Source organism: Pelmatolapia mariae, linkage group LG10_11 (assembly GCF_036321145.2).
Source record: "Pelmatolapia mariae isolate MD_Pm_ZW linkage group LG10_11, Pm_UMD_F_2, whole genome shotgun sequence".
In the NCBI taxonomy this organism is placed as follows: domain Eukaryota; kingdom Metazoa; phylum Chordata; class Actinopteri; order Cichliformes; family Cichlidae; genus Pelmatolapia; species Pelmatolapia mariae.
In genome coordinates, this window is record NC_086236.1 from 68,539,234 (window position 1) to 68,647,793 (window position 108,560).

General features: G+C 39.7%; 2 protein-coding genes across 2 annotated transcripts; both read left to right on the forward strand.

Moving 5' to 3' along the window:
• Nucleotides 1-38,717: 38,717 nt before the first annotated feature.
• meox2a (mesenchyme homeobox 2a) lies at nt 38,718-50,707 on the forward strand. The gene is made up of 3 exons (XM_063487250.1): nt 38,718-39,611; nt 43,721-43,893; nt 49,801-50,707. Exons 1-3 carry the CDS (start codon nt 39,059-39,061, stop codon nt 50,017-50,019), a joined length of 945 nt encoding a protein of 314 aa, XP_063343320.1. The 5' UTR covers nt 38,718-39,058; the 3' UTR covers nt 50,020-50,707.
• A 3,252-nt stretch (nt 50,708-53,959) lies between these two features.
• On the forward strand, nt 53,960-105,046 carry agmo (alkylglycerol monooxygenase). The gene is made up of 13 exons (XM_063487470.1): nt 53,960-54,369; nt 58,385-58,515; nt 59,227-59,378; nt 74,252-74,355; nt 75,659-75,754; nt 78,712-78,778; nt 78,983-79,048; nt 82,458-82,537; nt 82,938-83,072; nt 85,178-85,294; nt 88,652-88,734; nt 89,586-89,691; nt 104,506-105,046. Exons 1-13 carry the CDS (start codon nt 54,262-54,264, stop codon nt 104,587-104,589), a joined length of 1,329 nt encoding a protein of 442 aa, XP_063343540.1. The 5' UTR covers nt 53,960-54,261; the 3' UTR covers nt 104,590-105,046.
• Nucleotides 105,047-108,560: the final 3,514 nt, after the last annotated feature.

Below are 108,560 nucleotides of genomic sequence, written 5' to 3' on the forward strand. Positions count from 1 at the left end.
AAAAATTCCCAGCAGGATGTCTTCTATAGTGCATCCTACTGCCTTTCCTTCCCACAGATAAACAAGAGAAAGAAAGAAAAATGCCAGGCTACTTACTTCACCTTTTCACAGTCCAGTTTTAACATTTGTACATCTAATATAGTCACTGTCTATAATACAGTCCCGAACAAACGTTTAAGACCACTTGAAAAATGGCGAAAAATCATATTTTGTATGGTTGGATCTTAAAAAGGTTTGAAGTACAGCTTCAACATGCAACAAGAAGAAATTGGAATGAGACAAAAAAAAATTTGAGCATGCAATTTATTGAAAACAACACTTAAACTGAAACAGGCTGTTTTACAGCTGATCGAAAGTTAAGACCACATGTCTTTAAAAGGCCAAATCTGTGCAAAAATGTGGATTCATTGTCACTTTCTGCCAGGTAGTCACACTGTCATGACGTTCTGATAGTAAAGGCAAATAATCTTTCCCTTTTTGAACACGGTTGGGTTGTTGAACTGCATAAGCAGGGTCTCTCGCAGCACACCATCGCTGCTGAGGTGGGATGCAGTAAGACAGTCATTTGGAATTTCTTAAATGATCCTGAGGGTTACGGAACTAAAAAGTCAAGCAGAAGACCCAAAAAATTTCACCAGCAGTGAGCCGGAGGATCCAATTAGCTGTCTGTCAAGACACTGGACGATCCTTGACCCAAATTAAGGCCGTTACTGGTGCCGACTGCAGCCCCATACCCATCAGACGACATCTGAGACTGAAGGGCTTCAAAAACAAAAAATGTCTTCAAAGGCCTCGCCTCCTTGAACGCCACAGAACTGACTGTTTGGACTTTGCAAGAGAGCAGCAAACATGGGACATTGAAAGGTGGAAGAAAGTTTTATTCTCTGATGAGAAAAAAATTTACCTTGATGGTCCTGATGCTTTCCACCATTACTGGCATGACAAGCAGATCCCACCTGAGATGTGCCACAGTGGAGGGGGCGCTATGATTGTCTGGGGTGCTTTTTCCTTCCGTGGAACAATGGAGCAGATGCGTCAAACAACCACTGGCTATGTCCAGATGTTGCAGAGAGCATCCCTCATGACTGAGAGCCATCACCTGTGTGGTATTGACTGGGTTTTTCAGCAAGACAACGCTACAGTACACACTGCCCGCAGGACAAGGGACTTCTTCCAGGAGAATAACATCACACTTTTGGACCATCCTGCATGTTCCCCTGATCTAAATCCAACTGAGAACCTTTGGGGCTGGATGGCAAGGGAAGTTTAGGAAAACAGACAACAGCTCCAGACAGTAGAAGCCCTTCGTGTGGCCGTCTTCATCACTTGGAGAAATGTTCCCAGTCACCTCATAGAAACGCTCGCATCAAGCATGCTGCAGCAAATTTTTGAAGTGATCAACAATAATGGTGGAGTTACTGAGTTCATGTTTGGAACTTTGGTTTCTGTTTTGGGGGGTTTATGGGTTTTTTTGGAGGTGTGGCCCTAAACTTTTGATCAGCTGTATAACACCCTGTTTCAGTTTAAGGTTTGTTTTCAATAAATTGCATGCTCAAAAAAATGTTTTTCTCACTCCCATTTGTTCTTGTAGCATGTTGAAGCTCTTCTTGGAACCGTGTTAAGATCCAACCATGCAAAATCTGATCTTGTGCTTCTTTAATATCTGCATTTAGTTTAACCATCCTGAATTAACTAATTTTTCCATGTGCATGGACTTTTCTCTAAATCAGACACAAAACAGGTGCTGCATCATCTCGGATTGTGGTTATTGGTGCAAACTCCTTATTGGACAGCTTTAAACCCACCTCCACTTAAGACTAGTTGGTTTGGAAGGGCACCTAATGCGGTGGACCCCAAGCGACAGCACAAAAACATTACTAATGAATGTTAAATGGAAAATATTAAACACAGTAACCACAGTTTATGCTATTTAATAGATTATTTAACAAATGAGTCATTAAAGTTTTCATGTGCATGTGCTAAAGCACAGAGGATGTTCATGTATATATAAAATGTGAGTCATTCTCAGGCTCATTCTCTATCACCAGAGTGGTGAGAAGGAAAAACAACCTTGGACATCAAAGAGCCTTTAAAGACTGTCGAAGCCGGAACATTCCTAAGGTCGTCACAAAGGCCTGGCCGTTTTGCATACACTTCTCACACTTCCAGGGCATCTCCAGTTTCCTGCACTTCTCCTTCCTCTACAGCTCGCTGGAATTCCAGCTGTTGATAGAGAGTCGCCTGAGGCGAGAGAAGCACCGTCTTCGCGTTCAGATCCCTGTAATGAACTCCTCAAAACATATACTTATATTTCAGTTCAGTGGCAACCGTAACCCGCAGTGACATGTGATGAGAGCTGTAAGCTACAATATGTAAAGTGCAAAAAGTACGAAAACCCAGACTCGTCTCTGGAGCTCATATTATGGGATGAACACAAATCTTCTGGCAGATACTCACTTTTTGGTGTTTTGGTGGAGGAGAATGTTTTTAAACATGCAGAGAGATCATACATTATTAATGTGTTGAGATCTGGGCCTGATTAGCATTATTTTATGTATGAACAGAAAGAACCCATTCACAGAGTTTCTCTCCTTATGTCAATTAAAGATTGTTAAAGTGTTGTATGGCTGTACTAACTTGTTTAAACCTTTGTCTAAAGATGTATAATACATGTAAACTGAGGTACCAACCTCTCTTTTTTCTTAAATGTTAATCCTCAAAGAATTTTTACCTTTTTTCCTTTTTTTCTCTTTTTTCTTTTGGACTGTTAAGCCCCTTGGAGATTTTTTACTTTTTTAATGGCTCATTGTTCTAGTTTTAAATCTCTTAACTCTACTCTGTTGGATCACTCCAGCTTGCACTTATCAATCAACTTAATATCCACCAGCAGGAGAAGGCAGCCTTTTTCACTGAAAAGCTGAAACCATCAAACTCCATGCAGACAAAATCTGCATCCAGAGAAGCGGCAGAAGCAGAATTGAAATCCCTCTAAGTGCTGAATGAGTAGAGTAATGGTGCACTCCTGAGCATTCAAGAACTCTCTGTCTTCACTTATCTTAGCGTTTCAGACCTGGCAGGTTATCTGCCGGGGGCCTGGATAGGTGCAGCTTTGACTTTGTTGTCATTTTGAATGAGCAATTTTCAAATTTTGACTAAAGGTTCTTCACCCATGCGTTGCTGCTGTGTGCCAGACAAACAAAAAGTATTGCCAGGCTTTTTACCCCAAAGTTTACCATCACAGCCAAATGCCACTTTCTTACAATAATCTGAACCTAGTTCTAATTTAAACTAATTTAAAAAACGTGGTTAGAACATATGGTTTCCTGTGATGAATGATCACTCACTTGTGTTGTTTGGATGAGTATTTTTTGTTGTCTTGTTTGTTGGTGAAATCTGCAGCCCACAATCTTCATGTTTTTAACAGACATAACCACACACACACACACACACACACACACACACACACACACACACACACACACACACACACACACACACACACACACACACACACACACACACTGTGCGAGTGTTCTTAAAGCTGTCTTGTTTTCAAAACTGTAGTTTTTTAATTGCTTGCATCTGATGTGTTCATGGGAACGTATATAGCAGTTGTAACAAATAACCTGGGCTACACTTCCTCATAAAAGGCTGTGCATACTATAAATAGTATTTTATTTATAGTTTTTTTAAAATACTTTATTACATGATTATTACCATGTTAGTCTCTCCCTAGTTGTAAAAATCAGTTATCTTTGATCAAGTTCTTCAGTTTTTGTTACAGAAAATGTAAAACATGCATTTTCTGTAATGATGCTTTGATGTGAAGCTGGTGAAATATTTACATCAACTTCAACAACTGACAGCTCTGGCTCCTCCTAATACAGCCACCACTTCCCACCTTCACAGGAGACATGTTGTCCTAATTTCAGTTCAGTCCCTAAACAAAAAGGATACTTTCTTTGTTCTTTTGAAACAGAGACACACAATAGGATGAAACTATTGAGAAAGGCCAGATGATTCAGCTGCGGTGAAACATGTGGAAAAAAAAGGGGGTCTGATCTTACAGTGGGAGGAAGGTGGGTGAGGCCGAGTGTGAAAAGTCAGTCTGAATGACTGAAACTGCAGGAGAGAGAAAGCCAAGCTGGATGGGATGACAGAATAACTAATGTGTGAATACTGAATTTGTTTGAGTATACTGACACCTGGTGGACAGAGCGATTAAACTTGAAGACCAGTTCAGTCTGGGTGTTTAGACATACTTCCATCACTAGAGGGAGACATTGGATTTACTTTTCTGTCTGCAGAAAGGCAGATTGTACCTCCTTCACTGGGAAATGCTGGATTTTTTGGTCAGGCTTGTTACAAACCTGTACTTTTGTGATACTGAAAGAGGATTTTCTAGTTATTTAAACTTGCAACTGAACACTTTTGTGGCATTTCTGTACTGTACTTTGGTCATTTATCAGATAAAATCTATTATGGTGTTGGAGAGCTGTTGCATATTCTTTGAAACCATTTACTTGGTGAATCTGTCCTGTGGAAATACTTGAATAAATGCCCTTTAAGTGTGTCTTTTTACAATAGTAGTTAAAAACCCTGCAGGCTAATTCAGGGTGTTATTTGATGACCACTGTCCCTTTTAATTAAATGGACTATATAAAACATAACGGCCCATTAAAAAACTCTGCAAAGAAGGACTAAGAACAGGCCAATGAAAAATATGTTTCACTACAGTCAAACACAATTACATAAAGATGAATTATTACTAGCAAAACAAGATGCAGACAAGGGATAAGGCAGAAAAACAGAAGAAGTTAACAACATCAGCAGCAATTTAGCATTTAGTATATGACCTAAGTCCCAGTTGTGTTAAGTCTCTCTGACTGGTTTATATTCAATATTTTAATGATGATATTTGAACTGAAACTTATAAAGATGTTTTACTAAGTGGATAGAAAAGCTATCCTCATTAGCTCTCACCTCTCTACTTTCAAATCTTTACTGAAAGGCTAAAAACACTTCTTTGAATCGAGATTGTAATAGTTTGATCCATTTAACATTTCCTTTGCATCTTATTTTTAAAATGAGAAGAAAACATATCCAGTTCTTTAATTTCTTCAGCCTGTGACTAACCTACAGTGTTACGGTTGTAGGTGCTGCCAGACTGGATGAGTTCTGGTTGTTTTAGCTGCTGTAATGTGCTCTGTCTGTGTCCAGTTAACTTAATGCTAACCAGAGACACAAACCTTGGCTGGAGCTGTTTAGATAGCGCCACTGCTGGTGCTGCAGAGAGGAAGACCAAATCCAGATCCCACAGTTTGGCTGTCTGTAGGTCAGCCAGCTGAGCCAACCACAGCTCTGATTATTGCCTTGTACTCGTCGGAACAACCAGATTTTTTTTCCCCTAACGCCTGTACAGTGTGTGACAGCAAATAGGACGTCTGTAAATTTAGGTTCCAGGTGTCTCAGTTCATCCCAGTTAAAGGATTCCCAAATCTGGATCAGAGTAAAAGTGACAATTGTATTTCTGCAAATCCAAGCACAGGCCACGGAGACAGAGAGAAAAAGTACAAAAAAAGCTCTCCTTCCTGGATACTCGAAAACAAACAGAGCGAGGAGGTCAAAAGAGCAGACCGAGAATATGAGGGGTTTGGACAGGTCAGGAAGCTCCGTGAGATGAGATGCCAAGTAAAATAATGCAGGCATGAAGGTGTTCAAGAACTGGACCTTGTTAAGTCACTGCAAACCCACAATGTCTGGCATCCTGGACTGTAAAGCAAACTCTGATTTGTTGGATTCAACATGTGTTTGTTTTTGCTGTAGTAAAACCCCCAAAGCAGCAGCTGCAGCACTTTGATTTCTTCCCATTAGTTCATGCAACACTAACGTTAGAGGCACATGAAGTCACTTCGCATTAGAGCACCTGAACCCTAAGAGGAACATCTGTGGACAATAGTGCCATCTGCTGGAGATTACGTTTCAATTTCATGGTGGATTTAAAACAAATGCTCCCTGCTCAAACCGCCAAATGCAAACAACTGCATGCAAGTTTGTTGTGTCACATTCAAGCTGCAATAAAAGGTGCTATAATACTCAGATTATGCTTCCCTTAAAGAGTCATCAGACTACGGTAACAGACGGATGTTGAAACAATCCACTCCTGAGACACTGCAGCGTAAACATTATGGAGAGAGTTTATAAAGAAACTGGGAAGCTAAGCTGTGATTTTGGTACTCTGAGGGGAGGCTTACAGACATCAAAGAGTCATCTTGGGAAATTCCAGAACGGGGGAATTCAGTGACACTATTGCTATGCATTTATGTTGCATTAAGGTTGCACTTTCAAAGCTGTTTTCAAGTCTTTTGGACATCCTGGTTTAAGTTTTTCCTTCTTTTTTTAAAGCACAAGATGCAAATTCAGCTTTCAGTTAGGGTGTTGTGCAAATTGCCTATATCTGTGCACCCAATGTCTCATATAACAGAAAAATCTGTATTTCATTTGTTAAAATTCACTCTGAAAATGTTTAATGAATGCTGTCTTGTGTTTAACATACGTGTGATTCAGCTGATATCATAATTAAGCATATTACTGTTAAAAAAAATGTTGGTTAGGCAATTTTGTTTCATTGTATTTTTCTCCTCTGTATGATGAAATCACCTTTCTGAGTTTATTTTTGCTTTCTTTCAGTGCCACAGTTTCACTTCAAGACATATTTTGATCTCTGTTGAGTCCCTAATTGTAAAAATTGCACATACGTTGTTTTCTTGAGGCCAAGAAATCCTTTTAAAAACATGGATGTAGCAATAAAAAAACAAACCCTTAAATATGAGTGAAGAGTAGACGTTTACAGGATAATCAAAACCTTTAATAGAAAAGATAATACTAATTTATTTAGTCTGAGTTTAGTCTAAGTTAATTTTTTTTTTTTTTTGGTAATTTAGTTTAAAGACTTCAGTAAGTAGAACAGAGGGGAATCTTTGGATCTGTTGGTCACTATAAAAAATCGAGTTAAATCTTTTAATGTTTTCTAATCTTCTTCAGCACTTTCACAGGAAATTTATTATCTTTATCTTAATCCTCTTTGTCCTGGAATGCAAACAAGCAAATGCTGCAGCATTAAAAAGTGGTGACAGCGATCAGCACTGCGGGGGAATAACTTCCACTCAGTCTTGCGTCTTTAGTTACTGTACAACAGTAGAATTTGGCAGGTTTCGCTCTATTGTATTTCTTTTATTGTGCTGTCTTCTCCAGCCCCCGTACCCACTCCTACATATTTTCTCCATCCCTCCAAGATGACTGTTCCTGAGGGCTAGATGAATTCCACATTTCTCCCCCTCCGAGCTGTCACTGCTCCACACACAGCTGAGGCTCGCCTTAAAAATGAGACTCAGCAGGACGTGGGATCTCGCTGACAGCTACGTCTGAAACAACCTGGTTGAAATGGAGATTCAGTCAGTCACTGTGAGGCTTCATCTGATGCTCTGCTTGATGCAGCCTCGAGTAGTTACCCAGGGTGCGCGAATGTGGACAGGTCTGGGGGTGCATGGCGGTGCTGTGGTGAACCACTGCACCTGGTGCTGAGTGGCAATATTGAGAAGATCTGCCACAGCTCGCTGCAGATGAAGGGAGGGTTTTACTTAGTATGCTCAAATTAAGGTTTTTTTCTTAGCCAGGAGGTAATGCAGCAGAATCCAATGCTGAGAAAGAAAGAAAGAGCCAAAGTCAAAATTGGATTCACAAGTAGTTCTGAGTCATGTCCTACAGTATTATTACTGGAGCATTCACTCAAAGCCTGCAGTTTAATGTGTGTGATGGCAGAGTGGAAAAAACACTTCTTGTAAAATACTAGGAATAAAATGTACTTGAAAGTTCTTTGTAAATTGACTTTCTTTCTATTTCTTTCTTTGACATTAGGTGAAGAATGGAAAGAAAGATGATATTAGCCTTTTTTGGTGTGTTTTAAATGTGAAATCCTAAACTCCAACGCAAGCAACTTGACTATGATTATTTTGTGCTAAATTAAAAACAATTTTTTGAACCATGTTTTACAGGAAAAGTCTTTCAAAAAGGAAATACTAAACTTTATTTCCAGTCTGTACTTAAAGCTGTTTTAAAGGGATTTTTGACTACTAGAGGGCAGAAATATGTCTTAGTCACAAAACCATATTTACTAGCATAAACTAGGCGTTGGTGTAAAAAAAAAGAAGTCTTATCTGTTTTAACAAAAAAAGCACATTGCCAAGATTGTGTGTGAGAGGTAGCAACTCTGAAACTTTTGTAACTGACCCTGTTGCATATGTATTTTATAGGAGTTCCTTCTCAAGGCTCAGATGGGGAGGAGAATATTTAAATCAAGCGCACAAACTGATTTGCTAATGTTTGTGACACATCATGTACCACTAATTTCAACTATTTGAAGCTGAAAAAAAGCAGATCTTGACATTGAGATGAACTGACTCCACCTGTGTTTCTAAAGCAGCATAATGTTTGTAAAGCACCCATAAAACCAACCACAACTATGAACAAAATTCACCTGGTTCACCTGTTTGTGTGGGGTTTTTTTTATGTCCAGTGGATGAAATTCAGTATTTACTTTCTTTTTGGCTTCAGTTTTGGCCTCAACCAACTCCTGGAGGGAATATCTGGCTATTTAGCTCGAAGCTGTTGTCAAACACACATGTATCTACAAGCTGAGAATGTGCCGTATTTGATGACCTGGAAACCAAATTTACAGAAGGACCTGCAGCTAACTTTAGCATATCACCAACATATAAGAAATTGAACCCAAGGATGATGATGAAACTTTTAATGAGACATCAACAGCTTCATTGATATGTTCTTTTGATCATTAATTAGGTAGTGGGAGAACTTGTCAGAGAAATGAGGCTTTCTCACTGTGTTGTTTGACATTTTAATGTAACATTTTTAGCTGACTGCACTGACATTTCTAGTCAGCACGCCACTTCAGCAAACAAACATTTTCTATCCAAAACCTTAGTAAATAACCATAAAAATTAATCATTTAACATTCCTATTTTATATTGTGTATATTGAAACACGGTGACAGTGACCTCACAGATGTGAGAGAAAAATTACAGGTTTTTATTTGAAAAAAAGAACAAATACTAAATTCCATGAACCGATACTGGTATTGGTTCAAACATCAAGGGCAAAGACGAGTGCCTTTTGCTTTTGTGCAACATTCTGACATAAGTGCACTAGCACATCAGAGCAAAAGAAACATCCATATCAACCACACTTTGTTTTCCTTTTCATTTACAGCTAGAAAGTGTGTGTAGACCTGTGCCAGTATGCTTAAAATCCATCCCCAACCATTAGTCCACACCAGCACAGATCAGTACCTTCAAAGGCTGTGATTTGTTACAAATCACAAACCTTCGGTGTCCGCATGGCTGACAGACCAAATAATATTTGTTGTGAAGCTCATATTTCATGTATAGTAATGTAATCCCATCATCTTCACGTTATCTGAATCTCCTCTGCTCATCACATACCACGGCCATACAAAAACAAAGCAGCAGACACTCAGAAAGAGAAATGGTGCACATGCATTGACTGATTTATTTATTTGACCCAGTAGACAGTTGCTCTTCAGTCTCTTAATAAACATGGCGAGGGTTATTTGCATGCATGGGCAGCCAGACCAGCTACCAAAACATAGAGAGGCTCAGATTACGGCACAAACGAAGGGAGTGCAACTTCATTTGCTTCTTAGGATGCCATTTCTCCATTTTATATTTGCATATACTCGTGAATAGATTATACTAATCTTCACAATCTTTAGATCCTGTCATTTCTAACTAAGCTAAGCAAAAAAACTGGCCTTATCCAGTGTTTACTTGTACTCTTTGCAGGCTCTATCAGTCAGTAGGTCTGACATCCAAACATTGTGTATATTACAAGTGCCAGAAAGAGGGATTAGATGTAAGAAAGAGTTTAGCAATAGGGTGAATTGGTCCAAATTAGGTCCAACAATTATCTTCAATTATGGCAGTGGGAGGACGCAATCGCACATCAGCACTGATTATTTGTGTTTGGAGGTGGAGGGTGCTGTGGGTTAATGGGTGCTCCATCAGAGGAGGGAATGACTCATTTTCTGTGTACGTCTCTGTAGGGTTTCTTCTGGGTCTGATGTTATAAACAAGGATGTCCAGAATGGTGAGCAGGTGAAAAGTGACAGCTGAAAGAATGTGAAAACTATTTATTTAGAAGAGAGATGGGAGGATTAGGGATTAAAATGAGTGAAGTGAGCAATTGAAGGGTGGAAAAGGAAATAGCGATCGGACAGAAAAGGCTTGGGTAGTGAAAATAATAATAAGCAAGCAGAGTAAACAGAAAGAAACTATAGGTAGAGGAAGAAAGGTTTAATGAACCATAAAAAGACAGAGAGAAGGAAGAAATAACAAGGAAAGGATGGAAGGAAATGAATCAAAAACAAGATTTTGGCAGAAAAGAAAGCAGGGGTGTGGTGTCAAATCCAAGGAGCAAAAAATAAATAAAAGAAAAATGAAAAAAGAGATTTCTGAAAAACTAAAAAGAAGGAAATAAATGTAAAACAAAGAACAAAGGAAAGGAAACAATGATCTAAAGAAACAAGCCAGGGCAGAACAATAAAGCCTAAACATTTATTGAACAAAAAAACGCTTGATGGGAAGAAAAAAGAGACACAAAAGAGAGAAACAAAAGAAAGATGATTAAAAATGCGAGGAAAGTGGGAACAGAGAAAGAAAAAAACGAAATACTAATAGTTTGGTGGAGCAGGCAAGAAAGAAAAGCAATAACATTTGGAAGTGAAGACAAAATTTAAAAAAATAAAGGAAAAAAAACATATGAGGGTGGCCGCTAAGAGCAACAGTGAAAAAAACAACAAAGGAAAGTAACAAAGTATGATGGATAGGAAAGAATGAAGGAAAGAGGGGAAGAAAGAAAGAAGGAAGAAAAAAGTAACTGGAAAGAAGGGACAGATAAAAGCAATGAAGGAAAGAAGAAAAGACAAAGAAAGAACAAAAGAATAAAGGGAAGGAAATAATGATGGGAAGAAAGAAGAGGAAACAAGGAAAAAGGGGGAAAGACAGTAAGGACAGAAAGAAAGAATGAAGGAAGAAACTGATCGTTTATGTTTCAGCTACTGGAACACTTGCTGATACAAGCTCATATTAGAGCAGAATTAGAGTTAGCACAAAAAGATGCTTTATCTGGAGTTACGTGATTTCTTTTTACTTTCGATGCCAGTAAAGTTCAGTGAATGGATCTGAAGCTGAAGCAGAGCCGAGCTAGTTGGAAGCAGCTGTGGATTTGGCTTTTGTGATGCGAGCTCAGCCCCCCCACCCTTCGATAGGATCTCCATCATGCTGACAGCCATGTTGCAGCTCTGTTCATGATTCAGATGATGAAATATCAGCAGGGCTCGGTGGCTCCTCTGTGCATTCATCTCCTGGGTTGTTTTCTTTGCTCCTCAACTCCTCCAACGGTGTTCAATCAAGCCCACCTTCAGTGGGCGAGACAGGACGTCTATCCATTACAGCTCTCTCACACACACACACATGTGAACACACACTGTAATAATCCACATGGCCATATTAACAAATGTTGGATTGCCTGTTTGATTAGCAGTGGGTAATTTGAATCCAACAAGCACAACTATTAACCTTTTAAAAATTCAGCCTTAAGAGGGACTAAAAAAGGTGAACCCATTCGTCTTTTAGCAAGTAACTAATTATGACAGGCAGCAAATGTGCAAAAATCCTTTACCATCACAATATTTTTATAATTAGGAACATCCTGGAGCAGAGTTATGTTGATTAACTAATCCATGTGGTTATATAACAATAATTCTTTTTAAATCAACATATCCTAATGTCTCTGAAACAGCTCAACTTTTTGAAAATGCTATAGTAAGAAAACTAACAGGAACTAGAAAAAGAAACCATATTAGCTTCACTTTGTTGTCTTTAGAATCCTCACAATCACTCAACTGCTAAATTGAGAGGCCCCATCGAATTTTAAATAGCTCAAAGTACCATGTTATTCCAAAAAGAGCACTTTGTTCTTACAGTGTGTTCAGACCAGACACAATTCAATCCAATTCAATGTTGTTTATTACAATAGTTGCCTTGGGGGACTTTGTAAAGACACAACAATAACAATCACGCAACCTCCTGAGAGCAAGCTCTAGGTGAGCGTGAGAAGATAAAACTCCCTATTAAGAGGAAGAAACCTCCAGCAGAACTATGTTCTGATTGGCGACAGAGGGCATAGTGTTTGCTTTGTGTTATTCATGCAAAACAGAGTCACTGAATTTTTTTGTACCATTTTGGAACCAAATGTTCAGCCCTAACAGCTAAAGGTGACCTACTTCTTTCCAAAGTCCAGTGACGGAAAGAATTAAGTAACTGGACTTAAGTAACAATAGCAAACTTTCGGAGTGTCCTACGATTTTGCTCTCTTTTATTCAAATTCTCCTTTTTTTCTCTTATAACAAAGCAAAACTGAATCCACCAGATCCAGCTGCCGGCAACTGGCAGCAGTTATATAGTCCTCAATTTCTTATTATCAGTAGCATCATAAAAACCCCATAGTCTATGAGAAAATCTCATAGCATCAAGCTATTGTTTCACAATAGTTTTGAAATAAATTAGATTACATTTTATTTATGACCTTGGGCATAACTTCTAGGTGTAGCCTGTGGGTGGAGGGTATTGGGTTTGGTGGGTTCGAGAGATCATTTCTCCTTTTTTGCGGATGAATATGGTTCTGTTAACTTTATTGAGCCATGACCTCCAGCTTGCGCTGGAGTGGTTTGCAGCGGAGTGTGAAACAGATGGGAACAAAACCACCTCCGAGTCCGAGGTCACAGTTCTCACTTGGATAAGGCCAGAGTGCCCACCTGGTGGACGAGTTTGTTATCTTGGAGTTTTGTTCATGAGTGAGGGGAGAGTGGAGCGAGAGACTGACACATGGATTAATGTAGAGTCAGCAGTGATACAGATGGCGTACCGGTCTGTTGTGGTGAACAGAGAGCTGAGCATGAAAGCGAAGCTGTTGATTTACTGGTTGATCTACGTTCCAACTTTCACCTTTGGTCATGCACTCTGGGAGTGATGGAAAGAATGAAATCGCTGATACAAGCAGGCAAAATTAGTTTTCTCCATAGGGTGTGAGGCGCTCAGTCATTTGGGAAGGATTCAGAGTAGAACCTGCTACTCCTCCACGTCAAAAGAAGCTACTTGAGGTGGTTCGGGTATCTGATTTGGCTGCCTCTTGTGCTCCTCCTAGGTCAGGTGTTTCAGGGATATCCTAGCGAGATGAGGCCCCATGTTTGGCTCAGGACACGCTGGTGAGATTACACCTCTCGGCTGTCTTGGGAAACCCTTGGTTTCCACCAAGAGAGCTGAAGGACGTGGCAAGAGAGAGGGAGGTCTGAGAGAACTCAAGATCTCTATTCACTTCTGCCGTTGTCACCCAGAGCAACGAAAATACAGCCATATTTGTGTCATCACTGCGCCTTTGCGTGGAATTTGTACCAAAGGAAAACTTCACTTCATGCTTGATCTGAAACAAACCATGAGATTGCAGGCCTGCTTGTTTCCTGTTGAATCAGCTCTTTTGGTGTGTTTACTTTTAAGACTAGGATTAAATCTTTCTTTCCTAACCTCAGTTTCCAGGGGACCTCCAATGATGCACACTACCGTATCATTAACTTTGTGTCTTCTCTCTGTTCTGTTGTTTGTGTTTTTTTTTTTCTTGGTTCTTGCTTTCCGTAGCTCTCCACGTCAGAAACGGCATGTTTCTGATCTGTGGTTGGCCTAATCAGTGTGCCCAGTGTTTGTTTATTGTGCCTCAGTGCTTCTCTCTCCATTCTCCCCTCACCCAGACCGGATGAAGCAGACACCCGCTATCCCTAAGCCTTGCTCTATCAGGAATAAAGAGTTTTCCAAACCTACTTTTGACAAGAACTGCTAATTTTTGTAAGGCCTTCCAATTTAAATTGCCCCAAGATAGCAGTTTTCAAGATTTGGTCCTACAGGAAAGCCTGAATGACATGCAGTGGCTGCAGTAATAACATCTGGAAGAAAAGGAAGTCAGATGACACAATGTGACATAGTCATAGTGTTAAAAACTCCATGAAAGGAGGAGATGGGTTTTATTTTTCTCTTTCAGACCATCAGGTGCTTATTTTTGTAACCCCGATAAAAGGCGTAAAGACACCTATACTGATTTCTTTTTCTTCAAAACCTATCCAAATGAAATTAGATTGGTAAAGGTGCAGTGTCGTTTTGGTAACTTCACACTAAAAGCATTCAGACTTCTGCCTTTCCAGTGTTCATAATGTTATCCACCATAAAGAGCAGTATATTTCCATTCATCATCCTATCTGGATGCATCCTATCTACTCTGAGCTGTACGGCAATCTCTTTTTGAATTGTCCTGATTAACATTTGCCTGTAAAACTGGCTCTTTCTTTTCCTTGTAATCTGTGCTACCTGGCAAACGACAAGCTTTTACCCGTCCGTCTCAGGGTTGTACATTTGTGTCTAAATACAGGTTTTTTTTCTGCGCTTAAAACAAAACAAAAACCACCACAATATGAAACTTTTATAGAGAGAGAATTTTTTAAAAAGGAGCTAAAACAGAAGCTTGTTGTGAATGGCTGTCCCAAACAAAGAACAAATGATTTGTTTTCAAATTTATCTGAATTACTGCGGCCATAATTTCAAACTCAGCTGCACTCCCACACACATACACACACACATGCATTCACAGACTAAGTACACCGTAGAGACAAATTCCCCCTTGATCTTTCCCATGAACATGTCTCTCCGACTCAGGACTCCCTCAGTTCCCTCCGGGCCACGGTGAATGACTCTAACTATTTTCTCCACAACGAAAACCTCAAACACAACAACAGCAAGTTAGTCATCGCGACCTGCCATAACATCTTGATTTGTGTTATAGCGTGGGAGCTGCGATGCGCACACACAACACCGTTCTGCGCAGCACCCTTTGAGGGATCAACTAATCAGTTGTGCATGAAAAAGACTCCCGGTTTTGGAAGCTCCCTGCATCTCTCCCCAAAAAATGATTTATGAGGCCAAATCATTCACAGCACTCACTTCCTGTCAGTGAAATCTCCAGACGTTCTCTTCTGTTTTATACTGTCACGTCCCATCTAGATGGCTGCCTGTGGAATTTAGTGCACTGCTGGATTAGTCTTGTCCGCACATGTGTTTCGCTGCGGGAAGCTCTGTGCTGTTTGACTGTCCTCGTTCGCTTTTAACAGTTTTTCCCCCCTTTTTTATGCACAGACTCACTTCGTGTTTTCTTTACATTTCTTAATCATCTCCTTTGGCAGTGAGTTAAGCATTTGTACTGACAGAAATACAGTGTCCTGCAAGACTTTCAGGCTCCTAAATTGTTCATACCCTTGGCTTTAACTTTGGCTTCATCAGTTGGCTTGACGACTTCCTTTCCGATGCTGCTGTGATATTTTATGGCCTTCTGGTCAGGCACTTGAAGATGCTGAAGCACTTGCGCAAGAGCAGACAGAAAAGACAGACAGAAAGGTAATATTTCAGTGACTTCAGTATTCGTCCTGTCTAAAAGATCCACTTTTGCTTTTCACATGCGAATTAACTGTTCACCTCCAAGTAGCGACATGCTCTGGTGGTATTTATTGATATGCAACAGCTTCTAAGCACCTAATTGGCTATTTTGGAACTCACCCGACCTGTGATGGCTCCCTTAGCTGCCAGCTCTCCTCCCAAAATGGCTGTCCCAACCACAAGCCTTTGGTTGGCCCAGCACTTTTCATAGAGCTCGGCTGTAAATCCTTTTTCTTTTCCCTTCTCTCTCCCTTGCCCTCTAACGTCTTCATTACCCAAGTTGTTTTGTCAGCACACCATTGGGTGTAACAGAATACCATACTGACCAACATTTAGGTCATTTCCTCCTCTTAAGAGCAGATATTGCTCCGCCGCAAAGGTAGCCGGATTGCCAGATTGGAGCCCTGGGTTGCCAGATTGGGGACCCGGCTAATCTAATTAGAGAGTGAGGGAAAGAGGCCCATGGGGCCCGCAGGACTGGGACTGTGGTGGAGCCAAGACTGGTTCCCCCTTTTGAAAAACTATGCACTGCAAAATACAATGTGGTAATGTCTGCGGGCCTAATTCTTCCGGAGGGGAGAGAGCCGGACTCTGTGCTGCAGACAGCCACATCCCTCGCTTCAGAGAGAAAGAAGGGGGGCAAAAAAGAAAGAGGGAGCAGAAGAAAGAGAGTCCGAGGATGATTTATGTCCTTCTCTACAGACGCAGAAATAAATCCAGGGACCTAGTGCAGGGGGGGGGGGGAGCAGGCCGTAAAGCACGAGATCAATTCAGAGCTGGTTCCCTTTTCTGAAAAACCCCAAATGAGCTAAAATCTCCTCCCACGTCAAAGTCAATCGCTTTGTTTTATGTCATCAAGGCCTTTTATGATAGTGTTCCCATTCTTAAGGGTGGGGGCGTGGTTGCCTGTCTGTTGACATATGAGGTTCAGTCTCTGGAGTGAACTCAGGGCTCACGAAGCTGATAATTAGGGTCTTCAGTAGTGAACGTGGTGATAGCTGCGTGGGAGGCCCCTTTAAAAGTGCACCTCTAATTTGAGCCGTAGAAGTTATTGGGGTTATTGCTCCTCGCTTCACCTCCAGCTCTCAGTGGTGTGTGTGTAGCCTGCAAGGTGTCCTAGATGTCACTCACGTTTTTATGCATGCGCACGCACACACTCACATGTGTGTGCACCTCCAGGTGGCTGAGCGCTGTGCATATATTTCACACCCACTCTTCTACGATCAATTTCACCTCCTTGCATGCGTCCAGTTAAGTGTGCAACTTTTACAAGTGGGAGAGGGATCAGTTTTCAACTCCCCCAGAAATCCCAGCTTCTTTCCATCTCTATTAAATGGACCTGATGTTGACCAGTAAAATGATCGCTATGCTTATATGTGACCCCTTGAATCTGTCTACAGCACAGAGGCAAAACGCAGCCAGAACATTTCCAAAAGGCAGAATTAAACAAGTGTATAAATACACAAATTAAGTCAAGATTTTCTTATTTTGCTAAACAGCTATGTCTCACTCACAGTTACAAAGAAATGTCATAAAATAAAATGTACTCAGTGGTACAAATATGCTTTGGTACAAGTGAATAAAAAAAAGAAATACAACAAAAGTTAAATGGTATGATATTGTTTAAAATATTAAAAGCAGCAAGACTGTACTACAATTTTAAGGACAACAATGAACTGTGGATTTGTGGGTTTCTTTTAACATCACTTGTTTAATCAGCAAAACTGAATTTTGAGGAGACTTTAAAGAATAAAAATCAGAAATGAATAATAACAGCGGACCCGTAACAGAATAACAGAAACATTTTTATAGTCAGCTGAGTTTTTTTTTATCTTTCCTTGCAAAGGCTGCATGATTCAAAAATAAACAAACAAACTACAGACAAAAAAATAATATACAGTAAATAATATTATGAATAAAGGCTTTACACTTTTCTTTTACCTCAATCATTTATTATTATTTATCTCTTTAGATTTTACATTTTTTGCTTTACTTTGGACTTGTGTCCTGTATTTGATCAAACTTTATATAATACGTAGGTTAATAGCCTAATATTATGAGCTCATTTTCTTTTTTTACTTCATTTTTTTTAAACCTTTCTATCTATATTTCTTTTTAATCACTTCTTAAATGAATCAATCATTTTCACTTCAATCTACATGTAAAGTTCTTGATTGAATGAGCTTTTTAATCTTTGTCTCCACGGCCTGGCTGTACAGAATGATATATTTCTGTTTCCACTTTCAGAAATGTGCGATCAAACTCACACAAGGTGCCTCCAAAACCTACCAATCCTTATGATTATTGATGCACATTGGCCACTTCAAGCCTTAAACCAGAAAAAACAAAGGACAAAAGAATGTACAAAACCACTTTTGAGATTTTGCAGTCATGTGACCTTAAACTTGTATGTCATTTTTAGACGAAGGACAACATAAGGTCAGCTTAGGACTAGTAAGGCCACAGCTACGCAGGCCTAGAGACTGGTCATTGACACCGGTCATTATGGAAATTTGTATTCCCAAACCAGTTGGTAAAAACCTCCTTGGGACAGCTTTGGTCGCTAGCAGCCACTGCTACACAAACCAGAAACACAGACTTTTATTTCAAAGTACAAGCTGCAACTTTTGAAAACTGTTGACATCAATGCTTAGACACAACTTTTATTTTGAAGACATGAACATTATCCGTCATTGATGAGAGTTTGCAGAAAAATCAGTATTTTCCATGCAAACTGCAGGTGACTATGGCAACCTGCCAGCGACCGAAACAATCGTAAGGAGGTTTTTGGTGCAGCAGTCAGATTTACAGGAACCACTTGCTAACCAGCTGGGAAATACATCCTCGTAATGGCGAACAGCTCTCAGATATGCGACTTAGCTCTAGAGCTGGCTATTCCTGACAAGTTGATAGGCTATCAGATCCAGTATAAATGATGAATAATTAACTGAATACATTTAGTTCATTGGTTAAAGCTTCAACCTTGCTCATGTTCTGGGGATTTTCATGACTAAGATGGTTAACGTGTGATTTAGGGTTTAAATAAATAGCAAATGTTTTGCATAACATTTTCATACGACGTTGATCACAGTCAAATGAGCTGATATCCATCATGCCACACAGCAGACTAAATAATTTGGCACTAGCTGTCATATGACACAACTAAAGAGTCAGAAGTCTTTCTCAAGAGTTGATAGAGACCAAAAGACGGTCACAAGAAAACTGAATAATTGACTTGGATTCATCAAGTGGCTCCAAACTAAGGCTAATTGTGCCTTTTGTCTGGTGGTTATGTTAAAAGGCGACCATTCACTAATGTGACAGAAGCGGCAAACACTAATAGTGCTGTTTCAATAGAATATGTTTAATTCAGCTGAATTATCAGTGGTTTTCATTTTTAAACAGGAAAAATCATTGTGCAAAATTTTGTTTACCCCTTACGTTTCCCCAGAGCTTTGATTTTGTCACCATGGAAAAAAACGAAGAAAAAAACAGAACACGCCCCTTTTCAAACAGTAAAAAATATTTTGAGTACATTTCACAAACTGTGATTAAAATGATGAATCGATTCCTCAGAACAAATCGCAAACATGCTCCTTTCTGATATTATTATAAACCACACATATCCATTGGTTATGTGTGGAAGCTTTCAGTTTACAGTGGGCTGAACATTAATTTCCCTCATTATAATATAATCGCAGGGATCCCAGGGGAAAACATTTTTTGGTGCAACACAATTTCTGGCACAACAGCCCGTCTTCCTCTCTCCTTCTTTCTCACACGTTGTAAGTCCCGGACCAAACCCCCTCATCACTCCTCCTCTCAATCTCTCTGACGTTGACTGATTGTGCTTTGTTGTGATTAAAGCAGCCAGATGCTCTGGAGAAACTGGCCAAAACCCCCGTAAACTCACAGCTCTTTTTCTATGCCTGCTCTTTCTTGTGGAGAGCAGCAGGAATGTCGGCCATCTTCCCATCAGCACGGGATGCCACAACATGCTCGCTTTTAAGAGCGTGTTTACAGTGAAACGTTCCGCTGATGTGGGATAGATTTATTACTTATTTACTCTCTGGCTTGGCCCGGCTTTTTGTTGGTCCCACTTCTGATCACTTTCGATGCCTCACGCCAGACCACGAAGTGATGGTGGCATGTAAACACATCCCAGGAGAACTAGAATCAAGGAATGTGTATGTTAGTGTTTGTGTGGGTGTGAGATTGAGGCAGGGAATCAGTGCAAATATATCCATGCAGCGTGTGAGTGAGCGCTTGTGCACTTTTCATTATTTGTTAATTCATAAATCTGCGCGCCGGTGTGCGTTTGCACATGCACTTGTGCTTTTGTGTCTTTAAACTTTGTGTGTGTTCCTGCAAGTTTGAGTGTGAATGTGTGCGATCTGCCTCCCACTCAGCGTTCCCTAATTAGTCGGATGTAATCAGCGCTTTATAAAGGATCAATCAGGTGGAAGATAAACATGGCTTGGTTGTGTAACACACTTCATTAGGAGAGAAAATGGAGCCTGTGATCACACAAACAGCTGCACTTTTTGATATTTCTAATGTTCATTTAACTTTCACACTCTGGTTCAGGGGTGCAAATTTTAGCAATTTTCCTAATAGACTGTCTATAATAATAGTTTTGGTTCATTATAAACTGGGTCTATGTTGTGTTTTTCATAGTTTTGGAAACATGGTTTAGCAGGAAAAGAAACACAAACAGACAATCAGGTATGTTGTAATGAATCCAAGTTTAGCCAGAATATCTAAACCACATTTTAACCACATTTGGAGACAGAACAAAAGCAACTGCACTTGTCAGTACGGTCATTCCTTATTATAATACATGATCGTGAAGCAGGAAGTTGGTCTGTAAACTAGGATGGATGTTTACATTGGATAGTTTGGGTAATAATTTAACTGTCCGCCTTTGTTTTTTGCTTTCAGATATGTTTGGTTAACTTTGACGTTTGTCTAACTATCTGACTTTTTGTGTTTCTTTGTTGTTGTTGTATTGTTGGACTTCTTTTTGGCCATGTTCCACGATAACATATATCTGTAACTGACAGGGTAAGTAATCAGTAGGAATGGAGACATAAACTAGAAAATTTATAGTGATTTTGTTGCTTGAATCTAACCACACAAGTGAGGCGAACCTAGCTCTCGGGTGTTGGAGTTGTGCGTTTTGTATGCCAGCCGTCCGCGCCAACCAAGCCCTTTAAGTTTGATACAACATTTAAATATAGAGCTTTGTTTGTCAACTCAAAAAAAGTTTTTACGACTCACCAAAAGGAATTATATTGGTATTTTATTTGTAGCTACACTGTTTGTGTTAGTAATCTGTAATGTTTTTTATATTAACATTGTCAGTGTTGTGCAGATTAAATGATGAAAAATCAAATTGCAAAAACCGACATGTGGGACATAACAAACAAAAATCACATTTAATTTTGGATCATTATAGTCAAAAGAAGATTGTTTCAATCTACGGCAACATAGCGGGCCTCGGTGACGACAGGTATGACATCTGTTAAGTTGGGCACAGCATAAACATGAGGAGCTGGGGTAGTGGTGCAAAGCGGCCTGCAAATGAGCAGAAACGGCTGGTAGGTGCCTTAAATAGTTTCCATTAACTGGATGCAGATCATTTGAACCATCAGCTGATGTAGAGTGCCCATTTTTTGTGGGGTAGGTAACCTGTCTCTGTATTGCCCACACTCAAGATTGGATAGCAAACCGATTATGATATTATGTTTTTAGTAAAGGGTTGTAGTTCCCCATCCATCCATTTCAAGGCAAAATATCTGTGATAAATAAGTTGAGTCAGAGCAACATTTGAAAAAAAGGGATGGGAGGACTAACTTCAAGTATGGTTTTCTGCATGACTTTATCAGTCTCTTTCTTTACTGAGTTTTGCAGGCATTCACACAACGGTCGAGTCAAACTGCACTGACTTGATTCTTTTCTTTTTCAGCTGTTCTGTTTGCTGCTGTACTAATGCTCATTATTCACTTATAAATCTTTAGCTGTCAAACATATGATCTCAGATTAGACTCTAGAATACTTTGATATACTGAGTAGTTCATAATTGACTCAGTGACTGCAATGTGCCCCAGTCGTCATCATCATCATATGAGGTGTTTGTGCTGATAGGCAGCCTATCAGCTGATATACTGATAGCTGTTTTTCACCAGATGTGACGCTGTGCTTTATGGCCAGATATCTCCAGTTTGGTCTGGTGTGCCCAAAGGACATTGTTCCAGAAGTCTTTTGGTTTGTTCAGATGTCACTTTGCAAATCTAAGATGTACTGCTATATTCTTCTTAGAGAGAAAAGGGCTTTATGTCATGAACTTTAACATTTAGCATGCCAAGTGAGGCCTGTAGAATCTGAGCTGTAGCTCTTGGGTTTTTGCAGTTTCTCTGAGGATTGCACAGTCTGACCTTGGGGTGAAGTTGCAGGGACATCCACTCTTGGGAAGACTGGCAACTGTCTTGAATGTTTTCCACTCGTGAATAATCTTTTTTCCCCTCTAGACTTCAAATTCTTGGAAATTTAAACCTTTCCCAGATTGACGAGAAGCAACAAGCCACACACCTGAATGCTCCAGACCAGCAAAATGCCAAACCTTCTGCTTTTATAGAGCCGGTCACACACATGCTCATGATCAATTAATGAAGTGCATCTGATTACCAGCAACCAGTTGTTATGTCTCCTCTTAATTTCCATGGAAACAGTGAGAGCGTACTTAGTTTTTCACATGCAAAGTCAGGTGAACATTTGTTTTCACATTGCATTTAGCACGCTTTTTCATCCTTATGGTGTATTAGCACATTATCCTCACAGTATTAGTCAAGTCTATCTTGCATGTGTCATGTACACCAACATGTAATCTGTACCTCCTCTCTGTGTTTGCACTGTAATAATTTGGTCTTTGTAGAATGCAGCGGAATTTTGGACAAATTGCTGAGAAAGTTATCTGGTGATGGACAAGTGAAAATAAACAGTTACCTCAAAGGGAATTCATTGTATGCAGCTGTTTGTATACTTGGCAAATAGCTGTGAAGCATGCGGCAAACACACATAATGAATTTTAAACTAAAGAGTTTATTTATTCAGAGTTTATTTATTCATTTCACAGAACATCCAAAATTACAGTAACAGTGAGTTTTTGTTCAAGACCAGTCTTTATCCAAAGGTCCAATTCTGTCACAGTGACGTGATTTTTTTTTTTTTTTTTTTAGGCCTTGATGGTTTTGCAGTGGTTCGCAGGAACATTGTCAGGTCACGGTGGCCGGGACATTTTACACCCACTGCTTTTAATTTCAGTGTGACTTGTGAACCGTTTTATTTTTCTTGTTACACTTTCTCGACATTGCAGCTTTAAAAATAGAGACGTAAATCAATTTTATGGAAAAGTATCTGGGATCCAAAGTGGCAGGCTTCCCACTCTGGTTCCTGAGTGAGTCTGTTGCTTCAGACCGACAACATCCCCATTGTTTCCTGCCGGATGATGAACTGCAGTAACGCAACTGTCAAACCCCAGGTGTTGTTCTCTTCTTCTCTCCCTTTCTGTCTCTCCTCTCCTTTTCACCATTTTCTATCTTAGTATGGAGTCATTTTAAGCTTTGTGTAATCACATTTTGCACAAGCACGCAACATTTTCTGTCTCAAATGTCCTGCAAAATATCTGCAGGGAGTATATGTAGTTATCATCACCAGTGAATCATGAAATAATGTTCTGTATTTATGTTTCTGCCTCTCACTTTCTGGCTCATTTTGTTTTGGAAAAAAGCAATATAAAATCCCTTTTTGTCCCCCTCAAGCTACTCATCAAGCTATCAAGCTGCCATGGTCAATACTGCAGGACAACAAAGCATGAACACCCTCGGAATGCATGTAAAGTGTTTAACGGGTAATTATGGTTGGTGAATGCTTGCAGCTAGCTACAGGCCGTTGCACCTGTCTAAGTTGAACCAGCTCACAGTGGAAGGTGGAGAAAAAGCAGAAAGAGAAACTGTTAAAATGTGTGTGTTCACCTCTGTGCAGCCCTATGTTGTGATACCAAATGCACTGGAACATAAGTTATAGGAAATTGCTGGAACAAGGTGACCGCACCCTGCCTGTTCTCATTCATTCTCACACTGTAGTGAGCAAAAAGCGAGCTGTAGTGAGGTAGGTAACTCACTCTCTGCTTGTCACATATGGACACTTGTACTTTAAAGGATCCCTAGGCATCCCATTTAAATTTGATGGGTACTGATTATTTTTCATCCTGTAGGTTTAATGTTGTGAAGGGCCACACTTTAACTCAACTAATCAAACTAACCAAGTATTTTGTGATACCTAAACATAAACTGCAAGTGATGACAAAAGCAAAAAGCAGTGAAATGAAGTGCAAAACACAAATCATGGTCGCTTAACTCACCAACATTTAACTTAGCCCACATCCACCCCTCTAACAACTGTGCAGGCTGCACCAGACAATGGACTTCAAAGAAGTATAACAGGAATCACTACTCAGCCATCCAGCTGTCTGTGTCCAAGTCCACAACAGAGTAAAATCAAGGCTTAATGTAAATAGACCCAGTATCTTTTAGTGTCTACATTTGGCAGAGCACTAATTAACATCTTGTAAGTGTCCCTACAACACCAGGAGCATCTAACAGGATGGCAGAATTTGATGCCCCAGGATTAGAAAGTGTTGCCAAGGGCTTAGTGGAAAAGTTAGTGTACTGTCACATTTCACTTGAATTCTGCAAAACTCTTTCCAAGACTTGGGCCCAAACAAGATTGCGTTCCAATGGCTGGTTTCATTTTTGGACCTGGCTCCCTGTCTGCAAAATACCAGAATTTATTAGGCTCAGATGCCACTGAGGCAGACTTTTTATCTCTCAAGCAAACAAAGTGTAAACAAAGGCCATGCAATGTTAACAGCATTTCATTAGACAAACGATGACTCTTGTTTTTAAAATGACAAACGTTATAGAGGGTAGTTAGTATCATGTTACTGCTATAACAACTAAACTGAAATAAATATTTGCTGTTCAGTGTACTATCTTCAAGCCGATGACTGAATTCTTCCAAAGACTCACAGAGATTGTAAAGAAATGATTAGCTGATTGTGGTTTGTGACACAACAAATAAAGAATGGCCCTTTTTAAGTTTTAAGAGCGGCTATGATGTAGCAGCTTTAAATCAACAAAAAAGCGTGTGAACAGTGTGTGAGCATGCAATACAATAACTGCTAAATAATTTGCAAATATTGTACGACAAAAAGTTTATTAATCAGCCATGCCTTCAAAGGTGAAAAAAGGTGACATATGAGTCTGCATGAGGTGCCAGGAGATTACTTTAAAAGGAGAAAGACAGGTTATTATGAGCCAACATATATTTGCAACACAGCATTTAGTTTATGTATGACTTTAAATTTAGATGAAATAGGTGTAACTGATAATTATGTAATCCTTACTATTCATCACTAGAGGTCAAAGTTGTTATACTTCTGTATTACAGCAAGTTTGTGCTCAGAATAGATATTATTATCTTTAGAGATATATACTGTATTACTGTTGAGTGTAGTCTTTCAGTGCACATTAAACATTGCAGTTCCTATGCGGTCATGGTTGGTCTCTTGCATTCCAACAGGAAGTCCCTCCTCCTCCTCCGCCTCCTCCTTTTGTTTTAATGAAGCCCCTGGGAGGTTCTGGAAAGCCCTGGAACTGAATGCAGTCCATCCCGTCCAAACCGCCGCCTCCTCTTCAGTCCCAGTGAGCTTGGACCAAACCCTGCACTACCTCCTGCACACTACCCTGTTTCCACAGCAACTGCAAACAGGACGAGGACAGGGTCCTGTTGAATACAGGGCTATGATTTCAACAGATGTCACGACACGCAGGCAACAGAAAGGCTCGGCTCTGGTCAGTTTATAGCGTGACTCCCCATGGAAACGATCCACGGGCAACACATTTTATATATTATCAGGGTTTCTTTTATGGGTCATCATTTTTAATAGGGCAAAACATGAAGAGGACCTCAGCTGGCTTAAAGTGTCACCACATAAAATTCAGGAAATCGATGCTACACTGTATGACAACCTATTTAACCCTGCTGGTATTTGCACCCTTACAGCATGCCTCTGTATCCTCCTATTGTCCTGGCCATGCGTCATGTCCACAAAGCTAAAAGGCTGTTTCTCCAGTCTCTTGATTGGGCGACGACTTGGGATTGTTCTGGACCACAGTCAGGGGAAATGCTTGGGAACTCCACTTCCCAGCGTGAGAGGAGACTGAGAGCAGAACGGCTCCCGGGAGGCTCAGCCAGTGACCCCTCTGAGTGCAAAATATGCAGAGGTCACGGGGTTTCTATTGGGCAAGAGTTAAATCAGACTGACACCGAGCAGCAATAACCCTTGACTCAAGAGCTGCTGGGGAGACACGCTATTTATTTGCAGGCAGATAAATGTCAAGCAAACAGTGTTGAATTTTTAAACATGCCTTCAGCAGAAAACAATCTGTGATGTAAACTGAGCAGAGTGAGGAATTTCAGCTCAGTCAGAACACGGAGATGAGATGCCAGAGGAGGAACATTTTGTATCTCTTCACAATCATCTAACAATTTGCACTTTTAGTGATTGGCAACCTTCACATAAATATTGTATTATAAAAGATCTAATCCAATAGATCAAATATATAGTGGGATAAGCCAATGTTTACTTTTAAAATATGGGCTTAAGATTAGGTTTATGATCACATTTTAATTTCACTGATATTATTGTGACAGAGACGACAAGCTCTCACATGCTGAAATATGTAGTTAATTATAATGTTTCAGTCTATCTAAACTTCAGTGTCTTCAACAGACACTGGACATGTTGCCTACAGTGGCAGGTATCTATATAAATAATGAACGTAGGATACAGACTAGAATATTTCAACAGTTCCATTCAGAATCACAACTGAAGAAGCTTCCCGGATGAGAGGTGAAACGCCTTCAAGCAACTTAAAGAAGTCCAGACGCTTTTCTTTCTAAGCTCCTTAGACTTCCATTCAGAATCTTTAATGATTGTTATGCCCAAAATACAATGCAATTATGTGCTGGGCCATTCAGTGTAAAGAAAAACAAGGAAAGCAATTCAAAAAATTGAAAACATAAAAGAAAGATTGCTAATAAATAAATAAATACAGATTAAGCAGTTTAAAAATATAAATAAATTAATATGTGCATATATGTCTGTGCTTGACTCTTTATTGATTACACAGTTGGACATTGCACAATTTGCAATAAGTATGTTTAGAAATGATCACTTATATTGAATCAGTCACAAAAATTACTGCCACATAAAAAAAAACATAAGCATAAGAAGCTGTCGTAAAGAATTCACACCACCTAACTATTGTACACTTTGTCACAACACCAGGAATGCTTAACTTATTCTAGCACTATAATAGCAAGCTATTATTGCTAGCTTTAACAGTTCTATTATTGCATAACGTCAGCCAGCTTAGTCATTTTCATGGATAATTGCACATTTCAGTTGTAGTTTATAATACGGTCCATGACTAATATATTAAAATATATTTACATACAAATACCTATACTTAATACTGGTAGATATACTCAAATAAGGTGGTAACAATTCAGACTTTGCAAACACAAATGAGACTGTCAATAACTTTATGGCATGAGAAATGTCAGATGTTTTACAGGAAAGAAAAAAAAATGTAATGTAAGTAACTTAAGTCATAACTTCCATGTGTTTCAGTGTAAAAATCGACAATATTTCCCCTTCACATTGTAGATAAGGTAGTTTTTGTATTATGGATCGATTTAACTTCCTACTCTTTCTCTGTAATTATGCATTATTTTGGAATGCATGATTTTTGACTATCCGATTGCACTCTGATAATAACTTTGGGGTAATGTGTTTCTTCTTTCCTGTAAAACACCTGGTTAATGACTTCTTAAAATGAAATGCAGTACAATTATTTATTCTTTCCTGTAAAAATGTGAATTGTTACCCCGTTATTTTAGTGTAGCTACTGATAACTATCTGTAGGTAAATATAATTATATCATAATTTGATAAAAGTAATAAAATTCCATTTAATTCTAGGGGAATAAGAATCTCAATTGTGGGTCATATATTGTTGTGTTATTGTGTTGAGATATCTTATTCAGTTAACTGTACATTAAAAATAACAGTCTAAATGATAAAATAATGAACTGTAATACTAACAGTGCCTGTAGGAACTTTGATTTTGTTGCTATCAAGGTTGAATCTGAGATGAGTGGTGGTGTGTTTTTACTTAAGTAAATGATCTGAATATTTTCCACCACTCCTCAGGGCCAGAAATTGAAATATTGTGCACTCTGCATGCTTCTCTAGAGAGAACAACAAAAAATACCAGAGCTCACTAGCCGATGCCGCGTTTTCTGTCTATTAATTTGGATTAGAAATGAGTTAAGTGTAAATATCTAGACCTAGCTTAAAATTAGAGCCCCTTCCTATATAAACATAAAAGAGTGGTCCAAGTTGATATTCTGTAATGTCTATTTGGATCCATGTGTGTCACAACCAATACAGGTAACTTTTGCAAAGGACTCTGAAGCACGAGCCAGACCACAGGCTTTCAAAAAGGTTTATTTTATTGTAATTCAGATCAGGGGGAGGGGGAATCTCAGGTGAGCCTCTTTTAACAGAACAGAAATGGTCTTCTTCCAGACAGCAGAGATGAGAAATGGATTAATTATGGCCAGAGTAGTACTGAGGGTTTTTTTTTTAGCAGCGATTTTGATTTGAGTACTTGAACTTTTTTCTTTCTTTCTTTTTTCCCCAGAACAGGCAGAATAGGGAGTTTTTTCAGGAAATACAGGAAGCAGTGGAGGGTGTGGAGGCTGTTGAGATTCAGGTAAGTGAAAACATAACATGCCAGCTCAGGATTGCAGGTGAGTATTTTCCAGTAGCCCAGGGAGGTCTCAAAGGGTCTGGTGGCAAAGGAGGTCATAGTATTTTTGGCGTACTTGATCCAGGGTAACTGTGAACTCCAAACAGAAGGATTTAAGAAAACAACACATTGTAAAGCAGCGTCCAGGTCCTAGCCATTATTTGTAGGATGAAACCCAGAGGTCAAACTCAGAATAGCTCTTAAGGCTAAAGGAAAGACTCTCCACACCTAAGAAATTAACTGAAGTCCTCTAATGCCTATGTAACTGGTAAACATGTTGAACTAAGAAGCTGCTCGTTTTAGTGGAGGTTGAAAGTTTATTTAGAACAAAAGATGAGCCGACTTAGAAGATTTGTTCAAGTTTATTTTTATAAGACCAAATCACAAACAGCAGTTGCCTCAAGGCATTTTATATTTTAAGGTAAAAACACTAAATTAACACAGAGAAAACAGAAGACCCCAACAATCAGATGACCCCCTCAGAGCAAGCAACTGGCGACAGTGGGAAGGAAAAACTCCCTTTTAACAGTAAGAAACCTCTGGCAGACCCAGGCATAGGGAGGGATGGCCACGGTCATGTTCATAACCAGGTCATTTTAGAGTGCTTCACGGATAATTTCCCATGGCAGACTGCTAATAGCACACAAAGGTGGTAGGATTGCTTTAGGTTCCAAAAGTTTAACCTCTGGACAAAACTTTCATAAGAGGGCATCAGGCCTAATGCTGCAAGAACCAGGGGAGTAGGTAAGGTTAAACCTGAACTGACCAAAAAACGGAGACCACCTTGCCTGTCTGGAGTTTAGTTGTTGTTGCAGATAGGAATGATTTCAACATTCAACCAATGCCTCCGCTCCACAGCTGACAGCTTGCAGGTCCCAATATTTTTGCTTTGCTCAGCAGAAGTCCGATGTTGTGAAAGGAAAGTGCAGGAATGTAACTTACCGTGTGGGCCTAACCACACCAGAGTCAGAGGCATCCACCTCCACAATGAACTGTTAAATTAAGCCAGTGGTTCCCAAAGTGGGGGGCTGGGCTGGGCTGTCCAAATCACGGACAAACAGTATCCCACAGTTGTTTATGTTTTTAAACCTATTTCGCACAGAGAGGCAGTTTTTGAAAAAATGTATTGATAGCAATGTTGAATAGAAGAAAAAAAAATACTACACGTAAAAGAATTACATCATAACAATGTTTTTTTTCCTGTTATTTAAAAGAGGTAGCAGTTTATTTTATTGCAACCTGTAAATTATTGCAGTTTACTTTTATTTGTTTAATTGTTTACAGAAGGTTTGAGGTGTGAAATATACTGCAATGGAGTTTGAAAACAAAATATGAGGCGATCATGTTCTTTAATTCCAGGAAGGCTGCATCTGCTTCAGTGGAAAAAAAAAAAAAACGTTTTTGAGGTGATGTGAGTTTTGTGAGGGGAGCAGCAACCTTACTGTAGTTCTTGATGAATCATTGGCAGAAATGAAATTCTTAGGAATCAGTGCGAGTGCGATTACTGCGTACAAATCTGCACAAATGAACCAGAGTTCGATTTAAATGGACTAAACATAGTAGGTTCAGGAGTGACACCCACCATGTAAGATATTTTAGTCTGTCATCAGGAAAAGAACAGAGAGACAGACTTAAACTAGGAAATAAAAAAATCTCACCAGTTGCCCAAGTCTCTGGAGTCTCTGGACTTGATCAGAGTGATGCAGTTGGTTCTGTTATGGGAGCCTGAGGTAAGTTTGTGTGAACTGACTGAACCATGCTACACAACTAACCAAGGCGTTCATGGGTAACTTGGTGCTACCAAAAAGGGCTTGATCATATTGGCCAAGCAACATGCATTGATTAGATAATGTCACATGTGTGGCTGCAGAGTCCGTTTGGCTAGATTGTTCTGTCAAAATCAAACAAGTGAGTTTTTCAAAGGACTCTGAAGCAGGGCTTAGATCACAGTGCTCAGTTTTAAAGGGTTTATTTTACTGAATTCAAATCAACTGAAGGAGACTCTGGAGTTGGAAAAATCTCAGGTGACTGTTCACTTCACTGGAACGTTCTTCTCCCAAAGAGGAAAAATAGATTAGTTTTGGCCAGAGTTGCACCAAATAATATTTTCTGCCCTCAGTTAGACCACAAGGTAGAACCAGCCCAAACTCCACCTGAAAGTGCAGAAAAGGGGAAAGGCTACAGAGAGAGAAAAAGGGAGAAAAAAAGCCAGCCACCCATGGAGTGTGAGTGCTTACTGCTACTGGGTTCACATTGAAAAGCTCAGTATAATCAACACATGTTTACACAAACACAGGAAACTAAGACAGTGCTGGTTGTCTTGTTGTTGAAAAAACACATTCATTTATCTTTCTATTCCCATGTTTCAACATGAAAATCACACTCATATGTATGCAATCACAGATCACTTTCATAACCCACCAGTGGAGGTCACTGTTCTCCTGCTGCACTTCCTGTGACCTTATGGACAGGAAGGCTGCAGGACCTATAGGTCCTCAGGTCACAGTGTGGAGAGATTTGGTAGTAAGGATGGATCAGTGTGGCAACTGAAAACAGTCTCTGTAAAACACCACAAACACAGTGTGGTCTACACACTGGATATAAAGTCAAACACACCGATAATACAACTACAAGACACATACGTGTAAGTGAATATAGTACGGCTGATAATCACAGCACAAGAAATGACTGAACTATGTTAGCAACGTATTCAGTTTGGATTTTAAGACTGATGCTATGGTTGCAGTCTATCTTGCTATTCTACATGCGTTTTTCTATTTCTAGACTAAAACCACTTGAAAGTGTTGCAGATGCTCATGATCAAAAGCTTAAACCAACAAATTTGTTTTGATCACAATGCAAAGACATGCGAAGCTCTTACTATTCAGACCACCAGTAGAGTGTACGGCTGTAAAAACATGGCAAAATGGCATTTAATCCCACAGACATCCATCACAAAGTACCTTTGCAACAAACAAACTTACCAAAATCTAATTATTCGACAAAAAAGACAAAGAAAGATAAAAAGAACAAGACATGCAAGCAACAGTATGTCAGACATATGTTACAAAGATACATGCTAAAGATGAAAGGATTTTCTTCTAGAATTCAAAAGAGACATATTTTAATTACAATGTACAAATATATTAATGAAATAAGTCTCACTTTCTTTTCTTTCTTGTTGTAATTTCTCTGCTCCTAAAGTTGCGCTATTTTCATTGATAAATATCCACCAAAACAAGAACGTGGGGCACTGTCAGGCTGTATAAAATAAAATGCAGCTAATTCCTCTTCAAACTCAAACAGCTGTTTCCAGTTATTTTGATTGATTAGACATCTGGTCAGAGTGAAATGTGAAGAAAGAAAAATAATGTGAAGAAAGTGTATTAATGAGGATGATATTGGTGTTATTTGTCCCACCTTAACAGGTGCAACAAAGCTAACAGGAGGCTGAGTCATCAGCCAATCACAGCCACACCCACACACCCTACACAAGAGGTTTATTCCGGACAGAACAACCCCCCCCCCCCCCCCCCCCCCCCCCCCTGCTTTAACAGCTGAAATAAAGACAAAATGAAAATTGATGTTGACCTTACTTACACAACTGGAAGTAAAAAAAGTTGTATTTTGTTTGAAATGAACATGTAAATATGATCACTGCAGCAAAAACTGTTGGTTCAAATTCGAATGCAATGTTACTTTAAAAAAGTAAATTGGCATGTAAAAAGGTCTTTTGACCGTACTTTATACTTTACTATCATTAGCTTCAAAATGTGATCTAAGCCTGCTTTTAGAGCACCAGGTTAAAGTACAAGTATAACCAATCTGGGAATTGATTCATGTCGTAATATCAACAGTTTTCAGATATTACTACTTGGGATGAAATTCTTGATTTTTTTCCATTCTAAAAAAAAACAACAATAACAAAAAAATTGTAGCCAACACTGGAATCAGTAACATTACCAATGCATATATACCCATCCATTTTTGATTTGGCAATAAAGATTAGACTAAAGTTAGGAAAAGATCATCTTTTTGGCTGAAGTTGCTGTGGACATTTTTCCTTGTTAAACCAGACTACCCTTCTAATCATATCCAAGAGGTGCCAGTGCCTGAGCATAAAAGTACAAAAGCTGAGTAGTGAAGGATATTTCACTGGAGGGTATTTTGAAAGGAAGCAAATGAAATCCATCACCCATAAACAAGTTCAACACCAACATTTTTGCAACTCATTGAACAACATTTCCATGTTATGTAATAGTTTTTTTCCAAAGCTGTTGCAAATCAGTCCTGTATGAACGTAGCTTCTAAGAGACAGCGTTGTAAATGAAACTATCATTGATCCACTATGAAAATAATGATGATGCTGAGCAGAAATCAGACCGATGGCACTGGATTAGGTGTTAATGAGATTTACCAGCCCTAACACGTTGACTTGCATTAGTCAGAAAACAAGTCGGTCCCCTGTATGGTAAGTCGACGGAACAAATTCTCTGGGAATCGTCCAGAAACCCCCAAGAACCCAAAGGGAGAAGGAAGCCGTTAAATCATAAAAGGTTGACTTCACTCTTCTGAATGATTTGCCTTATTGAAACAGCATGTTGAAGCTGGACCATCAGAGGGATGCTGGAGTGATGCAATACGACCAGAGCTCTTCCACAGCGACTGGACCAGGCCTGCAGCATTATGTGCTGTAGTGTGGAGCAGGAAGTGTAGCGCGCAGGGTGGGTTTGGTTGGGCGGTAGGTGGGCAGGCGATCAAATCGAACAAATAAAAAATCACTAATGGGCCGGTTCACAAATTGAGAAGTCTGGAGTTGTTCCCCGCCTGGCAACCATTCCCACTCGTTTGGAGATGGTGAGGAGTGTGAAGGGGGCGAAATGAAGGAGGGCGTTTACAAATTTAGTCTGGGAGGAAACGAGCTTAGCACTGCGGCTGGCTGAAGCCGGTGCCGCTTTTGGTTTTGGCGGTTGTACTGGGTCCAGATCTAAATGGAGGTTTTAGTGTGGCGACCCCGGGCTGTTTGAGGTGTGGTCTGACTGGGTGCGGGGGCCCTGCACAGCATCACACACGTCTACTCAGGCTCCAATTCCTTCAAGCTGGAGGCAAAGGGGAACCATCACACCAGGCATTTCCAACCAACCCCCCCATTATAGATGATGATCTCACCCCGGCTGTCCACGGCCATTACAGACACAGAAAATGGCCACCTAAGAGCAGCAAGTGAGTTAGATGACACCATTAGAGGAGCATAACAGACTCTAGAGACACATTTTTGCAGAGGCATTATCATCAGTGCTGTGTTATGTTTGAAATAACACCTTTTCGGGGGGAGAAAATGAGCCTGTTTTTAGCTTATGTTTTGAATCTATCAGATTAATTTTGTACATTTTTGTCAAAGAAGCCAAATAATTCTTTCAAACAAAACAAAAGTAACAGGAAAAAGTGGAGTGTGCGAATGTTCCCGGCAGCAGTAATATTAAAAAAAAAATACTTTGAAAGTAAAACAGTATCTGTTAAACTAAAAAAAATTAACAAGTGCGTTTTAAGCAGAAAAACCTTCCTTCTCAGAGTTTAAACAATACATTCTTTCCCTATCATGTAAACAGGAATGTGTCAAATCTCATGTGAGTAAAAGCACAAATGTATTTTGCCCATCTCAAGCCAGAGTTAGTCAGATTGAAAAAGACAAAATGATTTTAAAGCCGTCACAATTTTTTCTTTATGCTGTCTTACTGTCACTCCCTGAGAGGGCTGCCGTTCTCTTTATGCAATTGAGCTGTAAACGGAGACAACTTTTACTGTCTCTCCTCATCATATATCACTGACATCCCGCGATCCTGCATACGGACAATATTCCTGACAACTGCTGTAAATCTGCGGTTGAAGCTTGAAAGGAAATGAGCAGCGACGACAGTTTCCACACCACCCGCATACATTCATCCCGACACAGCCACTGTCCCTGTTCTGTTATTACTCACAAAATCAGCTCAGTGTGATATGGTATTTGTCAACGAAGCTGTAGCACATTTAAGTATTGTCTCCTTATTAAGAATCTGAGTCCTAAAAATATGTTCAAGTTAAGGAGCCGGACAAAAATGAGGAAAAACTACTTGCTGCTACTCATTTTAAAGTGATTTTCTATTGATGACAATTATGAAAATTGCTTGTCTTCCAACACGTTTGCTTGCAACTGTTTTAAAAGAGATAATAATAAAATTTCTTTTTTTTTTTAAAAATCACTGTACTCACTCCATCTTGGGTCAGGAGAAATCAGTGTTCTAACTTCTGCAGGTTTCTACTTATTTACAAAGACACTTCGGTTATCATGTCTGTACTTGGCTGCACGCTTTAGAGGCTCACTGAGTGTTATACACGCTGAAATGTTTCCATATTAGCCAGAGACTAAAACAAGAGGAAAATCTTTAATACTGATTACGCACACACTGGGCCTTTTTAAATGCTCATATTAGACTCTGAAGCCGAGAGAGCCGGCATCAAAGCTTTTCTGTAGTGAAGCATATTACACATCCGGGCCCGTTAAATTTGGGAATGTGAGTGCAGCAAGTGGCAGCAAGAATAACTGAAAGGATTTAGTTTTATCATAAAGTCTGGTAAAATGGTGTGCCAGCAGATTTCTTTTTAAATGCAGTATAGAAATATATAGTGTTTTGTAACACACTCTAAAGTTGCTGCATGTGGACATACAGGCAGCAATTATAACTTCTCCTAAAAAAACATTTTACATTATTACGTCTGTGTTTTTCTAATTTGTGTTTGAACACGTGAGCCCCATAACGACATATTTGTTACATATTAACAAATATATTAACATCTTTGTTCACTGCCAGGTGCCATATAAGGCTCATTTACATGCTAAATAAAGGAAATATGAAAACATACAGTTACCCTTCTCTCATTTTTTCCATTTCTTTAATGCATACAACACACTTTCAACACATTATTTCTTTTATGCCTCTGTTGGATTTTTGTTATTAGCTCTGTTTGCTTTTGATCATATCATTGCTTGTGTGCTTATCCGTGTAGTACCTCTGTATTGGCCTATTGCATTTCCAGTTAAGATTTTTCTCTTCCAAGCTCTCAGGGGCTTTTAAATCCAACTACACAGCTTCCTTCTATTCTTTTCTTCTAATTTTTGCTCCGTTTTGTGTTTTGCCTAGAAGAAAAAAAAAAAAAAAAGAACCCTTAGAAATTTTAATAACATGTTAAAGAAGGCATATATACTTTTTCACTGTTTTACATTTTGGCTAAAGCCAGAACTTTCACTGTTGCTGGCTGGTAAAATGTCAGCAATTAGACAAAGTTTGGTAATTTAGCAGCAAATGACGATGTTAACTTTAAACACCATCACACACTCCTTAAATTAGTGTAAGAAAAGGAGTAAAGTGGTAGTTGCATGTTTGTTTTGGTGACGGTGGCACTGAGCTGTGGTTGCTGTAATCTGTACTGCCTGTGGGACTGACTGACAGCCACAGGTTGAGCAGCAGGTCTTTTACCTTCAGTTTCTGTCTACTGTAGAAAAAACATGCTGCCCCGAGTCCCGCTTTAAGATCATCGCAAACACAACCTCTTGGTAGCCTCTTCCTTTGAACTTTTTACACACACACACTTGCCTTAAAACGTCATGTCACATGTCATCACATAAAAAGTCAGACAAATGTGTGCTTTTTGGAGGCCAACACAGGTAGCGGTGTATTTACAGCACCACGGTTTGTGCCAGTATTCAGAATATCATCATTTTTATTTCCAAATAAGAGTTGTTGGGTTTTTTTAAATTTCAGAGTTCGAACACATTTGAAAATGCATTTACACCATCATGCAACACTAAATATCTTCACTGAATACAAACTAATGACGTTTACTTTTAGGGTTCGGTGCTCTTAAAGGCACAATATGTAACCAGTGTCAGGGATTACATTTAATTTATAAAAAAGAGAAGCTAATTAAATATATAAAATGTGTAAAATATTTAATTGCTTTTATGAGGGCAATAAGACTCTTTGATCCTTCATTTCTTTAACAATAAAAGATGTCGGCTTTAACTATGAGTGTATCCCTATTTTACACACCAACACTCTCTCACTTATTCACACACTAGAACATTTTACCTCATAAAGCTCACAAGGGCCAAAGACTCGGACCCACTGAAAACACCCACGCCACAGGCCATCGGTGCAGCGAGACCAGCAATAGGATTGGAAACACGTGTGTATTAATACCTGCTCAAGGCCCTGAGCAAATATATAGCCTGGGCTAACCTGCTAATAGCCTTAATTTGTAAGATAAACAGTAGAAGAGTTTGACACTCACTCACCTAAGGTGCCTTTCCTCTGCTGCACTGCCTCTGCTGCCTTCAGAGGCTTTGGAGGGACTGGGGGGGAGCGACAGCGGCAAAGTTACAGCCTGCCTCCGCCATGCTATCTGTTAAAGTAATTTTCCCTCAAAGAGGAATTAATTTCCTTTCTCAGGCGGCTCACAGAGCCCCATGGTACAGCCTGACTGGATCCCCAGAGTGTGGAGTCATCGTGACCGTCTCCCTCTAAAACCTGGCCGAGCCATGAAAGCTCTGAAGCAGCTTTGACTTTTAATTTTGGTTTATAGATTATATTGATTTAATTTATACTGTGTATTCTTTTAATTTATACTGCGGGCAGTGTGCAAGTGTGCTTTTGAGTTTTAGAAAACAGAAGTAGGAAGGAAAGGAGATATCTATCAGATGATTATTCATCTGTATTTCACCGAAAATGTAAAACACTTAAGTTACAATTTAATTCTATTATATGAACCATCGATATCACGCAAAGTGTTACATTTTAAATTACATGACTAAGAAAATTTAATTGCATAGAACCAGATTTTTATAATTCCCCCATTAGGTCAATACCATACAGCTACAAATCATTATTATGTCTCATCTTTTTCTTCCAAGACTTTCTGTCTTAAATGAGGTTGACAGGAGAAAAATAAATGAATTTTATTTGATTTTATTTGAGCTTTAGTTGAGCTCTGGATATGAATAATTAGAGAAAATAAGAGAAACCAGTGACACATTCACAGCTGTTTCCCAGCTGCTATTTTCCCCCTACTTCTCTTTAAAGAGAGACACTAATGTTAGGAGCAAAAAAGTTTATGAACAACTTTCCTTCTGTTCATTTCCTTCTCTACACTCGAATACTAATTTAATAAAAGGTTGACTTCACTCTCTAATTTTAATTTTCATATATATATATATATATATATATATATATATATATATATAATTTGTTACAAGCATAGTTTATATAAAAACAATGTGTTGGCATCTAAAATTGTATAAAATAGCATTTCCACATTTGCCACGGCAATTATTGGTGATAAAAAATAGTGGAATAAAGTTTGTTATTTCAGGAAGCAGATTTGTGACCTTCACGACCTCGTATCAAAAGTCAAAATGTATCCATATCGGTTTAATGATGTGTTTCATTTCAAAATGAGATAAACACCATTTCCAAAAAAAGTCACATTCACAAAATGATTGGTTACACTACATTAAAAAGGAACCGTGGTCATTCTAAGTCTAGCATGGGCAAAACGTTAGCCTTCCTTTCACTCAAACACTTATTTTGGAACCAAACTTTTCATATTTGTTTCCAATAAGTTGCAAGTCTGCGTCGCAGTGACAAAATAGCTTTCTTAACATCACATGATCGTGATAGTGATGGCTTAAAGTGACCTTTAATGGACGCTACAAGCATCCTTGCCCGCTACCACCAACGTTTGACAAAGATGGGGTGACACGCTGAGTTAACCCCTGACACCTCTCCTTCGCTCTCTCTTCACACTCTCTCCCTTCCCCTCATACGACCTCCCTCTCCCTCCCCCAGCCCCACCCATGAACCATTAAGGCTGTTTTCTTGTAGGAAAAAAAGATGGCCACCCGAGGTCAGATCCAAGTCCAAAATAAATTGCCTTCTTTCCTGAGGCTCAGCCATTTTAATAGTACAGATTTATTATGCTGTGCTTTTTGGAGGGTGATCATATGTATGTGGTCAGTAGCGCGTATGCAGTCTATGACCCAGCCTCCCTCTCACGTTACACCCTATTTATAACATCCCCTGCGCTGGCTCCCCTCGTTCTGCAGTTCCTAGGAACCTCCTTCTGCTCCCAGCCTCGAGCTCCAGTCCCGTGTTCCTCCTGACATCTGAGAGGCTCAGCTGCAACTTGTCCTGGGCTAACTGTTTATCCTGTACAGCCTGGCAACTGGCCGCATGCTCTGGATTACCACAGGACACCCATTTCAAAACACATTTTACTTGCTGCTCTGACTATTTTTTCCTAACAGAAGAGAAAAGTTTTGGGATAGTCAAGGGAGAAAGGGAAGCATCTTGGATATGCGCTTGTGATCTTTCTGTTTTTGGTTGATTTAGTAACATTGCCTCTTACGCTTGCCCTTCTCACCTTTCCTGGAGGGCCGTGTGTGTGTTTGCACACAATGGATCACACACTGTTCGGCTGCCTGCGGAGCCCCCACGCCCCGGCCCAGGCCCTACATCCCGCCTTCACCCAGTCTCCCCTGGCGCTTCACGGACGCTCGGACCACGTCTCCTACCCTGACTTGGCCTCTTCGTCGTCCTCCTCCTCTACCTCCTCACCCTCGCCCTGTATCATCTCCAGCTACCCGGGTGACGACAGCCTGTTTCCTGGGCAGCACCACCACCACCCTCACCGCGGCCACCTGCCCTCCCAGCAGCATCACCACCCACCTCAGCACCATACATCTTGGCATATCCCGCAGATGCCGTCACCTGGCAGCAGTACTCGCCACAGCCTTTGCCACCCACACTCCCACTCATCCCATGACAATGGGCCCACGCCTTCAGACCTGGGCCACCCTGGTGGGCCCAGTATGTGTGCCAGCACCCCCAGTCTAGGCAGTGGCAGCACCCCTACAGGGGCCTCTTGTGTGCCTGCAGACTTTGGCAGACAGACTTTGTCACCTGCTGAGGCCGAGAAGAGAAACGGCAAGAGGAAAAGTGACAGTTCAGGTAAGAGAAGCTGGGATTTTCCGAAGCGAGAAGTGAAGCAGTTCTAAAGGCAGAGATTTCATTTGTGTGTTTTTTAAAGCTGACACATTGCACAACCCGAGACTTCATGTAAAATACTTTGGAGGCATTTCTAAAATGTCTGTGTTCATTATTTTACTTGGATAAACATTTTAACATAAATATCAGCATTTAAGAAATTCCACACAGAGCTCAAGAATAACAGAAACATCTGTACACATCACTCTAAATCATTCAACAGCACGACTGTTGGGAATTCTGCAGCTCTGATACAAAAACAAAAAAATGTCTGGAAAGCAGTTTGTAGGTGCCGGCTGACACGCAGCGAGGCAGGAGGCGACTGGCGGACTGAAGCGTGGAGCAAAGGCCACATCATAAGTGTGCGGGCACATCTGACTAGTGGCATGTTTTGTTTAAAAATCACATCTGGTTTGTTGCGACACTTTTTAGAGAGCTGAGAATAAAGAGGGCAGTAAAGAATTAATGTCATGGATTGTAAAAGACTACACCGGTGCCTCATGGCACACTAAACAACCGGGCGGACGCAAATTGTTTTCATTTACTAAAAACTGCAGTTAAAAGTAAAATGAAAGTGAAAATATTTGAGTGTCATGTTTAACAAAGGCCAAGTTTAGATAGGGAACTTACTACTGTTACAAAATGAATGTAGCTAATCATATTAATATTTGATCTTTTTTCACTGATTTATAATGATCTTACTATCACAAAAAAACACACCACTTAATTCCTATAAAATTTAAAAGACCATTACAAGTTTCCTTTATTTTTATCTACAGGCAGTTGTATGTTCAGGACAGTAAAGGTCCTGAGGCCAGTGAGCTTTAACGCCACCTTTTTGTTAAATTTTACATTTGTGATTCTCCCAAAAATCACCCTTGAATTATGCATGTATAATCATTTTATTGTTCTTGAATCGGGCCTCATTCATACAAATGTATTTAAAAATTCAAAACCACAGATAATTATAAAAAGCACACTTCTCACAAATCATTAATAAATAAACACCTTTTTAATACAATATTTAAATTGATAATAAACCAGCTGATGACCTGCAAAACCTTTGCAATCTGCAGGCACCACAATAATCAATCACAGGATGACAAATGGCCGGGGTCGGGTCGCAAGAAATCTCACTAGCAAAGTGATATCAGTGAGAGTTTCTCATAGAAAGTCTGCTTGCCAGTTTGTGTCCATTTGAGGATTGCAGCCTGTCATTGCTAATCCTGCACCCTTTGGATAAGGTCTCTGTACTCACAGTGCATCATCTGCAGTTGACCGGTGATATTCCCACATCTCCACAGGATACTTGGAGAGTGAGTTTTTTCCCCCTCTGACTGGTTGGGTGTTGCTGTAGCTGACAACAAGTTTATATACCAAAAGTTGGGGAAATATAACAGGATTAACTTCAGACTGACTTTAAATAATAATACAAAACAAAAACACCACTGGCACTAATTTAGCTTTCAATCCAAATTCTGCAGTGATTATTAGAAACTCCATAAGCGAACTGAAATATTTGCCATTTTACAACATAAAAAGACAAAGATTTCAACGTTTTATTTTCCTTTGCACTAAATGTCCAGTTGTCCACATGCAAAATGTTGAAATAGTACATTTAACCCATTAATTCATTACTCTACCTCCTACTCCCTTTCCTCTTTTGTCAAATCACTGGAAAACTGAGCCCTTGCCTCCAGATCCCACTTCCTTTGCAACAATAGTCACTGCATACTCATTACATGTGCAGCGCATTCTCCCAATGCTAACACCAATCACGCTGATTATTGGGGCTAACTAGGCTGCTGACTCAGTCAGCTGTCTAAATATCAGAACGCTGCCTGTTGCATGAGATAGAGCTCTGATTAGGTTTCACCATCTGGACGAGAAACTTGAGCGAAACCTGAATTTAGATACAGAAATAATAACAAAACCCGAGAGCTCACTTCCATGCTAGAGTTTACCCCCTTTTTGCTCAAATATGAAGCTTCTCGGCTTTCTGTCTTTAATACCCAACTGTGAATGTTTCCTTAAGGAAGGACGGAGGGTCGGCTAATGAGATGAGTCCGTGTGTCTGGTTTCTGGGGAACCTGCAGCAGACTTTCAGCTGCAGTGACGGCAGAGGGCCTTTGCTGAGTTTCTCGGTCACATTTGCACAATACTGTCAAGGGAGTGGTCGTCCTTTAAAAGTTACTAGATTTTCTGTGGGGAACAATAAAAGGTGCTTCAAGTCTTATTTTGTTGAGGCAGAGTTGTAAAACAGACGAGTGAAGTGCCGAAGGCGTTTTGCTGGCATTCGAAATTTCTTTTAAAGCAGTTTAAGAAAAACATTGCGGCATCGTTGATGTGTTTGAATTCATTTTTGTGCATAAAAATAAAAAAAAAAATAAATAAATCTATTTTTCAGCAAAGGGAAACAACCAGTGCTTATGTTTCCAGCATAAGAGAAATAACCCGATCATCATTTTATCCATCCAATCTTACAATATTTTTTAAAAGCGTCACTCCTGTAATGCGCTAAGTTCATTTGGGAACCCTCAACGATGTGCCCTGTCTGGGTGCATGTATTTTTCTCATATTATTCCTGCTTTTTTGTGGAGAGATGAAAGTTACAGGGAGAACCTAATTGCTGTGGTGTAGTGGCTGGGTCATAAAAGCCCGCCGCTTGTTTCAGCTCCAGGCCTATTGGTCTGGAGCAGCTGGCTCTGTTATACTTTTATTTCTCTTTACACAATGTCTGTGTTTACCAGAGAGAGTGGATGAACACATCTGAAAGGCCTGCTTCAATAAGACACACACTGGAGCGAAAGGACTGAAATTACAGAGAGGGAAAGGCAAGGTCAAGGGGGAGCGGGACACAAGTTGCGGGTCAAGCAATGATCGGTTTCATTTCATAAAACCCGTGAGGGAATTCTTGCAGTCTTATATATGTTTTGTTTGTCCTTGGCTCTAAAACTGTGTGACTACCATACAAATATAACTTTTGTAGGGCAGTTTCAGTTTACCTCTCATCTTCTCTTCAGACTCAAGGGAGTTATTTTGCTTGAGAAAATATACACTTAATTAGAAGGAAGATTCTCTTTATGACAGAAAAACAGAACCGGCAGGGGTCCCCGATGGGACAAATCTGAGTTAAAGTTGAAGTTTCCTCTCTTACGTGGCTTCACACTTTGCACCGTTTGTGAGTCTGGCTCTGAGCTGCACGACTATTTACAGTTTGGCTTGACGTAGACCTGCTGGATTAACACACACGACAGAACAGGACCGCAGATGAATTAGCATGCAATCGCTGCTGCCTTCAAGTGCAATGTGCAACTGAAGCGTGTCCAACAGAGAAACCACAAAGACTGCTCACAATAGGAAAGTTTTGGAGGGCAAATGAGCCGTATGTGTTTTCTTCGGAAAGTTTGTGGAAATACCAAAACAAAAAGTATTTTTCTGGCATGATGAATTAAAGTGGAGATGTCACAAGCTAGGAATTTATATTTTTTTTAAGGAAGTGCATAATTTGTTCCAAGTTCCCACTTTGCCCATATTTGTATTACTGGTATATGCATTTTTGAAGACGTTCATTTGCAGCTTCCTGGATTTTATATATCTAACATCTGATCTTATGGCTGCAGTATATTTGCTGACTTTCTGAAAACTGCAAACTTAATGGCAATCAAAAGACACACAGTTGAAAAATAATAGGATCAAAATAAATGCAAATAGCAGCACTTCAGACACTTTTTCCTTTCCTGATATAAAAATTAAAGCTGGAGCAGCAGACTTCTTCAAGCCAAATTACATCCATGTTGACAGTAAAAGAGCCAGCCTATTGTAATAGCACAGCTGCCGTCGTGCAGACACACATGTGTTGCCGCCCATGAGTCCTTCCAGCCACTTAAAGTATTCATAAACAATGTCTGAACAATAAAGTGTGACTGACAGCTCTCACTGTTTCTCTTACTTTGCCCCTTTTCTCCCCCTGCTGATTTGCACCTGCCACGTAACATTTGCCTTATTTTTATTTTTGCTGCATATAAATCTGCTCTGAGTGCAACACAAACCTGTGTGGTGTTTGGTTTCAGAGTCCCAGGATGGGAATTACAAGTCAGACGTGAGCAGCAAGCCCAGGAAGGAGAGGACGGCATTCACCAAGGAGCAAATCCGAGAGCTGGAGGCAGAGTTCGCCCACCACAACTACCTAACCAGACTAAGGCGCTACGAGATTGCTGTCAACCTCGACCTCACTGAAAGACAAGTATGTTCCTACCCACCACTGTTTGTTTTCCCCTGGGTTTAGACATTATTGAACCCCCTCCCATTAGCACATTAATGCCATGTTGTGAAAACAAAGGTGGCCTCGGGACGACGAGGAGGCTTTTCAGCTTGCTACTGTGTTTTTGTAACTTCGGTGTGAGGGCTATTGTGCTCCAGATGTGGCTGTATGAAGGGACTATCATATTCCAGATGTTCCTGACTATTCTTTCAGGCCATCCACAGTCAAGACAGGGAGACGGGTTTAAGGAAGTGCTGTCTAGCAAGTCACTTCCTCTCTCCCACTACCCCTGCAAATACAAATTGGTCTCTGAGCGTGGGCCGATTGCTGTAAAATGCAGGCACATGAAATAAATAACAGGAGACAAATGGTTGAGGGAAGGAAAAAGTGGAGTGTCTATTGTTCTGTGACACCCATTTGGAAGCTTTAACTCACACTTAGTTGACGCCATGCCAGCAATATTTTGCGGTGTGATAAGGTGTATTTTGAATGTAAAAAACAGACGTTTTATGAGATGCTCTTAGAAGCAAATCACCACATTAGACCCACAAATTTTATATATATATATATATATATATATCACACTGCATAATATTGCTGGCATGGCGTCAACTAACTGCGAGTTAAAGCTTCCAAACGGGTGTCACAGAACAATAGACACTACACTTTTTCCTTCCCTCAACCATTTGTCTATTTGTCTCCTGTTATTTATTTCATGTGCCTGCATTTTACAGCAATCGGCCCATGCTCAGAGACCAATTTGTATTTGCAGGGGTAGTGGGAGAGAGGAAGTGACTTGCAAGATAGCATGCATTTATAGCATGCATGTTGGTTAAATTCCAGAGCTTAGTGGAACACATTAATGATTGTAGTTCCACTTACTCTTACTGCTTTCACATATAAATATGTCTGCTACGAGAAAGTAAAAAAGTTGCACTAAAATGTATAATAGATTAAACAGACGGACACAAATTAAATTGCATTACTAAACATGAAAACCTAAATTTCAAAAGAGGTGATTTGTTAGGGAGGAACGTCTTGATTTAAGACCCTGTCCCCCCATTTAGAATGCAAATAAATACATAATTAAATGCAAATAATTTAAAAGCTATATTTAAATGCAAAGATTACAAAAGACAATAAATAGGTGTGTCAATCTATTTGAGAATCATACATTTTTAACATATAATTTCATTTTAATTTGATGCCAAAAACACAGTAAGAAACTGGAATTGGGACATGTTTCCCCTTGTTGCATCATCCCTTCATTTAACAACAATCGGCAAGTGTTTGGGAAAAGGTTTTCTCCCTCTTGCTTGTCATAGGATTTCAGCAGTTGAGCCTCAAATTTTTTTTGTTTGCTTTGTAAGCCACCGAATGTTTTAAGTGGGCGACAGGTCAAGACTGCAAATAGGCCAGTGTAGCACCAAGGGTCTATTACTGTGCACTGTCAATGTCCTCATTTAAAACTATGTTTTATTAAATTTAACCTAGTTTTTACTGGGCTGTGTTCATACTTGCATAATAGAACACGTTGTTTAAAATTTCTACTTGACTTTTCTGAGAATGGAATATTTCCAAGAGTGCAAAGGATCATGGGCCTGTTAATGTTTAATTTAGCACTGTAGTGTTGTGATCTTTTTTTTCAGTCATGTGTTTAGACTTTGATTCTTGTGGATATCTGATGTGGTTTCCAGGTTTTTGTGCTTCAAAGGACAGTGTAAAGGTTTAGCTATTAATAGGATGAGACGGTCAGTGATGCTGTTTAACTGTGCGATTTTGTAACTGTGTAGTGTGTGGGGCAGAAAAAACAAACTGATATCTTTGTTTCTTAACACGTTATGCAAATAATGTGTAAAAGTACTTTTTTAAAATAAAAGACTTTAAAAGTTTTATGAATATGCAAAACTACAGTTGTAAAAAAGTACATTTAACAAAACTGAATAGAGATTTGTTTGGTATATACTCACCAACCACTTTAATAAGCAGAGATTGTGGTCCATACTGACATGAGAGCATTACACAGTTGCTGCAGATTTTTCTGCTCCACATGCATGATGGGAACCTCCCATTCCTTCACATCCAAAAAAGTGCTCTCTTGAACTGAGTTCTGGTGAGTATGGAGGCCATTTCAGTACAGTGAACTCACTGATATGTTCAAGAAACCCGTTTGAGATGATCTGTGACATGGCATGTTAGGGGCACGAAGATGGGTACGCTGGGGTCATAAAGGGATGGACGTGGTCAGCAGCAATACTCGGGCATGTTGTGGTGTTTAGTCGATGCTCACTTGGTATGACGGAACTCCAAGTGTGCCAAGAAAGTTTTCCCTCACACCATTACAACACTACTGCCAGCCTGAACTGTTGATACAAGGGAGGATGGAGCCAATCTTTTGTGTTGTTTACGACAAATTCTGACCCTACCATCCAAATGTTGCAGCAGAAATTGAAACTCATCAGAACAGCCAATGTTTTTCCAATCCTGTTCTCCAATTTTGTTTCCTGTTCTTTTGTGACTTGTAGTGCATTCAGAGAGGCTCTTCTTCTTTTTCTTTTATCAGCACAAAACTATCTGGCCATTCTCTTCTGACCTCTGGCATCAACAAAGCAATTTTTGCCAAGAGAACTGCTGCTCTTTGGATAGTTCCTCTTTTTCTGACCATTGTCTGTAAACACTAGAGATGGTAGTGTGGGAAAATTCCAGCAGATCAGAAGTTTCTGAAATACTCAGACCAACCCATCTGGCAACAATAACCATGCCACATTCTGAGTCACTTAAATCACCTTTCTTTCCCATTCTGATGGTTGGATTTAACTTCAACAGATCTGCTTGACCACGCCCACAAGTCTAAATGCATTGAGTTGTTGCAATGTGATTGGCTGATGAACATTTGCGTTAACAAGCAGTTGAGCTGGTGTACCTAACAAAGCAGACAGCTACAGTGTATATTAAGTTTATATGAAAACGTAGTGAAATCTTTGAATCCCACTAAATGTGGTGACTGTAGACTTTCAGAGTAATGTGCTTCTCAGGCTGAAAGCAAATGTAAATTGTAACATGAATGTGAAATGTACCTTAATTTGTATAAGTCATGCTCTGCTTTTCCATCACATTTCAAATTCGCAAAAACTCAAGAAAAGGCCCAACTTTTTTTCAACCTTCTCCAAGACTATCGCAATTAATCTTTACGTGGCTTTACAGAGCAGGAAATTTGTGTGAAATTTTGTCAGCTTATGCAGCATATGTTGTGTGTGACCTCAGTTTGGTCTGGGAAGTATACAGCAAGAGATAGTGAGGTAAATATTGGCAATGCAATCAGTTCTTGATTTATGCTGCGTGTGCTGTTTGGGGAAATCTGATGGATGTTTTATAGCTTGCAAAAACAGAAATATTTTCAAAGATGGCAGCTGTAAAGCTCCAACGCCTAATCCCTTGCATGACTGGGTTTAACAGAGAGTTTATTGTAGATTGAGAGTAGATAAGAGCGTACAGGGTGGGCCATTTATATGGATACACCATAATAACATGGGAATGGTTGGTGATATTAAAGTCCTGTTTGTGGCACATTAGTATATGTGAGGGGGCAAACTCCTCAAGATGGGTGGTGACCATGGTGGCCATTTAGAAGTCGGCCATCTTGGATACAACTTTTGTTTTTTCAATAGGAAGAGGGCCATGTGACACATCAAACTTATTGGTAATGTCACAAGAAAAACAATGGTGTGCTTGGTTTCAACGTAACTTTTCTGACTACTTATAAAATGTGTTCAATGTGCTGCCCATTGTGTTGGATTGTCAATGCAACCCTCTTCTCCCACTCTTCACATACTGATAGCAACACCACAGGAGAAATGCCAGCACAGGCATCCAGTATCCGTAGTTTCAGGTGCCGCACATCTCGTATCTTCACACCATAGACAATTGCCTTCAGATGACCCCAAAGATAAAAGTCTAAGGGGGTCAGATCGGGAGACCTTGGGGGCCATTCAACTGGCCCACGACGACCAATCCACTTTCCAGGAAACTGTTCATCTAGGAATGCTCGGACCTGGCACCCATAATGTGGTGGTGCACCATCTTGCTGGAAAAACCCAGGGAACGTGCCAGCTTCAGTGCATAAAGAGGGAAACACATCATCATGTAGCAATTTCAAATATCCAGTGGCCTTGAGGTTTCCATTGATGAAGAATGGACCCACTATCGTTGTACCCCATATACCACACCAAACCATCACTTTTGTTGTTCCAACAGTCTTGGAGGGATCCATCCAATGTGGGTTAGTGTCAGACCAATAGCGGTGGTTTTGTTTGTTAACTTCACCATTCACATAAAAGTTTGCCTCATCACTGAACAAAATCTTCTGGGTGAACTGAGGGTCCTGTTCCAACTTTTGTTTTGCCCATTCTGCAAATTCTGTGCGCCGACCGGGGTCATCCTCGTTGAGATGCTGCAGTAGCTGGAGTTTGTAAGGGTGCCATTTGTGAGTAGCTAATATCCGCCGAAGGGATGTTCGACTAATGCCACTCTCCAGTGACATGCGGCGAGTTCTACGCTGTGGGCTCTGCATTCACCAGATATCAACACGATTTCGATCCGCTCCTCACGTGTTAACCTCTTCGACATGTCAATGGCTGTGAACAAAGAGAAACTTGTAAATAACTCATGAAAGAATAAAGTTATGTTGAAACCAAGCACACCATTGTTTTTCTTGTGACATTACCAAAAAGTTTGATGTGTCACATGGCCCTCTTCCTATTGGAAAAACAAAAGTTGTATCAAAGATGGCTGACTTCTAAATGGCCACCATGGTCACCACCCATCTTGAAGAGTTTGCCCCCTCACATATACTAATGTGCCACAAACAGGACTTTAATATCACCAACCATTCCCATGTTATTATGGTGTATCCATATAAATGGCCCACCCTGTAGATTGTAGCTACACACCTAATTGCAGTCATTAAATGTTGTAAACACAAATGTGATATAAACCTAATCAAACTTTGAAGGTTTTAATCAATATCATTTTTATCCAGATTTGACTTGAAAAATTAAATTGCATGAACCAGTGGTTCTTGTCTTCTTTTGTATGTGTATTACATTAGTGCACCAGAGTGTTTCCAGAGAGGCCATTTCCAGAAACCCAAGTGCCCTATATGCTTGTTTCACACCTGTAGATTGACCTACCCAAACCTGAGTTCAGGGTCTTTGGTATTTTGTATAAACTGAGTGTCACTTTCAGTGTAATGTTAAGCAGTTCAGGTACACTGCGGGTGAGTCTGAATAGTAGATTTTTCTGATGTCTTGAGAATATTGCTAAATAAATGCTGCTCAGCTTCAGTCCTTGTCCCTCTCCTGCTTTTAGCAAAGACCCCAAAGCCTGTAAAGAATCCGAGGTGGTGCTCAGTCCATTGTACACGCTTAACATTTAAGACAAATGTTTATGCTGTCAACTAACTTCCTGACCATGTGACTGCTCACCCCCCTGGGAATGACACTCCCCAAAAATAAACCCCTTCCACCCTGCATGACAGGGACAAGCTCGGCTTCCCATCTCATCCTCCCCCTCCCTTCGAGCGCGTGTGTCGACACTAACGGAGCCACTGCTTCTATTTGACGTGTAAACTGTTTTAAGCAACAGCTTAATCATCAGTCTGAGAGACGTAAATACGGTCGGGGCTGTCGAGTCAGGGAAAAACAGGTAGACGCCAAGTGCCAGATGTAACCGAACATCCATACATAATTGTTGGTGTAGAAATAGCTGCCAAACTTTAAAAGAAAGTTGCTGTCGAGAGCATTAAGGCTCCCTAATTACTTCTTGGTGATTTATGTTGAGTTTAATCTCTTTTCAAGTGCAACGACATTGATATTTTCTGTCTCCCTGCAGGTGAAGGTATGGTTCCAGAACAGGAGGATGAAGTGGAAAAGAGTGAAGGGTGGCCAGCAGGGGGCAGCAGCTCGAGAGAAAGAACTGGTGAACGTGAAAAAGGGGACGCTGCTGCCTTCAGAGTTCTCTGGCATTGCGGCGCTCCACCATTCGACGGACTCCTTAGCCAATGAAGACAGTCATGACAGCGACCAGAGCTCTGAGCATGCCCACTTATGATGCACACACGTGCAACCCTGTGCCCCCGGAGCCTCCGCCTCAGGACCGTCCTTAGAAGGACTGCTGTTTGCTGATTCACCATCGTCATACAACGATGCTAAAAAACATGTACAAATGTACAGAGGAATGATGTATAGTAGAGACGGAGTTGTCATGCAGGCAAAATGTAAATTTGATGAACTGAGCACATAAAAGGAGACGGTGCCATTGGTTTAGAAAGTCCTCAATAAATGCCAAAAAAGAGAAAAATATTATGAATCTGGAAATGTGAGATCATTGGTTATAGAATTCTTCTGAACAGTACAAACAAATTTGGAAATCATATTCATTTAAACATTCCATGTTGTTTGCCTTGAGAAAAGCAGGCTGTGGCTTTGATTTGCACTGTTAAACATACAGTCTGCTCCTCAATCGGTTTCTACTGTAAAAACTGTAAATTAGAATGTAATGGAGTTATTGGTCAAATCAAGTGCCAGGAAATGAAATTTGCCTAGCTAATATAAATGATTTGTAAATAAATATCAGTATTGTTTTACCTTAACAACGATTCTATACCCAGACTATTCAGCTCATGCAGTAATAAACACTGATGGTTCTTAAGCTGACACTTTTCTGCCTGGAGATGATGTTTTGCAAACAAATCTGAAACCCCCTTTTCAGGGTCTGTTGCAAATTGAATAAAAATTTAACCAGTGGTAAATGGAATTTCTTATGTACAACCTTTTCCCCCCATTTATGAAGCCATCCACACTTACGAATCCAAGGTGATGAATGTGTGTTCCACAAAGTGAAGCCGAAACAAATTAAAAATTGCAGAGTGTGTAGAAAGCCGGTGATGTGGGAGCAAACTAAAATCACCTTTGCCTGGGGGCAGGGTAGGGGCTCCAGCCCGCAAAGGATCGGATTCTGTTACAACATCCAGTTGAAAATAATTTCATGTCTTGATCTCATCTTTCAGCGTGTTGTGATTGTGCATGCTAATTTGTTTAAGAGGCACCACTGCATTTTTTTTTCGCTCCCCCAAACCCACAGCATGAGGGTAATTTTTTTTTCCGTTTTCCCTGCCACTTTATTTCCATGCATTATTCTTTAGAAAGGATTTACAAATATGAAACACTCACCGTTTCCACAATGTCTTAAATTTTAACCTGGGAACAGTATCGTCCTCGATGTAACAGACCATATATGTAACTGATAAACAACTCACAGATATGTTCTTGCCACCTCACCTGCCACAACCAGCTTTCCCCTCACCTCTGGAGCTTGGCTGCTGTAATTAAAACAAAAGCAAGTAAGTAAAATTTTCTTAAAGCCTCTAAAGTTTACCTATAAACTCTTGAATAAAGGCAAAAATTGCCCATCTTCAATCTGCCTGTATATGGCTTTATGCACATAACATCATGCAAAAACCTCTATAAATCAGATCTCTGATTTATAGAGGTTTCTGCATGATGATATGTGCATACGGCTCAAGAGTTGTCTGCCATATCAGATGTGAGACAACCACAGCTACAGAGGGAAAATGTGCATTCCCTGACTGGTGACTGGTTCCTGGTGGTTGTTTGCTGTCACTAGGCAAAACTGGTCGCCAGCAAATTATTGGGGTTGCCCATAGTTTGCATGGAAGATGCAGGCATGTCTGCAAACACTTGCTAACTACTAGCAAAATGGCAGTAAAGCTTGAAAATGTGCAAAACAAACTATAAATGGAGACTATTTGACTTCAAAGTAAGAGTTGTACCTTAGAGCTGTGGTCAACGTGTTTCAAAAGCCACAGCTTTTACTTTGAAGGTAAATGGTCTCTGTTTCTGCTTTGTGTCACACTTTTCACAGTTTCACTACTGCCTTGCAAGTATTTGGTGAGTGTGTTTCGTGCAACTTGGAACCAAAGAAATCACAAGGTGGTTTTCTTTAACATGGCAAAGAATGTATATTCTTAGTAACTGTATGTCACAAATGGTGGACAAATTAATGTCATGCGGTTAATGATCATGTGACCACAAAAAAAAATAAAAAACAACTTAAAATAAGGACTATACACAATTACACTTATTCGTATGCTAAGTATGACAGCATAACATGTGCTAATAGTCCGGTGAAATAAAAATGTTAAATATTTTACCCAGCAGTGTGGTGAGTCTTATTATCAGCTAAGGATAGCTCTGGCTGGCTATCAAGCTTAGTTAGCAAGGCACTCACTAATTGTACATCATGATATAGGATGCAATGCACATATTTGCATGGTCAAAAAACAAGTGTAAAACAATAAGTAAGGCTAAATCCTTAGAATTTATTTTAGTTGAATGGAACAAAACCCTTCAAGAATCAAATCGTGTTACTTGGTAGCCATCTTGGGCATTTTCTTAGGTATCATTAAAAAATTAACTTTAATTTCAAAACTGCTTATATAAAACTTGTTTTTTTCTCCTGCATTTAAGGATCAAAAGGCCTAAAAAGTCAATGACAATCAATGACTTTAGATGATTACAAGCGAAATAACTGCTAGCAACGCTAAGCGGGCGGTGGCTGAGTTAATGTTTTATAAACTTTGAGGTGAAGAGTTGAAGTGACTATCAGTGACAGGACACGATACTATTGATTAACTGATAGTAGATACATTATAGGGTTATCAGTTAGCAACCAACAATCTGAGACAAAGTGGTGCACAAAAAGCAAATTGCCCTAAAGCGGCCCCAATCTTATCAGTGCATTTAAACCTAAACTACATTCAAGGTGTGGTGCTTATAAAAAAATAAATATTCCCTTGTTACCTGATACTGAACAAATAGATGAGTTTAAGTTGTCTTTCTTTAACTTTCAAATAAGCTACATGATTAAAAACAAACAAACAAACAAACAAAAACATCTCATTAAAGGGTCAAATACCAGAGGTTGTTACCTCCTTATGTAGCCCACCCTCCCCCATCCATTTTTAAATCAGTTACAGTGACCAGATGTCCCACTTCATGTGGGACTGCACACCATTTTTATGATCGTTGCCCCACAAAAGTGAACAAGTGTGAGTCATGGCACATTCCCACTAGAACCCAACAATGATCAACAGATAGAGCAGCAGCTTAACAGTTATTGCAACACAAAAAAGAAATACGGTAATCTGTGTACACGATGACGACTGCATAAGACTAAAAATAAAACTTTAGTTTTCATTTATACTCAAAGTATTTACATAGTGATGCATTTGGGAAAACAGACTACAAATAATACAATGCTACTGTGAATTTGTCCTTCACATGATCAATCACAGGCCTACAACATGCACAGTATGTGTCTCTATGGTTTAAGTAAGGTGTCTCCTGCAAACACAAGATCTCACATTTAGTTTGTGACCTTTAAGGGTCCAAGTCCACCCAATAAGTTACTGCTGTTTGAGCTCTGTCTAATCATTCGGTTCACAGTAGTTTGGCACTTCTGCACCAATCATGTACCCAGCTTGACTGAAGAGGACACTGAGCTGATTGTCCAATGCAGGTCAGACTTTGGAAAGTACCCCTCATGTCTCTTTCAAACCAGTCTTTCATCAGCTTGTGCAGCTAGATTTAAAGCATGACCAAAAATAAATGGAAATGTGTTGAGGGAACTGCGCACTCACAGTCAGCTGTTCTAGTGTGTGGTGATCTTATTCACTCACTTCTGTGCTTGGATGCATCTCTCAGTATGCCTCTGTAATTTATATAAACTGTAAACTATATATAATCTATACATATATGCCCCTTGTCTAGTTCATATTGGCTGTAACCCTGTCGAATACTTTGAACAGTTTTACCTGACATTCAGACAAATAGCAACAGTGCGTGAAGATTAAACAGCTGGATAACTTCACTTCAGCTCACAAAAACATTCTCCACCCTCCAATACACGCAGACAGTAAGCTGCGTAAACAAACTCTCGCGAGATAAAATGACGTCAAATGATACTCATGTATCAGCCTGACCAAAGGTAAACTTTCGTCCTATAAAGGGGGATTTAAAGGTAATTGGTCGCAGTAACAGAACCCTGCGGCGACTTTAAAACCGGGCAGAGTCGGTTTCCTCGATGTGAGAAGTTTACTCATCCGCTTGCACGCTCTCTATTTCGCAAGCGACCTACTTTAGGTGAAAGGGGCAGGGCACTTAGGCTGTGAGCAGACGTCTTGAAGTGGTTTAGCAGAACTTCGCACCTGCACAGGTAACAGAAACTCACCTGTGTAGCAGCTGTGAGTGATCCGCTGTCAGATCTGAAACCATGGAGTACGATTCGATGTCGAGGGGAGCCCGAGCCATGTTTTTCATGCTCACACCGAATGAATCATCTTTTGAGAAAGTGGAGGATGTCCCACAGTATGTGCAGCAGGTGGGTGTCGCCTCGTTCTCGTTCACAACTAATACATCTGGTGTTTTAGGGTTATACTGAACCCGCCCCATTGTCCCCTCACTTTATCAGATACAGTTGACAGAGTCTTTTCACCTGGTCAGTAAAGTATCGATTTGAGTTGAGTCAATCAACTGAAAATGCATGTTTAAAACAGTTGAAGTATTCGTCAGAAGAAAAAGGCCAAACAGTCTGTTTTGCTTCTTTCTAAATGAGACTTTTGAACTGAACAGTTTTTATTCAGAGCACTTAGAGCTCTGGGGAGTAAGTGCACGAGTAAATATGAAGTGAAATTTGAAGTTTAAGTTAATAAATGTCAAACTATGGAGAATATTGCATTAAGTATGGAAAAGTTACATTTGTATCAGCACAGTAACCAATCTGCTCAACTTATATAAATCTAATTACTTCTGCCTAATGAAAAATTTATAGCAACGTTCTTTCTTTTCTCTTTCTGTCACTTTACAGCATCTCAATTACCCTTTTATTGTGACAAATGGCTGGTGCAGGTTTAACAACACATGTTTGTTATGAGTTTTTATGAGCAAATCAGGGGAGGAGAACAATTACCCCCACAGCAGGAGTCCTCAAAATCCACTAACAAGTGTGATAAAGCAAATTTGTTGTTACTGCAGGGCTTACTGGTGATTAAAATTTTGCATGGGCGTGCCTGAGCAGTTTAGTGACTTGGCACTGTTTACAGCATGTCGTTAATTATTCTTCACCACTGTCATTCTGTGATCCCAACAGGCCAAATTAGTCAAAGGGGGAAAAATCACAACGCAATCTTGTGATTTTTGGAGTTATTTGGAATTATGGGCTTCTGGGTTGTTGCCAGTTCTCTCAGCTGTTTGGTGATTTGAATGCAAACTCAAAATTTCTCAGACAGCAGTGATAAAAGTGTTTTGTCAGTCTGCATGTTTTTAGCCAACATTTATCACTCAACTGTGACCTTTTAAAATGGCTGTTGGGGGGGGGAGAGAGACATCTGGTCCACAAATGTCATTATCCATGTAGGTTTGAATTCAGAAGAAAATAAAATACAATTATTACAATGCCACAACAAACAGTCCACACAAGCTCAAAGTATACTCAAGTTTAAAAAAAGGCTTGTGCAATTTTTAGTTCGAAATATAATTGCAAACAGTGTGACTGCATGCAAGATAATAACGAACTGAAAAGAAAGAAGGTGATGCAAGTATTAAAAAGACAAAATAATGAAGAGGAGCTTTTCTTTTTGTTTTTTGATGCGCGGTTTGAGAATCGGCTTGCCTTGCTGAAAAATCTTGCCACAAGCTGTCAAAAACTCAGGGGTGCAGCGGTAAAACTATCTGCTAGATAGGAGAGGGGGGTGATGTCGGGGGGTGGGGGTTTTAGGCCAGCTTCCAGAATGATAATCTCTCTCTCAGCGGGTTTGGAGGAGGTCTGCCTGCGCAGCGAGCCCATTTGTTTGCTGCAGCTTTGCAGTCTGCTGCCAGATGTTGGAGCGTTGCGTGTGATCACTGGTCTCTGGTGGCGCTCTCGCCTCTGCTTGTGCACACACATTCACACACACTTGCATCACACACCTGCATGTTAAAGTTGAATCATTCACATGGGGATTTGTGTGTGCGCACGCACGCACGCACACTGACTCTCACTTTAATCCACACATGAATACGCACACTTCCTCCCTCCTCACCTGCAGATGTGCTCCTCTGTGGTCTCGTCACGCCTTTCATTCCTTGCTGCTCTTGTGGGGGCCATGTGTCCCCTTTATGACTGCAGCCACTTGGTCAATGAGCACATTTGAGCTAAAGCTAAGCAGCAGGGCTCACACGCTTCCAAAGTCGTAGTTGTGACCTGTTTGCTAACCCCGTCCCTCACTAATTTGTTCCATGTTTGACAAACCCATCAAGAGGTTATTACGGCTTTCCACGACTGTTACAAATAAAGGCACGTCACTGACTGTTTGCTTGGTGCGCACCATTTGTTTTGTCAAAAGCAGTTATTATCATGTGTTCATGGCAACTTTTTCTGTTTGCTATTTGGTTCTTACAATGTAAGAAGTTATTCTTTTAAAGTAGGTTTTATTCATTTACAGGCATTTTACCCCATGGAACTCTTTCTACTGTTGGTAGTTTCTCTTTAAGTGTGAACTTTTAGTTTTTAACTATGTATCTTTAAAATGAGTAAAAGTTGGTGCACATCTTTCCAAATGAGTGTTTTCCAACTTGCGAAAACACCAAAAGTTTATGTACAGACCATTATAATTGAAAAAGATTATACTTATTTGACTTATGAGCATTTTAAACTGCTTTTTAAAATTATTCAAACATTCATCTGAAAGAAAAAAAAAATACTAAAAACCAACTTGCATAGTGGATGAGGATCTTTTCTTAAAATATTATTTGAGGTTATGCTAAAAATGCCATATTTGTTTTCCAAGACTTAAAGAATGAATTTCTAGGCACAGCCAAGTGTTGGGAGGTTTCCAGTTTGGTGCTTTTTGCTGATTAGGTGGTGGTTCTAGCTGCTTCAGGCAGTGACCTCCAACTCACAATCAGGTGGTTTGCAGCTGAGTATGAAACAGTGGGATAACAATTATTCCCAAGTCTGAGGCAATGCTTCTCAGCCAGAGAAGGGTGGAGTGTACACTCCATTTCAGGATCACACTTCTGCTCCAAGTCAAGGAGTTTAAATACACTGGGATCTTCTCGACTTAGTGGAGAGGGTGTAGAGAGCAGCGTCAGTAGTAACATGGCTGCTGTACCATTTGTTGTGGTGAAGAGAGCTAAGCATGAAAGTGAAGCTGGCAATTTACTGGCCAGTGTACTTGTGTACTTGCCTACCCTCCTCGATGACTGTGAACTGTGAGTATTGAGTGAAAGAATAAGATCATAGATAGATGTAGTGAATATGAGTTTCTGGGCTCTCCTTTAGAGACGGGGTGAGGAGCTTGGTCATTCAGGAAGGGTTCAGAGTAGAGCTGCTACACATCAAAAGCAGAAATATTGATGTGCTTTGGGCATCTGACCATGTTCTGCCAAAAAAATGGCAGAACATGGGAGGTAGGATGACTTAAGGGGACCCTACTATGGTTTTCTTTCAATTGTCCCTGACACCTAAAACCTTAGACGTCAGTTTGCTTGAAACGCTCAGCTCTTATTGTGTCTTTTTTTTTTTTTCCTACCAGTGTGCCTACCCGATGTCAGCTCAAAGAATTACATGTTCCGTGAAACTGTGGCTCAGAAAGTGCATTAAATACAAAGGTGGATGAATCCATGTGTAGATCAGCCAGTTAGAAGAAATTTGACTGTTTAGGGAGGATGGCCTTAAAGTGATAATGAAGTGGGTTGTTTCTAATAGAAGAGGAACTTAAGAATTGCATAAAGGCACAGTATAAGATGAGTAAGAATTCTACTGAAATGTAAATCATGCAAAGTTGATTTAGTAGAGGTCCATGATGAAATTTTGGAGCTGGAAAAGGGAACGAACATCAGCCCTTTACTTGTTCCTGTAACATAAGATGTGTAGCTTGTTTACCTGCGGTCTCCATCTACTTACATAGCCTAACAAACTTAATGCGCTCTCTCTGAACATGTATGACTTTATATTATCAGTGAGCGTGAAGACAATTAGGTTTCTTAAAATAAGATCTTGCTCCTCATTCTATTTTGCTTGGGTTCTGCCTGACATCACTGAAATGAAAGCTTGCTGTTGGTTAGCACTGATGTTTAATTCATCCACTGAGATAATTTCTACCTCCACTGCTGCCGTGCTTGGATAAATGTTTTTGTTCACCAATCTGCCAATTGGTTGTGGTTTTATACCCGTTGCTCCAGGCTCATACAGTGAAACAAACATCATGGATCACAAGACATGAAAGTCCTGCAAGCTTTTAGCTCATCTGCCAAAACAAATGCTCAACACAACGGGTAATGGCAACAGAGGACTTGGAACAGTTGTGTTTTCATAGTTTGTAACACTGCTGAATCATGATTTTGTGTCTGCGCAGGCTACTCCTTTCTTTGTGGGACTGATGGTTCTGGAGCTGGTGGTGGGCTTTCTGAAGACGGGGGCCCCAGTGATCACAATCAGTGATGGAATCACCTCCCTATCTGCTGGAATGGTCTCCAGACTCCCACTGTGAGTGTTTAGGCAGGTCAGGTCACATAGTAATAGTGCAAGTAAAGCATAATTTGGCTTCTGTTCATTTTAAACACCGTGGTTTGGTGTTTTATATATGACTGAGCAATGTGATATATATTTTTTTTTTTTAAGTTTAGGTTTTTTAGTTTATTTTTTTAGGTGCTGTAACTCTGGATCTTGTATTAAAGAACCATTACCTGTTAAAAGTGAGTTCATGTGAGGAGGCCAGCAGGGAGTAGATAAATTAGGTGATAAAAGGATGCAGTATGGCAGGTTTAGGAAATGCAACAGAACTGAATATAACTATTAATATTTATTTTTTCAAACAAACTTCAGCTTACTGAAATTAGTTTTAAGGTGGTTCTCTTAAAATGGTTCTTATAGTGGTTCATCTTCAATGTAAATATAAAGCTAGTTTCAAAGTTAGTTGAACATAATCTTTTCTAGTTCTACATTGTTTTAAAATGTGGATTGAAATGGGGAGCAGTAATAGGGCTGAATCATGGGAACTCAAACAGGGGAGGCTTTGTTATACCTGATGTACAAAATTACTTACAAATTAAACAAATTTCTGTCAAGATGGAACACAAGGTGAACAGATGACTATCGTGACCCTTGGAGCGCAGCTGTACGTGATCACAAACTGAATGCTGTACTTGCATAAGCACATTTGAGCCGACACTGAGCTTTGACCTTTCCTCTCCACAGCTTGCTGACGAGAGGCTGTGAGCTGAGCGCTTACATGTATGTGTGGAACCACTACCGCTTGGTGGAGCTGCCCTGGGACTCTGCCTGGACCTGGTGGTTCACCTTCTTGGGAGTGGACTTTTGCTACTACTGGGTCCACCGTTTTGCTCACGGTACCAGTCGTACACTCACCCACAGCTGAAGGCAATTTATTGTGCAGATTTTAATTTACAAAAAAAAAATGTTTTGTGTAACAAGTTATGTTAATAGTTGTTGTTTTTTGCGTGTGTTCTGAAAACACGATTGCTCCTTTACCTGTAGGGTGCAGCTAAAAAGTTCTGAGACCCGCCCAAAAAAACCAACGGCTCACCTTCTGTTGTGTTCGCCATTGTTAGTCAGTCAATACAAACTATAGCACAGGAAAAGTCTCCTTTGTTACCTGTTGGGTTTTTTTTGTTTCATTTTCGTTTTTTTTTTTTTTTTTTAATTACAAGTTTATAGTCATGATTTCTTTGGCTGAAAAATTTGAATGTAGACACATTGTAACATATTAAATGCGAGATTCTATTTATTCAGGAATTTCAACTATAATGAGCACTGTACATTCAAAATATTCTTACCTGTTCCAACAGGGGTTGGAAGGTTGTTAATTGACAACACATCTTGATTTTGTTTTACTCAACTAAATATCATAACAGGAATAACAGCAAACCAAATCTAAAGTTCAGTTAATTGACTAAAATAGAAATAGTAAAAGTTGGATCTTTTTGCTGCTAAGTTGCTCCACGTGGTTTGCGAAGCGTCTTGTTTTCCTTGATATCACACACAAAATTTTTCCATGTGTCCACTCTTCTCTTCGTCCCGTGTTGACATTACTTTGCATTTTCATGGGAAACGGAGCATGGGAGCTAGTTGTACTGTTTCCAAAAAAACCGCTGTGCAGTTTCCCAGGGATGGATTAAATGTGCCCATCTAACCTTACTGCACAAGGAGATTGCTTCTGACTACATCACTTCCACATTGGTCGCACCTTTCTACACAACTTGATTGGGTCTTATTGGGTCTAGTCTCTCCACAATATTTTCCTTATAGTTGAAGAAAGTGTTCATACATGTCATCATTGTTTTTGTCCTTGTGCGTTAGTTTTTATTCATTGTCTGCCTTTCTTTAGAAAAAGGTCGTTGACAAATAATTGCTTAACAGAATTATCACTAACTGGCACCATTAGCACTGGCAAAAGCATAGACCTGAGCTATTCCGGTCATTCAGTTGGGGTTGATCCTCCATTTCCATGGCTTATTTCTGCAAGATATGTCTTGTGTTCCATAAACTTTGTGAAAACTCCAGGTGCACAAGTATCTTATATAAAAGCATTGTCCTGGTCAAGGTTGGTGACTCCTGTCAGTTTGGATTCATGGTGTTTGTTATAAAATTTTTACAATGAGCAATTTGTGAATAGTATTAAAACCATTTAAAACATGTATCCAGGTTAATGCTGCTGAGTTGTGAATCACTCTGCTGCTTTTGGCTGCTCCCTTATTCACAAGTTATACACATGTTTGATTGTTAGTAGATTTTATTTCATTTTTTTTTTTTAATATACACAGAATGCTCTACCTCACACAATGGCAAAGGGATTAGTCTCCTCTTGGGATCAAACTGGTGATCTTACGCTTGTTAGGCCAGTATGTAAAGTAATAACAAAAGCTGCAAAGTTAGCTGATGATAAATGGCTGTAAAATGTTGATTTAGTTGCCATCCCCACAGGGAGGAGTCGTGAAGATAGGATGCACATCATGCTTTTCTGGACGTTGTAGAGGAAGCAATTATTTTTGAGTTACATCCAGCTGCTTTAGAGCTGTGCAGATGTGAGAGGCCATGGTCTCCAGAGGACTCTGGTCTTAACCCAGAGCTGTTGCAGCAGCAGGCTGTATAAAGTCATGTCTCAGAAGTAGCAACGTCCTGCAGAATACGTCTTAAAAAAAAAAAAAAAAAAAAAGCATATAAAAAAAAAATGTACATGTCAAAGAATTTTGTAGAGTAGTGGCTCTACAAAAAAGGCCTTTCCACATGTCTTGTCTGATGTTCATGCCAGATGCTCAGCTGCCACTCAGCACATCGGAAGAGAGCTATTTATCTGTGGCCTGCGCTGATGTTTATTTGTGTCAGAGGCACATCAAGCTGACCGCTGTCTAGTCCACATAGCTTTGGATGAAAGTCCACTGGTTCTGTGTTGATGTTAGAATCTGAGTAAACAGAAGCTGTGTTTTTTAAACTTTCTGCCACAGCTGAACTGGTCTCTGTGCTTTTGAGGTGACTGAGAACATCAGCTCAAGATGCTGGTGGTCAGTTTTACTTTGACTTTTACTGTGCACTTTCAGAGTGCAAGGCATATAACCATCATGGTTATGTCTTTGTGTAAGTCGGAGTTTAGGCACTTTGGAATACAGTATAAGATGGTAAATTACAATCAGACATTCAGTGTCTGGTGTAACTATTAATGATGAACATACTGCATTCAAGTTTTAAAAATCTACACGGCAACCTCTGTTGTAGTGCCTGCAAAGATGAGTAACTTGGATTTTTTTTTTCAGTGCACACTGTTTAATTGAGGAATAGCTTTAGATGCACACGTATTACTTTATTATTTTTATAGGGACATGAGGGTTCCTCGTTTCTTGTTAGCATCACCTGCACACTAAACCTTTAAATGATCAATGACCTGGTAATGAAAACGAGTGTCAAAGTACAGATGCGATTTACCTCGTCTTACATGGACTGGGACTGCACCACACTTTCCTGGCAGGATGACAGGATGCTCATATTTTTCTGTGAGCTGAGGAACTCATGAGTCCATGTGGCATCTGTTTAAAAAGCCTGCTTTCCTTTTAAATGGGAAATGCATGAAAGAAGAAAAAAGTATTTTTAAAAAAGTTTAATAACTTAAAAGAAACAAGTGAATCTGCAAAAAGTCAAAGTTGCAACATAAGACTTGGCTAATGAATACAAAAACATCAGCTTGTGTCAATGTATTGCATCATATTTAAAAAATGAGAAAATCCGTATAGCTGCTCAGCAGCTGTATTGATGATGATAAGCTCTTATGTTGTCCGGATGCTCACCGGTGATTCAATCAAAGTATCTGAGGCAGAGATTGGCAGTCCTATTAATTGGGTCTGTCAGTTCAACTGTTGGGACAGAATAAATCTAAACCACTACCTGATCTGGGAAAAAAAAATACTGGGCAAGGATCAACTTTCTGACTGGAAAAGTGCAGAGTCCATCTATCATGTACACAAAGCTCCAGACTTTTGTTTTGACAATCCAAGAAAACTGAGTTAAGTAACATGCACTGATTTTAAGAAGTAGTCTGTCTGCTGAATAACATCCAATAACACCTGAAAGGCGATCTCATGAAGTTTTCCCACTGTTGTTGTCCTCTTAGTGTCACATGATGCAGAGGAATGTCGCCAATACTGTGACATATCTCTGTGGTGTGTTCGGTTGGAATGATTTTATTTTTGAACTGCAGAATCAGTTTTATGTCTCAAAAATGTTCCACTTACTTTCATTTCCTCTTTCTCCAGCCTCTTTGGGTTGTTATTATGGAAGATTGCGAGGTCGCAGATAGTCATCTGGTGCAGTGCTTGCTCAGGAATATAAGCTTTTTCCCTTGTTACCAAAGGGAAGTGGCTGTCCCTGACCACAGGACAGGGCCGGCACGGTCCTCACTCCTCACTCTGGTCAGGCGAGGTCATCTTGGTCAACCATTTTCTGACCTCCAGCTTCTTCCAGAGGAAGGTTCAACCAAAATGTTCCAATGTGAGTGAGGCATGTTTCCTATAAAGAAGCACTGAAGAATGAAATGGATATAAGACGAGCACTGTTGCCATTTGTTGCCTCAACAGTCTGAACACTGCAACTGTAATTGTAGTGTCCAAATGAATAAGATAGAACTTGTAATATTGCACAATAAGAAAAAGATCACAATAGAAAAATGCTAGAAGAACCAATTGCATGCTTGGAAATGTCAGCCTCAGTATGAAATATCACTTTGTTTGACCAGCTTTATGGATATTTTCATAGTTTCCCCCTCATGACTTCCACATGAAAAGATGATTCAAAGATAACTGGAAGGGCAGCAGTCGTCTGTGCTGATGCCATCTTTACTAAGGAGACCTTATTAATTTGATGTTGCTCTTTCCAGACACTGATCTTGGGAATAACAGCAAATTAAAGAAGACTGAACCACTCAATCTCCAGCTCTGTTTTTTAATTTGAGCTGGATGAAACTCGGGATTCTCATTCACAAAAGAAATGGCGAAAGCCTTTTACTACACTGTATTTATGGCCTTTGGCACTTGGTGTGATTCTGCTTAGGCAAACACCCGTTGTGGTTAAAGTTGAGGCAAATCTGGAATTCCAAACATTTGAATGACCTTTGCGCGCACACAGGCTCAAATGAAGTGTTTGTTTATGCTAACTCCCGATATCAGTATTTGCTTGATCACATTGCTAATGCCAGAATTTTCACAAATCAATGCTATAACTTTACTTGGTACTGCTTTCATAATTACTTTTTTCAGTTGCATTTTATGTTTATCTATCTTTTCATGAAAGAAAGATGTAAGTGTTCAATTGCTGACAGATTTCCAGAAAATTTAACTCCTCTGGCCTCTGAAATAATATGACCCTTGGTAAACATTTAACCGCTAGTTTATCTATTAGCAGCCATAGAAGCCACCTTCTATAAACGCATTGATTCAATAACCTGATGACTGACAAGAATAGAAAACAGATTCCCATTTTAACCCCATGCTTTTTTGGGTTCCTTCTCCCCACAGTTCTTTCAGCAGCAGACGCACTATATATGTTAAAAATGCTGCTATTCTGAACCAGCCTGAATGAAGATGGTTTTGGGTGAGCAGCAGGCCAGCTTGATTCAGATGCGGCCATGTTGTTGACAGCACTGTTGATTCTGTTTATTCTAACCTCATATCGCGAGTGCCACTAATAGCAGCTCTGCTCTTGGGCAGCATCTATATCCAGGCATGCCTGCCAGAGTAAAGCCATTAATCAGCTAGTCAGCTGTCTGTACTCTGATTATATGTGAGGTAATGGAGTTATGCTGCAGTTGTCTCACCACAGTAACTGCTGCTGCTCACAGAGCTCAGAAGCACCAGAACATCACTTAAAGGTCCTGTGAAATGGTATCATTACTTCCACAAAGTGATGTATTTTGAGACAGGGCAGTTTAATCTGATTTTAACAGCACAGAACTGGAATTGGTAAACACTGTATGGTGGCATTTTTAACTGGATTTTTTTTTTTTTTTTTTTTTTTTTTTTTTTTAAATAGTGGCTAGTGCATTTCTAGATTTAAGTAGTTTTGGATTATTCATGATCCAAGCTGGAACAGAAATATGATAAGAAGTAGCCCTCAAAATTCAGTTGTATATGTTGTAATCCTTATAAAGTAGTGCATTTTACATTCATCCATGATAAAACAAAGGAACTAAACTATGTGAAGTGGACACAGGATTATTTCTCTTCTACTTTCGGTGACAATTAGATAGGGGGGAAAAAAAACCTAATTTTAGTTAATCAAGTTTAATGTTTGTGCACGTAATATTAACCCTGTTAATCATTACTTTTGGTTCAGAGAGGACCATTATAGTTAAAGATTTTTATTTACCTCCTTATATTTGTCATTATGTCTCTAATGTGGGCCCTCTCTGACTTTTTCTGCATGCACAATAAATCAGAAGCAGCAATATCCAGACAGTGGTGTTGTTTAGTTGGTCAGTGACAACAAATTGTTTTGGTCTGATGCAGCATAGGAGGAGGAGAAGCTGGGCAGAGGTGGGTTTCAACATGGATTGCGGTTTAGCAGCAAATATGATGCAGCTGCACCACTGCAGCTGATACTATGTGACATTTTCCAGTGTCACATAGTATCAGTGTTACGTCCCCCCGAAGGGGTCTAGGCATGCGAGTGAGGGGACCAGTAACAAATGAGTCCAGAACAGAATGAAAGGAGAACAGACAGGTGTTTTTAGTAAATAAAATAGTCTTTATTATAAATAATCTTAACATAAAGAGCCGGCAATGCCGTTTTACCAATAACACTTGGAAAAAGGAAAAAAGGTTGCAACAACAAAGAACACAACAACCAAACAAACTCCACACCACGAGAAGGCACTTCCAGGGGCCCACAAGCTCACCCTGTCACTAGCAGCAGCTAGCTTTACTACTGCCAAGGCCCACAAGCCCACACTACTCACGTGAAGCTACACTAAACACTGCTTCCACACTATAGGCAGGACATTCACACACCTAGCACTCAAAGCGGAGACACCAGAGAAAGCCACCCTCCCACATCCAGCCCATCCCCAGCTTATATAACCTCAGAGAGGTGATTGCTGACTGGGCCCAGGTGGTAAATGAGGCCAATGAGTAGCAGCTGTGTCCTGGGGAGAGAGAAGAGCAAAAGAGAGGCAGAAGGGTGGAGCAAGAGAGGAGGAGGCGGAGAAAAACACCACGCCCACACAAGGGCAGTTTCAGGATGCCCAGCTAGGGCCGTAACACCCCCTCCCATAAATACAAACCAGTGGTTTGTCCCAGAATGTCCTACCCAACTTTTAAACATATCACTTACCATGCACCATAATAACGGTTAGGCATAGCCTGCCAAAACTGCCAAGACCTTTTCGATGGGTCGAAAACACTGAATGGGGTTGGCTCAAGTCCCTCAAAATAGTGTCCAAAGTGACAGCCAGGTGTTTTTTGAGCCATCACATATGGAGAGCCCAGCGAATAGCTAGAAGGCCATTCCGAAACACTTTTCAGACGCTTCTTCGCTAGGTCATGGTGACAGGTATGCTGGTTAGCCAGAGGTGCAGGTTTGAATGGTTGTGTCACACACAATCTATCACACTGCAGGTCGTCTGGACCTGAAAGACGGTCAACAGGTGGTGGATTACAATTAGTCGATCTCTGACCGTGACCAAATGACACCACCGAGCAATTCTCAACCTCCCTGGCTCTGGCAAGCTCTGCTTCTAAACGCTTAAGCTCCAACTACTTCCTTAACTGGAACTCCCTCTCACGATCCTCCTTTTCCAACTGGAGACGAGCCAGGCGTACACGGAGCCTAGCATCCTGCTTCGAGCCTACTGATGACTCTATGGAGAGTGGTTCGAAGTGAGGCAGTGTCATCGGCTTGTCCTCAGGCAGCCCCTGAGCAACAGGCGTAGACACTGATGGAGCTACACCTTGAGCTGGCACCTGCGGAACAGGCTGAGACGTTACACCATGCTCAGGTGGACTGGCAGACACTGGAAAGGCCACTATCCCCTTCTCCACCAAGCCAGACACAAGAGCAGCTTTCAGCTCAGCCTTACGCAGAGCTGTGGAGACACAAATGCCATAAAATGATGCCACCTCATGCAAATCCCTCTTCCTATAGGTGTCCAGCTGGAAAAGCGAAGGGTTTGCCAGAAACACAGCAATATCAAAGGTAGCCATTAAAAACCAAAGGGCAGTTTCAGGATGCCCAGCTAGGGCCGTAACAATCAGCTTGATGGCATTTTGAAGTCGAGTTCAGGTTATCTACTGGGATTGTCTGTGTGAATTAATAAATCATCCATTTCCTTGACTCTAAATCATTTTAACTTGTATGTTTAAAAAAAAAAAAAATTGGGACCCACAGTTATCTGGTCAGGAGTTATCACCTTATTACCACCCTGGGAGGTCCGAGTGCAGATGAATGCAGCTAATGGCGCTCTGTCAGGTGTAGTTGGATCAGATATTGGTGACTGAGCCGATACATGAAGTGCTGTTTACTTTGCCGTGTGACAGCAGCACCTAGCTGCACAGACACAGATAACACAGATACGTTGTTCTCACTGTATTTACATGGGGGCCTGATTTCATTTATTTCTCTAGTAAATGCCAAATATTCAGTAAATTTCTGTATTTGGATATATTTCTTATATTCTATAAACAGAGAAAAGCTTTTTAAGTCGACCACTCCCTCACAAAGAGGGATTTGCTACTCTCGGCAGATAATGACGGTCATGTTTTCAGATCACAACCCGAAAAAGCTCGAGCAGGTTCGAGAAAACAAATATCCAACACAATTAGATCTGACTTTAAACTGTGTTTAACCTGCCAGATTAATTGTACAAAGGCTGTATGATCTGTGACTGTTAAGTTGAGCTAACTGGTAATTTAATTTCCTGTGTCCTGGCTCCTGCATGCTGTATTCATTCAACTGTTTGGCCTAAATCAGAGTATTTCCAGTAGTGAGACTGTGACTAAACCAGACCTTACGTCAAAGTCCCGATATCATCACCTTGTGATATTGGTTAGTTTGTATGTGTGTAAAGGCATCTTTACTTACCATTTCATCATACACCACCAGAAACAGACAGCCAAAAGACTTTTTAATGATCTTGAAACATAGCAGGACATGTTAGAGGCAACTATTAATGATTCTTCTATAGGAACATTGTTAGTACTTCTTGCTTTAGTGTGTTGAACAGAGACTGTCTTTCTGTGATCTCAAGCCATACTAAACAGTTTTAAAGATGGAGTGAAAACATCATCATTCAAAAAGGAGCATACTGTAATGCAATAAGAGTATGATAACTTGTTTTTATCATTTGAAGCCAAAGTTGTAATTTAGAATAAAATCCAGTGGAACAGATATGTGCTATTGTGGAACATAAACCAGGGTTGGACATGTGATTGCTGTCATTACTTATTTAGCATTAGGGTTTGTTTGCTTTTGTTTTTTTGTTTTGTTTTTTTTAATATGTCTTATAGGCTAAATAGACACATAAAAAATGCTATGTAAAAACTACATATGTATGTATGTGTAAATGTATATGAAATAACGTAATCCAAAGGCCTCCAGGCAGGGGGGAAAAGTGCAGACATTTGGGCCAAGTATATAAAATATATGTATTTAACTCGTTTTCTGCTCTCTGGCTCAACCAGCCTTTAAAAAAAGCCCAAACCTAACTTTAACTTTCTGCTGGTGTGTCCAAACACCCACTGTCATTCAGCCCTGCAGACAGCAGCAGTTGTTGAGACAAACAGATGTGCTTATCACTGTCCTCCGTCCCAAAGGAGAGCTGACCGGTGTGGATGTTGTTTAAAGAGAAGCACCTTCTGGCTGTGGGGCAAGGTTGAGAGGGTCTGGGCCTTGAAAAGACCCCCAGGCAGCCAGGTCTTCATAAATCTTTATTCTGACAGCAAGTTCCTGGCCTAGTGCAGGTTGCAGGGCCAACAGAGGAATCCAGACCCCTGCTTGGTTTGCTGGTTCTGTCTGTACGGTTTGGTCAGGATGTGGGAGTCTCACTCACGCAAGCAGAACAGAGCAAGTGAAAGGCCTCATGGGAGGTAAAGATAACATCAACGGTGATCTATAGGCCTCTTTGCTCATACTGTCTGCTCTGTGCGCGTTGAGAGGGAAAGAACTGTAGAATAAGACCAAGAAAAACTGGTCTGATTGAACCTACACATCACAAAGAGATAATATCCACAGTGCCTGTATGTACAGCTTTAACCAAAGTGTGGAAAAGAAGTGTGTGTTATGATCACTGAGAGGGTCGCTGAGCTCAGCAGAGGCCAGAGTCAGGCTGTCTGCTGCCCTCGTGTGCTCTGCTTGCTGCACGGACAGACTTCCCTCTGTCAACAGTTTTGACAGAAGAGGTGATTTCAGCTGCAGACAAAGCTGAGGACAAACTTCCACTGAGTGGAGGGATGAAGTGTGAATGTGAAAAATGAATATGAGGATCGATTAGTAAAACGTTTGTTTGTTTTTTTTACTTTTGAATTTTAACCAAACCTGCGTTTTTACGTAGGGTTTTCTCATTTCCTGTTAAATTTTTCAGTATTACTACATTGCTTGTTCTTGAGTGGTAAGACATTACTTCAGCAGTTATTGTTTTTATTTGATTTGCTGGATATAGTCTTTTTATGTAACATTTAAAATGAAAAATAAAACCAAAGGCAGGAGTCTTTTTTTTTTTTTTTTTTCTTTTAACTGTCTCTCCTTGTCACGTGAATGGGGTCTGATTGCCTGAAACATACACATGCAAAGCAGTAATTGAAATTTCTTTTTAAACTTGGACAATTATAAATGTCATTTGAACTCTCATTATATACAAAAAAACTATAAATGGGTTCAACTGTAAATGTTTTTGTCTTAGAAATTCATAACCCTGCTAGCTGAATAAAATGTAACTAAATATATCTGAACTCTGTATTTAATTGGCAGTTTTACAAAGGAAACATATCAAATGCTGAAACCGAAATTTAATTTTTTATAATGTACTCAGTTTTAATTTGATGCCACCAAGACATTTTAATGAAGCTGGGAAAGGTGCATGCTAAACAGTGTTTCACCACTTTTTAAACAGTTCAGTAAACCTCTGGGAACTGAAGAGGTGGATTCTGATGTTGGGTCTGAAACAGAAAGCAATAAAAGGGAGGACAAAGAACTGGTGCTTTGGATTTCAGCACACTGAAATAATGGACGTGGAAATATGATCAATTAAAGCACAACGTTGATATAACAAAATTAAACAGAAAATCAATTTTATTTCTCCTGTCACTTTCTTTGCATAGTTTTTACACCCTGTTTGTGAGAGCTGCAAGTGGGCCTGACCAGGGTTAGTGTGTTTACTTTAGAGTGTGTGACTGAACTGTGTGGACAGCATGAAGTATGGCAGAGATGGAGGAGAGTTGGCTGACCATCCCACTGAGCCCTGCGTTGCTGTTTGGGTTGGCACCCTATCCAAGAGTCCTCCAATCCAAACACTGGAGAGCTGTTCACAGCCCATTAGTCCTGTGATTGACAGGGCAGCCCACCACTCAGAGGGCTGCACATGATGGCTGAAGGATGTTGCTTATTACTGCCAAGTGTTTGTCTCTGAGGGTGATGATTTAGACATCTGATTGATGTAACTGTAAAAGCATTTTATAGGGTTTGAGTGGTTAAAAGAGTGTCAGTTTGGATCTACTCCTATGGTGATTATTTTTCTTTTATTTAGTCATATTTTCTTCTTATAGAAGCATTATTCAAGGTATAAATTGGCACTTGTAGGGGCTTGGTGGTGGCCTTGACTAGAGCTAAATTTATGGATCTCAATTGGACTTTGGCTCTTGTGTTTACATGACTCTGGTTATATAAACACTGCTCCTGACATGGTTTGGATGGATGTAAACAGGCCGTGTCAAAGTCTAACCCAGTCACATTACATGACTGATTATGATTTCATTATTATTGACCTTGATTACGCGCCAGATAATGATTCTAAAGAAAGTTATAACGTAGACGTCCTGCAATATCTCTTCAGTTGATCCCATGTACTGGGGCAGTAAGTTTCTGCTGCTGCAGTGTGTAAAATGTTGCAGAACAAACTGTTCAAAAGTTGAATGAAAAGAAAAACATGAACATTTACAGTAAAGGGATTCTGTGGGTATTTCATCCTGGATGAACCCCCATTTTGTTATAATTGATTCTAGGTTGTAACAAAAAAGTGTGTCCACAATATTGAGCTTTAAGTGATTTATTTACAGGAGGAAAAAGAAATCAGTTGTGTGGTATGGGCTAGGATGAGTGAGTGAGTCTGTTCATTAGCCTAGAAATCTCTCTTTTGTGAGCAGAGAAGAACAACAATAAATCTCCAGGTCACAAATGGTCCCCAGTGACAGCCAGCTGGTTGGGCTTCCTCTGCTCCTGCTCAGGTTCACATGACTATAGAAGACAAACTCTGCCATCACACTTTCTTTCCCAAATAAAATGACACGAGTGAGTGTTATTAAAATTGACTTTATCACACACTGGATTAATGTTTATGACTTTGAGACCCTGACCCAGGTGAAAATTTCACTTCCTCTAATACTTTCCAAGTTTGAGACTTTCATCCTTAGCAATATTTGGTCTTTAGTACCCATTAGTTATTGCACTAATAGGTATAAATATGCCATAGTTGAAACCCTCTTTTTAGCATTTGCTTACCTATTAAACATCACGTTATAAGTGTTGCTATTCTCAGTCTGTTAGCAGGCTTCCATTAGCATGGTAGCAAAGAGCCCAAAATCCGTTACCATTTTTAATCTTAAATCGTGAGTTGTTTAAATTACAAACTTAAGTTAACTAATTAATCAATCTTTTAGAAAAATGTTTCAAAGTTCAAAAATGCCTTTATTACCAGTGAGTCTTTTGGGTTTTTTTTTTTGTTTGTTTTGTTTTGTTTGTTTTTTGGGGGGTACCACATCAGGTGAGTAGTAACAAAGGAATAAAGTCTTGCTTTGCATTATTCAGATAACTATTTAACCATGGAGTTATTAAACCTGAACACTGATTTAGTTTTAACGCATATGAACCATGTGCTGTGGCCATACTTATGTGGTAGCAGTGTCTTAGAAAAGAGAAGAGGGCTTCAGGAGAAATGCCCCCACCCCCTCTCCAGTTATTGCAAGGTTTGCTTTATCTTTTAGTTTCTTTAGCTTTTCTGCTAACGTCCCCTTTTAAATATCTGTTAATTTGGGTTCAAGACAGAGAGCCCCTTTTTGATTTTTATGATTTGGCTTAAAACCCTTAATAAAGCTTAGTTGGGGTTGAACCATTTGACCCTAAACCATCTCTTAGTTGTGCTGCTATAGGTTCAGCCTACTCAGACTTCCAATGTACTGAACACTCATAAGCACACATAAGTGAAACTACTATTGCATACCACAATCGTAACTTTAAAAAAAAAATGCTACATTTTTATTACCCATCTATTTCACACCCGTGACAGTTGATTGTTTCGCCCTGAAACTGGTTCTGCTGGAGTGGGGGTGGGGGATACTACCACCCTATTTATACCAAGTGCCTTCACATAGGGGATTATCTGGTTGTTGAGGTTGTTTTTGCTCTAATATTGTACGTTCTGACAATAAATAAAATTGAACTAAATAAGATTACAACTGCTTTTGGTGCCTGCAGTTACACTGATATGCGCTAGGGGTTAAACAGTTGAGCAAAGCAGTGGCACGTTTAGGTTTCCCAAGTTTACTGGGGAACTGACAGTCACAAACATGTATCTCCTGTGGGTGTGGTAAAAAAGTGTCATAAATGTCCATCACCTGATTAGTATGCACTCATCCTTGTTGTTCCTGAGAAATCCTGAGTTAAGGCTCACTGGAGGACAGATGGAAGGGCCGTCCTCAGCATTTCTGTGCTCTTGCTGGGAACGTGGGCTCTGTGGCACTGGTTCTCACCATTAACGGGGCTTCCCTCCTGAATAGACCCTGCCAAACTATGCAGTGTCCCGCCGAGTCCAGAGATGAGGACATGGGCTTGCAGTGAAGCTTAGCTGTTCCAACTTCCTATCAATGACAACAAACATCAATCTTAGCCGCCCTTAGTCTTGAACCCCGCCAAGCATGACTCCAGTTAGAAGAAAAAAAGCAAGAGCTTCAGGCTGCTGGAATTGAACAAAGGCTGGATTATCCTCTGAATATGTCTCTTAGCAGGACAGTTCATCTTTGAATACCCTATGGTTCAGAGCGGAAGAAATATCATAATTTTTGTGCTTGACTGTTGTAGTTCAGTCACTCTCCTTTCCTCTTCCTCTCCTCCCACACTTCTCTCTTCTGCCTCATCAGCAGATTTCAGTGGCACTTAGGTTTAATAAAGTTTGAAACAAAATCCAACCCTGTTGCTTCCATTTTGAGTCGATCCAAAATATGGCGTTTAACACGATACATGACACTTCCAAAAACAGTCTGTGACATTTATTCTCACACCTGCTGAAGTCCAGCAATAACCCTGTTAAATACGAGTGGTGTGGACTTTTGCTCAGGAGCGGTAGTTTTCACTTGAGGTTTTCTGAAACTGAATTCTGCCTCACTGTCACTGATTAGAAATGTGTTAGAACAGATCACCATGCTCCTCCACTCTCTTACCACTCACCTTGACAAAGTTCCCTTGACAACAAGGTTCCTGGTCTGAATATTCTGTTCTGTGTGAAGGTTGCATTGTAGCCACACTAGGGGCATGCTCAGGTTAATTGCTGCTCTAATTTAGCCATCTGTGTCAGCTGTGACAGGCTTCAGGCTGTGAAAGTCTTAGATGAAGATTGACTAATCAAATGTAGTCAATGTAGAAGTCCTAGGAATTCCAAAGAGTTGGTGAACCTAGACAGAAAAGATATGAGCATTTCTCAAGTGTCAAATTTCGTGATGAGAAAACATTTGGATTAATTAAAAAAAAAAAAAAAACAATATAAAGTGTCATTTGAGCCAATTCTAAGCTGAGATTTTTTTTTTAAAATTTTCAACCACCCTAATGTGACCACATTCACACATCCTAATGCCTAATTTAACTCAAATGTAATCGCATTACACAACAAGCCTGCCACATGAAACTCAAACCTAATTTAATCGCTGGGGCTTTTACTATAAGGAATATATTACCATATATAGTCTGCATATAGGGTTATGTGGTTCTGAAGTATTTGAAGGTTACTATTCTCCTTGTACAGCAGCAGAAGCCAAAGTAGCCAGGAGGTGCCAAAAAGCACAGACCAGACGGGGTGGTCCGGAAACGGTCTGGAGATCCAGTGAAACTTAACAAGCATGTTCCCTTTGGATGTTAAAATGAAGTGTAACACAGATATTAATGTAGCAAGTATCACAACACAGCAGAGGAATGTAAACTGGAGCACTGGGACATCAAGCTGGACGCTAACCAGCTGCAGCCAAATACCCCCATAGTCATAATAGCCTGAAATCCCTACCCCCTTATGACCAGCTAGGCTCAGGTCTCAGGTTTTCTTCACAGCTGGCCAGAAGCAAGGTTAAAATGGCTCCTCCTGGGGATAAAAGTGTATAGTTGCTTATTTGGGGATTGAGCAGGGTTTGATTGGCATAAATCATTTGTTGTACTGAGAGGCTTTAAGGCTAGTGCATGAATTGTATATAGAGGCCTACATGGCTGCTGTCTAATCTTTAACAATGTGTGTGTGTGTATGATTGCTCTTCAGAGGTTGCTGTCCTTTGGGCTGCTCACCAGGTTCATCACAGTTCAGAGTACTACAACCTTACCACTGCCCTCAGACAATCTGTCACCCAGCCGTTTACCTCATGGGTAAGACAATATTCATTCTTTTAAAGGATGTTTCAAGTGATAGCCTTTGTTTTAAACACACAGATTTTTTTTTTCTAATAGAACAACATGATTGCATTCAAATATAAGTTACAGTATTAGACAGTTGTAATTCGAAAAACGAGATTCGGCTAACTACAGTAACTAGCTATCTCCAAAGAGTCTCTCATTCCACAGTCAAACTCCAAGTCCACTGTAGCGGACTGCATCTTTTACTGCTTGTGGTGTAGAAACCTGCTCTGAGCTGGAAGGCCACTCTAAACAGAACCTGTGCCAGGTGCAGACCTGCACAGCTGGACAGTAGAACATGGACTACCGCCTGTGCCAGCAGTAGTTTTAGGTTGATGAGATGAAGACTTCACTGGAGAGTCAGTTGATTTCATTGTGACATACGTTTTTAATTTAAGCCTGGGTGCATCAAGTGTCATTGCTAACAACAAGAATACAGTGTAGTTTCATGGGAAACATTGGATGATGAACGACTGAAATGCTCTAACGAATATTGTCTGCATATCCACAACTTAATGGGTTTTTTTTTTAATTTCTCTGTGCCCTGGAGCTGCCTCAATGTCCAAAAACAATGAAAAACAAATCTAGTCACACTTTGGTACTAGATAACGTGATTCTTCTGATCACAGTGGACTTGGAGTTTGACTCATTTACTCAAGTGCAGTCCAACTGCTCTAAAGACTCTTGACCACCAAATCTGCCCGAAATATGTCCCCAACAAATGGACTCCCAACTTCTGTTTGAGTAATGTTTACTAAAAGCCACAGAAACCAGCTATTTTAAAGTAGTCTTTTCTAAGATTGTATACTGTATTTGTAACCTTTTTTGATTTTGACTGCAGAATAAATGACGTTGTTGTTGTTATTTTTGTTTGGTTTTTAACTTCTAATATAAAGCACTTTGAGGCAACTGACTATTGGGATTTGGTGCTACATTTAAAAATTAAAATAAATAACAACAGATGGAATAGAAATATTAATTTAAAGTGTTACACTTAAATCTTTGAAAGTTTCAAGGCTCAAATCTCTGACTGTGGAGAGAGTTTTATTCACTTTTGAATAATAAACACTAAAACCTACAGGACATTGTTACCTGGATTGTTTTACTTTTGTTTAACTTAGTCAGTCAGGAAAATAATAAAAGCATCATTGAGCATCATTTAGCAAAAACAGGCTTGTAGTTCCACCTTATTGGAGCAATAAACCTGTGTTATTGGGACCCTGTCACATTGTACTATGGTTCCATAAGATTTCTGTTGAAATCTTTCTTTCTTCAGGTTTTCTATTTGCCGATGGCTCTGGCTGTACCTCCATCCATATTCGCTGTTCACATACAATTAAACCTGCTCTACCAGTTCTGGATCCATACTGAGGTAAATGCCAAACAGGCTCATTCAACAGTGTATGTGTTTTTTTTTTTTCTGTGAAAAATGCCAAAACAAGGGCCTGATTTTAATACTAACCCATGGTAGTTGTCCATATTGTTTGCTTACGTTTTCACTAGGTGTGTATTTATGAGAGATTTGGTATCAGTACATTATAAAGATGACACTATTACTGTTTAAAGGTTTGGATTATTAAAAACGGCTATCACTATCCTAACGACTCACTTGTTATGTTTTTATGTATATATTTTTTTTCCCTTAAACTGAATCTAAATCATTACTGACTCTGGATGTATGTCATCATCAAAGTGCGTTCCCTGCCTGGTTGAGTGGTTGCTTGTAGGTTAATAGTAATTTTTCATGGAAGATCTAGAGTTGTCTGCAAACACCTGCTACCTACTTTCTGAGGAGTAGTGAAACTTAAAAAAGTGAAACATTCCCAAAAAGGAGAACGTTTGCCTTCAGAGTTAAAGTTGCAATATTTTTAAATCGTTTTGTTTGCAGCTTGTAAGAACAGCTGTTACTTTGAAGCTAAATATTTTAGTACATATGTAAGAATTCCTTTTCTAACAATAACGAAATTTCAACGAGGTACAATTAAGTGCTGAAATGAAACATTTTTGCAGGTTATATTTGGTTCTATAACAGACTCTAAATGCCTTCAGACATTTTTGAGCAGTCATTTAGAAGCATTATCTAAATAGACATTAATTGGTCACCTGGCTATAGAAATTGCATGTTGAAAACTGGCAGACAATCACCTTACCGTTGGGGAATTCTTGTGCAGATTTCAATTCAGGGTAGTTTTTCGTCAGTTTATATCCAAAATATCAAAGTTCTGTTTATCTATGGTGACATAATGTCTGGAAAAATGCTTATTTGTCAATTATTCAATGGCATAATTCAGTAACATGGCTGCAACTTCATTGTTTAGTCAAAGAGGTATTGCATCTATGATGCAATTATAAAATATTTTCAGGCAGCATGTAGCACTACCTGATTAGTATTACCTGAATTAATGTGATTGTTGTTTAAAGAATCAATAGGAACAAAAAGTCTGTAAAGTTGTCTGTCTCTCTGTGCCGGTGCTAATCTGTCTGTTAAGCCAGACTTTTGTGGACTCCATGTTGCAGTGGAGCCTGTATTCAATAAAAAATAATGAGATTTTATGAAATATTCCAAACAGAAGCATGACCATTCTGTCTGCCTTTTAAAGTGACTGAGAGTATCACTTTTACAATCCCCACAATCGTTAGAGGGAATGAATGGATTTGGAACGCCCTCGATCTTTTAGTGCACTATTAGTGAGAACAGTCGTAATAGTCACAATTTTCTGAGCGATGTAATTTATGCCTCCTCTAGAGGGTGGTTTTTTTTTTTTTTTTTTTTTTTGATGTCATATAATTTACTGGCTCACTATTCGCTGCAGCTTCAGAGCTGGAGTGAAGTGGTGGAGACCCCTTTCATTCAAGATAAAACTCTCACGCTCGGCTGCCAGGCGCAGCCATTATGTGGAAATAATGAATCGCAGAGAAATTCTGTCCAACCGTGCACATTTCTCCGTCTGTCATACTGATGTGATCCATCGAAATATGACTTGCAACCAAAAGAGAAACATGAACTGTGTGAAATATGCTCAGTGTGACCTCTTTAATCTATAATGACTCACGGATGAATCAGTTTGGTACCTTCCAACAAAAAATGGATAATTTGCACAAAATGTATTCCTGATGGTTTAAACCTTATGGGTGTTGGACTAGACCGTGTGTGTGTGTGTGTGTGTGTGTGTGTGTGTGTGTGTGTGTGTGTGTGTGTAACAATGGCTTTAACCATTGTCAGGAGTTTTCTGCTATTGCCACAAAGTCTTTTTTTCCAACACTGAAGTTGTTGTGCTAACATCGCCATAAATAATATTATTTATTGGAGAAATTAACTCTTTTGAGCATGTTAATCAGGGCAACAAATGTAATTATGGATGTTATGAATATTTGAAAGTGATTCTGACAGCTATAGTAAGGCTTCCAACAGCAGTTTGCTGGAATATTTAATTTTTTTTGGTACTAGTTTGGATTTAAAGATTTGCCCAAATTATTTCCATTGGCCAGTCTTGGTAGCTGGGTATCGGCCCCCCAGGACCTCTGCTCCTGGCCACCACCCGGCTCACAATGCACCTGACCACTATGGTACCTCCGGCGGGGTCTCTCCCTTAGAGATAGGTTGAGAAGTTCGGCCATTCGGGAGGGGCTCAGAGTAGAGTCGCTGCTCCTCCACATTGAAAGGAGCCAGTTGAGGTGGTTCGGGCATCTGACAAGGATGCCTCCTGGGCGCCTTCTGGGTGAAAAATTCATTGTGATCATTGACAGTTTTCTTTGTGGTAGCTACATGAATACTTCTGTGCTGCCACCATCAGACCAGTTATACCAGATGCCTTCACTTACAGTACTGTAGCATTCCTGCTCTCCAGAAGATGAAACTTCGTGAGTTTACCCACTGCAGCGAAAGGGTTTTCTGTCCACTTCATTCCAAACAGGATTGTTATTACATGTAAAGTAATATATATTTGGTGCTATGGCTCTGTTTTGGGACCTCCCCGCCCTTCAACATACACACAGATGTTAATGACAGCAGACTTTACATTGAGATGTCTGAATGGGACCAGATGGAAGAAGAGTGATTATTCTAGTGTTTCGACAAACAGGCAGTTGGACTAGTGGTAATAACAGCAACAACTATTTCATTCTGGTTTCTCTGGGAGATGGAAAATAATAAGTTAGGGTTATTGTCTGAATTTGTCTTTACTGGAGGATAAAAGAAACAAAAAGAAATTAAACACTTCAGTGCTGTCACTGGGAAACCAAGTAAAGACGGTTTATTTGTATTTAAATTTGTATAAGGAAAATGTAAGTGGTTATTACTTTAAAGTTGATTTTATGTCTTTCTTTCAGTTAATCAGAGACCTTGGACCTCTGGAGTGGATCTTGAACACTCCAAAACACCACAGAGTTCATCATGGTAAGAGGACGGTAATTTTATCGAACCTTATGCTGTTTACATCAAACATTGCATAAGGACTGAAAGATTGAATGATTAGACATGTTGGAGATGTTTTATGGATCAGAGTTAATTCTGAAAATGTTTATATATCACTGAGATAACAGACATTTTTTTAAAATGTGAATAAGTAATACAGCAACCTCACGAATGTAAACTCAACAGGGCGGAACCTTTATTGCATTGACAAGAACTATGGTGGTATTCTGATTATTTGGGACAGATTATTTGGTAAGTCATTTGTATTTGCTTCTGATTGTTTTTCTTTTGGATGCAAGTGAATGTACTTTATTTATGACAGTGTGACTTTTAGTCTGTGATGGCATTTGTAGAGTGTGACAACTGGATCACCACTGAGTTGTATCAATATTTGTATCTGTTCCAAAATAATAAAATTCCTACAATGGGATTAATTCTTAATGCCACCAGTGCTGCCCCCACATCTGTTTTGTGCAAAAGGCAAATGGTTCTTCTTGCACTGATTATACCATTTATAGCTGCTGTTGACATGCATTATTTTTAGCCACACAGACTTCAAATACACAAAATTGCATAGCAACCCTTGCACGCCAAACTGTATTTCTATAGATTTTTTCTAAAATTTGAAATCGGAACTTTCCCTTCAAAGATTCAAAACATTCAGGTGAAATACTTTAGTTATGATCAAATTTCTGTATGATGGACTTTCTGTACCATGAAAGTCTTCCAGGTGTTGTTAGTTTCTTGTGTCTGTGATGGTCTTGATTACTTGAGTTCAGAACAACTGAAATTCTTTTGGTTTATGAAGACACTTTACCTCTCATCTGATTTTCTTTAGTTTCAAAAACTATTGGAGACCCATATTGAGGTTGTCCCTTTGGAGGTGGTCCTGAGAGTGATTGTGAGTCTACACGAGTAAGGCTGTGAACCCAGGCATGGGTCATTATGCTCACAGGAGTAAAGATGTGGAGTCTGAGACATTGCCATGCCACACAGCCATAAAAGTTAAGGTCATCTGGTTCAAAGTTTGAGTGGGGGTTGAAATGCCTGCAAAGGGATGTCAAGACTGTGACTTATAGGTGGGGAACATTTGGTGTCGTATGCTTCAATTTGGGGATGATGGCTCACAGTAGAAATAGATGGCCTCCTCTCAAATTGTTGTCATTGTCCAAAATATGAACATTCAGAGGCACTCCTTTGAGGATACGAAGTGTATCAGTATGTCTGCGGCTGACAGTCCACTAGGAATGAAATACCTGGGACTCCATCAGTTTTTAGAACCAGAGAAACATCACAGATGAGAAGTGAAACCTCTTCATGAACTTGAAAAGAAATCCTGTTCCTTTCAACTCAAATGCTTAAGACTACCATGGCCTACATAACTGAGAACATGCAGACATACAGTGGCTTGCAAAAGTATTCGGCCCCCTTGAACTTTTCCACATTTTGTCTCATTACAGCCACAAACATGAATCAATTTTATTGGAATTCCATGTGAAAGACCAATACAAAGTGGTGTACACGTGAGAAGTGGAATGAAAATCATACATGATTCCAAACATTTTTTACAAATAAATAACTGCAAAGTGGGGTGTGCGTAATTATTCAGCCCCCTTTGGTCTGAGTGCAGTCAGTTGCCCATAGACATTGCCTGATGAGTGCTAATGACTAAATAGAGTGCACCTGTGTGTAATCTAATGTCAGTACAAATACAGCTGCTCTGTGACGGCCTCAGAGGTTGTCTAAGAGAATATTGGGAGCAACAACACCATGAAGTCCAAAGAACACACCAGACAGGTCAGGGATAAAGTTATTGAGAAATTTAAAGCAGGCTTAGGCTACAAAAAGATTTCCCAAGCCTTGAACATCCCACGGAGCACTGTTCAAGCGATCATTCAGAAATGGAAGGAGTATGGCACAACTGTAAACCTACCAAGACAAGGCCGTCCACCTAAACTCACAGGCCGAACAAGGAGAGCGCTGATCAGAAATGCAGCCAAGAGGCCCATGGTGACTCTGGACGAGCTGCAGAGATCTACAGCTCAGGTGGGGGAATCTGTCCATAGGACAACTATTAGTCGTGCACTGCACAAAGTTGACCTTTATGGAAGAGTGGTAAGAAGAAAGCCATTGTTAACAGAAAACCATAAGTCCCGTTTGCAGTTTGCCACAAGCCATGTGGGGGACACAGCAAACATGTGGAAGAAGGTGCTCTGGTCAGATGAGACCAAAATGCAAAACGCTATGTGTGGCGGAAAACTAACACTGCACATCACTCTGAACACACCATCCCCACTGTCAAATATGGTGGTGGCAGCATCATGCTCTGGGGGTGCTTTTCTTCAGCAGGGACAGGGAAGCTGGTCAGAGTTGATGGGAAGATGGATGGAGCCAAATACAGGGCAATCTTGGAAGAAAACCTCTTGGAGTCTGCAAAAGACTTGAGACTGGGGCGGAGGTTCACCTTCCAGCAGGACAACGACCCTCTACATAAAGCCAGGGCAACAATGGAATGGTTTAAAACAAAACATATCCATGTGTTAGAATGGCCCAGTCAAAGTCCAGATCTAAATCCAATCCAGAATCTGTGGCAAGATCTGAAAACTGCTGTTCACAAATGCTGTCCATCTAATCTGACTGAGCTGGAGCTGTTTTGCAAAGAAGAATGGGCAAGGATTTCAGTCTCTAGATGTGCAAAGCTGGTAGAGACATACCCTAAAAGACTGGCAGCTTTAATTGCAGCAAAAGGTGGTTCTACAAAGTATTGACTCAGGGGGCTGAATAATTACGCACACCCCACTTTGCAGTTATTTATTTGTAAAAAATGTTTGGAATCATGTATGATTTTCGTTCCACTTCTCACGTGTAGACCACTTTGTATTGGTCTTTCACGTGGAATTCCAATAGAATTGATTCATGTTTGTGGCTGTAATGTGACAAAATGTGGGAAAGTCCAAGGTGGCCGAATATTTTTGCAAGCCACTGTACCTGTGATGCTTGGGCTTGAAAAATTAAGGTATCACCAAATACTACAGTGATGAAAATAAAACAGTTTGCAGCAAATGTCTGTGCAGGGTATCTGTTTAAATCATGAGAGACCCACTTCTCTGTAGTTTTATAGATGTTGAATAGATGTTGCTGGTATTTTTATAGTACCTTATTGTTTTCAGGGTATATGTTCAAAGAAAAGTCAGTTTATGCAAAGGATAGTGACTCATAGGAACGTTTCTACATTCCCTTGGTAGCATTTTCACTGTTAAACTGGAGGCCGAATTAACCTTTGTTAACCACTGTCTGTCACTAACCCTCTCAGAGTTTTAGCATCTTTTAGTTCATCTTCATTTTACACTTCAGTTTTATTGTCTTGGTCAAGTGAACAACAGATAAAATCAATGAAAAGCTGGTGAACGTGGAGCATTTAGCAGCTGGGTGGAGGGACAAATAGCTTAAAGATGAAGAAAATGCTAATAACAAGAGAAACGTGATTCATTTCATGTTTGTCTTTCTGGTGACACGTTTTCTTTGCTGGATACTTAAACATCTTAAACTTTTAAACCTTAATGTATTACCTCAAGTTTTAGGAATAAATAACAGGAATAGAAGTTTGAGGCATTTATTCACATCACTTTGTTTTGCACACCACTATTTATACCATCCCCAGGTACCTTTGCTCAAGAAGCCGACAAAGTCGTGTACGGCCTGGTTTTCCCCATCAAAAGATTTGAAATCCTCTATGTGCAGGTTAGTCTCATCTTTCATCATTGATGTGGCTACCACAAGTTGGCCATCGGTCAAGCAGCTCACCTCCATCTGGGTATAAACACCTTTGGTAGATGAGGTGTGAGCTCATGTTTCCCTCACTGGCCGAGTGGCCATTTTGTAACCATAACATTATGACTCTACTCTAAACAAACTGCCCAGTTGAGGTGAAAGAGCCCAATAAAATGTAATGCCAGGTGGATGTTATGATTATTTTTGCTGCCATCACTGTTGGCAGAGCACTGCATGAGCAATGTTCTGCCCAAAGAAAATAGAAACATTCATTCTAGGATTATTGCTATTCCTTTTTTAGCATTCATCAGTTAAATGTAGTGTTTGATTATTTATTAATGTCTAATTTGGTTGTATTTTATTCTTTTAGTTGCATTACTACTTGTATTTGTGGAAGAAATCCAAAACCTACAAAGCTATCAGCAACAAACTGTCAACTTTCCTCAACGGTCCAAGTTGGAAACCTGGTAAACGTCGGCTGGGTGACCACAATGACAATCCAAAGGTTTGCATCATTTCTAAGGACAAAATGCCCTCATGCTTCATTACCCATCATTTTGACAGACACAACACACAGGCCTAAATGACTCAGAGCATTCCTTATTGAAGGACTCGTATATTCTGCCAGTTTTACAAGAAACTGCCACATCAAATAAAAGCTGCAAAGCCTTTGTAGAGGCGACACAATAAGTTTAGTTTCACCGTCTTTAAACACAGTCTGCGTGAATAAAACCACTTGCAGTTTAGCGTAAATGTGCATGTGTGTGCGTGACTTTGTGTGTATGCAGAAAGAAATACAGGCTCCAGCTGAATGCCCCGGTGGTTAGCTTTGAAATAACGCTGATGGTGTCACATATTTAGTTCCCTCATGCTTCAGACTGCAAAAAAAAAAGTCCCCTTTGACTTTACGATTAAATTGGCTCTTTAAACCCAGCAGGGTAATTCTAAACATGGTCAGAGCTGGAACTTAACTGAAATATCTTGAAAGGCTTTATGTAGGCGGCTACTTCTTGATATCTGCTGGTGAAGGAAAGAGGAAAAAGAGGGGAGTGAAAGAGGAAAAAGGGTTCAACGTGTTTCAACTCTGAGAATAAGCAGAGCAGCAGACTGGAATATCTACAGGGTTGGGGATGGGATTTTGAGGGGGAACCCACATGTGATGGTTTGGTTCCTCAAAATCCTGGGAAACCCCCTGAATGAGAAACAGGCATTGCTGATTGGCCAGTTATTTTTCATTCCCATAAAGCCCTCAGGGCTTAATTACTTATTGTCTTGGACAGAAGGGAAAAACAGGTCAAATGACTCAGGGAATTCTTACAGAAGGACTCAGATATTCCTCAGTGTTTAAGGGAAACCGCTGCACCCAATAAATCCTGGATGACTTTGTAAATGGAAAACAACAAGCTAATTTTCACCAGTTCTGAAATTCCACTAGTAGGATACTAAAGTAAGAAAAGGTCTTTTTGAAGAAAGGCACATTGGGTGGGTTTACAAGTTTGTTTGTTTTGTTTTTTTTAATTAAAGTTTAGCATCTTTTCCCATCTTTATCATATCCTTTTGTTTTTTTTTCACCACCTGCATGCAGTGTTTATACATGGCATATTCTCAGAGTTAGCCACTGGGTGCAATTGCATTCTACAAATGGCATTTTCTTTGTTTCTGTTATTACTGGTAGAGAATAATTTTGTCATGCATGACTCAGATGATTTGCTGGAAATGATTCATGCACATATCTGAACATGCTGCAAAATGGTGACATGCATTTAGAGAAGAAAGTGTGGTGGTTGCAGACGGTTTCCTTTAATCCAGTCTGTTAACCTAATATGAGACGACTGGACCGCTTAGCTCATTATTTGTTCAACAGAACAGTGAAAAGAGTCTGTTGTTGTTTATGTTCTGGTGCATGTCATAGTACCCTTAAAGTCGTCTTTTTCTTTGTCCAATGGGAGCTATGCGTATCATTTTAAGGCAAACTAACGTGAGGTGTAGCAAATAATCAAACCTATATACTGACCTAACACCGTACATCTAATGTTATTAAAAATTAACATAGCATTGCTGTCAGTACCTGTGTGTCACTAATTCAACACAGAAATGTTAATGAACATGCCTCAAATGCCCAAGCATGCAGTTGTACAGGGGTACGTTGCTTGGGCATGGGTGACTATAACTTTGTGTACAAAACATGTAAACATAACATCTGAGAAAATTAATTTACTGATTATTAATCTGAAATTTTTAGACTATTGTGATAATGCCACAATCATAAAGCAGACGTGTTGTTGTGTGTGTGGACGAAGAAGCCTGTGAATAGTCTTGGTGCATGTTCTACCATCTGAACTATTTTAACTATTCACAGGCTTCTGTGAATGTGGGGTAATGTGTCACTGGTTAATGGCTTCAGTTGTTTTTTGAGTCAGAAATAATAGCCTACATGATGTTTTTAGAAGCTTTGGGGATTTGGGGTACTAGTTTTGAATTCAAATGACAGCATAACATTAAAGCTGTTACCATCAGGGTAAAATTGGTATTTAAGCCATGTTAGCTGTGAGAAACTGTTCAAAAATATCAGGGTTCGGGGAATTAAACATGTTTATTTTCCATTCACAGGTTACCGGAAAGGAAGTGCCTCATAATCCCAGCTGGTCACTGCCTGTACAAATTTATGCAGTCATACATTTCTTGCTGGTGCTGAAGACTTACCATGATTTGTTTGAAAACAAGATGGTATGTATTTGTCACATTAGACAAAATGATTGTTATTAAACTTTATTTGGAGGGTGACACTTCAGTTCCCTTCATAGAGTTCTTTACATTCCCTTTTTTAGTTGGATTTGTCAGATATATAGGATTAAATCTGGGGTAGCTTAGTCTAGACTAACTATTGATATGTTTAGGCTACTGTAATCCCTCAAAGTATGACAAGGTGGTCCAGAGTTCCTAATTTAAGACTATCTGAGTTTACATGTTTGTTTGCCAACACTGATTCATCCAGTTATCCAGTTTGTTGTGGTTGGTCCATAATGGAGCAGAGTCCTCTACTTAGCCAGCAGAAAAAGACTAGCTGTGTCTAACATCATGACAGAATGACGGATCAGCATTCCCCTTTAAAGCAACCTTGTCTATTATTTTCCACCCAACAAGCCAAAAGACCCCCTTCCTCCTCCTTCAGGAAAAAAAAGAAAGAAAAGAACGTCCCTAGCAGTTATCTTTGGAAGGATTTTTCCCCCAGGCACAGTTTTGGTTAGCCAGAAAGTGCTGTCACACCCAACCTCTTCAAACTCTAAATAAAATGCCCTGTCTCCTTCTTTTTTCTTTTTTTTTTCCCCCTGATCGCTACCTCCATGGGGCTCTGTCAGTTGTGGTCACCTCTCACACACAAGCACACACACCTCCTCTGCAGCATCGAGGGATCCCCTCCCTTTTGGCGAACGAAAAACCAGCTGGTGGTCCAGCAGTGAACACAAACGCCTTAATTGTCGAGTCAACCATTTCCCAAACCAAATAGCCTTCAGGATGCAGCAATCAGACTTGGAGGGAAAATAACAAAGTGAGCTCCTTGGCCCAACAATAAATCATGTCACTCTTATGTATTTATACCCACATGTTCGCTAGCTGCTTATTTAGCTTGACAATTGAAGACACGCTGCCGGACAATTTATGTGCTTTGTGTTAATTCGAAGTCATGAAAACATGGCTATTTCAAACAAGTGAAGCTACTCTTCAATTACATCATCATCAGGCCAGTGTGTATGCTTTACATGTACGTATTTTAAACAGTTATTATTAGAGGCAGTGAGGGAAATTGACCATCAGAACCTTTTCTCATTTAAAGTATGTTTGGGCATTTCTACCCAGCAGACCAAAAGTGAAACACACACACACATGCACAAAAACAGGTTTTGCTTTCACTCTTTTGAAGTTTTTGCAAATTACCAAAAGTACAAAAATATTCACTATTTGAGCAAAAGTACTGAGCTGCACTGCTTAATCTCTGAATTAAGGTGTTCTCAATAGCATTGCCACAGGTGTATAAAATAAAGCAATAAGTGCACTGTGTCTTTACAAGAAATGTTCTAAAGAGCTCACTGAATTAGTTTGCTAATATAATAGGATCCACTGATGCAACAAGTCAATTTTTGAGATTTCTACTCTGCTAGATATTCCACGATCAGATTGTGGTATTGTGAAGTATTTCAGAACAGCTGCAACGCAGACTGTAAAGTTGAAGAGTGCATATAAGAGTGCATGTAATAGTTACCAATGCTCTCAATAACTGACTTAATAACTAGAGACTTCCAAACCGCCAGGCATTAACATCAGCACAAAAGCTGTACGCCAGAAGCTTCATGGCATAAAGTCCCATTTGGAGCCTTTAAATGAAGGCTTTTTTTTCTTTTTTCCCACCACAGTACAGTCAGATCTGCCCCCATGCTCATGTATCTACCTTCAAAAATCTGAAATGTACTGTGGTAAGAGTGCAATCAGTTCTACAAAATATAAAATGCTGAGACTACTTTAGAAGAGAAGTTTATTCAGGTGTGTGGTCACTTTGGATGATGTAGTTTGTAGAGCTGTCTTTGTTACTTTACATTAACAGGTGTGTTATTTTCTTATCCCATTTAATGGTTTGCTGGAAACACACTCTCCTTAAAATAGTTCACTATAACAGGAATCATGTTTATCTACCTGATACCTGATTCATTATTACATGTTACTGGCACTGTTTTTTGGTTTGGTTTTTTTTCCTGTTTTATCAGTCTTCGTCAATAATGGCCTGAGTAATTAGTTAATTTGCTCATCTCAAGAGACAACATAACACAATCAGTCCTTACAGTGCTGCCACCAGATGTTAACTGTCATTTCTGACCTCTGCTGATATTGCTACAAGTTGTCAGTTGATCACTTGAAAAATTACCATGACAAAAGAAGCACAAAGTGTTTCTTTAAAAACTCTTGGAAATTAAATGTGAGTTGATGACACTTAGGGATTTATGGAGGAATTTGTCTCTAGTGTAGTGTCTCAGCTGCATGCCCCCTGGATGATAGAAAGACAAACAAACAACAACAAAAAAAGATTAGGTTACTAAATACGTCTGGTCTGCTGAGCCCCTCGGGTTATCAGACACAGAAAAGTTCACATAACCTTTGATATCAAAAGAATTCTCCTCTCATTATACCTCTTACCAAAAATAACGATATCCATAGCCCTTGAACTCCATTGCAGTGATTAATCTGCCTTAATAAACTATGAATGAAGGTCACCCTAGACTGTCAGTCCTTCATAGATGGACTGAGCCCAAATTATTTCCTTGTCTGATTCATGGAGAGCATTATTGTATCTGTGTTCCTGTAAGAGGCTCCTGGTAATATTGCGCTTATGGCAGCTTATGGGTTATGACTTGGATAAACGTATAGAAATACAGTTTTATTGCATCCTGTTGATGGGTTGATTTTTGTGTTGGCAAGCGCGAGCCCTCTGGGTATTTACAGTATGGGAGCAGTCAGTGAGATTTGGCTGTTAGACTCTGTATTGAGTGTCAGAGAAATATAAACCACAGCTGACAGCCCACAGCGTCCTCAGGAGACAATGGCTTTCCAACGGCTGCCCTTAGCCAAGGCCGTAGGTTAGAGAACACAGATTAGAGCGTACGTTACTCTTTGTGTTTATGCAAGTCCGTTTCTGTGTATGTTCCAAATAGCTTGGAAAGGTCAGTGAGAATCTGCATTGGATTTCTCCTCCAAAGTTGGTTGTTTTGGCTTCATTTAGGGGATTCAAACTACAGTCTCTTCAACTGTGGTCAAGTCCCCTGTCAAGACCCATCTGGGATGATTAGAGCGTCTATGTAAACTAGGCATGTCAGAGTAAAGTAAGAGGCAGCATATCGTGTGTGCCAGTACACTTATTCCGAAGGTCAGACATGTTTTGGTTGGCATTACAGCTCTGCGGTTTATGACTGCTCTCCCAGTAAGGTCTCCTGTGATCGTAACTTGACCGGCCATGATATTGATTTAAGGGTTTGAATCTAATGTATTTTTTCCTGACCGCATTTCTCATGGTATGCAAATGTATCTCAATCCTAGATACTGTCCCAGTTAACTATTCTGGGTATGACTGGCTACGTTCTGCTCACTCTCACGTCTCTGGGGTTCCTCATCGACCAGAGGTAAGTACAGACATTTCGTTATGGATTCATTTTCAAAGAGACTTTTAGAGGATTTAAAATTTAGACTAGACAGTTAAAAATGTCTTGGGGGAAAAAAAGGTTAGAGAAAAGCAAGACGGAGAACTATTCTGGCTTTTGTAGAGGTTCTCAAGCTTTGAGTGGCAATCATCCAAAGACTGAATTTGAAGGATTACAAAATGTGGACTGTTAAAATTAGCATTGAAGTAAAAATGCCAAGTTGATTGTACTTATCTGTTTAGACTTATTCTTCAGTTATTCTTTATTCTCTTCTGAGCTGCTAATTCCTAATAATGTATTTGCATCTTAAACTCAATGATTCTGAAAATGGCTTGCTTTTAGATAGCCCAACCTCTTTTGGGGTCCAAGAACGAGTCAAAGAAAAACTCTCAAAGAATCTCTGTGGCTGGGAGCCATAGGTCTTTGCCAGCCCAGAGTTAAAGGTCTGAACATTAGTATTAATATTACTGTGGGGTGGTCAGTAGTATGTACCCTTGTTTTCAGAAACTAAACTATGAACCTTGCATTGAATCATTTCATTTCTCTTCACTGTTACCAAATAAAACTCTGCATACTTAACTTGTGAAATTCACTAAAAGAAACAGAAACAGCATAAAGACACACTCCTACTATTCATGCTTTGTTGTGAGTGAATGTAAGATTAAATTCAGTTGACGCAAGTACCACAACACTGGAGCTGACTTCAAATCTCAAATCAAATCTCTCCTCATCAACTCTATTTGGTCAGCACAGGAAGTTGATATTAGCTCACATTAAAATACAATTATTCCATCTAAGTTATGCGTTGTTGCTTAACGTGTCCTTACATTCAGGCCATCATCGGCTGTCTTGGAGCTATTTCGCTGTGTCGTCATGATGACATTGCTGAGGTACAACTACATGAAGCCCCTCGCACCTTCACTGGCAGTGCCTACAGAGGTAAGTGCAACTGTAGTGTGCAGTTTAAAATAAGCAGCATGACTTGAGATTTTCTTTTCATTCTACTTAAATAATAAGCAAATATGTGTGCCGTATATGAAAGATGGAATTGGTGTTCATATCTGGAAAGTGAAGCCAGTGCAAAAGTACCTTAAACCTGCATTTTTAAAAATAGATGGGCTGATATTTAATATTAAAAAGAATAAATATATAAATAATAAATAGGTGCGCAGGGAAGAAAAAAGCCCTTACACTTAAACACATCCGTGAGCTCTGTCTTGAGGATTATTTAATCCATGTTGCTCGTTGCAAGTCTTGTCTTATGCAGCATGATAATGCAATTTAGCAATTCAAAGCAAGCTAGACAATAATGCAGGGTAAGATCTGTAGCCTTGTTACATTGCAATGCACTGCTTGCTATGGACAAGTGAAGTGTCCACTGATCCACCCCAGTACCCCCAAATCCCAAACTCAAGGCTTCAAACAAAAACAAACCAAATGATGATGTTGGTGATGTCAATCTTTTACAGAATTTGTGATGAACCTGGTGCCTCTTTTTACTGCAGTATAGTTCACCTGCTGGTGTACAGCATGTGAGTTGGAATATAGGACACACATATTAACAAGCATACAGTTCATGGAAAAACTCTGTTCGTTTGCTTTTTTGCCACTTTTTTTATGATTATTAGACATAACTTGTCTAGGACTGCCACGACAGACACCATAGGCAAAAGTATCGGGCCACATCTCTTAATCTCTGAATTCAAGGGATTTCATAGCACCTAGCCATGAAGTTTGCCTTTGCAAACATTTGTGAGAGAATAGGTTATTTATTCTTAACAGATGCCACCATTGCAACAAGTCAGTTTGTGAAAATTCTTTAGATATTCCATGATCAACTCTATGTGGTGTCAGGAAATGGCAGCTCAGCTTTAAAGTGGCAACCAACCTAAAGTTACAGAGTAGGCTCGCGGAGTGCTGAGGCAGACTGTGCATTAGTCGCTAATGCTTTGCTGAGTCGGTCACTGCAGCGCTCATAACCTCCTCTGGTCTTAACATTAGCACAAACTGTACACTGTAAAAAGAACCAACTTAATTGAATTGTTTCAATTGGTAACACCTAATTTAATTAAGTTCTTTGAAATGAAGTTAATACATTAGATAAATCAGTTGTGTTATCTAATGTATTAACTTCATTTCAAAGAACTTAATTAAATTAGGTGTTACCAATTGAAACAATTCAATTAAGTTGGTTCTTTTTACAGTGTATGCTGAGGGCTTCGTATTGTTTCCACAAACAAACAGCAAACTGGAACCAATTCAGCCTCAGAAAGAAAGAAACATTCAATAGTCATCGTACTGCGGCTTCAACACGCTTTATGGCTGGCTACTGCTAATGACACATACTTTTCTGTTGCTGTGGCAACCCCATCAGACCTGCTAAATTGGATTGAGTCAGTTGCACAGATGCAGTTATGTGACAATTCATAAGACAGGTGAACTATTGAGGATTTGTATATTTAATTAGCAGTTTATCTGCTCATTCCTGCTGCATCTCCCTGTTTTCCAAAGTAACACATTGCTTTATTACTAGCTGCTTTGTTAAAATGTGCTACTGTGCACCCTGATCTGTCTGTTACTGGTCTTTAGAGTCACTGCAGTTTCTGCTAAATTTATGATTACAAATACGTATTGCATACTTCAAAGGCTGTTCATTTGCTGGTTTAGCGACATCTTTCTTTAGCATTTTCTTTTAGCAGAATTGATTATTAGTGAATAATGGTCTGTCTTTATGCATTCCTTTGATGGTGTTAATACATTCTGGTAATGATGTTTGCTCTTAGTTGATATGTAAGTTGTAACTGGTTCACATTGCCCATTTGATCCACAAAACAATTTAGTTTAATTTTATCCACTGATTTTGTGATATCATCACTATCTTGAGTTGTTGTGCAACAATAATGGTGGCACTGTTGACTTAACAGCCACCTGTCTAGCTGCCATTTCCCTGTCTCAAAATGAGGTATTCGTCTAGATTACTTACAAAGGTGTTGTCACTTTCACGAGTTAAACAATCTTTGATGGAGTGTCTACATGCACTGGTCCCAGAGACCATGTTTACCCATTTTTAAGTTTGTAGTTTGGCCAACTCTTGGAAATAACATTAATTAGCCACAGTGAAGTTGTTTTTTCAGCTGCAGATATTGGCGGTTACCAGTTAAAACAAAGCATGAATTCTGATGTATTAATCGAGTGCCCAGATCAGCAAAATGCGATGGCCTTATTGCTAAAAGAAAAAAAAGTAGCACTAAAACATGATGGTAAAATGGATGTTTAAAAGCAGCACTGTTGACAGAGAACAATTTAAATTTGGCTAAAATCTTACCTTGAGTTCTCTTTTCACGTGTGTGTAGGTGTGTGTGTGTGTGTGTGTGTGTGTGAGCTTTTCATCACACGGCATGATGTTGTTCATCCGCAGTCTGATTTTGCTCATTCATCAGGAAATTGTAGCTGTTTGTACTACTATGTTTCTTTTGGCTCAACAGCTGAGGTTCAAAGATCATGGAAACAGCAGTTGACAAAACAAACTAACCTCAGGTTAGTAGCTGTTCTGGAGCTTCCAGTCATATCGCATGACCTCTTTATTTAGGTTTTTTAAATACCCCATACCCCATGGAACTTATACCTTCCAGCAGTCATTTTGATATTCACATTCTCAATGTGGTGACCTTCCGAATAATTTCCAAAAACTATTTCATATAATTTTTCAAAGTACCATAATTACATGTGGTGGAAATCCTTTATTCATTTGGCTTGATATAGTGTTTGGCCGCATGTGTAATTCCCTCCATCAAAGTATAGTTCAGCATGAAAACGAGAACCAGTTTTTGTCCAAAATACATTATATGCAACATTGAAACTGTCTAAACACAAAGTCCAACCAACAACACCTAATTAGTCTGTTATTAGGGTGTAGAATAAAGACTGGGTATACAGTGAATCATTGCATAAGCATGTTTTTCTAAGGCTACTTACTAATTGCTTTCTCTGGTGGTAGTATGTTTTCTATCTCTGTGCATGTTGAAACTAGTTTTATTTAGCATCACAGTCTGATTATATACTTGGCGCCTAATTCCAGCTTGTTAACTATGGAAAATACTGGAAATACAAGACAGAAAAAAAATATGTCTTATATGTCTTAAGATGACAGTGGTATGATTTTCACAGTACAGCACTTAGAAATCCTTACTTTATGAAATCATTGAGGAAAAATATGTGAAGCTCTGGTATTAAATGCGCATATGCCTCATGTATCGTGTTTCTTCGGTTTGTGTGTGTCTAGCCTGTTTGCCTGTAATTGTGTGTGTTGTGTGGTCTGTGTTGTGTGTGTGAAATGTGTGAGCTGGGTGCTAAGTCCAGCCTCGCAGCCCTGTGATCTATGAGTCCAGATGCGTCGCCCAATTGACCATAAAATTGGCGTGCCTTTCTGGCTCTGGCAGCTCAACTGTAAGGCGGCTGACCTCTCATTACTTGCCCTCCCTTGCAGCTTTTTTTTTTTTTGTCCTCCCGCTTTCTGCCTCCGCTCACCGCTTGCCGTCTCAGCTAGTGTGAATGAGAGCAACACTTCTGGAACCAATTAACGTCGTCTGCTGCTAACTAGCGCTGGCTGATGAGATTTGCACGTGAGATTTGCAATCGCTGCTTTTATGTCCTCTGACTGCACATCTGTGGCGCTCAGGTGTTCAAATGACAACCCGAGGCTCTCCAACCTTTTCTTTTTCTCACCATAAAATGAAATAAAACTGAGTGAATAATAATTCATCTAAAATGAAGCGCATAACCAATCACCTCGAGAGCAACGAAACGGGGTGATTTATGCTGCACATGCTGCACGGCTGTGTCACTTTGACAGGGCTGTAAGTTTTATGCAGCCGTTTCCTTAAGCAAATCATTAGGCCTCATTTCAAGTCATAGTACATCAGTTTGAGCTGAATGAATGTCTTGCTTGCAGGTGGGGCTCATTGAAAATCCTCACAATTTACTTGAAATGGTTCCTGACATGTTTGTGCCCTTTGTTCAGAACTACAGCAAAGGGGAATATGGTTGAACCACCCCCAGACTTTAAGGTACTTCAGTGATATATGGATCTGACGCGTGAGGCGAACGGCGGGCTCTTTGTTACAGAGGGAGGGCTTGTTTTGAAGTCGAGCCAGTCAATTAACAGTCACTCGAAATGTAAAAGGGGTAAATTCACATTTAATTGTCTTCAGACTCACTGTACATTTGAGAGAGGGGGAGGGGGAAGTACAACAAAAAAACTACAAAAACTAGGTCGGTTTGTGGTCCTTCAAAACCAGTGGTGTGATATACTGCACCCTTAAAGCTCACAGTGGTATTTATAGTGGCTCTGGAGATTTCCCTTGTAAAGCTGCAGGCTTGACCTGTAAACCAGGGCTGCCTCTTGCTCCCAGCCGCCCACTCGCCCGCCCAAACCCACGTCTGTGCGGCTCACATGACGGCCTCACTGCTTCAGAGGAGACTAAGCTGGTAACCAGGGCTGATGGAAGCTTTAGCTCTCTGTGCATGTAATATTTATTTGTATTTGTGTGTGCTGTTAGCTTTAATTTGCTTTAATTTATGTCATTTAAATAGAATTTTAATTACATATACATACCAGGAAATATTGCAGCTTATAAATATAATCTTTGTCTTTCTGGTGCACAAACTATAGAAGAATAGAAGTTTAAATTACAGTCAACATTTAAGCACTTTATTGTGCGCAACATACTGAGTTTAAGAAATCATTTATACTTTAATGTCAGCTTGGAGAGCTTATCAGATTTACATGCATGATAGACAATTTTAAAACATCTAAATAAACAAAGCCTGTTGTGCTGTGGCTGCACAGTTTAATCATTTAGGTTTGAAATGAGTGACATTTATTTAAGAAGGCTATGAATAACTGTACACTGGCCACAAACAGCCTTATGTGCCAGCGTATTTGTGCTCACAGCACACTTCTGGGTTTTCTGGTCACACCAACACAACCTTTGCTAACCAGCACTACAAACCAGATTTTGCTTCCTATTATTTCCCATTCTCCACACTAAAACATAAGCTAAATAGTCTCTGTTTTGATGCAGTGGGCAAGTTTGGGCGTGCATGGGGATGTGCGAGTTGAAGAGGTCAAAATGAGACTTTCTCAGGGTGAAATAAAAATAGCCGCAGTGCAGGGGTGCACAAGGAGACGGGTCAAGTTAAAATGTTCTTTTTCTTTTTTAAGCTTTTGTTTGGGCGGACTCCTTTTTTTTTTTTTTTTTTTTTTTTTTATCACACCTCGTAAAGGCAGCAAACTGTGGCGTTTGGAGAATATGTAATTTATGCTTAAAAATTGATTTAAATGATCACTTCCTTAAATCAGTAATTTTATCATCTAAATAACTAAACATTTAATCGATTTAACCACAACATTGTGCACTTGAGGATGTCATCACCTAAAAGCTATATTTTTGCCTATGTTTGACCTCAAACATTTTATTTTATTCATTTACCCTTTGCGTCTACTATATTTCTGTGTTTGGAGTGTGGCTGGGTGGGTGGGGCATTTGCACAGTGATGTAACACATGGTTTTATGCTGTGTGGGCCTCTGGTTTTGCCTGAAGGCACAAGAAAACAGGCCACAGAGCAGATCATAGACACTCTATATCCCAGAGTAATTATGCAACTATTCTCTCAAAGACCACTAACAGCAATTTAAGAGGAGAGCTCATAAAAATTCACCTGCCAGGCTCAAACCAGTTTTTTGGTTTTAGTAAAAAATAAAAAAAAACAACAACTTTGTTTACAATTCGTTTTTTTCCCCCTCCATTATTCTAGATGGCTGCAGATGGATGTAAAAATTTAAAAAGGCATCCAACTAAAATAATAATAAAAAAAAAGCCAGGGATGCTTTTATTATGGTCTGCTTTTCTTTTCTTTTACAGTGACTGAAATGTTTCCTTGTAATAAAAGAATTTAAGTAGTTTATTAGCTCATGCGGGTTTGACTCTTTAAGGAAAAATAAATCTGTGTAATCCCTTTGATTCCAAAACGTATACATGTAAAAAATGTTTTTAAACCGTTTAGGATTTTCACTCTCCGTTCTCCTGCTGATACCACTTACCAATCTCTCAGATCCTTTTTCAGTGAGACTAAACGGGAAGATGAAGTGCTCCACAGCTAAATGAAGAGGTCACAACAATATTATTAAGTTCATGTCAAACACAAAGGCTTCGCCTCAACACACATTGGCTTTATCTTCAACAAATCACCATACTTGTCTTTAAAAATTACAGCTCACACCCCGGCTTTCCCACCATCCCAGCCATGAGTGAGCAGATAAGGCAGTAGGCGGTGAGAGGTCGCTGTTATCTGTGTGTCGTTTCCACTGGACAAAACTCAGGTGCGAGGGGTTAGCGGTCTCTTCTTTTGAAGCAGGAATGTGTGGTGGCAAGAGGCAGTGCTGAGGTTAACAGGCTTGTTTGGGGCTGTGGAAACTCGGCGAGCATGACATCATCCGAGAGCTCACAGGAATGGAAAAGGAAAGGAAATCTCCTCCCAGGGAGAAAATGGAGGGATTTGAAAGAGAAATGCTGGGTAGGACTGTTCCGTTGGAGTAAACAGCGGGGTGGTCGAGCATACACAGTGTGAAATATTATCACTCAATGTGCAGGGGATCGTGCCCGTCAAAGAGTAACCACTTGGTTTATGTTGTCAAACCACTTGCCAGGTAAAGTTATGGAAATCTAACAGAAAGTGGACCTTTGGGAGATTTCTAGGAATATTTAGTTTGGCTTTTGCGGTATCAGGTTTTCTGGTCTACAGTGGCTTTTTTTAAAATTTGTATTCCTATTTGTGCTTTAATTCATGGGTCATTCAGTTTGTGATATAGCTTCCGAGCCAGCGTGTGAACCTGATTGAACCTGACAAAAGCTCTTCTGATGTGTGCACGTGGTTTCTCCCTATTCTAAAAGGCACCGAAAGCTGATTTCAGAGAACTTGAATGCCGGTTTCCAAAGAAGTCTGCTCGCAAATTCAAAACATTACAAATTATAAAAGGTTTAAAGTTCAAAATAAATTGAAGTTTTATACTGTAAAATGTTTCGATAGTGCTGAATGAAGGCTTAGCATATTAATTTAGCTATCTTTATCACAGTGCAAGCTTTCATCACTCAGGACTCAGTTTATTAATCTCTCTTTCGAGGCTACGTTCATTGGATTACTGGCTAAAAATCACACGTCTGATTTTGTAGTAAAATTCTTTGTGGTGTATTTTTTTTCCTTAGTAGTTCAAGCTACAGCTTTTTGCCTGAAGTGAGCTGGAAAATGTCTCCTTCTGCCAGGATTTGTGAGCAGTGGGGGGGTTTCAAGTTTGGAAAGTCTTCAAATCTGAGGCTGTAAAAGTTTGAGTGGCTGCTATCAGAGAAGTGACCACAATAAGCACATTCTCTGCTGTCCGGTCACAAAACAAACTGCATGAACTATGGCTCAATCAATATTTTCTACCCTGACAATTAAAAAGGTGTTTTAAAAAACACAAAAGTCTGTTTGACAACAGCATTTTTCTTCTTGGAACTTCATGTGGAACTTTCAGACTTTGTTTGAGTCCTTATCTACCACTTAAGCCAAATCTCCAATCCACATTTTAACACCCGCCACATGTTTCTCATGCTGGGGTCCGAACATTCAAGCATGCACCTGCACTTTTACAATCATATAATTGACGTGGACCTGGTTTTGGCCACTCAAAATGTGACACATTGCACTACACAGACATGCTGACTGTGTGCAGCAGCTTGTTGATAATGTGGTTTATAGTAACCACAACCCTATGGCGTACTCTTTCTTATCTACAGTACTGTGCAAAAAATCTTGTTCCTTTCAATGAGCCAGACTTTAATGATGATGATGATGATGATGATGATAATGATGATGATAATAATAATAATAATAATAATAATAATAATAATAATAATAATAATAATATTAATATATTTTGTGACGGTCTTTCAACTTTTCTTTGGATACTAGCTGCTCTCTAACTCCAGTCAGCTCCTTGTACCCGATCATTTTCAGGGGATTTTTTTTTTAATTTTTCATTCAAACATAAAAAGGCACCTAACTCAATCAAATTTCAAATTTTATCTTAAGGCTGTTGCTACATCACATTTGCCAAAGATAACAGTTGGGCAGTCATAAAATAGCATTTTTGCAACAGCGTGATGATTCCCAAAGAGCTATTTAGATGAAAACTTGGCATGCCGTTACGTGATGTGCAGCGTGTCCTTTAAGAACATGAGGAAACTGGGCAAATGGAGGAGAAAGACAGTGACGTGTCTTAAAAAATGTACAGCACATAAACGGTATCGGAAAGTCATGTCCTTAAGAAATTCGGCAGTTCGGGTGTACAGAAAAGACCTAATACAGGACCTGAAGTCTATCTACTGCTTTGCCAAAGTCTCAGCAGTAGCCATAACAGGGCCACTTATCATTCTTAGATAGTTTTTGTTGGACAAATCCTTCCCTGTAAATATGAAGGTCTTGAAGCTCTGAGACAGTGACTTACTTGCAAAGGTGACCAAACTCACTAATACTTTCCTAAAATGATCGACTTCTTCCTCTGCAGAAGCTAAAGCTTAATTTTTGCTTATGAAAACCAAATAATCATCTTTGCACGAACGTGTCTTACTGGCTCATGGTAGATGTGTCTCCTTTCATATTGCTGCCAACTTCCTTAATGTTATCTTTGCTGCTGATTTACGTGTTCTTTTGAAGAGGTCTGATTTTCGTTTCAGATTGCCATAGTTAAATAAACTTAAACTGGGCTGTAGATATTTGTAGAGAAGTTTTGCTGCTGTACCAGTGGTTTGGCTCAGGCTTGTAGAGATGCACTTGGCACCAAACTCCACAGTAGGAATGTACAACAGAGACTGTTTTAATTTTTATAAATGTCAGTGGGTGGATTAAAGAAATCAGGGTAAAGATACACGTCTTAGAGGCCCTTGGAGGCTCATTCATGTGTACTTCTTCTTAGAGGAATGTATTGAGCTAATCCACAGTGGACCCAAACATCTTCTCTCGGCTTCATAAAAATACAAACGGGGGCTTCATTTTGCAACAGCATAACCTCCTGTCTGCTCCATACACTGTTTTTGCTTTCATTTCCTTTTCTGGAGTTTTGCCAAATAGCTCGCCTTCTGCTTTCCTGCTGGCTAGTGTGCTCTTTAGCAATTAACCAGCCAATCTGGCCACCCAGGGAACCACGGTTAATACTGAGGTGATGACTTCTTCTCTTATTGAGGCTGAAGTGGTGCCAGGCTGCTGGACTCTGAAGTGTGCTGAAGAGATATGAAAGCTGGTGTCCTCTGGGCTTTCTCGTATGGTTTCAATGAGGCATAGTGGTCTGGATGAGTTGTAGCTGACCTTACATGTGACCTTCGAAGAGACACATGGTAGATGACTGCAGCTTACCAGATGTGTAAAGTAAAACTTCTAAACAACTGTATCACTCTAAACTAGCATATCATCAGGCCACTTTGTGTTTTGCTACACTTCGCCATGCGGCCACTACTGTTTCACATGTGTTTTGTCTGGCTGTGTTGTGTGTGCGTGGGAGTGTAACGGCGATATTTCTCATGGCAGCGCTACAGAGTAGGCACTACACTCATTCTCTGGTGGGACGTTAAACTGCTCGGCGTATCCTTCCTGAGTCTGCTCAAACAACCAGCACAGAGACTGTATATCTGCTCATAATGAACAGACAGGAAGTCGTGTGTGTGTGTGTGTCTCTCTCTCTCTCTCTCTCCCTACACACATGTTTTGTGTATATGTGCAGGTGTACTTGTGTGGGACTGTGCACAAAAAGCTACCTATGCTCATGTGTCCATACTTCTGTAGATGAAAATGGTGATTAGTTAGTTAGTGTAAATTTCAAACTTCAACTATTATTTACCGCAATTATGTACAGAGTAAATGCCCTACTACAACTGTAAAATTATGTTAAAGCTGTAATGGAAAGTGTGTAAATATTAATAGAAAAAAGATTTGCTGTTAAAAGAAATGGATAATTTAAAAAAAATGAGATAACACAGAGATGACAAAATGCAAAAACACTGGAACTAAGTGGATGATCTTAAAAAAGAGGATATGAAAGAGTAAACTGGGGGGGGGGATTATAAAGACGTCAATGTTTGGCAATTTAATTAGTTTTATTACTCGTATATTTGGTAACGGTACATATGAACTGTATACAAAACCTGTGGGCTAAGTGAACCCATGTGAGAGCAACTTTAAACATTTTTCCTAGTCCCAGAATAGTCCCACCAGAATTTTTTTAATGGTTAAAGGTCACTGTTAATTTGTATCATTCCACACGATGTGATCAAGTGACTATTTCCCCTTGATAAAAGTTTATATAAGACAGGCTAAAATCTATAATATTGTGCATGTGTATATTGTATATACATGTATTTAAAAATAAAATGCAGTACATAAATTTGCGCAATTTATAAAATCTTTCTTGCCAAAACCCCCGAAATGTAATTTCTCCCATGTTTTTGTTTGAAGTAAAGAATGCAGAAATTCGTGTAACAATATTCAGACTCTTCAAGATGCTTTTTCTGATCTTAGTGGGTGTTCATGTCAATCTGAAACTCATGTTAATAATTTTTAACACTGCATGAACCCCCAGTAATTAACACCTCACCAGAGTACTAATCAGACACCTGTGTCTGCATTTCTATTTATTAACAAATGCTATCAAATGTGGCGTAGTTGCGTTAGAGCGCTGGTACGTGGCAAGCAGCACAGAGTTGCTATATAAACTTAAAATTAGCCAAATTGTTATAACAAATCAAAAGAATGCAAACTGTAATTTCATTTCTCTCAAGTCTTTAGAAATGTGGTGTTTGGATTATTAACAAGAATTTTATATAGTTTATTTTCACCAGTTCAGCAATGTCCTGATGTAGCACGCTACACCCACACAGGCAGTTTCAAACAAAAAGCTCCGAATAATTTTCCGATGCAGTTCAGTCCAGGTCTGGTGGACTGTAGGCAGCCATATGGAGAGGGAGCTCTGGAAACATCCCATTACAGGTCATATATCACACGTCTGACAGCAGCCATTCTGCCTTGTTTTCATTTCAATCACGAGTGCAGCTGCATTGGAGAACAGCAAGAGTCCGCCATGTTAACCCACTGAAGGCTGGAAGGTTGTTACTGTTATTGTTAGAGGACACTAAGGCGCACCCTGGAGTGTCTAATGTCTCCTTCGTGCTTAATATCCATCAACGGCACCCAAAATGACCCAGCTCAATATGGTGTTGGATGAGTGTGGTTCTCAAGGCCAATACATGTGTGGGAACTGGTCACATTGAAGCGAAATTTCACTGAGAGTAAAACACTAAAATGTTATCCAGGTAGAGATAATTGTTTACTTACAGTAAAGTTGGTTAATCGTGATTAAATGTAGCTTGAAAGAGACACACAATAGGTGTTACATGGCTTTAGATGTCAACTAATCTATATGTTTATGCAGACTTGAAATTTATACAAAGGGCCGCCATGCTTCATTTCATCCCTATTTTAGTTTTGTAGTTTGTGAATTTTTAAGCTATTGCCAAAAACAAGTTGGCTATAGCATAGCCAAGTGAAGAAAACTGTTTTTCAATGAATGCAGTTACATTTCAGGGAGATGCATTTTTATTATTTATCTGATCTCATTGATAATTTAGGTAAACAAAAACATGACATGACAAATGTCTGTTTTGTAACACGGTGCAGTTTATACAAATCAGAAACTACAGCTGAGCATCCTTATTAAGAATATTTAAACATTACCACTATAGTACATAACATATTCGACTATGATAGAGTAATACTAGACTATTTTTTGGTATCTAATAAACTGGCATCTTGAAGTAACTGAGCTGCTTTTGAGCAAAACATGTGGTGTACATCAATTTCTTAGTGGAGCTGGGAGCGTGACTACTTTCTAACCAGACTGGTATTGAAATGGAATAAGCAAAGGTAAACAAAGAAACAAGAAAAAACCTACAGAACCACATGTTAGTGGCTCCTTGAATCACTACCCTTAACTAAGTGCTTTCTGCCCCAAACTGAGTGAGTGTGAGTCGATCTGCTGAGATGTCTACTTTGGGAGTCAGTGGTGTCTGGCCGTAGTGCTTATTTGTAGATGATCAAACCTGCTTCCTTCCACTATGTAATCTGTCCCACATGGATTTCCTACAGACTCCATATACATGTAGCATAGTGACTCAAACGGAGAGATGGGAACAGGGAAAAATTGGTGCCCTCAACATGCGGCTTTGATAGAAACCTCCGTCATGTTTCGGTCCTTAGTTTGAGTGAAATGTGATTTGCGAGGTTCTGCCAATTCTGCATACTGCTCTCGATCTCAATCCATCTTAGACAAACACAATGCAGCTTTACTGATTTGTAATCTTCCATCTGTTTTTCCTTCTGGGAGTTGTTGAAACTATTGAAATACCTCTACCCAATATTTTGCAGAGGCAGATCACTGATTTAAAATTTGGGTGCATTTCTTGTTTCTACATGATTCTCAAGCCTTATCAAAAACACACTGAACCTAACTGAAAACATCTCACTTAGTAATAGTTTGTCTATAGCATGTTTTTGTCTTTTACTTAAATAAATGTAGCAGTAAATTTAGTTGTTGTTGTTGTTTTGGTTTTTTTTTTTGCTGAAGTGTTGTTATCAGAAAGTGTTTTCTTACAACTTACCAAAATGTGTGTTGTGTTCCTGATTTGCTAAGCTTACCAGACAGCTGATCAGTGTTTGTGTATCCGAGGAGCACTACGCTGATCAAAATGCTCACATTAAAAATAAGTCTCTGCAGTTTCAAGGAGGTTTTCCTACCCTCTGACTTACATTCAGATATTTTTATCAGTTACTCGATTTTATGAAGATAGATATTATAATTAACAGTAACACTTCATTATTATTATTTTTTTGATTCAGTGACCAATTATTTCTCTTTATTACATTTTAATGAACTAAATAGAACTAATATTACCATTGCGTTATAAAAAGTTAGTTTTAGGTTCTTAAAAAAAAATGATAATACCCTTCTTTACAAATGTTCTCCAGAGTAAATCATTCAATTCAAAGTTGTTTGTATGAATGTATGTATGTTTTTATTTCAGTAGTACTACTCATAAATGTATCAGCAGCATTTTAATGTTAGATGGCAAAGCTATAGGTATTTTTATCTACTTTATATACTGTTAGATGGTTTAATCTGTTTGTGTCAAAACACGTTTTGTAGAAAATCCTGGGTGGTGTAGCTGCCAATTATATGTAGTGTGGAAAAAGTTTAAAAAATGAATGTGACTTTGGTTTGAATCTATCATCACACTCCAAGTCCCTTCTTTGCTTTTGTTTCATCCAGTGGTTCATAGAGCAGGAAGCAGGGAGGCTGTTCTCAGAGCAGGTAGTGAGAGGTGGAAAAGCAGAGAGAGGTCTGTGCTGTACGTCCTCTCTCTGTCTCTGAGGATAACAGCTGTCGTGTCCAGGAGGAAATTGGGCTTTTTTTTTTCCTATTGGCCTTTTTTGCCTATGATGGACAACGGTCTGCTTTTGGCTTGAGTTGCAATGTAGGATGCAGTTTATGAGCCAGAACCCAGTGAGGAGTGGAGGCAAGGGCTGTTTTGGGCAAAGCCCCCCTCGTTCTCTCTGAATAGCAAGGTTCCCTATGGCTGTGACCCTTGTGACCCTGTTGCGAGAGCATCGGGGGAGAAGCCCTGCTTCTTAACCTCTAAGCCTACTTTCTGCATCATCCTGAGACTGGCTGCATCTGAGGTGTCTGTTTTCTTTCAGTTGCAGCATTGCTTTAACAGTTTAACATCATGTTGTAATAGAAATGTTAGTTTTTTAATCTATTTTTTTAACTCTTGTGACAGCACAAAATTTTATAGGCTACACCTAAGCTTTGTAAATTAAAAAGCATGTATACGTACAAAAGTAAGCAAATATACAGCTTATAGTACTTTCAGTGCTCAAATAGTTGTAAGTGGAGGAGACTTTTTTTGTAGCTCATAAACCAAATGAAGAAAACATTTACATAACATACAACATACTCTCTGTATATTGTCAAGCACCTATAAAATTGTATTACTGCTATATTACAAATAAATTAGTTTTCATTCCAAGACCATCATGCCCTATAAACTCAATCCATCCACTAGCGATAACCACATCTTGATCCCAGTCACGTAAAATGTTGCTGTTCTTTGAGGCACAAGAGTTCTGTTGGGGACAATTGTTAATCAAATTTGAATGCGAAAGTTATCAAATGTAAACATTTTCTTAGTCTTACATGATATTAATCACAACAATGGAGCTGTTTTGCAATAAGCTTTGCAGTCTTGTGGCCTGAAAGTGCAACCATATCAATAATTCACAATTTTAAAAAATTCATCACTGACATAATCTCCCTAAATCATTTGTTATGTCCATTTATGTAAATAGAAAGTCAGACTGTGAGCTCAGGAAGTTTTACAGAGTTGTTTTCTGGTCAAAGTTTGAACAGATTTCACTGTGATTTTGATAGCACAGCGCTGCAGTTGCAAGTTTTTAGTTTTTTTGTTTGTTTTTTAATTTTATCTCCCAGTAATGTTGATGGTAATGGTAATCTTAACACAAGTCTTAACAAACTGCGGTAGTTGTCATTCTGAATGAAATGGATCAACTCGAGTCTTCTGATCCTAACCACCTCTGTCAAACTTGTCCAGGCCTTTGTCTCCCTCTCTCTGCTGTACTGGGCTCTGCACAGCATCGTCTCTCAGCTGCTCGGCATCAAGAAGAAGGCTAACTGATCCAGCCCAAGATGACACAAAGTGATGGATGGAAAACCTTTGGCATTGTCATTGCTGAAATAATTTCCATATTATCATGATTTTAATGATTTTAAAGACTGTGCATGACTTTATGTAGAACTGATATCTATATGTTCAAGATAAAACAATGAGTACAAACAAGTAACTTCAAGGTTCATCTTAAAGGTTTGTGTCATGTTAAACAGTCACAACCCAAGGCAAGGTGCTCTCCATATGTTTTTGTTCTCCAAAACGACTCGTTCTGTTTAATGAAGTCATATTTTTTGCGTTTGCTTAAAATGTGTTCAAGTGGTGCTGCAGTAACTAACTCGCTTAACTTCAAATTAGTCACATTTATTTTCTGTTGTTTCACATCAGTTACTATGCAACTATATATACTTTTTTTTTAAACAAATGTTCTCATTGATGAATGTTAATCTTGCATCTGAGTTTCAATTTTTTGCACAACATTGCACAGTGTTTTTTTCTTTGCTCAATTAAATAAAGCATTGTAATTTTTTGCCTTATGTAAGACTCCTTTAATGTCTTAAAAATTCTAGAGGGTGTGCAGCTTGTCAGATTCAACTTAGTTTTGGAACATCAGATTAGTCATGTGAATTCTTCTTCCCAACCTCCAGATCTTGTGTGGGAGTGGCAAACAGTCCACAGCAGATGGTGCTGTCATCGCTCATAGTTGACACCTGCTCAGCGTTTTAACATTAAGGCATTTATCAAAAGCTTGAGGTTGAGTAAAGGTAAACAAGCCTGATCAAAGAAAGCAACCACCTTATCGGAGTGCTTGTTTGATTTACAAGACAAAAAACCCCCCATCAGTACAACATTTTCAGCATGCAAATTCAATTTTTCTTTCATCTGGCTGCTGCTTAAGCTCCATAAGTCACCTTAAAGCCAGAGTCATGAAAGTATCTGGTGATCCAAATGAAAAGTGTGTATTTAAATTAATGTTGACTGAAAGCTGAAGGAGCAAAAGCTAATATATGACTGACAGTCATAATATATTCATGACCATGATTAACGGGTCTGTAGATAGTGGTGTTGTGTTTGCGTTTGTAACACACACATCAGGCATAAAGTTATGACCATTATGATAGAAGTGTGTGACGCAGATTATCTCCATCACCTGTTAGTGGGTGGGATATAGGGAGCACGTGAACGTTTTATCCTCAAAGTTGATGTTAGAAAAAGGAAAAAGTGTAAGTGTATGAGAGTCTGACAAGAGCCATATAGTGATGGTTAGATGAGTGGACAGAGCTACCCCAAAATGGCAGCTCTTGTGAGGTGTTCCTGGTCTGCAGTGGTCAGTATCTATCAAGGGGACCAAGGTAGAAAAAGTGGTAAACCAGCAATGGGTCTTGAGCAGCAAAGGCTGGCCCATGTGGTGTGATCTTACAGACAAGCTACTGTAGCTCTAATTGCTGAAAAATTAGGGGGGCTTCCATGGTTCTTGTTTCTCTAGCAGATCTCACAGATGCTCGATTAGATTAAGAGCTGAGACACAGAGCAGGGAAGGGCGACAGGTAAGTGAAGAGAGCGATGCTGGAATATCGCGAGAGACAGTGAAATCTCCGCATCATTGAACATGGCACCCCACTGAAAACATTTTAGCTACTAATGTTTTTTTTCTGCAAGATTATTCGTTGAAGGCTTTTAAGGCAACAACAGGAATTATACTTGCATTCCAACCAACTTCATCACTCTGGAGGACCCTAAAGAAGACTTGGACAGTATTTTGAGTGTGTTGTTTTGGGGAAACCATGTAACAAGGTAACTGTATTCGAAACAAAGCCAGCTTCATCACACAACAGCAACGTAGTGGACATTTTGCTATCCAGAAAAAAGAAAAACCTTTCCAGCTTTGACGCACGCCTGGCCATCCTCAAAATCCTCCATAAAGATTTTCAGGCACTGCCCGAGTCCATGGCATTCAGCCTGCAGCAGGTGGAAACATTCAGGTCTGTGAAATCCCTCACTGAGGGAACGGCCCGGATCTCAGAAGAAATAATTTTTTTAAATCTAAGAAACTGTCATCAAGCACCACATGTAGGACAACTTGGTGTTTTCATGAGTACCAGAGAAGGCAGAAGAGGACCCCAAAACAACAGCGAGTCATTTCATCCAGACTCACCTCAAACTTCGGAGTATGTAGTTAAAAACATCAGCTTCCATCGTGTCCATTGTTTGGGAGGTTGACAAGCTGATGCACGCAGACACAGACCGATTGTGGCTAAATTTGAACACTTCAAACAAAAAGAGCTGGTGAAGAACTGTGGCTGGGAGCTGGGAGGAACGGACTTCAGTGTCAACGACTGGTTTCCCAAAGAGATCCTAGTGCAACGCAAGGTCCTGTTCCCAATCCAAGAGAAGTTTATTCAAGGAAGCTCCCGACTTGTCATCACTAACATCGCGCCATGGCTGTGCCGAGTCAGGCGAAAAAATAATGCAGATTTTGATGTTATTTTTCTTATTGTTTTTTTTTTCTTTAAGTCACTCAAAATGGTTCTTGGGTGGCTGCACCACCTTCCCCTTGTCACCTTTCACATCTCTTCTCGTCTTCTTCTGTACTCAGCATAATTTATGCTATGTCTTCAGTGCTACAATTTACCACATAAACATCCAGAAGTCATACAACCATACCAAAAACACACATCAATATACACAACAGACATACACAACCATATACACACCAACATACGGCCATACAAGATAGACAGACACACACCTCTTTAGTAAACATTCAATAGTCTAAACATGACCATAGTGAGGTTTGTCACTTGGAATCTACAGTATCTCACAAAAATGACTACACCCCTCCCATCTTTTCATGGGGCAACATTAAAGATTTGGCACTTTGATACAATGTAAAGCAGTCAGTGTACAGCTTGTATAACAGTGTAAATTTACTGTCTCCTCAAAATAACTCAACATACAGCCATCAATGTCTAAACCACTGGCAACCAAAGTGAGTGCACCCCTAAGTGAAAATGTCCAAACTGTGCCCAAAGTGTCAATATTTTGTGCAGCAACCATTATTTTTCAACACTGCCTCAACTCTGTTGGGCATGGAGTTCACTAGAGCTTCACAGGGTTGCCACTGGAATCCTCTTCCACTCCTCCATGATGACATCATGGAGCTGGTGGATGTTAGAGACCTTGCGCTCCTACACCTTCCATTTGAGGGTGCCTCACAGATGGTCAATAGGGTTTTAAGTCTGGAGACATGCTTGGCCAGTCAAGTACCTTTACCCTCAGTTCATTAAAGCATTGGTCTTTTTGGAGGTGTGTTTGGGGTTGTTATCGTGTTGGAATACTGTCCTGTGGCCCAGTTTCTGAAGAGACGGGATCATGCTCTCCTTGAGTGTGTCTCATATGCCATATTATGTCTTGATGCATGCTCAATCATCCAGGTAAGTAAATCCCAAAAAGTTGATTCTGTTCATGTGCATGTAGGATTTTCAATGGAAGAAACGTTTAACCACTCATCCAAGTGACTTCTTCAGTCCCAGCGGACTGCAGGTTTCTCCAACCTTATAAACAGTACATTTGCACAACTGAAACCAGCCCACTGCATGAACAATGGGCTGTGAGTTCAGGTCCTTGATCACTCATATGCAAACTGTCATGACCATTGATCAACACACGCCAATTAGTTAAACTGCAGGAATGTCTTAAAGACATAAAGACCCGGATGGCCGCAAACTTTCTGCTTCTTAATTCAGATAAAACTGAGGTTATTGTACTTGGTCCTGAAAATTTTAGAAATATGGTATCTAACCAGATTCTTACTCTGGATGGCATTACCTTGGCCTCCAGTAACACTGTGAGGAACCTTGGAGTCATTTTTTACCAAGACATGTCCTTCAATGCACATATGTAAGACTGCTTTCTTCCATTTGCACAACATCTCTAAAATTAGAAATATCCTGTCTCAGAGTGATGCTGAAAAACTAGTT

Bases quoted from the DNA above. Each gene is read 5' to 3' on its own strand.
- meox2a (XM_063487250.1), top strand. From the start codon at position 39,059: ATGGATCACACACTGTTCGGCTGCCTGCGGAGCCCCCACGCCCCGGCC. The intron at 39,612-43,720 runs GTAAGAGAAGCT...GTTTGGTTTCAG, and splicing joins GAGGAAAAGTGACAGTTCAG to AGTCCCAGGATGGGAATTAC. The intron at 43,894-49,800 runs GTATGTTCCTAC...GTCTCCCTGCAG, and splicing joins TCGACCTCACTGAAAGACAA to GTGAAGGTATGGTTCCAGAA.
- agmo (XM_063487470.1), top strand. From the start codon at position 54,262: ATGGAGTACGATTCGATGTCGAGGGGAGCCCGAGCCATGTTTTTCATG. The intron at 58,516-59,226 runs GTGAGTGTTTAG...TCCTCTCCACAG, and splicing joins ATGGTCTCCAGACTCCCACT to CTTGCTGACGAGAGGCTGTG. The intron at 89,692-104,505 runs GTAAGTGCAACT...AAACTTGTCCAG, and splicing joins CACTGGCAGTGCCTACAGAG to GCCTTTGTCTCCCTCTCTCT.